At 37.5% G+C, this 144,179-nt stretch overlaps 4 protein-coding genes and 1 long non-coding RNA gene across 7 annotated transcripts; 3 read left to right on the top strand and 2 right to left on the bottom strand.

Annotated features, from left to right (window-relative positions):
• Positions 1-57,412: 57,412 nt before the first annotated feature.
• Positions 57,413-63,056, top strand: LOC125810025 (uncharacterized). Its single transcript, XM_049489541.1, has 3 exons — positions 57,413-57,662; positions 57,794-57,890; positions 62,633-63,056. The coding sequence occupies exons 1-3, from the start codon at positions 57,413-57,415 to the stop codon at positions 63,054-63,056; spliced, it is 771 nt and encodes a 256-aa protein (XP_049345498.1).
• Positions 63,057-76,992: 13,936 nt separating this feature from the next.
• LOC125810011 (ubiquitin carboxyl-terminal hydrolase 2) lies at positions 76,993-84,915 on the top strand. 3 transcript variants are annotated; one of them, XM_049489528.1, is made up of 8 exons: positions 76,993-77,078; positions 77,118-77,172; positions 78,014-78,090; positions 78,658-78,701; positions 80,837-80,883; positions 83,554-83,600; positions 83,733-83,835; positions 83,926-84,915. In XM_049489528.1, exons 4-8 carry the CDS (start codon positions 78,671-78,673, stop codon positions 84,700-84,702), a joined length of 1,005 nt encoding a protein of 334 aa, XP_049345485.1. In that variant the 5' UTR covers positions 76,993-77,078; positions 77,118-77,172; positions 78,014-78,090; positions 78,658-78,670; the 3' UTR covers positions 84,703-84,915. The 3 variants fall into 3 exon arrangements, with proteins under 3 accessions (XP_049345485.1, XP_049345486.1, XP_049345487.1); XM_049489529.1 differs by lacking the exon at positions 78,014-78,090 and having other exon boundaries at positions 77,021-77,078; XM_049489530.1 differs by lacking the exons at positions 76,993-77,078; positions 77,118-77,172; positions 78,014-78,090; positions 78,658-78,701; positions 80,837-80,883 and adding an exon at positions 83,261-83,482.
• Positions 80,121-80,573, top strand: LOC125810018 (uncharacterized). The gene is made up of 2 exons (XR_007441842.1): positions 80,121-80,323; positions 80,432-80,573. It is a non-coding gene; the product is annotated as an uncharacterized LOC125810018 (long non-coding RNA).
• A 7,133-nt stretch (positions 84,916-92,048) lies between the features above and the next one.
• On the bottom strand, positions 92,049-93,883 carry LOC125810024 (uncharacterized). The gene is made up of 3 exons (XM_049489539.1): positions 93,515-93,883; positions 92,653-93,110; positions 92,049-92,214 (listed from the first exon to the last, which is right to left on the bottom strand). The coding sequence occupies exons 1-3, from the start codon at positions 93,881-93,883 to the stop codon at positions 92,049-92,051; spliced, it is 993 nt and encodes a 330-aa protein (XP_049345496.1).
• Positions 93,884-97,459: 3,576 nt separating this feature from the next.
• On the bottom strand, positions 97,460-99,914 carry LOC125810016 (CBS domain-containing protein CBSX3, mitochondrial). Its single transcript, XM_049489534.1, has 6 exons — positions 99,855-99,914; positions 99,029-99,301; positions 98,870-98,951; positions 98,110-98,183; positions 97,896-97,956; positions 97,460-97,807 (listed from the first exon to the last, which is right to left on the bottom strand). The coding sequence occupies exons 2-6, from the start codon at positions 99,293-99,295 to the stop codon at positions 97,665-97,667; spliced, it is 627 nt and encodes a 208-aa protein (XP_049345491.1). The 5' UTR covers positions 99,296-99,301; positions 99,855-99,914; the 3' UTR covers positions 97,460-97,664.
• Between the last annotated feature and the right edge of the window lie 44,265 nt (positions 99,915-144,179).

Below are 144,179 nucleotides of genomic sequence, written 5' to 3'. Positions count from 1 at the left end.
TGGCAAATGGGTGTCAAAGAAGAACACATTTGAAACGGGGTAAGTTGCCCGAGAGGGAACTTATTTCCATTTAAAGCTTAGCCTAGTGCACTATTATCTTACCAATTTCCTTTCAAAAGCATGTATCCAACTACTTATCTCAACTTGTATTGTAGTCAAACCCCAAGAACATTTCCCCATACTTGATTTTCTTGTTATTTTTTGCTATTTTTACTACTTGTGACAAAATCTCCAATTTGATATTTGACACTTTCGTGTCACCCCCGTTAATTTACCATGTTTTTGTTCGTTAATGTCTTTAGCTACCACTAGTTAGAGCTTAGTTTTATTTTTCTATCAATTCTCAAAATCACTCCCTTGGGACACGACCCCAACCTTTAGTTGGGTTACTATACTATCGACAATTGTAGACACTCATACTGTAGGTTAGTGTCGTTGGTCACGATAAGCATCACTAATACGGCTGCAACTTTCATTAGTTTGATGAATGGGGTGTTCAAACCATTTCTAGACTCGTTTGTTATAGTCTTTATTGATGACATTTTGGTCTATTCGAAAAGTAAGGAAGAACATGCCGACCATCTTTGTATTGTTTTGGGTGTTCTTGGGAAACCAAGGTTATATGTGAAATTCTCTAAGTGTGAATTTTGGTTGACTTTGGTTGCATTTTTGGGTCATGTAGTTTCAAAATAAGGGGTAATGGTAGATCCTCAAAAGATTGAGGTGGTTAAAAATTGGGTTCGGCCTAGCTGTGTGACGGAAGTTAGGAGTTTTCTGGGGGCCTGCTAGCTACTATCATCGATTTGTGAAGAACTTTGGTTCAATTGCCACTCACTTGACTAATTCGACTAAAAAGGATATACCATTTGAATGGACTGAAAAATGTGAGGAGAGTTTTCAAAAGCTCAAAACTCTTTTAACCACCGCACCTATTCTAGCGCTACCAATTGAAGGTAAATATTTTATTGTTTATAGTGATGCTTCACATTCTGGTTTGGGTGCTGTGTTGATGCAGGATAAGAATGTTATAGCTTATACATCATGTCAATTGAAGGTGCATGAGAGGAATTATCCAACCCATGATTTAGAGTTGGTAGCGGTAGTGTTTGCTCTTAAGATCTGGAGGCATTACCTCTATGGTGTTAAGTGTGAAATGTTTACTGATCATCAGAGTTTGCAGCATGTGTTCACTCAAAATGACTTGAATTTGAGACATCGAAGGTGGATTGAATTACTCAAGGATTATGATGTAACCATTCAATACCATCCGGGTAAGGCTAATGTAGTGGCAGACTCTTTGAGTCTTTAAGCGGTGCGTATGGGTAGTTTAGCTTGCTTTAGTGTATCCAAGTGACCCTTGTCTAAGGAAATTCAGACCTTGGAATCTAAATTCATGCAAATGGGCTCAGAAAAAAATGGGGTGTTAGCTATCACTGAAGTTAGGGCCACATTCCTTGAAGAGATCAAGGCCAAGCAATTTGAGGATGAAATTTGAATGAACTAAATAAGAAGACTACGATTGGTAAAGCACAAGAGACCACTCTTCATGCAGAAGATGTGCTCAGTTTTAAAGCAAGAATTTGTGTTCCTCAAGTTGATGACTTGATTCAGAAATTATTGGTAGAATCTCATGGTTCACGATATTCCATTCATCCGGGTGTGACCAAGATGTACTGATATTTGAAGTGAATTTATTGGTGGCAGGGCATGAAGAAGGATATAACGGAGTTTGTGGCTAAGTGTAAAAATTTTCAACAAGTGAACTATGAACACCAAAGGCCTGCAGGTTTGCTTCAAAGAATGCCAATTTCGGAATAGAAGTGGGAAAGGATAGCCATGGATTTTGTGGTTGATCTTCCCATGACTTTGGGGAAGTTTGATTCTCATTGGGTAGTGGTTGATAGATTGACTAAGTCAGCCCATTTTATTCCGGTAAAGAATAGATTATAATGCTGAACAATTGGATAAAGTTTATGTGAAAGAGATAGTGAGGTTGCATGGGGTGCCCCTCTCTATCATCTCAAACTGTGGTACCCAATTAACATCCATGTTTTGGTGGAAATTACATGATGAATTGGGTACACAACTCACTTTTAGTACAACCTTCCATCCACAGACTTACGGACAGTTAGAGAGGACTATTCAAGTATTAGAAGACATGTTAAGGGTACATGTGATTGACTTAGGAGGGCATTGAGATAAGTTCTTACCTTTGTGGGAGTTCTCCTATAATAATAGTTATCACTCCAACATTGTTATGGCACCGTTTCAAGCATTATATGGGAGGGGATGTAGATTACCTATAGGATGGTTTAAGGTTGGAGATGTGAAACCTTTGGAGGTTGATTTAGTGAACGATGCTCAAGCTAAGGTGAGGAGTATTCAAGCTAAGCTTCTGGAGGGCTAGAGTAGACAGAAGAAGTATGTGGATCATAAAGTAAGAGATATGACCTTTAAGATTGGTGAGACGTTCTTGAATGTGTAGGGCCAGTGGCAGTGGCTTATAGATTGGCTTTACTTCGTAACCTATCGGGAGTTCATCCCGTATTTCATGTGTCCATGTTGAAAAGATATCATGGTGATGGGAATTATATCATTAAGTAGGACTCAATTGTGTTAGACAAGGTCCTCCAATATGAGGAGGAACCGATTGCAATTCTTGATCGTGATGTACGTAAGGTGAGGACCTAGGAGATTAAGTCCGTGAAAGTTCAATGGAAGCATTGTCCAGTGGAGGAAGTTACTTGGAAGACTGAGAGGGACATGTGAGATAAGTATCCCAAATTGTTTGTCGATTCAGGTACTACTCCTTTCTTTCATTAGCCTATTTTTCCTAAGTTTGTCACTTGGGGACGAATGATGGGTAAATTGGTATCTATTGTAATGACCGGATTCCATCGTTATAGAATATCCAATGAAGAAATTTTTTGGGCAGGAAAACTTTTTCGTAGAATCTTGAGATTTTCCAACCTAGTCAAGATTTGGACGAAATTAGAGTCATCAAAGTCTAGGGAAATTTGGAAGCAATTGGGTGATCTACTTATGAATTTGATCACATGAGTAGACAAATAAGTCATTAAGAAATCTGTATGACTTTACGGAATTGAATTCGGGTAAGTAGAACTCTCAAAATTAATCTTAGCATGAATGGGTAGTTTCTAACAGTTGTTGGTTGAAGGTGTGTTGTGAAATGGGGGTATTGGAGTTATTAAAATAGCTCACTATTTCGTACAAGCCGCTTTGGAGGTGATTTTTGTCGCTAGGGCAGGGCCGCTATAGCAGGGTGAGGACCGCTGTGGCGGGCTCGACGTGACTTAAGTCGTAAATAAACTCCAAAATGTACTTAGTCTAAACTTTTCAACTTTGAGAGTAAGTAGACGAACCTCAGACCATTCTTGACAGTTTTCCACCATTTTTATGTCTAAAGGTGAATCCATTTTTTGATCCGTAGAATGTAATCTAATGGGTAATTATTGATGGGGAAAGGGTTTTGATCTGGAATTTATGGTGGAAAAAGCCCTAATTTGAGGATCATGGGTTTGATCTAGGGTTGATAGGATTGTTAGTAATTCAGGTAATTAGTTATTGTTTATTGATTCCTGTGTTATAATGATTATTTGTAGACCAAGAACAAGCAGAACAAATTTAGAATGGGAAGGATCAAGTTTATTAGGGTTTCAAGCTTGTTTCGAGGTAGGTGATGGTTGTGATTCTATGATTGTGTGATGTATGTTTGTTCTTGCTTTATTATGATACATGTATGTATGCGAATTTTGTATTATTGATCACATTAATTGTAAATGAGGATATATAAATGATGAATGCCATGAATCATGACTTGATTGTATGATTATGAGAATGTATTTTGTGATTGTGATTGTGGCTAGTTGAATGGATCGGGTGTTGCATTCATACACACTAACTTGGATTGGTTGCCACGTTCTAGCATAATTATGAGATCGGTTGCCACGTTCCGACATAAACATTGGATCGGGTACCACATTTCGATATGCTAAATGTTTGGTTTTGGGTTCCATGAGAGGACCAATAAGGTTTCATAATAGTGTATCTTGAGAAATGTGAAATTGTACGTTGTTAGTAAATGATGATGATATTGTCTATATTCGGTGTATGTATGTTATTATTATGTTTTATTGACTTATATATGTTGCACTTAGTAGGATAACTATCTGATCCTACCAGTACACTGTGGTTGTGTACTGATATTGCACTTGCTCTTTTCTTGTTAAGTACAAGGCATCTTCAGGCGGCTATTGATAGACCTCGCTTAGAAGATTAGTGATCGCCGATCGAATTCAAGGATGAGCTAGTTCTTCCAGGCTGCCATGAGTTCTCTTTCAGTCTGTTTCCACATTTCAGACTTGGACTTTTTAGTTAGTTATTAGTTAGTTTGGGGTTGTAACCCTTCTTGTTTAGACTTTTGGTTCATTGTTAGAATTTCGGTACATTGACTTTCAGGTTATAGGCATTGTTTCCGCAATGTTAGTTTTTGTTGTTAGACTTTGATTGGAGTTTATGGGAACTCTATTTCTTTCCTTAGCATTTAACTAGCTTCTGTAACTTAAATGCTTTAGTATGTTGATTAAGTTGGTTAGCTAATTAGTATAAATGGTTCTCCCATCGGAGGGTTAGTGTGGGTGCCAATAACGATGGTCTGGGTCGTGACGGATTCTGTAAGGTAATGTGTTGATTTGAGATTCACATCAATGAGATCGAATTGAGATTTTATGATTCGGTACTATGAGATCGAAAAAGGATTAATGTCATTTAAGATGACCCAACCTATCCATGATTGTTTAGCACTATTGAGCAACACAATTACCCCTATGTGACAATTGTAACGACCGGTTCCCATCGTTATAGAAAAGCCAAAGGGGAAAAATTTTGGGCCGGATAACTTTTTCATAGTAACTTGGAATTCCCAACCTAGTCCAAATTTGGACGAAATTGGAGTCATTAAAGTCTAGGGAAATCTGGTAATAATTGGGCGATCAAATTATGAATTTGAACTCATGAGTAGATAGCTAAGATGTTAAGGAACCCGTACGATTTTACGAAATTAAATTCAGAAGAGTAGAACTCCCAAAATCGATCTTAGTGTGAATGGGTAGTTTCTGAGTGTCATTGGTTGAAAGTGTGTTGTGAAATGGGGTTTGGAATTTCGTTAATTAGCTCTCTGTTTCATGCAAGCTGCTACGCGTGGGATATTTTGCCGGTAGGGTGGGGCTGTTGTAGCGTGGTGAGTAATGCTGTGGTGGAACAGACGCGACTTAAGTCGGAAATAAACCCCAACAACATTTTATTCTGCACTTTTCGACTTTGATAGCTAGGAGACGAATCCAGGTGATTTCTTGACAGTTTTTCACTATTCTTAAGGCTAAAGGTAAGGTTTGAACTCCCCGAATCCATTTTTTGATCCGTAAAACGTAAATTAATGGGTAATTATCGATGGGGTAGGGTTTTGATCGGGAGATTATGGTGGAAGAAGCCCTAATCTGGGTTTGGGGATCATGAGTTTGACCTAGGATTGATATTATTGATGTAACCGGGTAATTAGGTGTTGTTTATTAATCCTCGCATTATTGTGATTGTTTGTAGACCAAGAACAATTGAAACGAATCCGAAAGGGCAGAATCAAGTTTCTTAGGGGATTTAAGTTATGTTCGAGGTAGGTGATGGTTGTGATTTCATGCTGTGTGATGTATGTTCATTCTTGCTTCATTATAATATGTATATGTATGTGAATGTTGCATTATTGATCACACTAGTTGTAAATGAGATAGATGAATGATGAATACCATGAATCATGACTTGATTGTATGATTTGAGAATATACTTGTGAATGTGATTGTGGCTTGTTGAATGGATCATGTGTTGCGTTCCAACACACTAACTTGGATCAGTTGCCACGTTCTGGCATAACATGGGATGGGTTGTCACGTTCTGGCATAAACATTGCATCGGGCACCACGTTCTGATGTGCTAATAGTTTGGATTTGGGTTCCATGAGAGAACCAATGACTTGACATAATTGTGTATCGTGAGAAATGTGAAATTGTACGTTGTTAGTAAATGGTGTTGATATTGTATATGTTTTGTGTATGCATATTATTATTATGTGGTATTGGCTTATGTATGTTGCACTTAGTGAGATAGCCGTGTGATCTTACCAGTACACTGTGGTTGTGTATTGATATTGCACTTTCTCTTTCTTTGTTGAGTATAGGGCATCTCCAAGCGGCTATTGATAGACCTCGCTTAGAAGATTAGTGATCGATTTGAATTCAAGGGTGAGCCAGTTCTTCCAGGCTGCCATGAGTTTTCTTTTTGCTCAGTCCATTTCAGTCAGACTTAGATTAGTTCATTAGTTATCTTATGTTTAGCTGGGTTGCACCAATTTTCCTTTAGACTTTTTGGTACATTGACTTTCAGGTTCTAGGCGTTATTTCTGCTTTATTTCATTAGACTTTTGGAGTTTATGGGAACTCTATTTCTTTTCCTTAGAATTTAAACTTGCTTTTGTAACCTTAAATGCTTTAGTATTTTGATTAAGTTGGTTATCTTATTAGTATGAATGGTTCTCCCATCGGAGGGTTAGTGTGGGTTCCAATCACGATGGTCTGGGTTGTGACAAATTTGGCATTAGAGCCTAGGTTTGTTGATCTCGATGAAGCAAAGAGAGTCTAGTAGAGTCTTGCGGAACGGTATGGAGATGTTTGTACTTTTCTTCAAGAGGCTATAGGACTTTAGGAAATCTCTCTACTTTTTTTTGTCTCTTTTCATTCTATAACTTGATTCCAATTGGTATCTGGCGATTCAAATTGGTATCTAACCTCCTTCACTCTTCCGTTCGTAGATGGTTAACACTAGGTTCAACGACATCAGGCCCGTAGCTCTCATCAATGCTCCAGCTGATGAATCTGCAGTGAGAGGTCACGATCGAGGCAGGGGTAGAGGAAGTGCTACGGATAGAGGCCGAGGAAGGGTGGCACCTACTAGGGATGGAGCACTGGTTGAAAATTCTCCCAGGAATGAGGCCCATCCTTCACATCATGAAGAGGTAGAATAGAATATTGAGGTTGAGAATGAAGAGATGTTGGACAAGAGGAAGAAGTGCAGGCTGAGACTACATGTATTCCTCTCATAGACCCAGTGTTAGCTCAAAAAATCACGTCGTTCTTGAAAGGATTGGTGGTCCTGGAGTCCTTCCCTCTATTCAAGTAACTCAAGCTCCCGCCAATCCTCTTATTGCTATCACTATCCCTAAGATGGGTGGGAATGTAAGTAATGACGCTTTCTTCCATCCTTTGTTGGGTCTTGTTATGACTGGTAATGAGCATGGAATGTTTACCAAGTTCTTGAAGTTGAAATCACCCGTGTTCCATGGTTCCGAGAGTTCGGATACATATGAGTTCATCCTACATTGTTACGAGAGGATGCATAAGTTGGGAATTTTCCATCAGCATCGGGTTAAGTTCGTGACTTTTCAGCTTCAAGGTGAGGCAAAATAGAGGTGGAGAGCTTATTGTGGAATGCAGATCTTCAATTTTACCCCCACTTACTTGGACCCAGTTTCATGCTCTGTACTTAGAGAAGTATGTGCCTCGGACTTTGAGGGATCGAAAAAAGGATGAGCTCATTGCTTTGGAACAATGTGGTATGTCTATGGCTGCTTTTAAGGCTAAGTTTCATGCCTTGTCTAGATACGCTATGCAACTGGTGACTATTGAGGAAGAGAGGATCCGTTTCTTTATTAAGGGACTAAATTCTGAGTTGCAAGTATTATCTATTCATATTGATGTTTGCGTAATCAAGACACAACTTTCAATGCAAGTGTCTACGATTGTACAATAGTAAAGTAACCCAACCAAGGGTTGGGATCGTTCCCACAGGGAGTGGTTTTGAGAACTAATAGAAAGATAAAATTTAGTTCTAATTAGTCATAGCTAAAAACATTTTTGAATATAAACATGTTAAATCTATGGGATGACACAAAAGTGTCAAATATCAATGGGGGTTTTGTCACGAAGTAAGCAAAAACAACAAGAATGCAAAAAAAGTACTAATCAAGGAGAGGAGGTTCTTGGGATGTGATAGGAATATATGAAAAACTAATCTATTGGGTACATGCCTTTGACAATAAATCTGTTGATTATTTGTGACTAGGCTAGACTATAGTGGGGTAAATTCTCTCTCGAGCAACTTACCCTGAATCAAATGGGTTCCTCTCGGACACCCACTTGCCGCATGAAGAACAACCTCCAACTTAGCCCATTAACTCTCTCAAACTGAGTGTGTGGGAGAAGACTAGGTTTCACTCTCTCGAGCTGAACCTCATGTTGACCCACTCCCACCGGCCATCAATTTAGTAGTCTTAGTTTTACGACCTCTCTCTCGAGCAAGCCGAAAACACAAAGGTGAAATCGTATTTTCAACTACATTTTCATTAAGTTCCACCACAACTACTAAACGAAATCACATCTAAACAACTAATAAATCATCAACAAGCAAGACCCAACAGATAATCTAACCCATATTCACAAATCACACCCCAAGAATTGGGGTTTTAGCTAGGCATGTAAAAGAGATAGAAATTTATACCAAAATGAGTTTGCATTCAAATGGGTATGGAGATTTAAGTCTCAAAACAAGTCAAGAATGAAGAATCCACAAGACCCAAGTCCAAAATCTTGGAGTTTAAACCCTTTGAACCTTCAAGTTATTCAAAACCCTCTCCAAACTTAGAACTAAAAATTAGAAGCCAAGTCTAAAAAATTACTGTTCAAAGCTAAAAATTTGATTCTATAATAATAATTCTCAACAAGTATTTATAGTTTACATAAATCTACGCTGCGAAGGATCACTCGACGAATTTAGTTGGAGTCACTGATCAACTCGGTGATCCGCCCTTTGGTCTAGTCACCGTCTTGTGTTAGCCTTTAGCATCGTCATGTTTGGATCATTGGGCGACATAGTACAACTTCACGGAATTGCTCGGCGATATGCCGACTGCTCTTTTTCATCACCGATTTGATCCTCTCCTTCAGGGCTCAGCACACTAGATCAAAAGGCGAGGATAAGACCTTTTGGCGACTCGCCAAATGGGTTCGGCGATTCTCAGATCTTTATTTCTTCGATCTTTGAGCTACTTTTGTTCCTTTTTCCTAAGTAGTGTCCATGCTTTCCCTCAAACTTCAAATACCTGAAACTTAAGGGTATTCATCAGATATTGAGACAACATACGCATTTGAGGACACTAATTCTATCAAAGTATAGCCCAAAATGAGTCCAATTTGTGGACTCATCAACATCCCCAACTTAAACTTTTTCTTGTCCTCAAGCAAACTCAAGTTCATCCGTTCAAAAAGGGTGTCTTGAACAGTGCTACACAAGGCTCAATCATGAATGCACACAACAAGACTCAATTCACTTATGCAAAGATCAAATGTGCACTCAAAGATTCCAGTCGTGACTCACCAATATTAAAAAACCTCATGCTCACAATACTTGCTTCAAATGCAATTTCAAGCTCAACCAAAGTGTTTAAATACCCTCACACAAGGAATGATTCCAATTTCACACACAAAGGTTTAATCATTTAAAGCTCCAGAATCAAATGCAACGCTCACTCTCACAAGGAAAAACACAATGCATACTTTCACCCATAGGTTTGCCCGTATTTTCCAATCAACATTTGTTTCAGCTAATTCAAGATCAAAAAGGTCTTTTCAAATCTTGTAATGGGGTTGAGTGCAAAGGTATGATCATTTAGGCTAAGTTACTTTCATCCTCATGAAATGTGATCCTCACAACACTTCCTTTCCTTTTCCTTCATCATTCTCTTTAGTGCTCATAAGTCATCCTATTACTCCCTTTCCATGGATTGTTTAGGAACCCCATTTCTTTTGTACTTTATTCCACAACTTTCTTTTTCATTCTTTTTCTTTTTCTTTCTCTTGTTTTTTTACTTTATTCCACAACTTTATTTTTCATTCTTTTTCTTTTTCTTTTTCTTTCTCTTTTTTTTTAATATATGGAGGGGTTCCATTTTTCTCAAAACCATGGGTAAAAGAAGACTTTCCTTGCACTTCTTGACTTGCCCCTATCTTTTCACCACACCCCAACTTAGGCTTTTGGCCTATGTTGGCTATTCAACTAACCACAAATTCATGAGGATTATGGGTGATGGAGAAAGAAACATCTAGTTTTCATCAAGTTTCTTCCAAAGAAAGTTAAAGCTCAAGGAGTGTTCAAAAGCGGTTCACACACTCCCAAGGTAGGTCACAAAAGAGGTATATGTCAAATTGGCTCACACTCTTTAAAGTTACCTAATATCATATCAAGAGATAGCCTTACTTAGTCGATTGGACCAACGGGATAAATTATAGGATCTATCATGCATGGTTCAAAGTAAGCTCATCACACTAGGCATTGACACTACAGTCAAACAAGATTCCATACTTTCACTAGTGTGCAATGATCTTCAAAAGAGACTCAATTCGATACTAGGCTAGTCATAACAAGATGCAAAGAGTTCACATATTTTCTATGTAACTTCATTTGGCCTCATCGTAGCTGCACATTTTTGTTCGTTCGATTGAGAGCACTATTCCAGTCATCGATGTTGATCTGAACCGAGACTTAAGTTTCGCAAAAGAACAACCACAATCAACACACGAGAGGTGGCAAAATTTTTTGAACGGGTCCAAATCATTTTGCAATTTAAAACAAAAGGAGCCAAAGGCTCAAACATCCACAAAAAGCAATATATCAAACACAATTTTTAAACAGAACAACCCAAATACAAATAAAACACGAACATCAATAGAACACAAATGTGGGCCTCACCCCACCACAAATAAAAATATTTGTCCTCAAATGCATATAACACAGAATCTGAAATGTAAAATAAAGAAAGACAGAGAGGGAGGTAAAGAGGTGATCCTGGATAATCAGTCTCTCCATCTGTCTGGACTTCAGTGCCCGAAGTGACTCTAGAATGACCAGTTCCACTGAATCCAGTAACAGGTGCTAGGCAGGCCTATACAACAACATCTATCATGATTGCTTCTGTCTCGGTCAGGTCTTCATCTACAGCTCTCTCAGTCTCCTCATACATCTCTTCATCTGTTTCTGCTTCTGACTCAGGATCGGTTGTCTGCTCCACTCTATCCCCATGTCTAGTGGTGGTCTGAGGAATTTCAGGCACGTTTGGATTTTCCACTGTTCCAAAGACCATGGACACAACGGTGGACTTCAGGTGGTTTACATCTTTTTGCAGCTCAACAATGGCTGCTTTTAAAGTCGTCACCTCCTCTATGGCCCCTTGGTTGTGCTCACACACCGCTATCCTGGCCGCCAGGGAATCAATGATAGTGTTTAGAGGTGTCCCAACATCAGCTAGGGCAATTTGGATCATGCTTGGAATAGAGGCCTCTACACTGGCAGCCCAACGATCAGCAAAAAGGACCAACTGTCCCATCCGAAGTAGGGAGGCCGGGAAACAACATCAACAACAGTGGGTTTGGGAGACCATGCAGCAACAGAAGAACCTGGAGTTTCAGCAAGAGTAGCAGTGGTAATGGATATACCTAAAGGCCCAGGAGCCAGAGTAGGCAGATGTGCCTCTACAGGTGATGATTATGTGTTTACTAACTCCACTGATGTTGCCTTCTTCCTTTTTGCTTGATCTTTAAGGTACTCGGATTCGATCCTCCGGATACCAATAGAAGATGTGGACATCACTTCCACATATTTCTTGGCATCCCGAGGTACTCGACCTTGTTTTCAAAATTCTGTGATCAATACTGGGAATTGAAGTGAGGTTTGGCTCTGCCTTGCACGCATGAGTATCTCTGAAGCAATGATTGTACCCAAGTTTATCCATGTTTCCTCTATGATGCAACCCAGGCAAGATGCCTTGGCAAGGTGAGGAATCGACTCATTCTGGGACGGCATGATCGTGTTGCTGATAAAATCGAACCATAACCTTCCTGTTATGTTTAGTTTTTTCTTTTCAATCGGAACTCCTTCCGCCAACCACTTCAAAGTCTCGTCTGAAATTAGTGGAGCTACCCACTTTTCCATCTCATCCAGCTTTTTTGTTCTGATCAAGTGCTGGCAGTGATCCCCAATATTCGTGGGCATGCCCAAGACTTCTTTGATCGCCTCACTATCACACTTCACCCTCCTGCCTCTAACGACCACATAGTCCACTTCTTTGAAGGCTACTGCTAGCTGCTTTTTCTTAGGTATTAGTGCACAGTATGCACTGTAGAACTCTCTTACCCAGTTTTGAATATAAGGGCCATGAGGCTTTGTGAAGATTTGAAACTTATGGTATCTCAGGCACTCCATTATCTCTGGGTGCCTGTCTATAACCCCGTCTATGGACAGACGCTTTTCTTCCAGAATTGTCCTCAGCCCCTCAGCCTTTACTCGATTCATTGACTTAGGCGGAGGACCCTGTACTGGGGGCGCAAATACTAGTGCCTGATCTGGAACTGAAGTTGTAGTAGTGGACCTAGTGGTAGGCTGGGAAGTCCTGACCCTAGATGGATCATTTAGCTTTTTAGTTCGCCGTTCATCCCTCTGTGCTATTAACAGATCATCCTCATCAGAACCTACACCTTAGCTTTCAGATTGATTGGGGTCATTTCTATAAAATCCATCACTGTTAGTGCTTGCATCTGATAATTCAAAGGTCTTGTCTTTGCCCTTTCCTTTACCATCAGTTGTGGAAAGTTTGGCAACCTTGCTTCTAGATTTAGCTGCATCCTCGTTGATTGTAATCCCTTTTGTTTTACCTTGGGGTGGCCTGCTTCTTCCTGCACCTTTAGATCTAGCCATTTCTGCAAAGAATTAGGAAGAAGTTAAAACAATTAAATCAAAGTCATAGGGACACAATTGTATAATAACTCGCTGAATAGATCGGTGAATCACCAAGTTGCTTTGGCGAGCAGGGTTTTATCCGCCGAAAGATATAGTGCAATAAGGGTTCAGGGGTGCAGGCAAAGGGCGATCAAGGAGACTTTTGGCGAGTCACTGAATGTTTTTGGCGATTAAAGACTTCTCGCCAAAAGTTACAGAATCCATATCACAAGTAGCTTGAAGTTAAAGGTGAGATGGGGTCATTAGGTGAACCGTTGAGTGGTTTGGCGAGCTTGACCCGACTCGCCAAACGGCCAAATGTGCCTATTTCCCACCTATCTTCTTGACCACATCCCCGCAACCCCCGAAAACAAAATTAAATTATGCACTAGTACAATTAAGCCCAAACCCATAACACTTAATCATGATAAACACTATGCACGTACAACCGCAAAAGATTTAACTCATTTTTACGCGTAACAAAAAGGGAGTATAAAAATCAAGATAAGATGGGCAAGATTTACAAATCGAATTCAGCATTTCAATAATCTAAATCTATCAGAGAGGCCCAACACACATCAATTCAATAATCCCAATTTCATAAGAGAACAATTTTTTTGAAGTAACCTCGAAGTTTGGGAAAACCAACCTTTTATGCTAATCGAAGTACTTTATAATGCTAGGAGGGAATGTAATCCCAAGTTCGAAGACCAATCGAAGACTAAAATACCAGGAATGCAAAGATAATGACAGTTACTTACTAGTGCATATTTGCAAAAGTTAAAATCGAGTGGAAAATGAAAATTTGTCAAACTTTGAAACCATTGACCTTTAAAACCTTCCAATTGTTGCCCATTCGACGATGTTAGTCTAGATCGCCGAACAACTATGCGACACGCTGATTGTCCACTTACCTCACCAAGTTTTATAGGGCCTTCATTATGTAGAGGTCTAAACGGCGGACAATAGCGGGATCAACAACCATTTCCGCGATTCACCAATTGGATCTTCAGCTTGCCAACCTGCACTTTTCAATAATTTCCTCATTTTAACCTTCAGAATCAACACACCATTATTCTAACATAATAATTGTAAGCGATTAAAACCTTGAGTTGCCTCCCAAGCAGTTCCTTAGTTAATGTCGTGGCATGACGCAAGTCAGTACTCAAAATCCATTTTTGGGGTTAGCCATAATATCACTAGGCTATCCTCTATTTTTTTTCCATTGGAGATCGGGCAATGCATGACCCAGAAGGTTCTCGAGCAGCTGAACGGCTATAGAATGAGACCAAATCATTCGCTTCATCCCTTCAATGTTTTCCTTTAATTCTTCCAGCTCTTTATCTTGCTCATTCACCTTGTGGAGAATGATTGAGAGTATTACCTCAAGGCATTTAAACGCATGGTTCTTGGGACTTCTTTGCTCATGGGAAGGGATATATTTATCCTTCATGTTGCACTGGACTTTGAACTTCATCGTGTTTTTGGCCAATTCATCCATCTGAGTCATTAGGGAGGCCTATATGAAGTCTTTTTATACATTTTGGTTCGTTTCAACCATTTGATTAAGCACTTGGGCTACTATCACATATGGTTGTTTCGCAATGCCTCCCGAAATGAGTTGGTCGACCAACCTTTTGTTTTTGGGACCAAGACTTCTATAGAAACAGTCAAGGAGGATTATGTCAGGAATGTCATGAGTTGGGCCTTGAGTGATTAGTTCGTTAAATCTTGCCCATGACTTGTGGATCTGTTCACTCTCCAATTGCTTGAAGGTGAGGATACGCTCCCGGAATATCATTACCTCTAATGGAGGACACTCCATTAGCTCCTGAGTGTTGCTCACCATACTCACTTTCTCTGGTTCCATACAGACAAGAAAAACAAAGCTACAAGTTATGTAAGTAAACTACAACTAAGAAGAACAAAATTTTTACTTAACTAAGAATTCTCAAATAACACTACGCCCTGGCAGCGGCACCATTTTGATGTATGCGTAATCAAGACAGAATTTCCAATGCAAGTGTTTACGATCATACCATAGTAAAGTAACCCAACCAAGGGTTGGGATCGTTCCCACAGGGAGTGGTTTTGAACATTAGTAGAAAGTTAAAATTTAGTTCTAATTAGTCATAGCTAAAAACATTTTCGAATATAAACATGCTAAATCTAAAGGGTGACACAAAAGTGTCAATTATCAATGGGGTTTTTGTCACAAGTAAGCAAAAACAACAAGAATGCAAAAAAAGTACTAATCAAGGAGATGGGGTTCTTGGGATGTGATAGGAATACGGGAAAAACTAAACTATTAGGTACATGCTTTTTACAATAAAACTGTTGATTATTTGTGACTAGGCTAGACTATAGTGGGGGTAAATTCTCTCTCGAGCAACTAACCCTGAATCAAATGGGTTCCTCTCGGACACCCACTTGCCGCATGAAGAACAACCTTCGCCTTATCCCACTCACTCTCTCAAGCTGAGTGTGTGGGAGAAGGAATAGGTTTCACTCTCTCGAGTTGAACCCCATGTCGACCCACTCCCACCGGTCATCAATTTAGTAGTCTTAGTTTTACGATCTCTCTCTCTCGCAAGCCAAAAATACAAAGGTGAAATTGTATTTGTAACTACAATGTCATTAAGTTCAACCACAACTCCTAAATGTAATCACATTAAACAACAAATAAATCATCAACAAGCAAGACCCAACAAATAATCTAACCCATATTCACAAAATCACATCCCAAGAATTGGGGTTTTAGCTAGGCATGTAAAAGGGATAGAAATTTATACTAAAAGGATTTTGCATTCAAATGGGTATGAAGATTTTTAAGTCTAAAAATACTCAAGAGTGAAGAATCCACAAGACGCAAGTCCAAAATCTTGGAGTTGAAACCCTTTGAACCTTCAAGTTCTTCAAAACCCTCTCCAAACTTAGAACTCAAAAATATAAGCTAAGTATAGAAAATTACTATTCAAATTTAAAAATTTGATTCTAGAATAATAATTCTGAATGAGTATTTATAGTTTTCAAAAATCTGTGCTGTGAAGGATCACTCGACGAAGTTAGTCAGAATCGTCGATCAACTTGGCGATTCGCCCTTTGGTTTAGTTCAGCATCGTCTTGCGTTAGCCTTTAGCATCGTCGTGTTTGGATCATTGAGCGACATAGTACAGCTTTGCGGAACTGCTCAGCAATACATAGACTCTTCCTTTTCACCACCGATTTGATCCTTTCCTTCAGGGCTCAGCACACTAGAACAAAAGACGAGGTTAAGACATTTTGGTGACTCGCCGAATGGGTTCGCCGATTCTCAGATCTTCATTTCTTCGACCTTTCAGCTACTTTTGTTCCTTTTTGCTAAGTAGTGTCCATGCTTTCCCTCAAACTTCAAATACCTGAAACTTAAGGGTTTTCATCAGATATTGTGACCAAATACGCATTTGAGGACACTAATTCTATCAAAGTATAACCCTAAATGAGTCCAATTTGTGGACTCATCACATATGACCTCTGAAGGGAAAAACTTTAATGAGGTAACAAAGTTTGTGAAGAAAGTGGAGGGAGTGAGGTGAGACGGCAAGGCCAAGGCATTAGCTAAGAAAGCTAAAAATTCAGGCAACTTTTAGGGATCTTACTTCAGAGGTTCAGGGAGGCCAGCACTTACAGCCAGGACAATTCAATCCGTTATGCTCGCCTCTATAGGTAATTACTCGAGAAATCCACCTCATAATTTGATTTAGGATAGCCAGGGAGTCACACCTTCAGCGGGCAGTATGCCATCTTTTGATCGTACTTGCTATAACTATGGTGAACCTGGGCATACAAGGAGAGATTGTCCCCACCCATTCATGATGGGTTCCACACAGTAGCAGTCTAGAGTAGTGGTACCCATGGGGCATGGTAATAATGGTCGAGGGCATCCACAAGGTGGGCAATGAGAAAATCAGCGGGGCCAAAGAGGTAGGGGAAATGGTAACTAGGCAAGGAAGTCACACATCACGATGATAGGGCTCAATTTTATGCTTTTCCAAGCAAGACTGAGGTAGAGGCGTCTGACGCAGTGATCACAGGTACTATTCTTGTCTGTGACAAGATGGCTAATGTGTTATTTGATCTGGGTTCTACTTATTTCTTTGTGTTCGTGCATTTTTCCTCAGCATTTGCTATGATTTGTGATATAGTTGATGCCCCCATCCATGTTTCTACCCCAGTTGAAAAGTCTGTCATAGTTACTCATGTCTATCGTGCTTGTCCTATTTTGCTTATGGGTTTCCATACTTGGGCTGATTTGGTGATTTTTGATATGACTGACTTTGATATAATCTTAGGCATGACTTGGTTGTCCCCTTATTATGTTGTGCTTAATTGTAATATTAATTCTATAAATCTAGAAATTCCGGGAAGGGAAAAGTTAAAGTTGGAAGGGGTGTAGAAGCTTAAGCAAGTTAAGATCATATCCTTCATTTGAGCTAGGAAGCTGGTAAGGCAGGGTTGTTTGGCATATTTGGCTCATATTCGGGATGTGAGGTTGAGTCTCCATCTATTGAGTCTATTCATGTGGTGTCATTATTTAGAGAAGTATTTCCTACTGATCTGCATGGTATGCCTCTTGATAGAGACATAGGTTTCTGCATTGATTTAGAACCTGATACTCGTCCTATTTCCATCCCTCCATATTGCATGGCTCCGGCGGAATTAAGAGAGCTCAAGGCTCAAATTCAAGAGCTTCTTGATAAAGAATTTATTCGTCCTAGTGCTTCCCCATGGGGTGCTCCAGTTTTTTTTGTTAAGAAAAAATATGGTAGTATGAGGATGTATATAGATTATCGGCAATTGAATAGGGTCACCATTCAAAACAAGTAACCACTACCTTGAATAAATCATATTTTTGACCAATTCCAAGATGCATAAGTTTTCTCCAAGATTGATCTAAGGTCTGGTTACCATAAGTTTAAAATTAGGCCTGAGGATGTGCCCAAGACAGCACTTAGAACCCATTATGGGCACTACAAGTTTCTAGTTATGTCGTTTGGGTTGACTAATGCGCCTGCATCTTTTATGAGTTTAATGAAAGGTGTGTTCAAGCTATTTCTAGATCATTCTTCATAATCTTTATTGATGATATTTTGGTCTATTCAAAAAGTGAGGAGGAGCATGCCGACCATCTTCGCATTGTTCTGGGTGTTCTTGGGAAACAAAGGTTGTATGCGAAATTTTCTAAGTGTGAACTTTGGTTGACTTATGTTGCATTTTTGGGACATGTAGTTTCAAAAGAAGGGGTAATGGTAGATCCCCAAAAGATTGAGGTAGTTAAGAATTGGGTTCAGCCTATCTCTGTGACGGAAGTTAGGTGTTTTATGGGGCTCACTAGCTACTATCGTCGATTTGTGAAGAACTTTGCTTCTATCGCCACTAACTTGACAAATTTGACCAAAAAGGAGGTACCCTTTGAATGGACTGAAAAATGTGAGGAGAGCTTCGAAAAGCTCAAGACTCTCTTGGCCAGATAGCCTATTTTAGCATTACTGGTGGAAGGTAAAGATTTTATAGTTTATTATGATGCTTCACATTCTAGTTTGGGTGTTGTTTTGATGAAGGATAAGAATGTTATAGCTTATTCATCGCGTTAATTAAAGGTGTATGAGAGGAATTACCCAGCACATAATTTGGAGTTGGCAACAGTAGTGTTTACTCTTAAGATTTGGTGGCATTACCTCTATGGTGTCAAGTGTGACGTGTTTACTGATCATCGTAGTTTGCAGCATGTGTTCACTCAAAAGGATCTGAATTTGAGACAGCGAGGGTGGATGGAGTTACTTAAAGATTATGATGTCACCATTCAATACCATCTAGTTAAGGCTAATGTAGTGGCAGACGCTTTGAGTCAAAAAGCAGTGAGTATGGGTAGTTTAGCTTGCTTGAGTGTAACTAGACGACTCTTCCCTAAGGAAATTCAGACCTTGGAGTCTAAGTTCATGCAGTTGGGCATCTCAGAAAAAAGGTGGGGTGTTAGCTAGCATTGAAGTTAGGGCCACATTTATTGAAGAGATCAAGGTCAAGCAATTTGAGGATGAAAATTTGAATGAACTTAAGAAGAAGACTGTGATTGGTAAGGAACAAGAGACCACTCTTGATGTGGAAGGCATGCTAAGTTTTAAAGGAAGGATTTGTGTTCCTCGAGTTGATGACATGATTCATTAATTGTTGACAGAATCTCGTGGTTCGCGATATTCCATTCATCCGGGTGTGACCAAGATGTATCAAGATTTGAAATAAATTTATTGGTGGCCAGACATGAAGAAGGATATAGCGGAGTTTGTGACTAAGTGCCAAAATTGCCAACAAGTAAAATATGAGTATCAAAGGCCTGCAGGTTTGCTTCAGAGAATGCCAATTCCGAAATGGAAGTGGGAAAGGAAAGCCATGAATTTTGTGGTTGGTCTTTCCAAGACCTTGAGAAGTTTGATTCTATTTGGGTAGTGGTTGATAGATTGACTAAGTCAACCCATTTTATTCCAGTAAGAATAGATTATAATGCTGAACAATTGGCTAAGGTTTATGTGAAATAGATAGTGAGGTTGCAAGGGGTTCCCCTTTCTATCATCTCAGACCGTGGTATGCAGTTTACCTCCAAGTTTTGGAGAAAATTACATGATAAATTTGGCAAAAACTCACTTTTAGTACAGATTTCCATCCGCAGACGGATGGGCAGTCGGAGAGGACTATTCAAGTGTTAGAAGACATATTGAGGGCATCTGTGATTGATTTTGGAGGGCATTGGGATAAGTTCCTTTGTATGAGTTCTCCTATAATAATAATAGACATGACCTTTCAGATGGGTGAGAATGTTCTTCTTAAGGTATCATCCATGAAAGAGGTGATGAGATTTAGCAAGAAGGGCAAGCTAGTCCGCGATACATTGGTCCATTCGAGGTTCTTAAATGTGTAGGGCTAGTGGCTTATAGATTGGCTTTACCTCCTAACATATCGGTAGTTCATCCGGTATTTCATGTGTCTATGTTGAAGAGATATCATGGTGATGAGGGTTACATCATCAAATGGGACTCAATTGTGTTAGATAAAGACCTTCAATATGAGGAGGAACCGTTTGCAATTTTTGTTCATGATGTGCGTAAGATGATGACCAAGGAGATAAAGTCCGTGAAAGCTCAATAGAAACATCATCCAGTTGAGGAAGCTACTTGGGAAACCGAGAAGGACATGCAAGATAAGTATCCCCAATTGTTTGTCGATTCAGATACTACTTCATTCTTTCTTTAGCCTATTTTTCCTAAGTTTGCCACTCGGGGACGAGTGATGTGTAAATTGGTACCTATTGTAACGACCGGTTCCCCTCGTTATAAAAAAGCCAAAGGGAAAAATTTTTGGGCCGAAAACCTTTTTTGTAGTAAATTGGAATTCCCAACCTAGTCTAGACATTAAGGAACCCGTACGACTTTACGTAAGGAAATTCAAGCTATTAGAACTCCTGAAATTGATCTTAGCGTGAACGGGTAGTTTCTGAGTGTCATTAGTTGAAAGTGTGTTATGAAATGGGAGTTTGGAAATTCATTAATTAGCTCTGTGTTTCGTGCAAAACACTATGGTGGGATTTTGTGTCGTCAGGGCGGGGCGAGTACTGTTGTAGCAGAACAAACGCGACTTGAGTGGGAAATAAACCCCAACAACGTTTTATTCTGCACTTTTTGACGTTGAGAGCTAGGAGACGACCCCAGGTGCTTTCTTGATAGTTTTTCACCATTCTTAAGGTTAAATGTAAGGTTTTAACTCCCTGAATCCATTTTTTGATCAGTAAAACGTAATCTAATGGTTAATTATCGACGATGGAGGGTTTTGATCAGGAAATTATGGTGGAAAAATTCCCAATCTGGGTATGGGGATCAAGGGTTTGACCTAGGATTGATATTATTGATATAATCTAGGTAATTAAGTGTTGTTTATTGATCCTCGCATTATTGTGATTGTTTGTAGAGAAAGAACAAGCGAAACGAATTCGGAAATGGAAGAATCAAGTTTCTTAGGGGATTCAAGCTTTGTTCGAGGTAGGTGATGGTTGTGATTTCATGTTGTGTGACGTATGTTCGTTCTTGCTTGATTGTAATACGTGTATGTATGTGAATGTTGCATTATTGATCAAACTAATTGTAAATGAGATAGATGAATAATGAATGACATGAATCATGACTTAATTGTATAATTTGAGAATATACTTGTGAATGTTATTGTGGCATGTTGAATGGATCGGGTGTTGCGTTCCGATACACTAATTTAGATCGGTTGCTATGCTCCAGCATAACATGGGATCAGTTGCCAAGTTTCGGCATAAACATTTGTCGGGTACCACCTTTCAGTATGCTAACAGTTTGGGTTCGGATTCCATTAGAGAACCAATGACTTGACATAATTGTGTATCTTGAGAAATGTGAAATTGTACATTGTTCGTAAATGGTGTTGATATTGTATATGTTCGGTGTATGCATGTTATTATTATGTTGTATTAGCTTATGTATGCTACAGTTAGTGGGATAGCCACGTGATCCTACCAGTACACTGTGGTTGTGTACTAATACTAAACTTGCTCTATCTTTGTTGAGTACAGGGCATCTTCAAGCGGCTAATGACAGACCTCGCTTAGAAGATCAGTGATCGATTCGAATTCAAGGGTGAGCTAGTTCTTCCAGGCTGTCATGAGTTCTCTTTTTACTCGGTCCATTTCATTGGGACTTAGATTGGTTCATTAGTTATCTTATGTTTAGTTGGGTTGCACCCATTTTCCTTTAGACTTTTGGTTCATTGTTAGAGTTTTGGTACATTGACTTTCAGGTTCTAGGCGTTATTTCTGCATTGTTTTGTTAGACTTTTGGAGTTTATGGAAACTCTAGTTCTTTTCCTTAGCATTTAAACTTGCTTACGTAACCTTAAATGATTTAGTATTTTGATTAAGTTGGTTAGCTATTAGTATGAATGGTTCTCCCACCGGAGGGTTAGTGTGGGTGTCAATCATGATGGTCTGGATCGTGATAGAAATGATCCCTATCCTCGCACCCGTAGATTACTTCTAATTGATTGGATTTCTGAATTTAATTTAATTGTGACACTTGATACTTCAAACTATTTTAGTTTATTTGGTGGAATCATATCTCCACTTGCTCTAAAGTACTACAAATCTACAATGAATAAGTCCGCATTCTTAATTTCCTAGTTGAATTCTTACCCCTGAACCATTCCTTGTGAGGTTCAAGCCCGAGTCTTTCTTGGATATTTTTATTGACAACTACCACTTACTCTTCTAATTGTTTTTAGGGTAGGTTGAGCGTTATCACATAACAGGGGTCTGTATACTAGTTTTATAACATTAAATTTTTTTAAATTAATTTAATAATAATAAGAATAAATACATAATTGTTTTTATATTGTAGTTAAGGTATTTTGTTTGTTGAAACTGTAGGGCTGGGGATAATATGGGTAGAATTGAAAAAACAGACCGAACTAAATTTTTTTAATTTTTGTTTCAATTTTTTTGTTATTTCAGTCAGTTTAGTTGTCACTCCCCGAGCCTACACCCTGGGCGGGACTGGCACTCCAGAACCATTGTTGGCCTTAACCGAACCCTTGGCCTGACTTACTTACTCAGCAGAAGACTTAACTCAATCATACTTGTTCTTTTCAAAGTAAACTGAAAGTCTAAAGATAACTGAGATTGTATTAAAATAACATTCACTACAACACAAGTCTCAGCATAATAGAATGAAAATGAAAAGACTAAAAAACTAACATCTGACTGTCTATGAAGCCTCTAACAACTGAGATGGACGTCGGGATAAGACCAACATCATCCTAATGAACTAAACAAACTGAAAGCAATAACAGGGATCCTCCAAAAGCAAGGAGGCTAACCAACAACTCAAGAGCTCAACTAGAATCAACGATGCGCTGGATGATGATCTTGGTTACCTTTATCTGCATCATAAAAAGAGGCAGGCCAAATGACATCAGTACATTGAATGTACGAGCATGCTAGGGGAATACTAAAACAAGACATAAGCTTGAAATGGAACTGAAGAAACAAACCTGGTTTCAACTCAACTGAACTCATTTCAATATAAAGTAGCATAAATAAGTGCAATATAAAGAAAAGCTTTTAAAACATGGATAACAACTTTGTGTATTAAGAAATACAATAGTAAATCTGTATGTATGCAAAGATACAATATAAACTCTGGATGTATATAAAAATACAATGAGCTCTGTGTATATAAGAGTACAAAAATACTGTTGTGGGAGTCTCTCTAACCGACAACAATCACTAAAGAATTATTGTGATGATACATCATTTTGCCTCACGCTGCCAAGGCCGTCGTATACCGTGCCAAGGGCATAGAAACTGACTACTAAGTGGATCCACTAGTCTATGCTAAAAAGCACTAAGGAATCATCTAAAAAGTATGACCCTTTTCTACCCATGGTGGCTACATACTTTATGAAGACTGGGAGTTGTCTGAACTCTCCCTTATATCGGTGCTCAATACTACTCCCAAAATACAATACTAGCTCTTATGTTTAATAATATACTTGTTTATGTGGTTTGACATAATTGCTCAAAACTTAGCTCAAAGGCTCTTTTTGGAAATCAAAGTTTCCTCTTTTGCTTAATTGTGAAAACATTTACTCGTTACTGAAAACTAGCTCAAAGGCTCTTTTGGAAATCAAAGTTTCCTTTCTTGTTTAAATGTGACAACATTTTACTCTTTGGAAATACATAGTCCCGATATACTCTTTTGAAGAAATGAACTTCAATTTTTACTCTTTACTCAACTCAAAACTCAAGTCTTGAAATAAAGTTAAAATATTTGTAAAAGACTTTTGGAAAATTCCATGAACTTCTCTTGACTTGACTCTTAAATTTCCTTGAAGTGAATTATGGATTCAAGGCTCATGATCTCATGTTATTGATGATTTCATATTGTTTAGAGGTACCGTAGAGTTTAGAGATCAACTAGGAAACATAGGAACATTTCAAGGGAACTAGTACGGAAAGGAGTGGGAAAAGGTAGAAGACCTGGTGCCCCTGGCGCTCTGAATGGTGCGGGGCGCCAGAGGCAAAACAACAGACCTGGGGATGGGGCGCACTCGCCGGCACGATGCCCTAGAGCCCATCCTACAAAAAGTTATATGAGGCGCTCTGAGTGGTGCGGCTCCCCACACTTGTTCCCTAGAAAATTCTGATTTTTCTTACTCGTTTTTCAACTTTAAACCCTCTAGATTCAATAGGATTTTTTCCCAAACACTTAGATTCAACTACATAATCAAAATATGTAATAATCTACTCAAGACGACATCTAATTTCATGAATCTAACTCAAGAACTTCTCAAGACTTCTACAATTAAGATTCAAACGAAACTTTTGACAATATTCATCAAGAACTCATAAACTCTTCTTTCAAGAACATAATTATGCTGAATCAAATCATGATTGGCGCGTGGGTGAACTAACCCAATACTATGTGATCTCATATACCTCGTAGGGATCAACCCTTGACGAAATCTCCAAGCAAAACCTCAAGAACGATGAACTTTGGCTCTTTCTCCTCTTGCGTTCTTTCTCTAAAAACCCTAGGGTGAAATCTTTGAGTGCGTAAACTGAAAAAATTCAGGTTAGAACCCTAAGAAATTACCAAAAACGAAATAATTTAATTGGGTAGTGAAAAGACCATAATACCCTTCTAAAATACGGTTTCGACTTTCCTTAACTAGACAACCCAACTTCAAATGGGGATATCAAACTCATACGAACTTGAAATCGCACAAACTCAGCGGCGTTGGAAATATAATTCAAAGATATTTCCTACGGTATCTTATAGCACACCTAACTCATCCTAAGCTTGGAGTTATGGTCATGAACTTGACCCAAAACTCATACTTAACATAATTTTGTCAAATTTCCAGATTTTTTCATTCTTTCAAAAAAATAACTCTTTCTAATTCTAGCTCATTCTAGTTGCGGGGTGTTACAATATCTCCCCCTTGGGAAAATGCATCCTCGAATGAAATCAATCTTAGCAGGCTAAAGGCGTAACATCTAACATTCAATTCCAACACCCAACAAGCAAAATGCAAATACAACATGCCAACTTATAAATAATTACCAAGAAAAGGATTACTACCTTAATTTGGATCTCCTCCGGATTCGAACAATATCTTAAGTTGGTATGATCAATGAAGGATCACCCATACACTTTTCCAACATGGAGATGTGGAACACCGGATGAAATGCTGCTAACTCTTGTGGTAGCTCTAACTCATAAGCTACATTGCCAATCCTCTTGGATATTCTTTAAGGACCAATATATCGGACACTTAGTTTCCCCTTCTTACCAAATCTCATAACACCCTTAATGGGTGACACTTTCAAGTAGACTCAATCATCTACTTCGAAGTCTAACTCATTTCTCCTAACATCAGTGTATGATTTCTGATGACTCTGCGCTGTTTTCAACATTTCTTGAATAACTTTCACTTTCTCCATAGCTTGATGAACTAAGTTTGGTCCTATTAGCTTCACCAACTTCAAACCATCCAATATGAGATCTGCATCTTCTTCCTTAAAGGCCTTCATAAGGAGCCATCTGGATGCTAGAGTGGTAACTATTGTTGTAATCAAACACAATGAAAGGTAGGTGATCATCTCAATTACCCCTGAAATCAATCACACAGGCCCTCAACATATCTTCTAAAGTCTGAATAGTGTGCTCTGCTTGACCATTTATCTGAGGATGAAAAGTAGTACTCAAGTTCACCTTTAAACCCAAGCCTTTCTGAAAAAATTTCCAGAACTGTGCAGTAAATTGTGCACCTCTATCTGATATAATACAAACTGGCGCCCCATGAAGTCTAACCACCTCTTAAATATACAACTTGGCATAGTCCTTTACTGAATGGGTAGTCTTTACCGGCCAAAAGTGGGCTGATTTTGTCATGCTATCAGCAATCACCCAAATAGAATCATGTTGTCTGCGAGACCGTGGCGACCCAGTAATGAAATCCATATTGATCATTTCCTACTTCCATTCCGGAAGTTCTATATTCTGAGCCATACCACCCGGCCTTTGGTGCTCTACTTTAACTTTTTGACAATTCAGACACTTAGCAACAAACTCTACAATGCCCTTCTTCATACTACTTGACCAATAAACTTCTCTCAAGTCACGATACATCTTTGTGGAACCCAGATGGATAGAATATCTAGAGCTATGAGCTTCTTCCATGATCCTCTCTTGGAGTTCATCCACCCTTGGTACACACAACCTACCTTGATACCTCAATACACCATCTCCCCCTTGTTCAAAAGCCAATACTTTTTTGCTTATGAACATTTGCCTTCAATTCAAGCAAAATAGGATCTTGGTCTTTCTTTTCTTTCACTTCTGACACTAATGATGATTCAACCCCATTCACCACCACTACTTCTCCTGTTGTGGAATCCATTAGGCAAACTCCCAATCATGAAAGCCTATGCATATCTTACACTAGTTCTTTCTTCTCTTCCTCAACATGGGCGGTACTACCCATATATAATCTACTCAAGGCATCAGCAACAACATTCGCCTTACCTCGGTGATAATGAATACTCATTTAATAATCCTTGAGCAGCTCTAACCACCTTCGCTATCTGAGATTAAGCTTTTTCTGACTAAACACATACCGAAGACTTTTGTGATTAGTGAATACATCTATATGAACACCATAAAGATAGTGACGCCATATTTTCATAGCAGATAGTATGACATCAACCTCTAGCTCATGGGTTGGGTAATTCTTCTCACGAACTTTCAACTGTCTGGAAGCATAAGCTATAACTTTGCCATTTTGCATTAACACACAACCCAAACCAACTCTGGACGCATCATAATATACAACAAAGCCTTGCATACCTTCTAGTAAGGTCAATATTGGGCAGTAATCAACATCTTTTTCAATTCCTGAAAGTTTTTCTCGTAAGCTTCAGACCATTAGAACTTCACTATTTTCTGAGTTAACTTGGTCAAGGGAGATGAGATAGATAAGAACCCCTCTACGAACCTTCTATAATAGCCAACCAACCCCAAGAAACTCCTCATATCCGTTAGAGATATGGGTCTAGGCCAATTCTGCACTACCTCTATTTTCTGTGTGTCAACATTAACTCCCTCACTGGAAACAATGTGGCCTAAGAATGCCACAGACTCAAGCCAAAACTCATATTTAAAGAACATGTCATACAACTCCCTATCCATTATAGTTTGGAGAACTATTCCGAGATGACTAGCATGATCTTCCTTGTTCCTCGAATAGATTAGTATGTCATCAATGAATACGATAACAAGCATATCTAAATAAGGCTTGAATACTCTATTCATAAGGCGCATGAATGCTGCAGGCACATAAGTTAAACCGAACCACATGACGAGAAACTCATAATGACCATAAATGATCCTGAAAGTTGTCTTTGGAATATCACATTCCCTTACTCTTAACTGATGCTAGCTAGATCTGAGGTCTATCTTAGAGAAACAAGTGGCACCCTGTAGTTGATCGAAGAGATTCTCCATTTTGGGAAGAGGATACTTATTCTTGATGGTAACCTTGTTCAACTGACGGTAATCTATACACATCCTAAGGGAACCATCCTTCTTCCTCACAAATAAGATCGGAGCGCCCCATAGTGAGAAACTTGGTCGAATAAAACCTTTCTCTAGGAATCTTTCAAGTGATCCTTCAACTTCTTTAACTCTACTGGTGCCATTCTATATGGCGGAATAGATATAGGACGATTATTGGGAAGAATATCTATACTGAAGTTTATTTCTCTTTCAGAAGGGACTCCGGGAAGATCATCTGGAAAGACTTTTGGAAACTCTTTTACTACTGAAACTGACTGAATATAAGGTATCTCAACGCTAGAGTCATTAACTATGACTAAATGATAGACATACCCCTTGGAAACTAACTTTCTTGCCTTAAGGTATGACATAAAATGACCCTTAGGCACTGTTGAACTACTTTTCCACTCTAGGACTGGCTCATTTGGAACCTGGAGCTTGACAACTGGAGTTCTACAATCAACTGAGGCATAACTGGCATGAAGCCAGTCCATACCAAGAATAACATCAAAATCTACCATGTCTATCTCAACTTAATCAACCATGGTGTTCTTGTGATTGACGGAAATGGTACATTCACGATAGACTCTCTCTGCTAGAATAGACTCACCAATAGAAACACTAAAGGGCTCACTAAGGTTTTCAAGAAGAATATTAAAATTCATCGCAGCATAAGGAGTTACAAAGGATAAACTAAATCCTGGATCTAGAAAATCATAAACATTAAAGTTAAAGACTTGGATCATACCAGTGACAACATCTGGCGAATCCTCTTACTCTTGGCGACTTGTGATAGCATAAAGACGGGTTCCTTTTCTGCCTGCCCCTAAAGTAGCTCCTCTAGATCCAGCTCTGTCTGGGGGAGCAAACGGAAGAAGACTGGGCTTTATTACCCCTATTACCATTACCCTGCTTGTTCTTTGGACACTCTCTCATAAAATGACCATTCTGGTCGCACTTGAAGCAACCAGTGGAGTCATCACGACACATCCCTGAGTGGTTCCTACACACTTAGAACATGCAGGAGGCTTACTACCCCCTTGTGCCATACTACCCTGAGATTAGGCAGGTTTAGCTCTGAAATTCTGACTATTGTACTGAATTTGTTCTTTGGTGCAGGTGCACTAGCAGATGAAGAAGCAGGTCCCTTTTGTTTCTGTTGGAAGGAAGACCAGTTCGCATTACGCTTTTGCTGCTCGGACTCAATACCTGATGTCTTAGCCCTCTTATTCTTAAACTCTTCTTCTATCCCTCAGCTTGTCCTCCTCAAGTTGTTGCACATGGATCATTAGCCTTGTTATGTCCATATCCCCTATCAGCATAGCTGCCTTTCCTTCCTTACTTGACAGGCGAGACAACCCAGCAACGAATAAACCTATTATGCTCCTCATGTCAGCCGCCATCTCCGGAGCATAGCGAGAAAAATATGTATTGTACTCATAAACTCTCAAAGAATCCTGCTTAAGAGTGAGGAACTCTCATACCTTTGCCTCTCTCAGTTTTTGGGGAAAGAAACGCCCCAAGAAGGCCTCATCAAAATAAGCCCATCTCACAGTTGGTGCTCCCTCAGCTCGGTTCTTCTTCCATTGATCAAACCATATTCTAGCGACACCCTTCATTTGGTATGCAACTAGTTCCATTATCTCAGTATCATCAACATGCATGATCTCAAAAGCCTTCTGAAGCTCTTCAACAAAACCTTTTGGATCCTCAGTAACACTTGAACTTGTGAAGCTCTGTGGATTCATCCTTAAGAACTCACGAATCCTTGAAGTGTCAGCCACTTCCTATCGATTCCCTCTCTGTTGCCCATCTTAGCGGGACACAACTTGGCTTAACTTCCGGATAGCTTCACATAATTCGTCATTGGTGACCTCTCCTTAGGTTTGCACTTCTGGTACATTAGGTACCCCTTGATCCTGTGGTTCAACATTCCTTCTAGCCGGACGACCTCAGACCACTCTTCCTGGAGGCATGATCTGAAATACACACGCAAGCACGAGTTATAAGAAACTTTATAGAGATTAAATCTATCGCACGAAATGAGTATGAAAGAAGTGTGATAGTTCCTAAGTGCCACAACCTCCTAATTATAGATGTGGCGTGCTTCATACCGATAACTAGGACTCTACACACATGGCTTCATAGACTCCCTAGGACACTTGAACTCTGTGCTCTGATACCAAGTTTGTCACGCCCCAAGCCTACACCCTGGGCGGGACTGGCACTGGAAAACAATTATTGGACCCAAGCAAACCCTTGGCCTGGCCTACCTACTCAGTGGAAGACTATACTCAATCATAACTGTTCTTTTAAAAGTAAACTGAAAGTCCAAAGATAACTGAGAATGTATTAAAATAACATTCACCGGCTAAAGTAGCAATATAATAGAATGGAAAGGAAAAGACTAAAGAACTAACATCTGACTGTCTATGAAGCCTCTAACAACTGAGATGGATATCGGGACAAGACCCACGATATCCTAATGAACTACACATACTGAAAGAAATAAAAGGGATCCTTCGGAAGAAATGAGGCTCACCAACAACTCTGAAGCTCAACTAGAATCAACGATTCACTGGATGTTAATCCTGGTTACATGTATCTACATCATAAAAAGATGCAAGCCAAATGGCATCAATACATTGAATGTACGAGCATGCGAGGGGAATACTAAAACAAGACATAAACTTGAAATGGAACTGAAGAAACAAACCTGATTTCAACTCAACTGAACTAATTTCAATATAAAGCAGTATAAATAAGTGAAATATAAAGAAAATATTTTAAAACATGGATAACAACTCTGGGTATTAAGAAATACAGTATAACTCTGTATGTATGCAAAGATACAATATAAACTCTAGATGTATATAAAAATACAATGAAGTCTATGTATATAAGAGTACAAACATTCTATTGTGGGAGCTTCCCTAACCGACAACCATCACTTAAGAGTTATTATGATGATACATCATTTTGTCTCACTCTACCAGGGCCATCCTATACCGTGCCAAGGGCATAGAACTTGACTACTAAGTGGATCCACTAGTCTATGCTAAAAAGCTCTAAGGAATCATTTAAAAAGTATGACCCTTTTCTACCCATGGTGGCTACATGGTTTATAGGGCCTGAAAGTTGTCTGAACTCTCCCCTATATAGGTGCTCAATACTACTCCCAAAATACAATACTAGCTCTTATGTTTAAAAACATACTTCTTTCTGTGGTTTGAGATAATTTCTCAAAACTTAGCTCAAAGGCTCCTCTTGGAAATTAAAGTTTCCTCTCTTGCTTAATTGTGAAAACATTTACTCTTTAACGAAAACTAGCTCAAATGCTCTTTTGGAAATCAAAGTTTCCTTTCTTGTTTAAATGTGAAAACATTTTACTCTTCGAGAATACATAGTCCCGATATACTCTTTTGAAGAAATGAACTTCAATCTTTACTCTTTACTCAACTCAAAACTCAACTCTTGAAACAAAGTTAAAACATTTGTAAAAGACTTTTGGCAAACTCTATGAACTTCTCTTGACTTGACTCTTAAATTTTCTTGAAGTGAATTATGGATTCAATGCTCATGATCTCATGTTATTGATGATTTCATGTTGTTTACAAGTACCATAGAGTGTAGAAACAAACTAGGAAACATAGGTACGTTTCAAGGGAACTAGTACGGAAAGTAGTGGGAAAATGTAGAAGACCTGGCGTCGCTGGCGCTTTGAGTGGCGCGGGGCGCCAGAGGCAAAAATGAGACCTAGGGATGGGGCGCAATGGCTGGCGCAGCGCCCCAGAGCCCATCCTATGGAAAGTTATACGGGGCGCTATGAGTGGCGCGGCGCCCCACACTTGTTCCCCAGAAAATTCCAATTTTTCTTGCTCGTTTTTCAACTCTAAACTCTCTAGATTCAATTGGGTTTTTTCCCAAACAATTAGATTCGACTACATAATAAAAATATGTAAGAATTTACTCAAGACAACATCTAATTTCATGAATCTAACTCAAGAACTTCTCAAAACTTCAACAATCAAGATTCAAACGAAATTGTCGACAATATTCATCAAGAACTCATAAACTCTTCTTTCACGAACATAATTACGCTAAATCAATTGATGATTGGCGCGTGGATGAACTAACCCAACGCTATGTGATCTCACATACCTCGTAGGGATCAACCCTTGGCGAAATCCTCAAGCAAAATCTCAAGAACGATGAACTTTGGCTCTTTCTCCTCTTTTCTCCTCTTGTTTTTCTTCTCTAAAAACCCTAGCATGAAATCTTTGAGTGCGTAAACTAACCAAATTCAGTTTAGACCCCTAAGTAATTACCAAAAATGAAATAATTTAATTGGGTAGTAAAAATACCATAATACCTTTCTAAATTCCGGTTTTGACTTTCCTTATCTAGACAGTCCAACTTCAAATGGGCATATCTCACTCATAAGAACTCGAAATCATGCAAACTCAGCGGCGTTAGAAAGATAATTAAAAGATAATTCCTACGTATCATATAGCACACCTAACTCATCCTGAGCTAAGAGTTATGGTAAATCAATATGTGTGATATATTTATAATAACAATTATACAAGGTATATTATATGTTGTATATTTATATTAGGTATATGTAATATTATATTAGGTATATATAATATTATATCAGGTATATTAAATATTATATCAGGTATATGTAGAATATTGTATCAAGTATATATAATATTATATAAGATTTATATAATATTATACCAGGTATAAATAAGATTATACATTAATACCATTAAAATATATTATGTTGAATTATACTATGAATAACATATATCAATGTATCTCTAAAACTGAATTACACCAATAAAATAATAATAATATTAATATAACAATAGTAATAATAATAATAATAATAATAATAAGAATAATAATAACATATTCACTATATTAATATAAGTGCGATCTGAAAAAAATAATATATATATATATATTGTCATGCCCCAGATTCAATGGGCGCAAAACTCAGGCTCGAGCCGACCTTGCTGAAACGTTTGCTACTAGCGAATGGCAGCCACACGCAATCAAGAAATAGCCATCTAGCACAAAAGTCATGATTGGGCCGTCGAGCCCACCATGATCTCTATACCAAAACTGAAAGCAGGTATATATCAAGATAACATATCAAACAACTAACAAGCTTCAGCAAACCAACAAACTAGGCCAACATCTCACTATAGACCCCACACACTAGTCTCCAAGCCTCTAAGAGTAGTAAAGCTTGGCGGGACAGGGCCCCAGCTTTTCCATAAAGATATATACAACAAAAGCTAACAAACCTCCCAACTCTGGCAGCTCCGGATGAAAGGGCCTAGCTAATCGGATAGAAGTCAATCCTGCTGCTGAGGAGGTCTATTGGGTCGTCGGTCGGGACCTGCAGGTATGAATGCAGTTCCCCCAGGCAATGGGGCATCAGTACGAAATAATATACCGAGTATGAAAGGCAATAGACCATGAGCAGGTATCCTAATATACTGGGAGTAATCCGATAAATAAATCAAGGATAAGATAAGTGTACTGACCTACTCCTAAATCTAAACATATCAAAAATAATAAAACAACAACCTAACCAACCCCCATAAGCTCTGCAGGTACAAACAGCACACAAGACCACCTACCCAGGCCCATATAAGCCAGAAGGTGCCAATCACTCTATATACTCCTATCGGTAGTCCTCTAGCCCCGTAGGTAGTCACATAACCCTCTTAGGCAATAATATAGCCCCATAGGAAGCACATAACTCTCTTAGGCATCAATATAACTTATAGACAACTCATATCCTTCTTAGGCAACAAAATGGCCTTGTAGGCAGCACATAGCTTTTTTAGGTGTCAATATAGCCTTATAGGCTACTCATAGCCCTTCTAGGCATCAACATTGCCCCGTAGGCAACTCATAGCCCTTCTAGGCATCGATATATCCCCATAGGCAGAACATAGCCCTTCTAAGCATAAATCACATTCCTGCAGCTAACCACAATAGCCCCAATGGCAACAATAACAATTCAATAGGCTAAAAGCAAGCAATTTAGCTATAAGCAACCTATATGAATAGCCTCTAAGTCGTGTCCAACATAGGGACGCCACTAACTGAATAAGAATCCCGACAAGGGAGGATTATATCCACTCGAGCAGCCAACAATCAACAATAATTGCTACAAGTATAATAACGATAACAACCCAATTACATTGCTCCAAAGCTTTAAGGAAACATGCCATAAAAAGGGAATAGCCTTAACATACTTTACAATGAACTCTCGAAAGACCGTAGTTGCTTCACGAAAGTTGTTCCTTATGTATTAAGATTCACAAACACTATATATACACAGCTGGTACGCACCTATAAATAGTTCATAATTAATATTAAATTGGCAGATTTTCCATATTGCTCCAACTTGTCAAAACGTCCGTAGAAATTCATAAACACAATCATAAAAGAGTCCCGAGATAATTAAATTAGCTAACCAAGTGTAAAACTTGAATAAACACCAATAACTACAAATTTATATCTTCAAAAACTAGCTCCAAACGCAGCTAATAGTAGAGAAAAATGATTGCCACGTAGAGATCACTTTTCTAGGCACAGGGGCTACCTTTAATGGTAGATATCGTCAAAAACTAACCTTCATCATGAAAGAACTCCATAGGAACCCTCTCTTAAGCTTTCTTTCTGGTTTGGAAGTGAAAAGAAATGTTTTCATGGCTTAAAATGTTGAGTAAGCCGACATACCACATTTTTAACCCGACCCGGATTCTACCCAGGCAGTCCGTAGTAAAATCCTCATAACTTGTTACTCTGATGTCAGTTGGATACAAGGTTTTGTGCGTTGAAAAGTAGACTCGTAGGCATTTGATTTAATGGGTGATAGGACGTCTAACTCTTTATAAATTGGGAGAAAACATCCAAGACATTTGACACAAATTTCAGAGAAATTTTTAAAAAGGAACTTACGATATCTTTCGCCAACTTTTATTTTTCCACTTACCTAACTTCAAAACTTGAGATACAACCCTTGAACACTTAAAATACGACATACCACATCATTCTTAATTCATTACCCACCCTCCTTGTCATCCCACAAAGATACGAGTTAATTTAGAAGTTTTGAAAAGTCAGGGTGTTACATCCTTCCCCCCTTAGAAACATTCGTCCTCGAATGAAAAAATCTGAGTCACACGGTTAAGTCCTTAGGAGTTTCCAAAATTTAGACAAAATATCCTTTGTAAATGTGACTATACAGGAACATGAAACGCAGAAATTCTAACCTGGGTGTCATACAGGATGACATAAATAACTAATCACTATAGCTCCGCATTAATAGTGCGAGCAAATATACAACGACAACAACAATAATAATAAGCAACAATATAAAAAAATCATATTGGTATCTAACCTCACTGCACTATTATAAATTGATATGACATCACCCTGGGGTATGAAACAATTGAGGATATTTGGACCTCATGCCATCCTCAGCTTCCCATGTCACCTCTTCTCTATTCTTGTTTCTCCACAATACTTTAACCGAAGCCACCTCTTTGGTCCTCAATTTACGGACCTACTAATCTAATACGACAATTGGAGTTTCCTCGTTGGAAAACTCCTTTGTAATATGAACATCCTCAACTGGGACAACCTGAGAAGGGTCTCCTACGCACTTCTGTAGCATCGATACATGGAAACTGGATGAACAAATTCTAGCCCCAAAGGAAATTCTAACTCATAAGCCACCGGTCCTACCTATCGAAGGATCCGGTATGGCCCAATGAATCTTGGACTAAGCTTTCCTTTTTTGCCAAATCTCATAACACCCTGCATAAGCGAGACTTTTAAGAATACCCAGTCATCAACACAAAACTCTAAGTCCCTACGTCGCACATCTGAGTATAACTTCTGTTGACTTTGAGCTATTAGCAACCTTTCGCGAATGAGCTTAACCTGCTCCACTGTCTGCTGTACTAAGTCAGGTCCACTCAACACTGACTAACCTACCTTGAACCATCCAATGGGGGACCTACATTTTCGCCCATACAAAGCCTCATAAGGTGCCATCCTGATGCTGGAATGATAACTATTATTGTATGCAAACTCAATAAGACGTAAGTGGTCATTCCAACTTCCCTTGAAGTCTAGTGCGCACGCCCGTAACATATCCTCGAGTGTCAAAAATGTGCGCTTAGCCTGGCCATCTGTCTGAAGGTGAAAGGTTGTACTAAGATTAACCTATGTGCCCAGTCCTTTCTGGAAGGACTTCCAGAAGTTGGCGGTAAATTGTGCTCCTCTATTAGAGATAATAAATATTAGGACACCGTGTAGCCTAACAATCTCTCTAATATAGAGCCTTGCATAGTCTTCGGCCGTAAATCTCTTTAATATCATGGTACATCATCGTCGAACCAGGGTGAATAGAATAACGGGAATGATGTGCCTCTTCCATAATTCAATGTCAAAGCCCTGCAACATTCGGAACACACAATCGACCACTATATCTAAGGACTCCATCTCCTGCTATATCAAATGCTAAAGACTGTGGATCCTGAGCATTGGTTCTAAGCTGCTTTAAGATAGGATGCTCTTGTTGTCGTGATTTTACTTACAACTATAGATTATATGGCTGTGTCCTAAATTGTTACCCCATTATCTTCTTCCTCTAACAATCTGTCTCCCCAGATAGCTAACAGATGAAGCTCTCACGCTAGCTCACACTTCTGAACACCTAAATAGGATAAACTACCCATAGATCTTCGACTGAGGGCATCGGCTACCACATTCGCCTTTCCTGGATGATATAAAATATCCACGTCGTAGTCTTTCAATAACTCAAGCCATCAACGTTGTTGCAGATTTACTTCTATCTAAAGATATATTGAAGGCTTTTATGATATATGAAGATGTCAACATGAACGCTATACAAATAGTGTCTTCGGATCTTTAACGCATGCACAACTGCAGCCAACTCTAAATCGTGGATCGAATAGTTCTTCGCATGCTTTCTCAATTTCCTTGAAGCATATGCGATAACCTTACCATGTTGCATTCAAACACATCCCAACCCAACACCAGGAGCATCACAGTACACCGCATAGCCTTCTGAACCCTCTGGCAATGCTAGAACTGGTGCTGATGTCAACCTGCCTTTCAGCTCCTGGACACTATGTTCACAATCCCCAGTCCACTGGAACTTAGTTGTTTTTGAGTCAGCTTCGTTAATGGTGTTGAAAGTGAAGAAAACCCCTCTACAAACCTTCTGTAGTACCCAACTAACCCTAAGAAACTACAAACCTCATTCGGAGTCATGGGTCTGGGCCAATTAGTCTTTATGGCCTCAATCTTTTGTGTATCAACCGCAATGCATGCATCTGATCCAATATAGCCTAAGAAACCTACAGAGTCCAACCAGAACTCACACTTAGAAAACTTTGCATAAAGTTCTTGGTCTCGAAGAACCTAAAGGAATGTTCGCAGATGATTTGTATGCTCAGCTTTTGACTGTGAATACACCAAAATATCATCAATAAATACAATCACAAACAAGTCTAGATACATACTGAATATATTGTTCATAAAGTCCATGAACACTAATGGGGCATTAGTTAATCCAAAAGACATTACCAAGAATTCAAAGTGTCCATATCTGGTTCTAAAAGCTGTCTTCGGAACGTCTTTCTCCCGAACTCGTATCTGGTGGTACCCTGATCTTAAATCAATCTTTGAGAGCACTCAGCACCTTGTAACTAATCAAACAATTCATCGATCCTCGAAAGAGGATACTTATTCTTTATAGTCGCCTTAGTCAATTATTGGTAATCGATACACATTCTTAGTGAGCCATCTTTCTTCCTTACGAATAACACTGGCGCACCCCATGGTGAAACACTAGGCCTGATAAAGCCTTTATCCAGCAAGTCTTTCAGCTGATCCTTCAAATCTTTTAGCTCAGTAGGAGTCATTCTATAAGGAGGGATATATATGGCTTGTGTACCTAGTAGCATATCGATAGCAAAATCAATTTCTCATTCTGGAGGGATACCAGAGAGCTCATCTGAAAATACATCTAGAAACTCATTAACTACCGGAATAGACTGAAGAGTCGGTGGTTTTGCACCTATATCATGAACATGAACAAGAAGATAAATACAACCCTTAGTAATCATCCTTGTATCCTCCAGATAGGAAATAAATCTGCCTTTCAGTGATGTTGTATCGCCTTTCCATTCCCAAACTACCTCTCCTGGAAAGTGGAATCTAAGAATATTTGTCAGGCACTCAACATTAGCATAATAAGACGCTAACTAGTCCATACCCATAATGACGTTGAAATCGACCATCTCTAGCTCTACGAGGTCTATAGAAGTCTAACGATCGATAATTTCTACCATGCAACTTTGATAGACTATCCGGGCAAATATAGACTCACCAACTAGTGTAGATACAATAAAGGGTCGATGTAATGACTCTGCTACTATACATAACTTCCCTGCAATAAATGGATTAACATAAGACAAAGTAGATCCAGGATCTATTAAAACATAAACACAATAGGAGCAAACAATCAATGTACCTGTCACAACATCTGGTGATGACTCTGAGTCCTATCGGCCGGCTAGTGAATATGTAAGGTTTTGTCCACTACCAGAACTAGATGCCCCCTCTCTGCCTCCGCCTCTACCTCTACCTGCTGAAATCTGGGGTCCACGCCCTGTAGACTGTGCTGATGAGGAGGAACCTACTACTGACCTAGTCGACTGACATATACCACCCTGACCTATGTTCGGGGCAGTTTCTCCATCCATACCCCTCCTGTCCACAAGAATAACAACCTGTGGAACCCTGTCTGCACCTCCCGAAATGCATCCTACCACAAGTAACGCAACGCGGTGGGGTTGTCCTAGCCTGGCCTGAACCCCTCTGTTGCTGAGAGCCTGATGCTCGTGAACCCTAACTTGGGCTTGCCTGTTCCTGACGATTAAATATACTACCCTGGAACTGTTGTGGTGGAGGTCTAGGTGGCCTAATATAAATCGGGGTCTGGGACCACCCTAAAAATCTCCATGTAAACCAACAGGCCTAGCCCTCTTTTGTCTCTCTCTCAACCTTCTCACTCATATACTATAGATGTTGGCAATCCTCTATGCCTTGTGCAAAGGCCTAAATTCGTGAGATATCCATATTATCATTTAGTGCAGCGGTAGAACAAGCATCGATATAGTCTGAGTTAAGCCTTCCCACAAATTTACGCACCCAATCATGCATCGTATCAACAAATGCTGGTGCATATCTAGCCAATGAATCAAATCTCAGCCCGTACTCTCGGACACTCATGCTGCCCTGTCAGAGGTTCAGAAACTAGTCCACCCGGCCATCCCTAATCTCTCAAGGCAAATAGTGATCTATGAAATCTTTTGTAAAGCTATCCCAAGTGGGTACAAATGCATCTTTTCCCCTAGATCTTTCCCAACTTTTGTACCACAATACTGCAACATTGCACAATAGAAATGTTGCTAACTCAACTGACTCAGTCACTGAGGCATGCAAGACTCTAAAGATCCTATGAAGCTGATCAACAAAGTACTGAGGGTCCTCTCTGCAATCTGTCCCTGTAAACTATGGAGGATTCAAGGCAAGAAATTCACGAGCTCTCAAACTTTCGGGCCCTTCAGAAGGTCCGGCAACATCTGGCGCAATAGACTAGCGATGTGCAACTACTAACTGTGCTAACATACATATTGCACTCTTGAAATCCTGATAAGATGGAATAGGAAGAACTAGAGGTGGTACTATTGGTGGAGCCTGAAGTCTTGTAGCCCTCAGAGGCTCCTGAAGTGGAGGAGAAGCTATAGGGGGATGAGAAGATGTCTCCCATTGGGTCTCACAATGGGCTACCTCCACCTGTGGTACCTTGTCGGTACCCTCGCCAGCAATTGTATCTAGACCCTGGCTAGTTATAGTCTGTCTAGTGTCAGCCATCTGTATCTGCATACAAGTATCAATTATAAGCCAGAAACCTCAACTCTTAAGACACCTCTCTATAACACGAGGTGAGCAAAAGAAGGATAGTCATTCTAACATGCCTGGTAGCTTCTTGCTTATCGAAGGTGGTACACAACACATTTATAAACAAGATTCTACTAGACACGGCTTACAAACTCCTTAGGATACGACGTTGCTCTGATACCAAGTTTGTCACGCCCCAGATTTAAGGGATACAACTAGCTCCTAATGCCAAAAATCGGGCTCGAGCTGACCCTGTTGAACCATTTGCTACTAGCACATGACAGCCACACGCAATCAAGAAAACAAACAAGTATATCTCGACTTAAAATTAAGCCCTCGGCCGGCAAGGCCTCTATAAACAGATCCATTGTAAATAGCCATAAAAGAAACAGCTACTCCCAAGAGTTCATATAAAGAAATTGCCAACTAGCACAGAAGTCCTGATTGAGCCGTCAAGGCCACCATGATCTCTATACCAAAAACTTAAAGCACGTATATATCAAGATAATACATCAAACAACTAACAAGCTTCAACAAACTAGGCCAACATGTCCATAACGTAGCTATAGACCCCACACACTAGTCTGCAAGCCTCTAAGAGTAGTAAAGATTGGCGGGACATGGACCTAGCCTACCCATAAGGATATATACAACGAAAGCTAACAAACCTCCCAACTCTGGAAGCTCAGGAGGAAAGGGGCTAGCCAATCGGATAGAAGTCAATCCTGCTGCTTAGGAGGTCTACATGGCCATCTGTCAGGACCTACAGGTATGAATGCAGTACCCCCAGACAATGAGGCATCAATACGAAATAATATACCGAGTATGAAAGGCAATAGACCATGAGCATGTATCCTACTATACTGGGAGTAATTCGATAAATAAATCAAGGATAGGATAAGTGTACTGACCTGCTCCTAAATTTAAACATATCAAAAATAATAAAACAACAACCTAACCAAGCCCCCATAAGCTCTGCAGGTACAAACAGCGAACAAGACCACCTACCCAGGCCCCCAATAGCCTAGAAGGTGCCAATCACTCTATATACTCCTATCGATAGTCCCCTAGCCCCATAGGCAGGCACATAGCCCTCTTAGGCAATAATATAGTCCTGTAGGCAGCACATAACTCTCTTAGGCATCAATTTAACATATCGACAACTCATAGCCCTCTTAGGCAACAACATGGCCCTATAGGTAGCACATAGCCTTCTTAGGCGTCAATATAGCCCCATAGGCTACTCATAGCCCTTCTAGGCATCAATATATCTCCGTAGGTAACTCATAGCCTTTCTAGGCATCGATATATCCCCATAGGAAGAAAATAGTCCTTTTAGGCATAGATCTCATTCCTGCAGCTAACCACAATAGCCCCAATGGCAATAATAACAATTCAATAGGCTAAAAGCGAGCAATTTAGCTATAAGCAACCTATACGAATAGCCTCTAAGTCGTGTCCAACATAGGGACGCTACTAACTGAATAAGAATCCCAACAAGGGGGGATTTTAACCACTCGAGCAGCCAACAATCAACAATAATGGCTACAAGTATAACAACGATAACAACCCAATTACATTGCTCCTAAGCTTTAAGGAAACCTGTCGTAAGAAGGGAATAACCTTAACATACCTTTACAATAAACGCTCGAAAGGCCGTAGTTTCTTCACAAAAGTTGTTTCTTATGTCCTATGCTTCACAAACACTATATATACATAGCTGGTACGCTTGTATAAACAATTCATAATTAATCTTAAATCGGTAGATTTGCCATATTTCCCCAACTTATCAAAACATCAGTAGAAATTCATAAAGACAATCATAAAAGATTCCTGAGATGATTACCTTAGTTAACCAAGTGTAAACCTTGAAGAAACACAAATAACTACAAATTTATATCTTCAAAAACTATCTCCAAACATAGCTAATAGAAGGGAAAAATGATTGCCAGGTGTAGAGATCATGTTTCTAGGCACGGGGGAAACCTTTAATGGTAGGAATCGTCAAAAACTAACCTTCATCATGAAAGAACTCCATAGGAACCATCTCTAAAGCTTTCTTTCTGGTTTGGAAGTGAAAAGAAATGTTTTCATGGCTTAAAACGTTGAGTAAGCCGACAAACCACATTTTCTTTATTTTGATTTATAAAATTTGAAGAAAAAATTAGATCTTAAATATTACTATTGTTATTCACAAAAATTATCCTTTTTTTCTTAAATTTTTTCTCTTGGTCTGCAATATATGTAGAAATAAAATTTCTATTTGATCAAGAGTCATAATTATCCTTTTTCTCGTTTTCTTGACTTTTAAATATTTTTAAATTTATATTTTATGTTTAAAAACTCAAAAGAAGTTAAAAAATAGTATCTAATTTTTTTTTAAAATATAGTTATTGTACTCACCTTTTATTATGATTATGATAAATAAATTTACTTTATTTATATCTCTTCTTATCATTACTACATTTTATTGCTTTTTCATCTCTCCTTATCGTTATTATAATTTAATATTTTTTCTTAAATTATCTTTTTTTACCTTCTATTTTTTTAATTTTTTTATATGAAAAATCTTATTTTTCTCTGCTTCTTCTTATCATAATTGATAATTATTATAGCCTCCTTACTCAAGGGAAGAAAAACCATGACCTACATCGTGTAGGATTTTTAGCAACTTCTCACTAACTTCAAAGAGTGGCTTCATGTTACAACTCTATAATCTAAGGGACTAACTCTAGTACCTCAACTCCAATGATTAACTATAACCGTTATATTTACTCTCCAAGAAGTCACAACTTCTTGTTACAACTCTCACAGACTCACTTTCAAACTAAGAATTATTACAACTCAATAATGATTCCAAGTTACTTTAACAATAAACTTATTTAAAATGAAAATCTTACTCTAGTTCTTCTTTCTTCTTCCATTGTACGCTCCTTCTGCCACTTCTTGCCTTTTGTTGAAAACAACGATATTCATTGTGTGCAAAATCTAAAGTTTCATTATTCAACTTTCTCCTTTTATATTCATTATGTTTTGCATGTCCTGAAAATTCTAATTGAGTCCGAAAGTGGCTCTTCAATAGGTCGACTACTCCTTTTACAGAACCTTACGTGGATTCTAATTTATTCTCGCGCGACTTTACTTTGCTAATCATTTTTAGAATCTGACCTACTTTATCAATCATCAAAAACTATTTTTGTTGAATATTGACTTGTCATCAAAAAGTATGACAGAAAAAAGTTCTCTTAGGATCGATACCACATATAAAAATTGGATTATATTTGCTACAACCTCTTATCCTTTTAGGAAGAATTTTGGGTGTGTGTGTGTGTATATATATATATTTTTTTTTTTTTTGTGCAATACTAAGAGCTAATTTCGTAGTTAGCAGTAAAAATTACTAAACGTTTGAATTTTCTTGAACAAATTAAACTAATCATGAGTATGCACTCTTTAAACTCACCGAATCGGTGTTCTAATTTGGTGATTAATTCATGTGACTAGTGAGATACTTTTTTTTAATGATTTTCTTTATCCCAATCAAATTATTTTATTACATAGGCAATGGGGAAAGAGGAAATTGAGGAGGGGATAATTACAAGGTGGAAAATAGCTAGAACCCTCACCAACAAGGTGAAAGTTCACATACCCAACTAATTGGGTATTATCAAAATTCCAAGAAATTTTATTGTTAACAAGAAGTAAATTCATACCTGGATATAGATGAAAGGACGCCAACTGCCCCGTTGATAGAAGATGATCAATACGTCACATTTTCAAAACATCATTCAGGCTTATACAAAAAAGCTAGTAAATTAGAATGTAATGTTGATATCTGAATAATATTATTTTCATCAAACAATTTGAAGTTATCAATTGATTTCAAAATGTAATATAATGCTAAATAAAAGTACTCATCTTGTTAACTTGAAAAAAAAGGACCAAGGTCAACAACAGCCTTAAGAATTTTGAAATAAGCGATAATAAAATGAGTACTTTCACTTACTATCATATCAAGATTCAAAAAAATTGATCAATAACTACTTATGAATAATACCATTTGATGAAAATAACATTATTCCAACATAAACATCAAATTCACTAGCTTTTTGTATAAGCATGAACAAGTTCTGAAATGTGACATACACCTCCATTAATATAAAGTATTGATCAATATTTTCGATGAAGCATTAACTTTCTAACCTAATATTGTAATTAAATCAAATATTTTTCTTGAAAAAAAATTATAGAAGCAAAATAAATTGGTATGATATTTGTAATGAGATATGAACTTTATATTTAAATAGGTAAAATCTTATTGATCAACTTACCTAATGCTAGGCTAGCGTTTGACCATATATTTCCAAATATTTTGGGTAAATTATTTTTTGGTAAAATTTTACCATGTGTTTGACCACAAATTTCTAAATCTTTTTGGCAAGTCATTTATGGGTGAAGTTTTGGCATGTGTTTGGCTACAAATTTCCAAATATTTTTGGCAAGTCATTATTGGGTGAAGCTTTGTGATGTGCGTGGCATAGATTTTTTTTGAGATATATTTGACTTTTTAAAAAAATATATATGATTTATACCTATAAGTTCTAAATATTTATTAAAAATACTCATAAGTTTGTATTGTCATTTTATCATGAAAATGTTTCGTGTAAAGAAATGAAAATGAACATAATTAATATGAATTCGAAAAAAAGAAAGAAAACAAAACGAAAACATAATTGATTTGAATACGAAAACTACTATTACTACTTGTAATTGGAAGTGACTTCAGAGAGTAATGTCACGACCCGATTCCTCAAGTTGTGATGGCACCTACTGTATCCCACTAGTAGGTAAGCCAACCCGAAACCCAGATAGCTAGTAGTGGGTAAAAGGGCAAAAACCAAGTGGCAGAAACAATAACAACAAAAAGGAATAAGGCAAGCCAAAGGAATTCATACATGAGAACTAAATCCCTCTCAGAACCTGGAAGTCACAAGTAAAGAGCCATACTAAGAGTACAAGTCCCAAAAGTGGACCAACATACAAACATATACACAAGTACAAAGGACCTTTCTCAAGTACAAAACACGAGCCACAAAATATATGTACAAAAGGAGACGGCAATGATCAAGACATTGCGCTCACCCTCACTTCTGGATGTTGGTTGCTACTGGCTCGAATGGCGGCGCTGATGAGTGGTGTTCGGTCCTACATCACGAAAATAGATGCAGAGTGTAGCATGAGTACCGGTAAAAAAGTACCCAGTAGGCATCATAGACCAACTGAGTAAGAAAGGTAAAAGCAACAGGAAACACACACAGTGGTCACGAACAAGAAAAGTAAAAGGTATGCACACGAGTGTAAGACAAACAAACTTAACGTGACTACTCCAACTGGGCCCCTATAAGCCCAGAAGGTACACTCATGCAAAAATTGAAGTAAAAATCCGAACGCACCCCCATAAGCCCGACAGGTACACTAAAAAGCTATACTAAGACTAGAGGAGATTTTTTAAACCCGAAGCATTACAAAAATGTCAATATTCCTGAGCTATGAATGAAAGGGAACACAGAGCATGGACCTTGAACTGCGGGTGAGTCTGCCTATATTAGATACACCAGTAGAGTCGAACTCTGCAAGGGATAGCACAGAGCCCGGACTTTGAACCCCGGATGTTGACTACTCGTAGATAAAATGATGTAACCCAAGGGGGGGGAAGGGGGGAGTCTATATGTCGACTCCATTATATGAGGGTAAATAAGTAGCAGGAAGAACAAAGCCCAGACCTCAAACCGTGAGTGAGTCTGCCTATAATAGATACGCCGATATAACTGAACTGTGCAAGGGATAACACAGAGCCCGGACCTCAAACCGCGGATGTCGACTACCCGTAGATAAAGTGATATAACCCAAGAGGGGGGATTCTATATGTCGACTCCATTATAGGATGGTAAATAAGCAGCAGTAGGAAGAACAGAGCCGGACCTCGAACCGCGGGTGAAACCTCATATTAAGTTACCACGGCAGCGTAAAGCTTCCAAATAATCCATCCAAGGATTCCCGCATCTAAAAGTCATGGGCAACTCTTCATAACCATTTTCTATATCCTCTAACCATCTCACAGTGACAAGAGAACCGAACTAATGCCATATGTATTACTGAACGGGCCTGGAGGGCAGCCGAAAATGCAGAAAGTTAAGATCATATGGGAATTATGGATGTTAAGGCCCCACAACTGAGTCACTTCCTAGCTAAGGCTCATCTCTATCAGACCCAAGTCTGCTATACCAATCTACCAGGACCTACACCGCTTAAAGTCACACCGAGGAGAAAATAATATAATCTATTGGCTCTGACAATCGTGAGTCTATGGCATCACTAGTCTAAGTCTAAGGCCAAACATGTTCCAATATAACTCATAAGTCAAAACCAGGCAAAATAAGGAAGATCAAATATAACAAGTCAAGTACCGTTGAACCATTAGACAACCTAAATATGAATTTTATCGAACATAGCACGCTAATCTAGTTCCCCGACCCAATATTCATGCAAATTCACATACTCTCACACATTCAGACTCAATCTAAAATAAAAGGGAAATCGTAGCCTATCGGTACGCAAAACACGCGCGCTCCAAACTACCCTGCCGGAGCTTTTCCCTTTTGAACGGCCTCAGATCACTGCCACGCAGTTAAAAACATAATCACAACATCGTTACGGTCGTTTAGACACTAAATTCGTAAGAAACAGAGGTGGACCAATTTCGAGGTCAAAAATAAGAAAAGTGGGACGCGCGCCAAAAATTCTGAAATTAACCCCAAAAATAGGTTCTAAACAGCTCTCCGAACTTGTGTTCCAATTTGAAACACAATTCGGGGCTTGGAACAGTCCCAACACAAATATGCAACGGAAAAACTCAAAATTACGATAAAAATGAACAACAATGGCAACTGCTATTTACAAGAAATTACCATAAATCATGGCCCAGATGCTGAAACCAACCAAACCAAGATGATCCTAACGAAAAACCCCACAATATAGGCTCTTGAATCACCAAATTTGGACCTAAAATGACCAAGAAATCATCTTCCAAAAATCAAGCTTGAAAATAAGCTATGGCAACAGCTAAAGCATAATTCTTACCTCCAACGAAACTTCAAATACGAATTCCAACCATGCCAACACGTTCGCCTCAAAAAACCACTCATGATAGCCCCAAGAATCACCGAAATTGGACCTAAAATGGCTGAGATATCAAGTCTCAACAATTCCCAAAATCAAGCTCATAAAAAGGGTTGTGGCTGCAGGTATTTCACGAAATTTACCTCAAACGGAGATCCCAAATCAGTTTCCGAGCTACCAAAGCATTCCTTGCGAAAAACCCCACAAGATGGACCTTCGAATCACTAAAATCAGACTTGAAATGGGAGAGTTATCAAGATTTGAAGTTGGGAAATGAGACTGAAATATTTTGCACCAGCTATATATATATCAGCTGAAAATCTGATTTTTTTATGCCAACTTTAAAATCTCCGACTGGGGTGCTCGGAATTCGTTCGGAACCCGATAAATATAAGATAGATATGCTACCTTACAAAATTCGACATTCCAGACTCAATGACACAGTTGAAATTTCCATCAGAGGTTATCTTGATAAAAAGTGAGTCGCACTCCCAAAGGTCATTTTAAACCAAAATCCACTAAGGGGCTCGGAATGAGTATGTAGGCCTCGGAAGTTGAACGAAAGGTTATTCTAGATAAAACTCGATATTCTGGGGTTAAACGCACTGTCATAATTTTCATTCGGACACGTTTCCAAGAATGTTGACCAAAGTCAACTACTGGCTAATTTCTAAGGCTAAAACGCTAAAATGGTTTAAGCTCACACCGAAAGCCTCAGGACTCCAGTCACCCACGCTCCTAGGCGAATTTGGCCATTCCGGAGCTGATGGAACTATCATAATTCCGTTCTGAGGTTATTTTCTTGATGAACTGACTAAAAGTCACTTTTCAAGCTTTAAGGCCTCTTAAACACAGAAAGCCGCACAAAATCTAAGCGAATGAACATGTGATCGAACTGTCAGTGCCAGCAAGTCATAAATGATTTGGGGTCGCTGTAGGAAAGCTCTAACCGATGAAAAGAAGGCAGGTACACAGAAATGACCTGGAGGGTCATTACAAGTAAGCTCGGCTAAAATTTATATAAAATATGTATATAACTGTATAAAATTTGTACAACAATCTAGGAATGAAATTTAGTCTAAAATTACAAATGTTGGGTATTTTATAAAATATAAAAGTTTAGGCTAATTTTTAATTTTTTTAAAAAAAAATTCTCGAATATTAAAACTGGCTCAAATTTTATACTTTTCTAGAACTTGGGAACTTGGGATAACCAATTCTATGACCAAACACTAGTTACCAATTTGTTTCTAAATTTTTTCCAAATATAATCTTCTTACTTTTGGATTACTAGGTTATGATTAGTAAATGAAAATGTAATTGGAAGGAACATTAATTAAGATATCAAAATGTTCAAATATTATTTATAGCAACCAAATCAAAATCTCAAGCTATCTTTAATTAAAGGTATCCCATGAGATTAAAGGTTTATTAAATTAAATATTTCTATAATATAGTCTAATTTTTGAATACATCTCTTGTATTTTAAAATATAAACAGTTATACCATTTATACTATGAAAAGATTTGATTCCTAGTACGAGCACATCACGTAGAGCTTTTTAAGTCCGAGCTTGGAGTATCTTGGAGTTGTGGTGAGCTTCTTGGTTGTTCTGTAGCCCACACCTCCCTCTATCTTTTATTTATTCTGTTATTTTAGTATTCAGACGGGATATCACTTATGTTTGGATTTGTCGTTTTACTTTCAAACTTGCACCATATTTAGAAGCTCCTGTACTTACGACACAAATTCTTGGGTGGTATTTTAGCTTTCCGCATTTCGTATTTATAAAGAACTTAGTGTTGGATATTTTTACTCGTTGTTTACCTTTTTACCTCATTAGGTAGTTAAAATTGGTAAAATATGTTGGGTTGACTTACCTATTGGTTGGGAATATAGGTGCAATCACTACTTGTGAATTTAGGTTGTGACAATTTGGTATCAGAGCCCTAGGTTCATCAGTCTCATGAGTACAAGAGCAATGTCTAGTAGAGTCTTGCGAATCGGTATGATGACGTCCATACCTATCTTCGAGAGGCTATAGGACATATAGGAAAATTCTATTCTTTCATTCATTATCGTGCACACTTGACCTTGTTGAAATTCTAATCTTGATATATCATTCTCTCTCAGATGATGAGGTCTCATACATCTGCAAGTGGTGATCAAGAGCTTATTCCTGCGCCTGATTCTGGGAGCACTATCTGTGGTAAAAGTAGGGGAATAGGTCGAGGTCGAGGTCGGGGAAGGGGTCGTATTGCAGCGCCCGTGGAAGGACAAGTACCAATAGCTACCCAGGGCCATGATAGAAAGTACCTCCTGATGCATATGTTATTCATGGGGATGTGAAGGATCGTGTCAAGGGGGATGGACCATCTCAAGCTTCACCTAGTATTACTGTCACCCCAGTGCTTCAAGATACCTTGGCTCATATGTTAGGACTTCTAGAGGGGATGGCTCAGGCAGAAACTTTGTCTGTCACCTCTAATGCCTCACAGACCCGTATTGGAGGTCAGACTAAAGATCTGATGGTTGCTTAAGATTCTCAGACTCCCAGGACTCAGAAAACTGTTGTTTTCGTAACACCTCACTATTTGAAAGAACTGGAAAGAGCTAGAATTGAAAATAGTCATTTTTGGAAAGAACGAAAAATCTGGAAAAATGGTTAAGTTAAGTTTGAGTTTTTAGTCAACTTAAAACGAACATAATTCCTAGCTCAGTATGAGTTAGGTTTTCTTCAAGATACTCTAGGAATTATCTTTCCAACGCCGCTAAGTTTGCGTGATTCTGAGTTCGTATGAATGAGATATGCCCATTTGAAGTTAGGTTGTTCAAATAAGAAAAAGTCTAATCCGGATTTAAGAAGGGCTTTATGGTCTTTTCCATACCCTATTAAATTAATTTTATTTTTTGGTAATTAGTTGGGGTATAAACTGAACTTGGTCAGTTTACTCTTTTGCAAAAGAGTTGGGGTTTTGAGAGAAAAGAAAAGAAGAGGAGAAGAAGCAAGGATTCGTCAATTTCATGGAGAATTGCATGTGGATTTCGCCAAGGGTTAATCCCTACGAGGTATGTGAAATCACATAGTGTTGGGATAGTTCACCCACACGACAAGCATGATTCAATTCAGCGAAGCTGTATTGTTTTGAAAGTAAATCTCATGAGTTCTAGATGATAATACGTTTGAAATATTGTGGGTTCTTGTTGTTGAATTTTCTTGAGTTTGATCCATGATTTTAGGTGTGTTTTTTAGTTGAATCTTACATATATTGATGGTATAGTTGACTCTAAGTGTTTGGGGAAAGAACCAAGTTGAAATGGGGGGTTTAGAGTTGCAAAAAAGAAGAAGATAAGTCGGAGTGCACCTGGGGAGGAGCCTGGGGCACCCCCCAGCCAAAGCGCCTCAAAAGGGGCTATGAAGTTTGACCTCTGGGGCACCGCGCTAGCCAGAGCGCCCCAAGTCACTCCCTGAAATTCAAGGGTTGGCGCCCCACGCCTCTCAGAGCACCAGGGACGGCAGTTCTTCCCGCGTGGGCAAGATGTTGTCTCATCACTTAGGCTCATAGTGGTGGTTGTCCGTTAGAGAAACTCCCACATTATTATATTACTTTACATGTAAACTGGGTTGTTATTGCATTTCTTTAACAAATTGAGTTGCTACCTCCCGTTTTAAATGCTTTCTATAACTACACCATTGTTGTTGTTTATTTTGCATTTGAGTTGAGTTATTCATGAGTTGAGTAAAGCCAAGGTACATGTTCTTTTTAGATTCTTTTCAAACTTATGTCTTGTTTAGTATTCCACTCGCATACTCGTACATTCAATGTATTGATGTCATTTGGCCTGCATCATTTTATGATGTAGACACAGGTAACTAGGATCAACATCCAGCGCCTCGTTGATCCAGTTGAGCACTCACAGTTAGTTGGTAAGCCTCCTTGCTTTCCATAGTACTCCTTGTCATTCGATTTAGTACTTTAGTTATTAGGATGATCAGGGGTCTTGTCTTGAAATCCCCTTTTTTTTTAGAGTCTTCATAGACGAGTAGTTATAGTTCTTTAGTCTTTCCATTTTCAGTTGTATACGTTAAGACTTGAGTTGCCATTTTGGCTAAGTTATTATATCTTAAGTTATTGCATGAGTTATATTTTGAGACTATTTCTTATGTTTAAGTGTTCTGCTGAGTAAGTAAGACATGCCAAGGGTTCGCTTGGGGCCAGCAATGGTTCTCGAGTGCCATTCCCGCCCCTGGTGTAGGCTCGGAGCGTGACAAACTTGGTATCAGCGCATATAGTTCAAGAGTCCTAAGGAGTTTATGAAGTCGTGTATGTAGAGTCCTAGTTATCGGTGTGAAGCGCACCACATCTATAATTAGGAGTTTACAACACTTAGGAAATTACCTCACTTCTTTCACACGCATTTCGTGCATTAGAGTTTGATCTCTAAAAAGCTTCTTCTAATTCGTGCTTGTGCATGTCTTTCAGTTAATCATGCCTCCACGAAGAGCTGTCTGAGGTCGTCCTTCTAAGAGGAATGTTGAGGAACAAGGGGTACCTAATGCACCTGAAGTGCAACCCTAAGGAGAAGTCACGGAAGTTGAGTTTAGGAAAGTGATTCGAATGTTAAGGCAAGGTGTGACTAACCAGGTTGGGCAAAAAAGAGGAGCTAAACAGGAAGTGGCTGATACTTCGAGGATCCGAGAGTTCTTGAGGATGAATCCTCTAAGTTTCACTGGTTCAAGCACTACTGAGGATCTAGAGAATTTTGTTGAGGAATTGCAAAAAGGTATTTGAGGTCATGCACATTGTGGATGTTGAGCGAATTGAACTTGATGCATATCAACTAAACAATGTTGCTAGGACTTGGTTTGACCACTGGAAGAAGGGTAGAGCTGAGGAAGCACCACCTGCGAGCTGGGCCTGTTTTAAGGAGGCCATCTTAGGGCATTTTGATATACCGTGAGATTACGGTATTTTTGAAACATTTCACTTAAGAGTTGTGTGTATCTAGGGCCATTTTGTAGTGGTTTTTATGTATTTTTCTCATTGTTTGCAGGAAATATGTTCAGACGTGGAAACTGAGAGACACAGCTGAAGAATGTGCAGAAAAGGGCATCTACGAAAGTGATCCACGGACCGTAGGTCCATTCACGCTCCATAGATGGGTGTCGTAGATGGGCAGGGAAGGCTTGAAGGAAAATCACGGAATTCTTGACAAAGTATGGAACCACGGTTGCAACCGACGGACCGTACTGTTGATCCGTCAAATGGTTCAGAGAGGGGTTCTAGTACCTGATTTTGAATATTCTAAGTATGGAGCTACGGAGGAGGATCCATGGACCATAGATCAATCTACGGTCCATACTGGTGCTCCGTCGTTTGGTTTAGGAGATTTGAAGATTTTGAAGTTAGAAATTTGCCAAAGTCCTAAGTCACGGAAGGGATCTACGGACCGTAGATCAAACCACAGTTCGTAGGTCAGTATAGTCGATCAAAACCGTGTACTGAAACATTATTTCCTTATTTCGTTTCCTTTTTAGTTAGGACTTATTTTTTTATATGTAGGACATGTAAACCTCATTTTTGGGGGTTAGACTTTATTTATTTGAGTTCTAGTTTTTGGCTTGGGAGATTAATATGCAAGTTTAGAAATTCTTAATTTCCTAAGCACATTTTGGTGATTTTTACTTTGAAATTCAAGTTGAAATTCTGGGATTATTCTACTGTACTACGTAAGTTCATGATTTATTCTTCAAACATTATGAATTGTGTTATTGCTAATATGGGCAACTAAATCCACAACTAGGGTTGTGGGAATCATGAGCGAATAACGAAGTATGAATAGTAACTAAGTAATTTCCAAATATTGTTTTGCATGCATTGATAATTCTTTCGTCTAGAAGTCTTTTTAACGGTGCACAACGTTAGAACTCACCTTGTTGCTACTTGCCGGACCAAGGAGGTAGTTAATAAGAAAAGAATTATCAACATAAATTTAGTGTGATACTATCTAATAGAATTAATGTTGATTGGTGCAAGGGTGAAAACTAAGCCTTACATCGATGTGACGTCTAATATGAGGTAATGGTAAGGGTTAGTAAATTATACACACGTAGCCAGACCAAGGTGCGGGATGAAATTCTCTAGATGCTGGACCAAGGATTTATAGATACATAACTTATCGTTTTGCATGTAATACACTAGGAAGGGATTGTTATTACTAGGATTACAGAGTTATGAGCTTATGGGGAACACGTATGCCCTAGTTTCTTTCTCAACTTGATAACAACAAAGTTTGAATCTTATTTACTAATCACTTTCATTATTTCCAAAATTTGTTACACAAATCCCCCCTTTTACTTAGATGTCTCAGAAATACATTGGCTAAACGAATATAATCGTTATTGAACTTAAGTCTATTTCATATTCCTCGTGGGATCGACCCCAACCTACAAATTGGGTTCTTTACGTTATAACGATCGCTTATGCTTCTGAAAAGAGGTGTAATTTGAGCGTATCAAATTTTGGCGCCGCTGCCGGGGAGTAAGGCTTTTAGATTAAGTTTAATTGCATTATCAAACTTTAGTCGAATATTTCCTAATTTTACTTTTTGTTTTGTTTTTGTCTCTCTCAGGGTCTTACTCTAGTGTATGCTAAGTACATGGAGCCAAGGCAAACCACTTACTCCCTACGATCCTGAACTGAATAGAACTTTGCGGAGAATGAATAATCAAAGAGTTCCGGTTAACCCTATTGGGGAGAGTTAGGTGAATGTGTTTGATTGCAACCTCCGAGGGTAATTGATGCGAATAATCAGGCACCAGTTGAGAATACATTGGGAGATGCACTGAGGGAACAGGAACCACAAGGACCACGTCTGCATGAAAATTTTAGGTTCAACCTTAATATTGCTGATTCTGATGGACCTCTTCTCCTACCGCCTCTACCTCAGGGGCATACATTTGTGGTGACTAGTAGCTTGATGCAGATTCTTACAGCAATGGGCTTGTTTGCGGGGTTGCCAGCGGATGACCCACATGCTCACATAGCCAAACTTAATCATGTCTGCAAAAGTTGTAGAGGTCGACCGGATTGGGATATGAACGTCATTGGATTGCGTGTGTCACACCAATCATTGACCAGAGATGTTGTTGTGTGGTTCAATGAACTCTCTTACAAATCAATCTATACATGGGAGCAGTTGACAAAGGAATTTCTAGCAAGATTATTTCCAGTGTCCAAGAAGTTGAACAAGAAGGATAAACTCAAAAACTTTGTAACATTACCTGGAGAGTCTGTGAGTAGTTCTTGGGATAGGTTCACTGCCTTCATGAGGGGTGGCCCGAATCACCGTATTGATGATGAGTCACTGAAGGAGTACTTCTACCGAGGACATGATGTTAATGGTAAGGCAGTGCTCGATACTATTGCGGGAGGTTCATATGGTGAATGCACTTTTGCACAAATTACAGAGAAAATGGAGAAGATATCTCGAAATAATAAAGCTTGGAGCACTAGAAAGTCAGACACTGGGAGGAGCACATTCATCGTTCAAGCTGCAAACAACCATCCCGCAGATGAGATTCGCGAGGAGATGGCAGAGATGAGAACTAAACTAGGGTTAGTGTTAAAGCATGTGACTGAAGGAGTGGAGAAGGTAAATATTGTGAACTATTTGACTAGAACTCCACCACCGGCAGAGGACTATTATTTTGAAGAGGATGCTTATGCGGTGAATGAGCAGACGAGGGGTTTCCGACCAAACGCCCAAGGTTCTAACACGGATAATTGGCGCCAAGGTCAAGGAAATTAAGGTCGGAACTATGGAAATTACAACCGCAAGGGTCAATATGTCTGAGATGGGAACTACATTCACGACAACAATTACAACTGGAACAACGATGGCAACAAAAACGATCGGGCTGGACCTCATGTTCCTCCTCGAAATCGGGATTCTGCTCCTAGGAAAAAGAAGGTAATATGTCACGTTTTGAGGATATGATGCAGAAAATGATGAGGAGGTTTGACGCGACTGATAAGAATGTGAAGGAGATGTGAACTGACTTGTCTGGTATTGGTTAAAAAGTTGACGCCCACGCAGTCTCGATCAAGCATCTTGAGCTACAGATGACTTAGTTGTCGACTACAATAAACCCACGTCAACCTGGCACTCTTCCTAGTAATACTATCCAAAATCCAAAAAATGATGGACATTGCATGGCAATCACGACTCGAGGAGGTAAGTAGACCATTGATCCACCTATGCCGTCTGGGGTAGAAATTGATGCTAGTCAAGATGATGATGTGGTTGAGGTGTCTGGAGAGACCGAGAATGCGACAGAGAAGGAAGATGAGGTAACTCAGAAAGTTGTCCCCATAACCAGACCTCCACCTCCTTTCCCACAAAGGTTAGTGAAAAAGACTAAAGAAAGCAAATACCGCAGGTTTATTAGCATGTTGAAGCAGCTTTCCATCAATGTTCAGTTGATAGAGGCTTTGGAGTAAATGCCTGGGTATGCAAAATTTATGAAGGATATGGTGACCAAGAAAAGGGTCGTGAGCTTCGAGGATGATGATAGATTGCAACATTGTAGCGTTATTGCTACTAGGCCCCTTGTGCAGAAGGAGGATCCTGGTGGCTTTACTATTCCATGTACCATCAGGTTGTTGCATTTTTCTAAGGCATTGTGTGATCTTGGGGCTAGCATTAATCTGATGACATTGTCGATTTACAAAAAGTTAGGTTTGGGAGATGCAAAACCGATTGCGATGCGATTTCTCATGGCCGACAGAACTATGATGAGGCCCATAGGTGTGCTCCATGATGTACTAGTGAAAGTGGAGTCGTTCATCTTTCCCGTAGATTTTGTGATTCTTGACTGCGGGTTGATTTTGAGATTCCCATCATTTTTAGGAGACCATTTTTAGCTACGGGGTACACTTTGGTTGATATGGAAAAGGGGCAGATGAAATTCAGACTGAACAATGAAGAGGCAACTTTCAATATTTGTAGGTCTATGAAGCAAAGTAGTGAGCTCCAATCGGTATCGGCGATAACCTATAGAGTTGAGAGTGTTTCTGAGGTGCAGGTGTAGGAGAGACTGAGTGTTGAGGCATTAGCAGCGGTTATGATGAACTTCGAAAGTGATGGTATTGAAGAGTATGACGAACTGGTCGCCGCACTTGATAACTGTGAATATCGGTCAAAACCAAAGAAGTTGGAGTTGGACATGAAAAATCGTGAGTCCCCACCTGCGCGACTGTCTGTTGAGGAGGCACCAAAATTAGAGCTTAAGGTTCTACCACAGCATTTGAGGTATGTGTTCTTGGGAAAAGATGATACTTTACAAGTCATTATTGCGGCTGATTTGAATAGGCAACAAATAGAGTGTTTGGTTGCAGTATTGAAGAGGTTCAAGCGAGCCATTAGGTGGACTATTGCGGATATTATTTGGATTCCTCCCGGTATTTGTTCTCATAAAATCCAACTCATGCCGAATAACAAGCCTAGTATTAAGCACCAAAGAAGATTAAATCCGCCTATGGAAGAGGTAGTTAAAAAGGAGATCATCAAGTGGTTGGATGCTGGAGTTATCTATCCCATTGCAGATAGTAGTTGGTTGTGTCCTGTTCAATATGTGCCCAAGAAAGGTGGGATTACTGTGGTTCCTAATGAGAGAAACGAGCTTGTTCTAATGCGGCCCATGACTGGATAGAGAATCTGCACGGACTACCGGAAGCTAAATACTTGGACAGAAAAAGACCATTTCCCTATGCCATCCATGGATCAGATGTTGGATAGACTTGCTGGTAAGGGTTGGTATTGCTTTCTTGATGGTTATTCGGGCTACAATCAGATTTCTATAGCTCCAGAGGACCAAGAGAAGACCACTTTCACTTTCCCTTATAGGACTTTCACCTTCAAACGGATGTCATTTGGGTTGTGCAATGCTCCAGCGACCTTCCAGCATTGTATGATGTCGATATTCTCTGATATGGTGGAGGACACTATTGAGGTATTTATGGATGATTTCTCTGTGGTAGGTGACTCTTTTGATCGATGTCTGGATCATTTGGCTGAGGTGCTTAAAAGGTGTGAAGACTTCAGCTGGTGCTAAATTGGGAGAAGTGCCACTTTATGGTGAAAAAAAAGATAGTTCTAGTTCATCGGATTTCTGAGAAGGGCATTGAGGTAGATAAAGCGAAAGTTGAGGTAATAGAAAAACTTCCTCCACCTATCTCTATAGGAGGTTCATCAAAGATTTCTCAAAAATTGCACATCCATTGTGCAAACTGCTCGAGAATGAGTGTAAGTTCTATTTTGATGATGCTTGTCTAAGAGTATTTAGAGAGTTGAAGGAGAAGTTAGTTAATGCACCTATCATTATTTCACCGGATTGGGGACAACCGTTTGAGGTAATGTGTGATGCGAGTGGAGTGGCACTTGGTGTGGTATTGGGACAGAGGCGAGAGAAAATTCTCCATCCTACTTACTATGCTAGCAAAGCTCTAAATGTGGCCCAAAAGAACTATACGGTAACTGAACAAGATCTTCTTGCGGTGATTTTCGCATTCAAAATTTTTTTATCATACTTGCTTGGTACTAAGGTCATAGTGCATACTGATCAATCTGTATTGAGGTATTTGATGGAGAAGAAGGATGCGAAACCAAGGTTTATTAGATGGGTATTGTTTCTACAAGAGTTCGACTTTGTGGTGAAGGATAGAAAGGGGACTGAACATCAAGTTGTTGATCACTTGTCCAGATTAGAGGAAGAGGTGATGCTAAAGTTTGGTGATAGGGCTGAAATCAATGATGCTTTTCCGGATGAACAAGTATTGGCTACTTCTCATGCTTTGATTCCTTGGTTCGCAGACTTTGCTAATTATTTGGCAGGTGATTTGGTGCCCCCGGATTTGTCTTTTCACCAAAGGAAAAAGTTTATGCATGATGTGAAGAAGCTCTTTTGGGATGAGCCCTCTTTGTATCGTAGTTGTGCCGATGGATTATTCATCGTTGTGTGCCAGAGGTCGAGATGATGGGTATACTAGAGGCGTATCATTCATCGCCTATTGGTGGGCATCATAGTGGTGTTCGGACTGTGCATAAAATTTTGCAGTGTGGGTACTACTGGCCCACCATCCACCAAGATGCTCATGATTTCGCCAAGTCTTGTGACCGTTAACAAAGAGAAAGAGGAATTTCAAAGCGGCAAGAGCTTCCTATGAATCCGATTTTGGTGATTGAGTTGTTTGATGTATGGGTAATTGATTTTATGGGTCCATTTGTGAGTTCACATGGGATGAAGTATATTCTTCTTGCAATTGATTATGCATCGAAGTGGGTGGAAGCAGTTGTGCTCCCCAACAATGAAGGTAAAAGTGTCACCGCATTCTTGAAAAAGAATATCTTCTCCAGATTTGGTACACCTAGGGCAGTTATCAACGATAAAGGTTCCCACTTTTGTAATAAGTTGTTCAAAGCGCTAATTGAGAAATATGGTGTCCGCCACAATGTAGTCACTCCTTACCATCCGCAGACTAGTGGGCAAGTTGAAGTGTCCAACAGAGAGATCAAACAGATTTTGGCAAAGACTGTGAATGCTAATAGAACGGATTGGTAAAGGAAGTTTGATGATGCTTTATGGGCCTATCGCACTGCATACAAGACTCCCATAGGTATGTCTCCTTACCAACTTGTATATGGGAAGTCTTGCCATTTACCGGTAGAGCTAGAGCATAAGGCTATGTGGGCGATGAAGAAGCTAAATTTGGATTGGGGCGCCGCATCTAATCAAAGAATGAATGACTTGAATATGCTTGATGAGTTTCGCCTAAAAGCTTATGAAAGTTTAGCCTTTTACAAAGAGAAGATGAAGAGGTATCATCACTACAAGAAAAAATATTATTTAAGACCAGCATTTAGGGACGAGTTAATAATCTCTTCTCAAAAAATACATGTATTGGGAAGAGATAATATTCCCGTCCCTAATCTATATGTTATTGTGAAAGTGCAAAATCTAATCCCTAAAGAAATTACAATCTGGTCCCAAATTCTAAATGTAGTGGTGAGAAGCGGGAAAAAGTGAATTTTTAATTTTAATAGAAACCCATCGGGCGCTAAAAATAAACTTCATTAACTAAAACTCTTTGAAAAAAGCCTCTATTTTTTCAAAACAGCACAATTACGACACTTTTTTTTTTTTTTCAGCACACAAAAGCCCTAAATCGATTTCATCAAAAATCTCTGTAGCAGCTGTGCAAATCGCAATTCTCTTAGAAAAATGTGCTAATACTCTTAGTTTCATCTGATCTTTCCCAAAATAGGCAAAGCACGGGTTGTAGGTCATGAAGTTCTATCTTCGTCTATGAGTTGATTTTCATCTAATCAATTCTTAGGTATGTCTCCTCTTCAGCGTTGATTTGGGTGTTTTTCTTAATTCCCTTTAGTGTTTGTTTTGTTTGAATTACTCTTTTTGTACTTCTTCACCAACTGGTGGTTTTCTATATCTGTATAACTAGAGAAAGATGATTGAGTTGGGGTTCCTAGTTAATAATCTTGTTTTTGAAGTATATGCAAGTCTGTAGCATGAAATTTGCTCATTGAATTGTAGATTCGAAAGCGCGCCTTTGACAACATAATGCCTAAGTGAAGAGAGCAATAACTAGTTATAAGAACACAGATCTTTCATATGTCATCTGCATCATTAACATTTTTTTCATTGCAATTTGAACAAACTCTTTTTATGAGCAGCAATCTAGTTCTTAATCCTCTGCTTTACTTTTTTGAGTGCTGGAAAGGTTTCTGATGCTAACAATATCTTGAGGTTCTTAGAGAAAGTGTCATAAAGCATGTTATAGTCCTCTTTGTTCTCTGTAATTTAAAGGAATAGTCCAACACAATTCTTAACAAAATTCTTGAAAATAGCCTTCAAGATCCAGGTCTGCTACAACATGTTCTGCATATGTTAAGAGGAAGTTCTTCTACAGTGTCTTTCAGAAAGCTTAGATATTCAGGCATCAACTCATAAAAGTAACATTTTAAAATAATCAGACGATTGGAATACGTAGAAATTTGTTTTTGAGACACTTGGAGTAAATAATTCATGACTATAATATGCGTTCATTTAAAGTATAATTGTGTAAGCTATATTAAGCAGCAAGAAATGGATCACATATGGGTAATTAGCGCGGTAACAATGTAGTCTTCACGCTTTGATGATTATTAACACATTAGATTGTGACGATGGAGAATTTAATTAGGTCTATGAGTACATATAGTTTGGATAATATTTCAGTTTATTGGCCCCTAATTTCTTTGAGAATTTGCATTTTAATAGTCATTTGAATCTTATTGTTTTAGAATACAGGCAAGCAGCAAAAGAAAATCAACATATCGAGCTAAGTTGACAACGCCTCATCATATTTGTAGCTAGCAAGCGTATTCAACAAATTATATTTCATCAGGTACTATAAAAAATATTTTCCTTCTCTCCATTGTAAATAGCTACATAAGCTGGCGTAATAAGTTATATAGAGTAGAAAATGCAATACACAAAATCAATGGCGATGTCTCAAATTTACTTCCTTGTCTTTCTTTTCTGGTTCCCATTACGAGCACCTTCTTTGGTAACTTTTCTTTCACTTCATGAAGTTTAGTTTTGCGCCTTTAATTTGTTTTCTTTTTCTAAAGAGAATGTTTATGAATGTTGTTTGGCATGTTTAATTGATTTGTTGATTTGTGTACATCGTCTTCTTGCTCTACTTTCAACACTTTTCTCTATATAGCTATTGGGCAAGGTGGTGTTGTTTCCTGCACATGTAATTTTAGAAGCATCAGTTGCTTAACAGAGGAACCATTAGTCAACTAAACTTCTTTACACTGCTGAGCAATTTCTTCATTCTCTATTTTCACACATTTCTCTGCATAACTGTCGGGCATATTGTTGTTGTTGTTTGTTGCACTTGCGATCCAAAAAACATCATATGCTTAATCGAAGAATCATAAGTTAACTAGACTTCTTGTCGTTGCTACACATCTTCTTATTGTTCTATTTTCACACACTTCTATGCACAACTGTGCGTAACAAGACTTCCTCTGTTTTTTATTTTATTGCATTAGAATAGCTAATAAGTAAATGAATATGAACCCCCTTGATGAGTGTTGGCTAGCATATATTGTCTTCTACTTGTAAAGTATTTCAGTTGGAATTTTTACACATCTCAACCTTGTAGGCTCTTATGATCATCAGATACCAATGTACTCATCCATCAGGTGTCCTACATATCTACTCACTACAATCATTTCTCTCGCTCAATACTCTATATATGTTGTATAAAATGATCAAGATGTTTTCTCCAATTATTTGTGATCCCAAAACTAATAAAAACTAATTATGTCGCCATACCATTTGTATAGCTCTAAACATAGAAAACATGTAACACATGAAGCTTATTTACCGAGGCTTTCGTAAGCTTGGGTACAACTTAAGTAGCAAACTATAAAAGTACCACCAGAACTGATATCAAGCTTTAGTCAACTTTTTAGAACATCTTAAGCTACTGTCTACACAACTCCAGTAGATTGTTATGTGATCACAACCCTCCATAAAGATTGCTCATTATGTTAAATCTTTATAATTTCTTAATAGTGTGTATTTGAGTATTCTCAATTCTTTCAATCCAAATCCTCTGAATATTTTTTTAGTCCCCTGCTACCTGCATTTTTCATCTAAATTCATTTTTAAGTTGAAGTGAACTTCTCCCAATTACCTCACTTTTCTCGAATATTTTTTTTGAATTACATTGTAGTCATCACCTCTTCCTTAAGATACCAGAGGACTCACAAAACCACTATTAAACTTTTGAAAATTTAGATTTTCCTTGCCCCTTTTATTTAGTTAGTTCCTGTTGATTGCATGTTCATTTTTGCCTTCCTACTGACTTAACCATCATTGCCTCATAAAAATTGGCAATGAAGAATTTTCAGCAACATCACCATCATCTGTAGAAAATAGTTTATGCTTCAATTAGCTATCAATGCACCTTTAAACACATGGAATGTACCAGCAGTTGGTTTAAACTCTACTGTGATAGCTAAATCAAATTACTTACTTGTAACACCTCTATTTTGAGATAGTCTCGATCCCATTATTGACCTCACCAAAATATGTTGAGCTTTTTTGCAAGTTAGCAATAATCGTGAAGCTTATGAAAACTCCCTGAAACATTCTAATAGAAGTTGCACATACCTCACCTTTGTAGAAGAGGAAAAAGTCATCAGTAAAACAAGTCTAAGTGACATATGTAGACATGTTTTAGGAAAGTTGGAATTTTGAATTTGTAGTTTCAAGTGCATTTTCTGTTAGTTCTTCGTATCGCGGTTCCAAACGATTGCACTCTTGGACTTCAATATGATGAATCCATCAAATGTTATGGTTGATGCATCAAAAAGCTTTTCTAATAATTTTCTTATGTTATTGTATCTTGTTGTTATTTCTGGAGAATTGATGAATAGTACACTTTTGCGATAAGCGCTTTAACAATTTCTAGTGTAGGTTTACATAAATTATTATATACTAATAGTTACTTATCATCTTTGTGAAATCTTGTTCTTACAGATTTTTGTAGATTGAAGTTACAAGTCAAGATTAAAGTTTAGAAGATGCACATGCTCATTATTATTTTGTTAAGATCGTTATGTAAAACTTAACAAACTCTAGCTTGGGATGTTAGTTGATTAAGTATTTCACTGAGCAAATATTGAAACTATATCAATCATCCTTTTGTATAGAATTTTTTGTTAGTTGAAATTATATACTCACTAATGAAATTTATTCATTTTATGATATGAAGTTGATGTACCAGGGGTCGTATTGCAGCACTCGTGGAAGGACAAGTACTAATAGCTTACCAGGGCCATGATAGGACAGTACCTCCTAATGCGAATATTATTCATGGGGATGTGCATGATCGTGTCAAGGGGGATGGACCAGCTCAGGCTCCACCTAGTATTATTTCAACCCCGGTCCTTCAAGATACCTTGGCTCGTATTTTAGGACTTTTAGAGGGGATGGCTCAGGTGGGAACATTGCTTGTCACCTCTGATGCCTCACAGACCCGTGTTGAAGGTCAGACTCCAAATCCGATGATTTCTCTAGATTCTCAGAATCAGCCAGCTGCTGCTATAGCTCCCTGTTTAGATAGTATGGAATTTCTATGTATTGCATCACATTTGGCGAACAGGCCTTCCATGACCATTGATGAACAAAAGATGTTTAAGAGGTTCTGACTAATGAATCCCCCAACTTATATTGGTGACTTAACTGAGGATGCATATGAATTTATAGTTAGTCGTCATGAGAGGTTGCATAATCTTGGATTAGTGAAGTCTCATGGAGTTGACTACACAATATTTCAGATGACTGGCTCTGCCAAGTAGTAGTGGGGGCATTATATTAGTAGTAGGCCAGCTAGATCTCCTCCACTATCATGGACTCAGTTTACTCAAGTATTTCTAGCCAAGTTTGTTCCACGCAGTGAGAGGGAGCACAAGAGGGCCGAGTTTGAGGGTTTGGAGTAACATGGTATGTCAGTCGCTAAGTTTGAGGGTAAATTTCATGCCTTGGCTAGGCATTCTTTGATGATACTTCCCACCGAGTTTGAGTGGGTGAGAAGGTTTGTTAAGGGGTTGATTATTTCGATTCGTCCGGGAGTTTCTCAAGTTTTTGCTTCTGGTGTTCCGTTCTATAAGGTTGTGGATGCAGCTAAGGAGTTAGAGATGATTCGACGTGAGAGATTTGAGCAACGTAAGGGAAAGAGGGCCCATCATTCAAGTAATTATGGTGGTGCTCCGCCAAAGAATCGAGGTTACTCAGGGAGATGTTATCACTCTCAGTCCAGTAGACCCATTCATGTTGCTATACCAATTGAGGTTGATTACGCTGGGCATAGTTCTTTGAGTTTAGTGCATACGTCACAGGGTTTATCTTCCAGACCTGTAGGTCGTGGAGGGTATTCTGGTCATTCAGATTTCTCTCATCAGCCTACGTCTCGTAGAGGTTGTTTGAGTGTGGCGATATGGGACATTTTATGAGAGATTGCCCTAGGACCAGACGTGGTGGCTCGCATCAAGGTTCTCAGGCTTCGACTTTCAGGGTTGCACAACCTCCAACTAGGGGAGGTGTACAGAGTAACAAAGGTGTTTCTCATTCAGGTAGAAGTGGTTCTCCTTCTGGTCGAGGTGGTGGTCGTGGAGGTCCACAATTTGAGGGTGGTCGTTCTCACTACTATGCTTTTTCGGGTAGGCCAGAGGCTAAGACTTCAGATGTTGTTATCACAAGTATTATTCTGGTTTGTCATCGACCAGCTACTATATTATTTGATCCAGGCTCCACTTATTCTTATATGTCAACATATTTTACTTCGAGTCTGGATATATTATGTGAGTCTCTTGATTTGCCGGTACATGTTTCTACTCCTGTTGGGGATTCTGTAGTGGTAGATCAGGTGTATCGACTATGTATAGTTACCTTGATGGGATATGACACTCACACAGATTTAAAAGTCTTAGATGTGGTAGATTTTTATGTGATTCTTGGTATGGATTGGTTATCTCCTTATCATGCAATTTTAAATTGTCATGCCAAGACAGTTACATTAGCTATGCCTGGAATTCCTATAGTAGAATGGAGAGGTTATCTTAGTCACCCTCATAAAAGGGTGATATTATTTCTTAAGGCTCGTCACTTGGTAGAGAAAGGATGTTTGGCTTAGTTAGCGCACATTCGAGATACTAGCGTTGAGACTGCTATGCTTGAGTCTATTCCGGTGGTGAGTGAATTTTCGAAGGTATTTCTGACAGATTTACCAAGTCTTTCGCCTGACCGTGATATTATTTTTGTATTGACGTAGAACCAGGCACTCAACCTATTTTCATTCCTCATTATCGTATGGCACCGGCTGAATTGAAAGAGTTAAAGGAGCAGTTGCAGGGTTTGTTGAGCAAGGGTTTTATAAGACCGAATGTATCTTCTTGGGGTGCTCTAGTGTTATTTATGAAAAAGAAAAATTGATCCATGCGTATGTGTATCGACTATCGACGGTTGAACAAAGTTACCATCAGAAATAAGTACCCAATACCTCGTATTGATGATTTATTTGATCAGATGTAGAGTGCTTCAGTTTTCTCCAAGATTGACTTGAGATCCGGTTATCATCAGCTGAAGGTTAGGGTAGAGGATATCCCGAAGACAGCTTTTCGAACACGTTATGGCCAATAAGAGTTTCTGGTAATGTCTTTTGGATTGACAATGCCCCAGCAGCTTTTATGGACATGATGAACTGAGTGTTCAGACCGTACTTGGATTCGTTTGTTATTGTCTTCATAGATGATATGCTGACATACTCTCATAGTAAAGAGGAACACGAGCATCATTTGAGTATAGTGCTTGGGATTCTGAAAGAGAAGAAACTCTATGCAAAGTTTTCAAAGTGTGAGTTTTGGCTTAGTTCGGTAGCATTCTTGGGACATGTAGTGTCCAAGGAGGGTATTTGGTGGATCCTAAGAAGATTGAGGCAGTTAGAGATTGGGTCAGACCTTTTTCAGTTACTAAGATTCAGAGTTTCTTAGGCCTTGCAAGTTATTATCAACGGTTTGTAGAGGGGTTCTCATCCATTGCATCCCCATTAACTAGATTGACCCAGAAGGTAGTGGTTTTCCAGTGGTCTGATGAATGTGAGGTGAGTATTCAAAATCTCAAGACTTTATTAACTACTACTCCAATTTTGACCCTACCTATAAAGGGTGAGGGTTTTGTTGTATATTGTGATGTTTCTCGAATTGGTCTTGGTTGCGTATTGATGCAGAAGGGAAAGGTGAGAGCTTATGCTTCGAGGCAGTTGAAGATCCACGAGAAGAACTACCCTACTCATGACTTGGAGTTGGCGGTTGTAGTGTTTGGATTGAAGATTTGGAGGCATTACCTTTATGGGGTACATTGTGATGTGTTCAGGATCATCGTAGTCTCCCGTATATATTCAATAAGAGGGATCTCAATTTGAGGCAACTAAGGTGGTTGGAGTTGCTCAAAGACTATGACATGACTATTCTTTATCATCCGGGTAAGGCAAATGTGGTAGCAGATGCCTTGAGTCGAAAGGCAGTAAGTATGGGTAGTCTAGCCTTGTTACAGGCTGGTGAGCGTCCTTTAGCTAGGGATGTCCAGTCCTTGGCCAATAGCTTTGTGAGGCTTGATATTTCAGAATCTGGTAAAGTTTTGGCTTATGTAGAGGCTAGATCATCATTGTTGGAGCAAATTCGTACTCAACAGTTTGATGATGGTGATTTATGTAAGATTCGAGACAAGGTGTCAAAGGGAGAAACCATGTAACGACCCTAAAAATGAACTAGTGAAACTAGAGCCTCACATGTGAGTTTGGAGTTGAGAACTTGATGAAATGATGAAAAATGGCTTTTGAAGTTTAGTTTAAAGAGATTTGAGGTCAAACGTCAAGGAATGACCGTGACGTCCGGAAACTATTCATTTGAGCTAGTGAGTTGTAAGGGTCAACTTTAAATAGTCATATCTTTTAGCTCAAAACGAATTAGGTGAACCATTACCTATCCAATTAAAGGTCTCCGAGTCCTCTTTCCAACGCCACTGAGTTTCCCCAATTCCGACTTTGGAGTAAAAGGTTATGGCATAAATAGTGAAGCACTGTCCAAAAGGACGAGTTTAGACGGGTTTAGTGAACACTTTTAAGTTTAACTTTGTGGGTCCTTAATTCTTTTCCTAAGTTTAGTCCCTATTATTCTTTGCCTTTCCTAGCAATTATAAAACCCTTTTTGACCAAAATTCTTCCATTTAAATTACTCCAATTAGAAAAAAAAAAAATCCTTCCTCTTTCATAAAGGTTCTCTCTAGAACCCCATGGAAACTCAAGGTGAAAGATGGAGCTAGGGTGGATGGTGGCTACTGATTTCTTCTCCAATTTCGTCTGGTTCTTGAAGATTAAGGTATGGGGACTCTTCATCTTTGATTCCTTCTTCAATCAAAGAGTCAATCCAAAAGATTTCAAAAGTTGTTCAAAAACTCAAAATCCTAATTTCGATTCTAGCATGGGTTCTTGCATTAAATGTTTTTAATGATGATTTATGTTATTATTGATGGTTTTAAGAAAGGAAATTCCATGAACCCATATCTTTGCAAATTTCCTAAAGTTGGCTTATGAAGTGGGGTTATTGTTTATGATTGAATGATAATAGAATTATGCTTGAATTGAGTTGAATAGTTGATTTCTATTATTATCTATGCTTATCTATTGTGAATTATTGGAGAGTTGAGGAATGATGATTGTGGCTTTGGAAAAGGGTAAGTTGGCCTAACTTCATTGTTAATGTAGAATTGATATAGAATTTTGATAGATTGATGTGTGATCCACTTATGGTGGAGGTGTCTACTTATGGAGTGTATTATGATTATGGCCTTGAAGGCATTATATGAGGAATTGAAGTGTTGACATGAATCATATATGTGAATGTGATGCAAAGGATTGTGATGAGGTGTTTAGGTAATATTCTAATTGGAATTACGTATAACTTTAAAATGAGATGAGGGATATATATATAGGTGTATATGTATGCATTTTGGGCAGCACACAAATTTTTGGGCAGCACCTTTGAAGGACAGCTGCCCAAGGGATAAACATCACTTGTTTGACTATATATTTTCACCCCTCCTTTAGTAATTTCGTTTTCCTTTAAGCCTTAGAACCTTAGAAACTTATCTAAATAGATTGTTCTTCAAAATCACAAGAGAAAACTTGGTTCTTTTGGCTGGAATTCGAGACACACACTTCTTTTTGGTAAATGACAAAATCTGTTTCCGAGCTGGGTAGTGTTTGGTATTTTATGCATATCTCTCGATCTAGAACTTATTTTGCAATGAACAAATATGATTTGGAAATCTAACTTGTATACCTACAACTCTTATGTTTATGTAAAATGCTAATTTAATTGTTATGGATACGAAATATGGGACGCAACACAGGGCAAGTTCTGCCCAGATTTCGGAAATTGAAATCCTGCATGTTCAGCTGTAGTGTTTTGAATATATCTTTTTGTACAAAATGTATTTTGTGGTGATTCTTGTTTTTTTGCAACCTTAAGAGATGTAGTTACATCTTTCATGAAGGTTATAAAGTCTAATTTTACCGTTTTCTTGTTCAAATCTAACTTGCGACTTGGGGTACCAGGCTGGACAGATTCACTGTTTTGGGAGCACATTTGTATTTGTACATGCTAGACTTACTTGCGATGATGATCCTATTTTACGTCGACATTACTGAGCTAATAGAAGTTAAATAAGTTATGTAATTATATTTTTAAGGTTATATATACTCGTGTACAAGCTGAGAACCTTTATACGTTGGTCGGGCTACGATTTGAATTCTTGATGTTTTGTCGGACTGTTTCTATGCTAAAGCCCGAGGTTTGTGTATAAACTTGTACTTGTACTCTTGTTATTTTCTTGTATATTTGAAGGGTTATCTTGATACCTTGGTTACTTTTGTCACTTGGCATTGTCATGTTGGTATCCCTTAAGGCATTAAAGATGCTTGTGTAACTCGCCCACTTGTACAGATTGTTTGATCACCTAGCACTCTTGTTGGGACCTTGTCCTTCTTGTGGCTGTGACTTTGTCACGCTTGGCATGCCTCTTGATTCGGATCACTTGCCGTCTTGACTCCGGATTTTTAGTTCGTCTTATGAATGGAAGTTGTCCATTTTAAGTACGAAGAAAGCCATTTTTAATATGGTTCTTGGTTCTCTTGATTATTGGGCTTTGACCCTTCTTGATACAGGGCGTCAACCCTTCTTGATACTTGATCGTGCTTGGTGTGACGACATGATGTATATATTGGGCGAGTCTTGTTATTGAATCTCTTGGAAATTGGTGCTATGAGCATTCTTGACACTTGGATCTTTAAGTGTAGAACTTGATGCCCTTAATGTGAACTCTAGTTTACTTGATAGGTTCTACACCGTGTAGGTAGTAGTATGGGATGCTATCTACACATGACACGAGTAGCCTTTGAAGGTGCTAAAGTGAGTTCTCTAAGTCTATATGACTAAAGTGTGAAGTCCCTTAAATGCATGAATATGTCCTAAATGACTTTAAAGAAGAATGTTGACTAATTGTCTAAATGATTTGTTGAATAAATAGCTTATGTTAATGAAGTGAGTTACTTGGTATGTTACCTTGAAGCATGATGGTTCTTGTCTATAGTAGCCTTGAGGAACACTTAGGTGTGTATGAAGAGGTTGTATGGGCGGTCATTTCATGTCTCACTCAAGTGTGTCTTAGGGTAACTTTAGATAAGGGTCCTTGGATGATGAAATGAGTTACGTGGTGAAAATGTTGAGTATGTCTATAATGTGGTTAATGTCTTATATGTTGGTTGTGTTCTATAATATGTCTAATATGTCAATGTTCATGAAGTTTTACTAAAATGGCATAAGGCATGACTTTCAACCAAATGTCCTTTTTAGCATGTTTTTGCATGGTTTCCATACTTAGTACTTAATTGTGCTAACCCCTTTCTTTCCCTTTTTGGAATAAAGTGTAGGGATTTGGAGATGATGACATGTCATGGCTATTTGATAAGTGTTGAAGATGAAGACTTGGTGAGTCCTCATATATTCGAGGACAATACCCAATATGTTCTTTTATGTCTTTTTAGTATTGTTTAAGTTGTGTATGGGATTAGTCCCGAATTTTGTACTCTAAAGTATTAGATGGTTTTGAGACATCATGTATAAAGTCTAGAAAGTCTTCTGCTTGCTATATTTTTTTTATGAAATGTTTTCTTGGTAAAGAAAGTTTTTAATTCCTTATGGTTTTAGTGTCTATGCGATGAATGAATGCTAAGAGGCTTGTATTAGACCTCTTCGAGGTCGAGTACGCCGGTTACGACTAGGGGGTGCTCCCGGGTCGTGACAAGCCAAGGATGCAATTCTTGATAGTGAGGGAGTTTTGAGGATAAAGGGTCGTATTTATGTTCATAAGACAAGTGACTTGACTAGATTGATCATAGAGGAGGCACATAGTTCGAGGTACTCAATTCATCCTGGGGCTACTAAGATGTATCGTGACTTGAAGCAACGTTATTGGTGGTGTCGTATGAAGAGGGACATAGTAGATTTTGTAGCTCGGTGTTTGAATTGTTAGCAAGTAAAGTATGAACACCAAAAGCCTGGAGGTGTAACTCAAAGGATGCCCATACCCCGAGTGGAAGTGGGAGCGTATTGCTATGGACTTTGTGGTAGGGTTGCCACGTACCTTGGGTAAGTTTGATGCTATATGGGTCATCGTGGATCGATTGACTAAGTCTACACACTTCGTACTAGTTGGACTACTTATAATTCAGAGAAGTTAGCCAAGATCTATATTTGAGAGATAGTTCGTTTGCATGGGGTTCCTATTTCTATTATTTCAGATCGTGGCACACAATTTACATCTCCTTTCTTGCGATCTATGCAGAAAGAGTTGGGCATTCGGGTGGATCTTAGTACAACATTTCACCCTCAAACTGACGGTCAGTATGAACAGACTATTCAGGTTCTTGAGGACATATTGCGGGCGTGTGTGATCGACTTTGGTGGTCACTGGGATTAGTTCTTGCCATTAGCAGAGTTTGCTTACAATAATAGTTACCATTCGAGTATTGAGATGCCACATTTTGAGGCTTTGTATGGTAGGAGATGTCGATCTCCAATTGGTTGGTTTAATGCATTTAGGGTTAGACCGTGGGGTACAGATCTGCTGAGGGAGTCCTTGGACAAGGTTAAGTTGATCCAAGATAGACTTCTCATGGCTCAAAGTAGGCAAAAGAGTTATGTAGATCAAAAGGTTCGTGATTTGAAGTTCATGGTGGGAGAGCGGGTTCTATTGAAGGTTTCGCCCATGAAGGGTGTGATGAGATTTGGAAAAAAGGGCAAGTTGAGCCTAAGGTATATTAGTCCTTTCGAGATTGTGGAGCGTATTGGTGAGGTGGCGTATCAGTTGGCTTAGCCACCTGGTTTGTTGGGTATTCATCCCGTATTTCATATTTCGATGTTGAAAAAGTATCATCAGGGTGGTGCTCATGTGATTCAACGGGATTCGGTGTTACTTGATCAAAATTTGACTTTTGAAGAGGAGCCGGTAACCATTTTGGATAGGCAAATTCGAAAGTTGAAGTTGAAAGAGATTTCTTCAATAAATGTATCGTCCAGTGGAAGAGGCTACATGGGAGATCGAGTCAGACATGAGGAGTAGATATCCTCGACTTTTTGAGCGTTCAGGTGCGTTCTATTCTTTTACCGTTTGAGCACGAACGTTTGTTTAAGTGGTAGATGATGTAACGACCCGCTAGATCGTTTTGAGAACTAGGACTATTTTGACTCTCCCCATAAAAAATTTAAATGAAAATTTTGAACTATTCGATAACTGTGATTATTTAATTAGCGGGTATTTATCAAATAAAGTAAAGTATCTTTTAAGTTGGTAGTTAATGGGCCAAGTCCATAATTTATTTAATGGACAAATTACTTAACTACACTCATTTACTTACCTTAATATCCATTTATCCCTTCTTATTTCAAAATTTTCAAAAATCTCTTATTTCCCCCAATTAATAAAGTCTGTAAGATACATAAAGATTTCCCACCTTTTTTACAGCCAAAACCTGTGTATCCCGTGTACAACGCTATGTATCCCGCGTGTATCTCGTGCACAACGCTATGTATCCCGCTATGTGGAATATATCGAACGATATGTATCTCGTGCACAACGCTATGTATCTCGCATGTATCTTGTGCACAACGCTATGTATCCCGCTATGTGGAACTTATCAAACCTAATGTATCATGTGCACAACGCTATGTATCCCGCAAACATCATTTTTAAGGGATTTTTGGTAAATAGAAAACTAGAAGGGATAGGATGTTATTTAGTACTTATAATATGTGGTTCCTATAATTTATACTTATTTAATATCCTTACCACTTGGCCCACGTATACAATTAAACTAAGTAAAGAGGGGTTTAATAATTTCTGAGTCATAACTAGAAACAACAAAACTCAAAATAAAATAAAATAGAAATGAGGGCACTTTACGATTTTGATATCGAAGAAGACGAAACTGCTCAGGTAAAAACTCTTGCCAAAACTCCAAAGTATATTTATATATATCTTGATTTTTGGAATGTTGGGCGTCACTTATTGCTTTATTGATTGGTGGAAAATGGTTGCAATTTAGTGGGTTAGGAATCAGTGGCATAGGGTTGAAAATTTTAGACTTTTTGGTTGGAAAGATACAGGAAAAGAATCAAATTTTTGGATTAGTTGCTGCAACACGTGATGGTTCTGTTTGGGGGTAGAAAAATTGGTTAGTAGGAAAAAAATTAATACTTGGCAAAACAAGATAGTGCAATTGAATTCTGGGTACTTTCGTTTTTGTTAAGGTTACATGGTGGGAATTATTTGGTTTTATAAATTTTGAAATTTTCTAATAACTATTACTTTATACTTGAAGTTTAATATATGGATATAGGAAATTAAGTTTGGTTATATTTTATTATACGAATATTCATAGATTTATGATATTTGGAGGGGTTGGAGCTTAACTCTAGGCTTGATATTTAACAAATATGTGTCTTGACATATCAGTTGACACCAAATTTAGGAGTTTGATTATATATTATTATGAGTTTGGATCTAGGCTAGACCTACAGTAACACGTGGCAATGAACTCACTTGTTTGAGAATATTGCATATTTGATAGATTGGGAAAATTTTGAAGCCTTACGAAAGGGAAAGGGAAAATCTTGAGGATTCGTGATATGTGTTCGGCATTCAAGGTATGTTAAGACTTGCAAACTTCATTGAAGGACGTTTTTTTCTAATTAAAGATTAAAAATGAAATAGACCATGGGTAAGGGCGAAAGACGGGGGTCTCGTATCAATGGTGTGACGGACATTGGTATGAGTACTGGTGTTATAAAGGGAAAGTTTATTACTATAGAATGGGGATTGTAATCCGAGAATGTCAAAGCATATGGGCATTAGCTGATATATTATTGACTTGATTTATTATGTGTGATTGTGTTATGTATTGAACCTGTATACTTGTGATAGCTAAGGTGATTACATGTCATATTGACATTTGATTGAGATGCATTATCATCCCTTTTCATTGATATCACATTGTGCACATGCATTGACATGAGATTGCATATAAGTTGGGCACGTGGAGATCGTCTGTGCTGGGGATGGTGAGATATTAAGATTATAATTTGGGTAGGTGGAGATCATCCGTGCGAAAATTATTTAATTTTATGATAGTGCATTGGATCGTCCGCACAGACACATGGAGATCGTCCGTGTTGGTATATGGACCTCACGAGTCTCCCATGGGTCATGAACTCTCGATGTATTTTCGAGGAGTATCGTGTATATACGGTTGAGAGAGTACTTGGCACTGAGGCATATCATTTCATGGTGTCATACTGCATTGCATCTCATGACATCCTTCATTCTTGATGATTATATGTTTTATTGGTGGTTGGAAAGTACTTGATATTTGATTTACTTCTATTTGTTGACACTTGACTGGTAAGTATAGTGTAGACTTGTATAAGTAAATAACTGATTTTCTTATATGAACTCTCGTCACTACTTTTTTGTTGTCGGTCTATGAGATATACTGGGTACACGTGGTTTCGTACTCATACTATACTTGTTGCACTCTTTTGTGGTGTAGATTCGATCCTTAATACGACCACCTCTCGTGGAGCTTTTTGAGTCCGACCTTGGAGTATCTTGAAGTTGTGGTGAGCTCCTTGGCTTTTCTGTGGCCCACATCTCCTTTATCTTTTATTTATTCTGTTGTTTTAGTATTCAGACAGGATATCCCTTATGTTTGGATTTGTCATTTAGTTTCAGACTTGCATCATATTTAGAAGCTCTTGTACTTATGACACCAATTCCTGGGTGGTATTTTAGCTTTCCGCATTTAATATTTATAAAGAACTTAGTGTTGGAGATTTTTACTCGTTGTTTACCTTTTTATCTCATTAGTTAGTTAAAATTGGTAAAATATGTTGGGTTGACTTACCTATCGGTGTGGAACATAGGTATCATCACGACTTGTGAATTTGGGTCGTGATATTTTAGTAGCTTTTATAAATAATTTATGAGTTATAAGAATGAGTGACATGATTTTCAGATTTAATAAAGGATTATTTTGTTGTTAAAGAATAGTGGAAAAAAATAGAAGGAAAGAAAAAGAAAATTTATGAGTGACATGATTTTCAGATTTAATAAAGGATTATTTTGTTGTTAAAGAATAGTGGGAAAAAATAGAAGGAAAGAAAAAGAAAATAAAATAATTAAAAAGGGGAAAAGTGCCCTACTAAATGAATAAATAAATAAAATAAAAATAAAATAAAATTAAAAAAGGGCAACTACCCAATAGAAAATAAGGAAAAGAAAAAAAAGGAGTCACAAGTCATATTTGGTTCCTGCTGTTGTGCAGTAACGCAAAGACAAAGAACGTTGACGGAAAAAGAAGAGAGGGAGAAAAAGGGAGGAGAAAAATAGAATTTTTTATGCTTTAGTGTTAAGGTAATGATTCTCGTCCTTTTCATTAAATTTTATGTGATAATGAATAGATTTTTAGGATATAAACCTGTAGAATTTGGATTGATTTAAGAAAATATAGGTCTAGGATTCTTAGATCAAAATCTTGATTTGGGGGTCGAATAACGATCCGTTTTAGTTGAAATTTTGCATGCGAGTTTGTTTTATCACGGATAAACATAATCTGAAAGAACATTTCAGATTTGAATTTGGTGGCTCGGGATAACTTTTTGATCTGATTTTCGGGCCGAAACTAAATTTAGTAATATGGGTGTCATTAGATTCATATTCTTGTGAAGATTATGTATTTGATAGATTGGAAGCAATTTAAAGCTTTATGAAAGGGGAAGACTCAAGTCCTGAAGTGATTGTTCGACTATTTGAGGCAAGTGGATTTCTAAACCCTTGTTAAGTGTATAGAATCATGTATTTCCTTGTGGTATGTGTTGAGGTAATGAGACTTGGTGATGGGTTGACTTGTCCATATTGAATAATTCTAATGATGAAAAAGGGGGAATAAAATGCAATGTGATTAATTGTTGGGGTGTGATGTGTTGAGAATGGTTTGAAAAGCTTATTGACTAATTGTTGATGTTGTATCATGATTGTGTTGTTGTGAATTGTGCATTATTATGAAAATGACCATCTCCTCATTATTTATGTGAACATGTCATTTGCATTGTTTTGAGACATGGTTGTGACAAATGTTATGTGAATTGAGAAAGAATATGAAATTAAAGAGGATGTATCATTTCGAGGGACGTGTCGCGCGCCGCGACGGATACTATATTTCAAGGGACGTGTCGCCCGCCACGACTGATACTATATATCGAGGGATGTATTGCGCGCCACGATGGATACTATTATTGAGGGACGTGTGGCGCACCGCGACGGATGCATGGACAAATATGTCCCCCATGGGTCCCGGACTAAGAGACAACGGGTGTGTATCATTAGGTCTACATTACTATACTTGACATTGCATTTCATTCCATCGCACATCTTTATCATTGGTGAACTGATCTTGTGTGTTGCTGATTTTGTGAGTGCCTTTCTGTGGAACTTGTGATTGATGAATATTGAGTTTGTTGTTGAGAATATGTAATGGTTAGAATGTTGTTGTTGAGCTGTGAGCTATGTAAATTGTGAATTGTTAGGTTTGACTGGTTTTATGCAGGTAATAGTTGTGATTGATGAATATTGAGCTGGTTGTTGAGGATATGTAATTGTTAGAGTGTTGTTGTTGAGTTGTGTGCTGTATAAATTGTGAACTGTTAGGTTGGACTGGTTTTATGCAGGTTGTAGTTATGGAGGTTCGGTTGGGGTGTAAGGAGTACCCGTATTCTATTTCCTTAGTTTGTGTTTAGAAGTTTACTTGCTGAGTACCGTGTGGTTTGGTACTCACCCCTTACTACTACATTTTTTTGTAGGTTACTAGCTCGGACCTTTGTGATATTTTCTCTTCTCCTTGTCCAAGGCTTCTTGTGGAGGTTTGTGAGGTAGTTACTTGTCATTTCAACGGACCTTCTTTCTCCTTAATTATGATCTTGTTCTATTCTAGAAACAATGTCATTTGAGACTTGTATTTTCTTTCAATTTTATTATAACACATTAGAGGCTTGTACACGTGACAACCAGGTTTTGGGGTATTTTTAAGTTGATTATAAATTTTCGCATTTTATTGTAAAGGCTGAGTTTTAGGCTGACTTGTCTTGGTGGAATAAGACGAGTGTCATCACGTCCATTTTTGGGTCGTGACAAATATTCTCTCCCTTGATTTTCTTCCTTCTGTTATTAAATAATTGTATACTTTCAAATTAAACAAATTAATAAATACATAAATCAATTAGATATATAACAAATTAAATATTAACACTTTTGATAAATATTGAAAATGTGGATAAGAAATCCTATTAAATTCTAAAATATTGACATTTTGAAAATTTTCCTTACATTTATAACTGGAAAAATTGTATGAAATAGCAAATTATTAATTCAAATTAAATGATATAGCCATAGTTTATTTTAATTGTAATTCGCAGCAAACATCCCCCTTTTTTGCCAACTGATTTGGTATACAATTAATCATTTTCGATATACAATTAACCATTTTATACATTTCAGTATAAAATGTATAAAATGCGTTTACGTTTGTATAAAGCGAGAGAAAAATGTATATACAAATACAAATACAACTACATATATTTTCGTCATATACACTTAAAATTATACAAATATAAATCTTATTATACAAATTACAATGTATAAATGAATTTGTACAAATATGAACAATTTGTATAAAATTGAATGTTTATAGCGAAATATACAAATCAAAAGTTTCATAACAAACATAAAATTTAATATAGAGCGCATTATACAAACTATAGTTATAACATATAAATACGATTTTTATGTTTGATATATGTAAAAGTTGATCATAACTATTAGATGTGTAATTTCCCCTTTAACACGGGTGCCCATGCCCCAGCCGGCCCATAGCCCACAACCCAAATTCCAATAAGAAAATCCCTAAACTGAAATCCCACTCCCATCTCTCAACTCGACTTACGTTAAGCCGCAGCTCGTCTCTCAACTCTCATCTCTCAGCTCGTCGACTCTTAAGTTCAGGCCAGCCGCTGCTCAGTCCACGCTGAGTGCTCGCAGCCTGCAAGCCGCTTCTCACTGGCCACTGCTCAGTGCTCGCTCGCGAGTCGCGCCTCGAAGGTTAGTGCTCATCGTGTCCCAACTCTCATCTGGAAATCTTTCTTTTGATGGAAGATTAATAATGGAATCTAATAAACTTGTGGAAAACAACACGATTACACGAGTAGCAGTGTAGCATTCTAGAAGTTGGTTATAGAAAGGAAAATTAAAATACACAGGGCGTTTTAGACATAGGATGTGTTGGTACATGTGTAACTTATGAATTCTATAGCTGTAATACCAAACATAGGGATACATTACTAAGAGCAACATTTGGTAAAAACCCATCACAACAAAAGAGATTCTTGAAGTGAAACAGCAAGATAAATTGTTAGATACACATTAAGAGCAAAATCTGATGAAAACCCATGGCAAGAATATGAAAAAAATGTACTGCTTCCTCTATGGTTTTTTTAATCATTGAATGCAAGTATGCAACTATGTGATTATTTGTGTGATCGTGAACTGTAATGTACTGTGTCTTTCTGTAATTAAGTTATTTTTAGGTGTCTTTCTGTAATTAAGTTATTTTTAGGCAGCTGGACTTTAGTTTGTAACTCTATTTTAGGGCTGGGCACATGTTTGTTGAATTTTCTAGTGTTGTTGTCTTGACTATTGATAGTCTTTTTATTCTTATACTCGACTAGTTTGTTAATGTTGCTTCCTGCTGGACTGCTTGACAAGAATTATCAGATTTGTTTGGATATTTTAGTCAATGATATGGTAAGTTGCAAGTTAAATGCTTGTTGAAATTTGAAAGGCAAAAACCAAACTGTATGGCACAGGTTGTTGGAGTTTGGAGAGTATTGTTGAGTGTTGATTGTTATAGAAGTTAATGTTGATCGTTGTATTATTTGAACAGCAACACAGCCACAGGCCACAGGTGATGAGGTATTGAGGTGAAAACTTACCTTTTGCACAAACTTGATATTTGAACAGGTAAAACTATGTCCTTTTGAGTTTAGTCATGGCCTAATTTTTGAATTTCTACCATTAATTTTTTAACTTCTCTTGAACTGTCAATACATTTGCAAAGCCATAGAATTGGATGTGACTTGTAAGAACATGAGAGGTTGAAGAAATTGAACAAAAGTGATTGAATTTTGAAAATGTACCATTGTTAATTAAATTTGGTTAAATCGAAAACCAAACCGAATTTATTTCAATTTGGTTTGGTTTCACATTTTTGCCAAACCGAAAACCGAAAAACCGAACTGAATCGACTGAACGTCCAGCCCTAGTTGCAAGTGTTGTATTGGTTAATACGGTGCACCTTCATCAGATCTGGTTGTCTCGTGTATGTATGTATATGTATATATCTCCTTCATTCATCTGCTTTTGGTTCTTCCTTTAAACTTGCCTGTTGGTCTTTTTTTTTTTTTGGTGGTATGTTTTTGTATTTGAGCGAACTGAATTTGGTTGTTTGAAGGCCCTTATTTTTTGGGGCTTTAGGGTTGAGCCGCCCTTGGTTTTTGTTTTTTTTTAATGGTCTCTCTACTTTCTCAGGTAATTTACAATCATGTCGTGGTGCACTATTGAGTCTGATCCTGGTAAGTGTCCCAGCCTTATTTGGTCAAGAGTTGAAAGTATAATCCCTACTACTAATGGCTTTCTGAACATGTCATTAGTCTCTAGCCAAATGGGTAAGACAACAGAATGATGTATTAGATGATCATGTTATAATCTTAAAGGAAAATAGAAAAATAGAAAGATTGTTAGGTTATTGTACTTCACTCTAATGTAAACAGGAAGACAGTCTCTAAAAGAAACTAAGGCACAATACTCAATATCAGCTCTAGCTGCTTCAGTCTCATCTCACATGACTTCACACTTTAAATTGTGAATGTTAGTCATGCTCCAATGATGTTCTCCTTGTGTTCCACTCCCTGCTTGTAATTCATCTTTTATTGGTTTAGATTTCAATATTGCTGCAATGGTCTTGCAGCGATATAACTGTAGATGCAAGAAAAGATAACTGTAGATGTCCTTCCTGGCTGCTGGAGAAGTAGCTACTATTAGTTTTAATTATGATTGTCCTTGTAAAATAAAAGCTTTTATTGGGACTGTCAATTAAACCATCAACAGTTCATGGACCTCCAAAAAGAGAAGTTCTCTTTTATGTCTATTTTGTATTAAGCTATAGGGTTAAAAATGTTTTCAAAGAATAATTTGTGGTTCTGCTAATATATGTAAAATATTTGCACTTGTATCACATTTACAGAAAGAAGCTATCCTTCCCTTTGTTGCATTGTACTAGCCAATAGGGGACATATAGTTCTTTTCCCCTCAAGCACCGCCTTTTGTGCCTTTGGACAATAAAAGTTAGTCTGAAAGGGCATATGTGCTGCATGCTATGATACACAAAATTTTCCTCATTTTACCCATCCATCAGCGGAGGCTAAGCAACCAGGCTACCTATTTCACATCATTAAGTATTAAAAAGTTTTATCATCCACATGTCATAAATTATTTTCCTAATTTTGGTAGTTTGTGCATGCAACGTATGGAGCTGTACGTTGGGATGACATCATATTGCTTCATTGATTGGATGTATCTCCTTTTGTTGAAGGATACCTACTCATTTTTGATAACTTGTGTAACGTCTGATGTTCAACTTCTCTTTCTTATAGCATGGTTTTACTGGTGGTCTTTGGGATATATGAATTTTATCACTTTCAAATGCAAAAATGGATATTGACGAATTCTTCAAACAAAATGAGCTATTGCTATATGAAAAATTAAGTTTTTTACTTATTATTTTATAATGGGTGGCAGTAAAACCCGAGCCCAAAACCTCCCCATGCAGTGATACTATGTTGAAGTGTTGACCATGTCATCTAAAGTCTTAAACTGTTGCGGAGAGTACATTAGTATAGATTTATTATGTCTTTCGACAGTTATGTTGTCTTGCTCAGGTAGTGATAAAAGTTAAAAACTCAGTTATTGCAGCCCTAGGCATGAGGGCTTGGAAAGAGACACTCAGAAGATCTCTTTCCAGTAAAACTAGGGGTGCTAAAAGTGGAGTGATATCATTCTCAATTAAAGTGGAGTGATACAGTTGTTTTGTTCTCTTGTTGATGTAAAGATAATTAATTCACTCAATCGTTGCAAACCCCTAGGCATAGGGATCTGGGCCAGAGTCTGAAATCTTTTTCCTAACCTTGTATCAAACGTACATACCATTTCTTCTCATCAAACTTAGTCAAATGAGGGCTTGAATGACTACTTGGTGATTCTTTTTTTTTTTTGGCTTTTTCAATGGACGAGTTTTTAATGGCAGGGAAGAAGGGCTGCAGAGATTCATGTGTGGCTCGAAGACCAGTTTGTTGTGCTGCTCAAGAGGAGAAGAAACAATGCAATGCAATATTCTTCTTCATCTTTATTATTGTGATGCACACAAGCTGGTCTGGACACAACTATTACCCCAAAAAAATTAAAATTCTTGAGTGTGGGTTTTGGGTGTGGGGGAGAAGGAGACTGGTTTCCTGTAGTGTTCAATACGACTGGGAACAATCTAATGTAACATCTTCTTCATCGTTGATGATAGCTACTAAATTTGGGGTTCTGAATCCACCTAACCTCTAAATTTGTAGTCGCTATGATAAGCTTTTCTGATGATCTCCCTGTTTCGTTTCACTTGGTAAAACCCTTGAATATGAAAGATACGGACATTGCTTGTGTGCAGGGGTTTTTACTGAACTTATGCAGCAGATGCAAGTAAAAGGTGTGCAGGTATTTTCAGTTTACTCTAAAATTATGATTTGTTTTCTTCAATCTTAGGTGGTTTAATTTCTTAGTTGTGTTGAACATTTCCACTAAGCAACGAGAATATGCTTTTTGGCGATTTCCTTTCTTTTTTTCCCCCTTAATTTGATGATCATATATCTCCCATGTAGTTATTGCTTTTGTACATGCAATTATGAACTTGAACTCCGTATTTACCAGTTACATGCCAGATGCATGTAATGCGACTTAATGGAGTCGTTATCTTTGCTAGCACCGTATAGAGCTTTGAGGCAAGTTGTATGTTTGCTAAGTTTAGGGATTTCGAGGAACCATTTTCTTTGGTGAGTGGCGAATACCTTCTGTTAGAACTTAGCTGAAGGGAAAAAGCTTGTCCTTTGATTTTTTCCTCCATAGTGGTTTTTTCATCTCTCTCCTCTATCCATCCTGTAGTCTTATACAATTATTGCTTTCACTAAGGAGGAAGTGAGAGATTCCATCAACTAATGTGCTCCTGACAAGAGTCCAGGTCCTGGTCCTGATTGATTCACAATGGCCTTCTACCAGAAAGCTTGGGACACCATTAAGCATGCCATATTAGCTATTCCCAATCATATTCACTATCATGGTCAAGTCCTTCAATGCATCCTTTATTCTCATTCCAAAAAGAAAAGGAGCTATTGAACTTAGAAAAGACAAACCCATAAGTTTTCAGGCCACTAGATTGCTTTCATTAAGGGAAGACAAATTATTAATCCTGCATTCATAGCAAATGAGCTTATGGATTGGAAGTTAAAGTCGGGTGGAAATAGGCTCCTACTCAAGCTTGATGTTTAAAAGCCTTTGACAAACTAAGCTGGCCCTTCTTATTACAATCATCAAGTAGTTGGGTTTCGGAGAAAAATGGATCAGGTAGTGCATCACGACAGTGAAATATTCTATCCTTATTAACAAAGGGCTTTCTCTCCTATGATAGGGGAAGCTCCCCCCCCCCCTTCCCCCCTTGTACCAGTGTTATCAAAGGCGCGCTTAAGCCCTGAAGTGAGGCTCAAAAGGTGTTGAGTGCTTCGCCTCGCTTTATGTGCGCTTCAATGTCGTCATCAAGGTTCTAAGACAAACATTTCCTTGCCAATGAGCCTTGTATGAAGAAGTGACACTAAATAATTGATATTTCACTTTATCATAATGTTTTTTCAATTTCTTTGGTCTTATATTTGTCATTCATGTTTATAATTATTAGTCTTGGACTAAACATATATATTTGTATTCTTTTCTACCTTTGCGCCTTTTTTCATTAAAGCCCACTCTTTATTTGCGCTCTGCGCTTAAAGCCCTCATGGACCTTAGAGCTTTTTTGCGCTTTTCGCTTTTGATAACAATGGCCATGGAAGGTCTTAGGCCTCATGTGTAGACTGAAGGAAAGTATTCCCAAATATGTTCCTTGTTGCAGGCAATTCAGATTCTATTATTTGTCATAATAGAGAAGTCAACACATGGGACCCATCTTAGGAGGAACCTTAGTGACTGGAAGATAGATGAGCTCATTGACATGCTGAAAACATTAGAGAAATACACAACAAACCCCCAGATAAAGGACAAACTGAAATGGGGCAACGCTAAGGAAGGTCTTTACACCGTTAGGTGTTAAGGTGTGCTGACCTGTGCTCAGACAATATTATAATTGAGTTATGGCCCAAACTAGTTTGGAAAACAAAACTTCCACCTAAAGTGCTGGTTGGCTCTACAGGGTGTTTGCCTCACCCAAGACAACCTAACTAGAAAGAACTTTTCACGAGCAAACAGATGCTTCATGTGCTAGTCAACCTCGCTCCTTCACTGCCCTGTGGCCACAGACATCTGGAATCTGTTTCTAAACATTTTTAGATTGAAATGGGCAGTACCTTTATCCGTAAGAGATGCCTATGTGAGCAGGAGCTCAACGGAAGTTGGCAAGACCATCAGAAAAATCTGAAACATGGTGCCTGCAAGCATTTTCTGGTGTATTTGGATTGAGAGGAATCACAGATGCTTTGATGGCGTATTAACTTCAACAGGATTTTGGAGGCTAGATGTCGGTTAGCCTATTTAGTTGGGCTAACCTTTCCCCTGTTAATAATTTTGATGCTTTTTGAGGATTTTGTCAGCTCATTAGTTTTGTAGTACTTCAACTGTATAAAAGCTGACAAATGTTTGTTTGTTAAACCCTTTGTATCTTCTTGGTGCTTCCAGAACAAGAGAAGATGAATTGTTTAGTGTTGTTTCATTTTTGGTGTAAACAGGAGTGTATGGAAGATCTAGAATCAGTTACTTGTTGTGGCAGGTTTTTGATTTTTTTGGAAATAGAATACAAGTTGTTTCTTTCTCCAGAGAATAAAAAACAAAAAAAAAAACTCTTTCAATATCTCTGTGGTTATCTCATTTCTATATGGAGGAGTTCTTCTGCCCTCACTGTAGAAGCTGATAAGCTATGATTGATATGCTTTTCCTATGAGACAAACCAAAGGAATAGGTGGGGGGATTGGGAAGGATGGACTGTTAAAATGGTTGGTTTACCTTCTTTTGGGTGATTTAACTTTTTATCTTCTCATACTATTCCATGTTGAAACAGGTCGAGGAGTTGTATTCTTCTTTTGGGTGATTTAACTTTTTATCTTCTCATACTATTCCATGTTGAAACAGGTCGAGGAGTTGTATTCTTTGGATCTTGATGAGCTCAACAGTCTTAGGTGAATCAATTCTGCCACTTGAGCATTAGTTGTATGGTTTTGTGCGAACAATTTATTCTCGGGGGCTTCAAGCTTGTGATTCTCCAAGTTTTTCAAAAAGGAAATAATAATTTATCTTTTGATTTTTTACAGGCCTGTGTACGGTTTGATATTCCTTTTCAAATGGCGTCCTGGTGAAAAAGATGATCGCCTTGTGATCAAGGACCCAAACCCAAACCTATTCTTTGCTAGTCAGGTCAAATACCTTTACATGATATATGTGGTTAAACTACTAGGAGTTTCTTAGCACACTATGACATGTAACTTTCTTGATGATGTGAAACAGGTGATAAACAATGCTTGTGCTACCCAAGCAATCCTTTCAATCCTCCTGAACAGTCCAGATGTTGATATTGGCCCAGAATTATCTGCACTAAAAGAATTCACAAAGAATTTCCCACCGGAGCTTAAAGGTTTAGCTATCAATAACAGTGAAGCAATTCGCACAGCTCATAATAGTTTTGCAAGACCTGAGCCATTTGTGCCCGAGGAGCAGAAAGCTGCTGGAAAAGATGATGATGTATATCATTTTATCAGCTATATACCTGTGGACGGTGTGTTGTATGAGCTTGATGGATTGAAGGAGGGACCAATCAGTCTTGGACCATGCCCTGGTGGGCAAGGTGATATTGAGTGGTTGCACATGGTGCAACCAGTTATTCAGGAACGTATTGAGAGGTATTCCCAAAGTGAAATAAGATTCAATCTGATGGCTGTAGTAAAGAACAGGAAAGAGGTGTATACTGCAGAGCTGAAGGAGCTTCAAAAGAGGAGGGAGCGTATTCTGCAGCAGGTGGCTGCATCCCAGTCGGAGAGAATGGTGGATAGCAGCCCGGTGGAATCACTAAATAAATCCTTAGCAGAGGTAAATTCTGGTATTGAAGCTGTTAGTGATAAGATATTGAGGGAGGAGGAGAAGTTCAAGAAATGGAAAACTGAAAATATCCGTCGGAAGCACAACTATATACCCTTTCTGTTCAACTTTTTGAAAATTCTAGCTGAAAAGAAGCAGCTGAGACCTCTTATAGAGAAGGCCAAACAGAAAACCACCAATCCTAGATGAAATTGTCGTATTTGATCTAGTGTTGTTATGACTGGTTTTGAGTTAACCTCAGGATTAACACCTCATACATTTCTTCTCAATTTACTGTTTCATTTGTGGTTTTTAACTGTGTTTGTTTATGTGCCTGTTTGAGAGCTGCATGCTCCCCAGGCCAAGTTTGAGCACCAATTTCAACTTTTAGTTCTTGCTGAAGGCAATACTAATTTGGTGTTAGATGCGTTCTCTTAATTGCATAAGGCGAGTTTTAGAAATCCAGTGGATTTGGCCAAAATATTGTTCATTTGTTGACTCTTGTGTGTTTTTTTTTCTCTCTCTGAAGCAAAATGAAGATAATGTATTGGCAAGAATGATAGATCATACCGAACCTATAATATCTCATTTAAGTTGGGCCAGCCTCTTTCTGGGCTATATATTATGAGATTGAGGTCCACAGCGGAAACAGATATGCAGTGAATATTCAGTAGTAGTGTAGTGCCCAAATGGCCAAACTGAGCACATATTTACGAAACTGAACAACTCATCATTCAGCTACCACTGGAAAATGACCTTGAATTCTGTAGTAGTGTAGTGCCCAAATGGCCACTAGTACTGCTTGTTACAGAATTTCTATGGTTCTTTTATAGTCTCATTTCTACTCTATGATGAGACAAGTGAAATGTCCGTCAAATTTTATTTAAAGGTTACTCTATTCTAATTCTAGCTCACACCTAAGTAAAGGAGTATATATATTTCGAAGAGGCACTTGAATATCCCATGAACTTTTGATATTCATAAAAAGATCAAGACATCAAATATTGTCTTTCTGAAAGTCTAGGTAATCAAGATGTGTTCTTCCTCAAGATATCTTAAGGAGGTTCAAATTTTGAGGAATATACTACTAATGACTATTGAATCGTGGTGAAAATTTAAGAATAATACACAAAATTGTACCCACAACCTTGATAAATAAAATCACTTTTTTTTTTTTATTGCAATTAATTTTTCAAACCAGAGAAAATTTGTTGCAAACAAATTTACATGCCTAGTGGGGTAGTTAATCTCCTCTTACAAATCATGTTTGCAAAATATAAAGCTAATTCCTATAATGCCTTCAACAATATTGACATGCAACAATATCTATGATGTTAACATCAAAGAAAAAATACCTTGAATCTCTAAAGGGCAATATCTTCTGTTCTAATAGGCCGTTATCAAAGTACGAAATCGCTCAATTTTTATGAGTAGTTAAAGACTTATCTTTGTTAAAATCATATAAATTGAATAATAAACATTATTTCTTTTATAAAGTTATAACATTATTAATATCTATTAATATTTTTGTAACACCATGGGTGTTTAAGATTATTCTCTGTACGAGCTTAAATTTGAAAGTTTTATTGTACCACCCCGATCATCCTATTTAAATTAAAATTTGATAAAAATCTCTTTTTGTTCCTTCTAAAATGCCTTAATTATTTATGAAAATTCTTTGGTTGTGATATATTTTTTATAGGAGTGTTATAACTTATTGATACTTTAATGGAATTAACAAGTTTAGTTATGTTGAAGAATTATTATTATATGACATCGACTCTATTCAAAATGATTTTTCATTAATTGTAATATACGCAAAAGTTAAATGTTTTATCCTCAACTTACGAAATACCCAAGTGCATGAGTAATGAAAAAAATTAGATAGTGCTGGCACCACCACTTCCACATGTGGTGAAATAGTTAAAAAAAACAAGAATTTAACGAGCCGGCACGATACTATTGGATCGGGTGTCACGTTCCGACACGATATTTGTCATGACCCAGGGGTACCCCCTAGATGTAACAAGGCACATAGAACCCCGAAAGGTACCATGTAAGCCACTTAGCATATCATAACATAAAACATTAGAACAATAAGAGTAAAAACGCATTTCAAGTCCAAAATTTTCATAAAGGAAAGCGGAAGTCTAGACTTGTCTCAACATAGCCATCTATTACAATACTTGAATCAAATAGGGACACAACCCATACAACATAATCCGAAAGGGAAATACAAGAATGAAACTACTAAATGAAAACATCCGTCCTCGAATCATGAGGACTCACCAACAAGCTAGGAGAAATGAGCAAATCCAAGCTTTAGCCACAATAAGGACCACCTTGAGAACCGCACCCTACACTTGGGGAAAATGTAGGAAAATATGGGTTAGTACAAAAATGCACTACGTATGATAGCCATGCATAAAAATCATGAAAACATGCTATAAAAGGGACATTTTAGTTGAATGCATGCAATTTACTAAGTTAAGCATCATTTTGAAGATTATGGAAAAGCACAAGTCATAAGAATAATCAACTCATAGATCATCATACCATAAGAGGAACACACCATAAATATCCTCAAAGCATACTTGTACAATGCATGAATAAGATCTCATAATCTCACCCATACTAAGTAAAGCTTCTTGAGTAGCTATAGTCCATAATTCATATTCTTGTTCATACTAGCATAGTGGGATAAGCCTTAACCGACATAGACCATGTGAGCTTAACATGGAATCCGGTGTCTACCCTACACCGAAAAGGGGTTATCCTACTTGCCTAAGGTTGAATCATACTCTTAGCTTAGGTGGATCCACTAGCTAAATACCTATGAGGGCACATAGTTTATGGGATAAGGGGATTGCTACTAGAAAACCCAGCCTCTACTAAATTGAGGGCTTCTATCCCAAGAGATTGCTCCTAGAAACCCGACCTCTACAATCGTGAGGGCTTCCATCTCATATCACTATCCACTCGGTGCTAAGAATTAATTCCCACGGAGTTCATATTAAGTCTCGACTTAATTTCATATTCATGGAAGAATGTCTTGACACTCAATCCAACATAACTCTTACTATAGCTCATAGATTCAATAGGTGAGAATAGCCTTTCAACCTTAGAATCATCATATTGTGAGAAAACCTTTCATATCATATCATATCATATTCATACATAGGTATGTATATGAGGATAACCTTTCAACAACACAACAACTAGATCATAATCATAATCACTTTACTCTCAAAGTGTTCTTAAATCATATACATAAATCTCAGAATCATGCATAATTCTCATACTTTACCCTTCAAGGACCATTAATCATATTCCATCAACACATCTATAATTACTACATTAGACATGGATGATAACATTATTCAAATAGCTCAATTACTATAAACATAATCTCATAATATCCTTCTTTCATCAATTCACCCACATCACAAGGTCATAATTTGGGAATAGGGGGATTTCAACATAAAAACCATAATAAATCATCAATTCAATCATAATATAAAGTAATTAAATCATTAAAATCGTTTTAAAAAGGAATCCATGACTTGGAGTCAAACCCTAGCTTTTGGGGAATTTCTATCTTTAAAATTGAGTTTTGAAGGGACTCCATGGATGAATTCTATCCATGGATGAAGAGCTACCATACCTTAGCAATGAAATTCAATGAATTTGAGGAGAAAACCTTGCTCCTTCAACCCTAGCTCCAACTTCCTTCTTCTTCTTCCTTGAAGTTCTAAAGAGAGAATTTTGGGGAAAAGTTAGTTTTGATTTGGGATTTTGGAATTATGAGGAAGATGACTTAATTTAGGGGTCTTAAATCATTATATGGTTAGTCTAAATTTAGTGTAAAACGACGTCACTTAATATTAACTAAAACCGGAAAACCCCAAAGTGCCCTTCAACTAACTCACCAAAACCGTTCACAGGTGACCACCCATGACCATGGTCTGTGGATAGACCCACGTGGTGTGCTGGTGAACCATGGGTGGAGTTACTGGAGCCTGTTTCTGAGGCCTTGGCCCACGACCCCTCACCCACGGGGCGTGGGCTGACCCACGAGGCGTGAGTCCCCTCCGTGGGTCACTGCCAGGCAGTTTCTAAGGGTTCTCCTCAAGGACCCTTGGTTGGTCCTTGGGGGTTGTACCTTAACTTTCTAACACAAAACCCTATATTTTTAGGTACGGGGAGGTACGTTCATGACTCTAACCTTCACATCAAGCTCTAGTTTAGCCTACTAGTTTTCGGAGTGTTACAATATCTCCCCCTTGGGAACATTCGTCCTCGAATGACGATCTAGACACCTTACGAAATAAAAGACTCAGAACTAGCAACCCATCATGCATGAAACATCAAAATAATGCCCAATTCAAAGGAGGAAACTTCAACTCCATCTCAAACATAATCAATGCAACACAAGGAAGTAGAAACTACATCTAACAACCTATTATGCATGAAGCTCAACATTTCTCATATTCATAGGAGAGGAACTACCTTCTCCAACTAAAAGCATGCTCAACACAATATCATGGAGTCAATATGCAATTACTCTCAAAAGCATATTAAGGCATGTTCATCAACTCATCTCATGAAGTCAAATAGGCAACTCATACTAAATGCACAACAATATGAGGATCATAAATCATGAAAACCCATTTTCTTAGTAAACATGAATTTCATCAAGAAAATGCATAACATAAGGAAATCATGGGAAAAACACATATAACACACATGACTCCTAAAATACTAAAACTCAAGAGGAACTATTTACCTAAACCTTGAATAGGAGTAGAAGGAAAGAGATGAGGATATCGGGACTTCATATCGGCCTTGGCCTCCCAAGTAGCACCCTCAACTAAATGATTTCTCCATAAAACCTTCATGGAAGCTATTTCCTTGTTTCTCAATCTCTTGACTTGCCGGTTTACCGGAACATCTTCATGTGAAAGACTTTCGTCAACTCCCAGCCCTCCTAGGAGAATAATGGATGCCGAATCTCCAATACACTTCTTAAGAATATAAACATGAAATACCGGATGAACCGGGGCCAACTCATTTGAAAAATCCAACTCATAGGCAACCTTCCCAATACGTTTCAAAATTTGATAGGGGCCTACATATCGGGGACTAAGTTTCCCTTTCTTGCCAAATCTCATCACACCCTTCATGGGTGAGATTTTTAAATAGACCCAATTATTTACTTCAAATTGTAGATCCCTTCTTCTAACATCGGCATAAGACTTTTGTCTACTTTGAGCCGTTCTCAACCTTTCTCTAATAAGCGAAACTTTCTCAATGGCTTCATAAACTAGCTCGGGACCTATCAAAGCGACTTCACCCACCTCAAACCAACCAACCGGAGACCTACATCTCCTACCATACAATGCTTCAAAGGGAGCCATACCGATACTTGAGTGATAACTATTATTGTAGGCAAATTCTATTAATGGCAAGTGGTCATCCCAATTACCCTTGAAGTCTATAACACATGCCCTCAACATGTCTTCTAATGTTTGGATGATACGCTCCGCTTGACCATCGGTTTGGGGATGAAAAGTTGTGCTAAGCTTGACCTTAGTACCAAGGCCCTTTTGGAATGAATTCCAAAAGTGAGAAGTAAATTGAGTACCCCGATCTGAAATAATAGATAGAGTAACTTCATGCAATTTCACTACTTCCCTTATATACAACTTAGCATAGTCTTTCGCCGAATAAGAAACTTTAACGGGAATAAATTGGGCTGATTTTGTCATCCGATCTATAATGACCCAAATAGAATCGAGTTGCCTTCGAGTGCGAGGCAAACCCACAATAAAGTCCATGTTTACATCTTCCCACTTCCAAGTGGGAATACTTATATCTTGGGAAAATCCTCCCGGCCTTTGATGCTAAACCTTAACTTGTTGACAATTAGGACATTTGGCTACAAATCCCGCAATATCTTTCTTCATACCATTCCACCAATAGACTTCCCGTAGATCACAATACATCTTGGTGGCTCCTGGATGAATAGAATACCGAGAACTTTGAGCTTCCTCTAAAATTTGTTCCCTCAAACCATCAACATTCGAAACACATAACCGACCTTGGTACCTAAGCACCCCATCTCCCCCTTGGGAGAAATCCTCAACGGACTTTTTAAGTACCGACTCTTTCAACTCAACTAATAAAGGATCAAGGTCTTGCTTAGATTTCACATCCATCACAAAGGACGATTCAGAATCATTATGGACCATGACACCACCCTTGGTGGAATCCACTAGTTGAACACCTAGTCGAGCCAACCTATTCACATCACGAACCAATTCTTTCTTCTCATCCTCTACATAAGCCACACTACCCATGGATAATCTACTAAGTGCATCCTCTACTACATTAGCTTTGTCGGGGTGATAAAAGACACTTATGTCATAATCCTTTAATAATTCTAACCACCTTCATTGACGAAGATTCAAGTCCTTTTGACTAAACAAATATTGAAGACTCTTGTGATCGAACATCCACATGGACCCCATACAAATAATGCCTCCATATTTTTAAGGCAAACACAACCGCCGCTAATTCAAGATCATGGGTAGGATAATGCTTCTCATGGACTTTAAGTTGCCTTAAAACATAGGTAATCACTTTACCGTTTTGCATGAGGACACATCCCAACCCCACTCTAGAGGCATCACAGTATACTACGAAACGATTTGTACCCTATGGTAAGGTCAACACCGGAGCGGAAGTAAGTCTATCTTTCAACTCTTGGAAACTTTTCTCGCAAGCTTCCGACCACACAAACTTAGCTTTCTTTTGAGTCAAAGTCGTCAACAGAGAAGCAATGGAGGAAAACCCCTTAAAAAACCTCCTATAGTAACCGACCAAACCCAAAAAGCTTCTAATGTCGGAAAGAGTTAGAGGTCTAGGCCAACTCTTGACCGCATCCGTCTTCTTAGGATCTACCTCAATACCCTTGCTTGATATAATATGACCAAAAAAAGCTACGAACCTTAACCAAAATTCACACTTGCTAAACTTTGCAAAAAGTTGTTGGTCCTTAAGAACTTGCAATACAATTCTCAAATGGTCCACATGTTCATTCTCACTCCTTGAATAGATCAAAATGTCATCGATAAACACAATCACAAACATGTCTAGGTATTGCCTAAACATTCTATTCATCAAATCCATAAATGCCGCCAGAGCATTAGTCAACCCAAACGACATTTCTAGGAATTCATAATGACCATATCGAGTTCAGAAAGCCGTCTTGGGAATATCAACCCCTCTCATCCTCAATTGGTGATAACCCGAACGAAGATCAATCTTAGATAAATAGCTAGCCCTTTGAAGTTGGTCAAACAAATAATCAATTCTCGAAAGGGGATATTTATTCTTAATGGTCACTTTATTCAATTGACGATAGTCGATGCACATTCTAAGAGACCCATATTCTTTCTAACAAACAATACGGGAGCATACTCGGTCGGATAAAACCCTTATCTAACAAATCCTTTAGTTTCTCATTCAACTCTTTTAACTCCGCTGGAGCCATTCTATAAGGAAGAATTGAGATAGGTTGCGTCCGGAAGAAGGTCAATACCAAAATCTATTTTCCGCTTGGGAGGAATACCGGGCAAATCATCAGGGAAAACATTCGGGAACTTATTTACTACCAGAACCGACTCTAGAGAAGGGGTTTCAGATTCAACATCCCTCACCCTAACAAAATGGTAAATACATTATTTGGAGATCATTTTCCTAGCTTTAAGACAAGAGACAAATTGACCTCTAGACATAGAATTTCCCCCATTCCACTCTAAGATAGACTCATTTAGGAATTGGAATTTCACCACCCGAGTCCTACAATCGATAGAGGCATAACATGCATACAACCAATCCATACCTAAAATCACATCGAAGTCTAACATATCTAACTCTACCAAATCCACCAAAGTAAATCTATGGGATAAGGAAATGGGACATCACCTATAGACTCTCTCAGCCACCACCGAGTCACCAACCAGGGTGGAGACCAAAAAAGGTTCTTATAACACTTCGGGGATCATATCAAACTTCATGGCCACATAAGGTGTCACAAAGGACAAAGTAGCACCGGGATATAACAAGGCATATACATCAATAGAAAAGACTTTTAACATTACGGTCACAACATTCGAAGAGCTCTCTTGGTCACCTCGGGATTGAAGAGCATAAAAATGGTTTTGCTTTGAGGCATTGGAGTTTGAACCGCTTGGAGGAGCTTGTTTGCCTTCTCTCCCCTTGGCCATGAGCATCGGGAAATCTCTCATCGTGTAGCCACTCTTTCCACAACCATAGCAATCGTCCGAGCCAACTAAGCACTTACCATCATGTTTTCTTCCACATTTTGCACAATTGGGCCTAGCCACATAAGAACCACCACTATTACCTCCTTGAGGTTTAGGGTTAGACACCCTATCCTTGTTGACCCTTGGGGAAGTACTAAAGGAGCCTTGGTTGGAAAACCTTTGTTTAAACCTTGGTCGACCTTGTCCACCAGACCTAGCATTGGAGAAGTTCCCATCACCGGTCCTAGCTCTTTTCACCTCCCTATTATTTTTCTTGAGTTTCTCTTCCTTTATTTGTTAAGCATACACCATAAGACGTGAGATATCCATATCATGATGGAGCATTGCCGAACTACATTCTTTTACTACTAAGCCGGACACCCCCGTCAAAAGCCTACTCATCTCATCCCTCGAATCTGCCACTATAGTTGGAGCATACTTGGACAATTGAGTGAATTTTAGACATCCCTTGAATCTGCCACTATAGTTGGAGCATACTTCGACAATTGAGTGAATTTTAGTGCATACTCTTTCATGCTCATGCTTCCTTGATGAAGATTAATGAACTTTTCCACCTTAGCTTCCCTCAACTCTCAGGGAAAGAACCTATCAAAAAATGCCGATTTAAAAACTTCCCACTCCATGGGACCTGCTCCTACCGGCCTATTGCTCTTTCATTGATTATACCATACTTGTGCAACACTTTTCAATTGGTAAGTGGCCAACTCCGCTTTCTCTACCGAAGTCACCCCCATAATAGCAAGTATTTTATAAACCTCTTCCAAAAATTCTTGAGGATTCTCTTCCAGTTTGGAGCCATGAAATTCGGGAGGGTTCATTCTAGCAAAATTCCTAACCCTTGAAGTAGCCGAATTCACATTAGGATTCACATGAGTCACAACATCTCTATTGGCATAAGCCGTCACCGCTTGAGCTTGAGTCTTCAAAGCTTGGACCAACATTTGAAAAGCCGACCTAACCTCCACATCCGATATAGCCGAAAGATTAATCAGAGCTTGATTAGCTTGAGGAGCTTCTTCTTTCACATTGTCACCCTCCATTCTTCTTGCGTTTGCCCTTCTTGTATTCATATCCTGAAGACACAAGAGAAAGATTAGGAGAGGGACTTTATAGAGTTAAACTCTGGCATGACTTAAGAGTAATGAAAGAAGTGTAGTTTCCTAAACATCTTCTAGCCTCTCATTCATAAGTGTGGCGCGCTTCACACTTATGAACAAGACTCTATTAGACATGTCTTACGAGATATCATCCTAGAATCATTCTAAACCTAGAGCTCTGATTACCAAGTTTGTCACGACCCAGGGTACCCCTAGATGTAACAAGGCACATAGAATCCCGAAAGGTATCATGTAAGCCACTAACTAAGCATATCATAACATAACGCATTAGAACAATAAGAGTAAAAACGCATTTCAAGTCCAATTTTTTTATAAAGGAAAACGGAAGTCTAGACTTGTCTCAACATAGCCATCTATTACAATAATTGAATTAAATAGAGACACAACCCATACAACATAATCCGAAAGGAAAATACAAGAATGAAACTACTACGTGAAAACATCTGTCTTCGAATCATGAGGACTCACCAACAAGCTAGGAGAAATGAGCAAATCTAAGCTTTAGCCACAATGAGGATTACCTTGAGAACATACCCTACACTTGAGGAAAATATGGGTTAGTACAAATATGCACTAAGTATGATAGTCATGCATAAAAATCATGAAATTATGCTAAAATGGACATTTAAGTTGAATGCATGCAATTTACTAAGTTAAAGCATCATTTTGAAGATAATGGAAAAGCATAATCAACTCACAAATCATCATACCATAAGAGGAACATACCATAAATACCCTCAATGCATACTTGTGCAATGCATGAATAAGATCCCTTAATCTCACCCATACTAAGTAAAGCTTCTTGAGTAGCTATAGTCCATAATTCATATTCTTGTTCATACTAGCATAGTGGGATACGCCTTAACCGACATAGACCATGTGAGCTTAACATAGAATCAAGTGTCTACCCCACACCGTAAAGAGGTTGTCCTACTTGCCTAAGGTAGAACCATACTCTTAGCTTTGGTGGATCCACTAGCTAAATACCTATGAGGGCACATAGTTTATGGATAAGGGGATTGCTACTAGAAAACCCGGCCTCCACTATCGTGAGGGCTTCTATCCCAAGAGATTGTTTCTAGAAACCCGGTCTCTACTATCGTGAGGGCTTCCATCTCATATCACTATCCACTCGGTGCTAAGACTTAATTCCCACGGAGTTCATATTAAGTCTTGACTTAATTTCATATTCATGGAAGAATGTCTTGACACTCAATCCAATATAACTCCTACTATAGGTCATAGATTAAATAGGTGAGAATAGTCTTTCAACCTTAGAATCATCATATTGTGAGAAAACCTTTCACATCATATCATATTCGTACATAGGTATGTATATGAGGATAACCTTTCAACAACACAACAACTAGATCATAATCATAATCACTTTACTCTCAAAGTGTTCTTAAAGCATATACATATATCTCATAATCGTGCATAATTCTCATACTTTACCCTTCAAGGACCATAGATCATATTCCATCAATACATCTAGAATTACTACATTAGACATGGATGATAACATTATTCAAATAGCTCAATTATTACAAGCATAATCTCATAATATCCTTCTTTTATCAATTCACCCACATCACAAGGTCATAATTTGGGAATAGGGGGATTTCATGGATTCTTAGGGATTTCAACATAAAAACCATAATAAATCATCAATACAATCATAATATAAAGTAATTAAATCATTAGAATTATTTTTGAAAGGAATCCACGACTTGGAGTCAAACTCTAGCTTTTGGGGAATTTCTATCTTTGAAATTGAGTTTTGAAGGGACTCCATGGATGAATTTTATCCATGGATGAAGAGCTACCATACCTTAGCAATGAAATCTAATGAATTTGAGGATAAAACCTTGCTCCTTCAACCCTAGCTCTAACTTCCTTTTTTTCTTCCTTGAAGTTCTAGAGAGAGAATTTTGGGGAAAATTTGGTTTTGATTTGGAATTTTGGAATTATGAGGAAGATGACTTAATTTAGGGGTCTTAAATCATGATAAAGTTAGTCTAAATTTAGTGTAAAACGACGTCACTTAATATTAACTAAAACTAGAAAACCCCAAAGTACCCTTCAACTAACTCACCAAAATTGTTCACAGGTGACCACCCACGACCACAGTTTGTGGATGGACCCACGTGGCGTGCTGGTGAACCATGGGTGGAGTTACTGGAGCCTGTTTCTGAGGCCTTGACCCATGAACCCTCACCCACAGGGCGTGGGTTGACCCACGAGGCGTGAGTCCCCTCCGTGGGTCATTGTCTCACTGTCAGACAGTTTCTAAGGGTTCTCCTAAAGCACCCTTGGTTAGTCGTTGAGGCTCGTACCTTGACGTTCTAACACAAAACCCTATATTTTAGGTACAGGGAGGTACGTTCATGACTTTAACCCTCATGTCAAGCTAGTTTAGCCTCCTAGTTTCCGGAGTGTTACAATATCATTGAATCGGGTGTCACATTCCGGCATGGTAACATTAAAGGGAAACATGTTAAAACAATTTAATGTACTCAATCTCAAGAACTCAATTCCCTAAAAAGCTTGGTGTGGAGGCACGAGTTCGCATGTGTGTTCTTGATATTGTTGACTGATTACGTCCTTACTTTAGTGTTGCTATCACTTGTTCATGTTGGTTGTTTCTTGCCGCCTGTTACGTGTCATTGTTGGTTTTATATTATTACTTATTGCATATTAGTTTCTATTTTGAGTTGACTGATGATACCTATTCAGTACATATTGTCTTGTACTGACCCTTACTTGTGTTTTCTTCATTTTCCTTTTGTGGAGTGCAGTGAGTGTAACATCGAGTTCGACTCGCCCTTAGCTCTTGTCAGTCTCCAGCACATCAGATTTCAGGGTGAGCTATTAATAACTTACAGCTTGTGTTGGATTCTCTCGGTTATGGCATGATGTCCTTAGATTTCTGACATAGACTATTCTACTTATTTATTTTGATATCTTTAATACTCTTAGACATTGTATTTTGAGAATAGATGTCCTTGATGTGATGACTTTCAGGTTTTGGGGATAATATGTAATAGACTGTAAAGGTTATTTTATTGGTTACTTTAATAAGTTTTGAGCTTCCGCATTATGGTTGTTTTCCCTAAGTTGAACAATCGACATAAGTTGGGGTTGAATTCGTTGGTTCGCTCACTTATGAGGTTAAGCGTGGGTGCTACTCATGACTCGTTTTGGATCGTGACACATAAAATGAGCTGCCTCATTCGTCATAGATATACTCACTGCACTTGTCTAAATATATTTAAAGAACATTCACAGTTACTTGGTACAATCAAAATTCAAGTAATTTTTTTCCTAGTCTACTATGGTTATTTTAATCTTTGTATGTTTAAAAGGTTAGGGAACAATTTGAAGCTAAGAGATAACAATCCCGTTATAGAATATTCATTTTTGAAAACAAAATGCGAAAAATAACCTTTTCAGTTTTGGTTAAAGAAACTCACTGGCCAATTGCAAGCAAACCTAATATTTTAAAAACAATAGTAGTGCAGACTGACGGTATCTTATTGATCCCAAAATTAAAAGGCCCATATCCATGGGCAAACATCAAGCTAGAGAAGATGTAAGGATGTCAACATTTACAAGATTAAGAGTTCCCCCAACTCAGACATCTTTAAACTGCAAAGCAGAAACCTTGCAGTCTATCTATTTATTTGTCGTCATCATCATCTATCTAGTAACCTCCTTGTATGAAGGCATTCAACCGGTTCAGCTCTTCCCTGTGCTCACTCACAACAGCACGGACAACATCTCCAATGGACACCATCCCTATCATACCTGTCTGATCGATAACTGGAATGTGCCTGATTCGATTATCTGGCAAGTGAAATATGGAAAAGCACGTGAGATGAATGACAGAAATCTACAAAGGGAGGTACGAGGTTTACTAGGAAATAGCTAGCACCTGTCATCAGTTGCATTGCTTTCAGAACTTTGGTTTCAGGTGTGACGGTGATAAGCTTGTTCTGCAAACACACGCATACAATGATTAGTCATTTTGCATTAATAATGTATACCAAATGCCACATAAACAAGGGAGCAAACTCTGCATGCTTTTGACTTTTTATTTCTTCTTTTCTTTTCTTTTCCTCATGATAAGAGGGGCATTAGAGTTTTACCTCCTCCGTCATGATGTCCCCGACCTTTGTTGATTTGGATGATCTTCCCTGTACTATGATTTTCCGAAGATAATCTGGTTGGAGAAAATTAATGAGAAGGTTGAAGAAAAACAGAATAATCAGAACTGTGTGAAATCTTATGTATTTACAACTAGTAAACTTTACTTACAAAACTCGAGAGCCGAAAATGCAACTAGAAAACATTGCCTGTAGGCTATAGCTTAATTCAGAGCATGTTTGGAACTTATGGCTTATAAACCAAAAATCATATGTTAGGATTTCTAACTTATGGTTTTGGCTTAAAAACACTTGTTTATTTTACCCAAACAATACAAAACTGCTTAAAAGTTTATTTTGGAACACTTAAAATAAGTCATTCCAAAAGAAATCTCAATTGCATTATTCACAAATACATTTCCTCAGGTGAAAACAACTATAAAATGAAAGAAACAGACAATGTCAGTGACCTTCCCCAATTCGACATTCATGTCAATGCTATCTTATGTCTTATAACTAACATTCACATCGTCACATATAGATTATTAAGTAAATATCCATTTTGCTTACAATTCATTCACATAGATATTCATGAATTAGAGCATTACTAATGAAGGTTGGTCGGTAGTAATATCCCAATAATGTTACAGACGAGGTGAATGAACATGATATAGTTCCTGCTTCCATTATTTGTTGAAACATACAGCTAGATTTGCAGAAATGACTGTTGAAAAAACAAGAAATTAAGATACTAGGTATTTACCCCTCTCTGTAATAATGCCAGCAATTGACTTATTTTCCCCAGATTTGACAACCACCAAGGCTCCTACATTGTGCTGTGTCATCTGGACATAGACACACAGAATGAGTTTCTCATAAAGGATAAAAGTAACAGCATCATAAAATGCAAATACTAACTAACCGATTTGACAGCATCATAAACACTGTCATCTGTAGTACACCAGAGCCAGGAGCCATCAGCACCTTTACCTTTGCCCTTCAAAATGTCAGATATTTTGGTGCTTTCAAAACCATGTTCTTCTATACGAGCAGTTGAAGTTGTTTCCTGGCGCACAAACATAAGGGGCCTCGACACTAGAACTGGATTCACCAATCGGACATGTCGTAAGACAGCACTTTTGAAGACACTTCCATAAGAGAACATTTGCTTGAATCCTCCTCCTTGCATTTTTGCCTATCAATTAATTCAGATTAGCAATCTATATAACAACTTTGGCAATCATAGAAGACAAAGAACATTTTTATTTCAAACAAAAAAGAAGATCCCTAGATGTTTGTTTGCTTTATTATTAATAATAAAGAAAAGAAGCTGGACATGCTCCATTTTGCTATTTCTGAAGCAAAGGAAATCTGAGCCCTGTTTGTTCAAAACATCAAAACGAGTCTACCGGTAACCAAAACAGTAGGTGTAAAAAGTAGTAATCATTTTATGTGAACAGATCAAAGATGTTTCACCGGATTTAATAAAGAAGACACACCATAAAAGCAAAATTAAAGAAAAGAAAAATGAACAGATCAGAAAAAGACAAGCTGATGTATATATCAATCCAATCGAAGGTATTTGTTTTTCATGTTTTATAATCAAAAGAATGATACTCTACATCTATAGATCTTAGTGATTTCATTGAATCAAATAGAGAAAAACAAAAGAAGAGTCATGATCTGGTGTTGTTTGCATAAACAAACAGTAAGATGGAAATTAGAGGAGAAGAAAGAAAAGAAGAGACCTTGACAGAGAAAGTCGGAAGAAAATGAAAAGAAAAAATAAGGGTTTCCAGAACAATTTCTACGAGTTTATCCTATACTTATAACAGGGTAGTAATATGTGTGTCCAAATCGGACCATACACTGTTTTTGTGAGGAAGCAGGAGATGATCGTGACCCTTCACCTTTCCACCACTCACTTAATACCACGGACACTTTACTAGGGGTACCAGACATTTCATCCCTTGTTTTATGCTATTATCATTATGTATGTACCATTATTTTACTCCTTTCTATAAAAAATGGACATTATTTTCATTTTATAATCAAAATAGAAAAAAAGATAAGGGTCTGAAAAATATTTAACTTTGGTCGGATTTGCTGTTGTAATACTAAACTTTCATGAGGACTTATTACCTCCCTAGACTATTTAATACCGTATTTTAAACATATATATTTGTCCACGTGGACAAAAAAAATAATATAAAATTATAAATAGTAATGTGTCCACGAGGGCACATATATACCTTTAAAATACACTATTAAATAGTTTAGGAGGTAAAAAATACGATATTAAATAGTCTAGGGAGGTAATAGGTCCTTATGAAAGTTTAGTATTGCAATAGCAAATCCGACCAAAGTTGGGTATTTTTCAGACTCTTATCCCTAGAAAAAAAGATGTGAGCTCATAGAATTTATTAAGTTTAACTAGTAGCTCACGTGAATATTTTAAAAAAATATCAAATCTTATATTTTATGGTGAGAAGAAATGTCAACTTTTGCTAATTGTTGGAAATTCTTATACCAATTATTATCAACCTATGTTTGACATTTGAAATCATAATTTAGCTCGCTTTGTTTTAAGAACAAAACTATATATCTATCTTCTATCTATACTACTTTAGAAATATGAATTTTTTAACTTAATATTGAATTAGAAAATTTGTCCGTGCTTTATGCGGTATAACAATAATTTAAAATAATTTTTTTATAAAGTACCTCTCCATGAAATATAATTTGCAATACTTTAAGTCCATATGATCGTTTTGTATTTGTCGAAATCCTTAAATTCATAAGTTGTAATAGTCTAGTGATAATCAAGAATAAGAACGAAATTAATACTTTTAATATATGATGTTAGATAACTAGAAAATTAGTGAATCACAAATAATTTAGTAATCTAAAATTGATTACTTTTAAATATGTAATACAATATGAATAAAGTTTGAATTTTGTAGGTCATCAACTTTCATTGAAAAATGAAAATAAAACTGAATATATAGTAATGCTATGAATGATCAAGTATCGACTAATAACGACATTGATATTAATTTGCTCAAATAAAAAAAAAGACTTACCAACATCAAATTAATTGATTTGTTGTTCCATCTATCTTTTTTCTGACAATCACTAATTGCAAGGTCACTTTTTTAATCTAATATTGTATATATGTAAATAAAGTTTTCATTTTAAAAATTTACTGTGCTATAAATTAAGAAATGATTAAAAAAAATATGTGTTGTATAAATAGAAAAAAAATTGCACAATAGTATAATATTCATAAAAAAAATGAGGACCTTCCAACAAAATAAAAAAATAAGAACTAATTAGCAAAAATAGAAAACTTAATAGTAAATAACCTAAAAGACCATACTGATCAGAGGTAGTATTCATGTATATAAGAAGTTGATAGAACTCACCATTTATATATGTGAAAGAAGTTGAAAACGAATATTATGACAAAAGTGAACGATTTTCAGGTTATGTAGAGTGCACTATAACCATCGGTATAAGAATGAAGAAGATGTGTATTTTATTCACATAAAACAATGAACAATGAAAATGTGAGAATTAAAATGAGCAACTTTAAAACACATTATTTTAGGTTGTACTCTAATGAAAATAAAAAATAATAATTAAAAACCGAAATGTTTCATGCATACTTTATTTCTCTTAAATGATTTTATTATGTTTTAATTGAGCAATGAATGCAAATAATTATCATAAAGGGGATAAGGGTACAAGTACCTCCTAGACTATGATCGAATTCTCACACACACCTAAACTTAACTAGGTCCTATTACCCCCCCCCCCCCCCCTCCCTTCCCCTGAACCCATTTTTTCGTATTTTTGTGCACCTTTTGTGTTGATGTGGCACCTTCAACCACCTAAGTGTAACAACTTGGAAAAACTAGTGAGACCAAGCTAGAGTCTAATGGAAACTAGTAGGTGAAACTAGAGTCTAATGTATGAACTTTTGAGTTTGGTGTTTGGTTTTAGGTTGTATATTGACTTCCCAAACTTAGAATGAGGGTTATAGGGGTTAAACGTCAAGGTACGAACCCCAAGGACCAACCAAGGGTCCTTGAGGGGGACCCTAAAGCCTAACCCCAAGGCTGCTCCTTAAAGCAAAAGTTGGCAAAAAACTTGTGAACCACAGATGCAATCCACGGCCAGTAGATTGATCTATGGCTTGTGGTCTTGTTCCGTAGGTCAAGGTCACCAAGAGCTAGTTGCAGACCCAAACCACGACCCCACAGGATGGGACGTGGTCCCATCCATGGTCCGTGGATGGGGGTCTCGTGAACCACACCTGTAAGCTGTCCAAACATCTCGGCCAAGGTAGGTAGTTTCCAATTAATTCCTTTTTAATTAGTTTCCATTAGGGGTAGTTTAATATGGTAATTATACATGTATATAAAGTATTTTAAGTCCATAAACACCTCTTTAAGTCATTATAACCCAAGACCCCAAATCAGAACCCAACTACTCTTCTCTCCAAGAATCTTCTCTCTAGAAACTCCATTGAAGAACCAAGAAGGAAACCAAGTTAGAGCTTGAACAAGGGAGATTTTCTACACGAAATTGGTTGGATTCTACACTAATATATGGGATTTCTTCATCCTTGGGAAGCTATCACCCAAGGAGCCCTTTCAAAAGTTTCTAACTCAATTCTAGAAAACCCAATTAGCTAGGGTTTCAACTCAACCCCATGTATTCCTTTCAAAGTTGTTCTTAAAGGTTGAATTATGTTTGTTATTGATGATACTACTGATTTTAGATGATTTTAACTTGAATTCCAAAGAATCCATGAGTTTTTCCTAACCCTAACTATGATTCTTCTTTACATTATGTGATGGTTTTGCAAATTGGTCCAATTGAGTGTATGTGAGTTAATTATGATGTAATTGCCTGATCTAAGTTTGATTTAACATATATACTTGATTAACCTAATATTTCTAAGGTGAATTGATATAGTCTAGGGTTGTGCCATGAAAGAGGCAAATTGAGATTTTGAATGTGATCCTCCAAGAATGATGAATTTCGCAATATAATGCCTTAGATTAGACCGCCTAGACTTGAATTGGTTTAGGGTAATACTTCTAAACATGAATTGACTTGATCATGATATCATGTGCATGTTTGTGAATGCTTGAAGTATAAAGTGTCAGTCATGATGTGATTAATGTATTGATGAGTTGTTGGATCATGGTATTCCCTTATCTATTGTGCTATTGCTATATGTTTGGGATGAGTTGGTCCATAGCCCTTGAAGGGCATATTGTGAAGGTTTGTGCATGTTGGCAAGACTGTGTGAACTCATGATTTACTTAGAAGTTGAAAGTCTTATGACTATTGAGTATATTATGGTATTGTTGAAAAGGCTATTCTTCCCTTATCCCTACACTTGATATTGTATGAATGGTCTAGGATGATTATAATGTTGTTGATTGTGTCATAGCAAGGACAATTACACACTCCATGCATAAACATGATCATGATGTATCAATGGTGTTAATTGAAAGTATAGTTCTCATATGCACCTTTACACATTATTGTGCATGTAATGTACATGACCATGATGATCCTATTGTGTTGATTGAAAGTCCATTCTCATGAGAGCACATGATCTTAGTGTTAAAGTCATTCTCACATACTAATTATGATTCTAAAGTTGAAAGTACATTCTCACTTTAATGAATCTATGCGCTATTTTGATGAATTGTATTGAACGAAGGGCAAAGTATTCCTTCACACATGTAAATGCAATTCAAAGACTAATAATGTATAATTTTGGGAAATAATGCTTAGCACTGAATGTATATGGACAATGAGGTAAAGGCCCTTCCACCAATGCAATAGGTTGGGTCATCTAAGTGAACTCATGAGATGCAAGCTCCTCCGCCAATGCAAGAGGTCGGGTTTCTAGAAGCAATCTCCCTATTCCATAACTATGTGCCAACATAGGACTTTAGCTAGTGGATCCACCTTATAGCTATACATTTAGTTCTACCTTAGGCAAGTAGGACACCTTCTTTTGGTGTGAGGTTACATGACACCGGATTCCATGTAGCTCACATGGTCTATGTCGGTTATGACAACTTTTCCTATATAATAAAGATAATGAATGAGATATAAATTATACTATGACTTCTTAATAAGTTTTACTTAGTAAGAGTGGGGGTATGGAACTTCATTTCCACATTGCACAAGCAGACTTAGTAGGATGTCATGGGATAGTTCCTTTGCATTTTGATGAGATTTGAATGCATGCATGTATATTGAATGGATAGTTGTTATGAATGACTTTCCTTATAATTCAAGTAATGTACATGACTATTTTCCTTATTTGTGACTATTGATTATAATGAGGTCTAAAGATGAAGTGCGTGACTAAGGTAGCTTCAAAGGAGTACTTAGTAGGGTTGGTATTATGGGATGCTAACCACACATTGCACAAGTGTTCCTTAGGTGTTACTAAGGTGATGACTTTACTATTAAATAGGTATGAATGTGATCTTGGCTTGTGTTGTACATTGTAAATGCATGTTAGTTACCATACATTGCACAAATGCTTCTTAGGGGTTGCTTAGGTTATGATTACTTAATGATAAGATGGTCTTGGTATTTGACTTGTATTACCTTATGATTGGAGGCTATGTATTGTGAAGATTGAGATTTGTATTACATTCATGTTGGAGACTATGCTTGTTATTATAATGATATCTCTCATGTTATAATGAAATGTATGTGAGTTGCCTTATTGGTTGCATTCTCCAACTATTTCAAAGATGATGTTAAAAAATGGCATATAGCTTGATTTCAAATGAAAAGTCCCTTTTCATGCATGTTTTAATGGTTTTGCGCATGGCTTCCATACTTAGTACTTTTTGTGCTAGCCCCATCTTTATACATTTTTTTTTATAAGTGTAGGCTTTGGAGATATTGTATTTCATTCTCGTGGCTAGGTTCATTGGAGATCAAGAAGAAGAAGATTGGTGAGTCCTCATTGTATTCGAGTGCTCAACCTTATGTCCTTTATTGTCTTTCTTTGATGTTTTAGACTTTTGTTGTAAGGGTCGTGTCCCTAAGATTTGTATTTCAAGAGTTTTATTCCAAGTATAATAGATGGTTGAGACATAGTGTCATAGATACTCTTTCATTTTTTATAAGAGACTTTGATTGTAAAGAAAAGTTTTAAATTCCACACTATCTTCCTATGCTTTAATGTTCATGAATGCTATGAGGTTTGTATGCGACCCCTTTGGGGTTAATTACGCCGTGTTACTTCTAGGGGGTAACCCCGGGTCGTGACAAACATTGTATCAGAGCATAAGGTGTATGGGGTGGTTTTTAGGATGTGTCAAACCACATCTAGTAGAGTCTTGTTCATAAATGTGAAGTGCGCCACATTTTATGAATAGGAGGATATCGAATGTTAGGTAAAACTTTTCTTCTTCATTCTTTGAGTCGTGCGATAGAGTTTAACCTTATAGGGTCTTTCTTCTAATCCTTATCCGGTGATCTACTAGATATGACTACTGAAGGAGCTTGCATCGGTGGGTTTGAAGAAGATTATGATGATCAATGAGATTCTCCTCAAGATCCTCGAGTTCCTATTGACTTAATGTCAAATGAGAGTATTAGGTATGGTTTTCATTGGTTGACTCAAGTCGAGATAGAGATTTCGGATTTCTATGGGTCAAAGATGGAGGAAGATCCTCTAGAGTTTATAGAGGAAATATCTAGGGTGTTGAACTTTATAGGAGTAACACCGGTAGAGAAGGCGGAATTGGCCGCTTACCAATTGAAAGACGTTGCTCTAATGTGGTTTAGTCAATGGAAATGAGCTAGGTCGGTAGAAGCGGCCCCCATGGTATGTGAAAGATTTAAGAATGAGTTCATTGATAAGTTTAACCTTTTAGAGGTGAAAGAGGCTAAGATACTTGAGTTTGTTAACCTTCGTCAAGGTAGGTTGAGTGTTGAGGAATATGCTCGGGTTTTCACTAGGTTGGCAAGATATGCTTCATCCATATTAGCCAACCCTAAGATGAAGATGAGTAAGTTTGTAACGGGTTTATCTGACTTGATAAAAAGGGAGTGTAGTATGGTTATGCTTGAGAATGATATGGATGTGGATCGTCTTGTGATTCGTGCTCAACGGTTTGAACAGGAGAAACTTGAAGAGAGGCCTAGAGGAACAAAGAGGCATAGGCTTGAAGATGATGACTCCTCCCAAGAAGGGTTTTATGGTCAAAGCTCTTCCAATATTCCCCCTAAGTTTAACCAAAAGGAGGTGTCTACCCCAAAATATCAAGGAGTGAGTGGTAGTGGATCTTATGTGATTAGGCCTACTTGTGCTAGGTGTGGAAAGAAACATAATGGGAAGTGTCTAGTCGGCACGAAGGATTGTTATGAATGTGGTAGGAGTGACCACAAAATAAGAGATTGCCCGGTACTTGCCACTAGGGGAAAGGAAAGGAAAGGAAGAAAGTTAGGTCTGATGCTCTTCAAGATAGAGGTGAACAAGAGTATCCTCCTAATGTTGCTCCCGGTAGGTGTTTCATGCTTATTTCTATTCTGGTAATACTTGTCTTTTGTGACTTGATAAATTGGATATGATGAACTTTTGTGTTGTCCTTAGTATTCATGGGTTAATTATGGCCACATGTGGTTGTTAGTATAACCCAACTTAGCCATAATGAGTTTTATGATGTGGTGGATTTGGATGAATGGTGGTGTTTAAAGTGATGCCTAGAGGGGTTGAGTGAGTAAATTCATTTAAAAGAGGATAAAAGTGTAATCCTCCATGGTTTAGAATCATATTGTGTGATGAGTGTGAAGATTTAATTATGACTTGCTCCGACCTTAGAGTTGAAGGAAGAGATGTTGTAAAGAGTTTGTATAGGCTTACCCCAAGTGAGGGATAATGTGCTTAGATGGTAAGGTCATTGAGTGTCCTTGATGTTCATGAATTAGGCTTGCTTGTTAATCTCACCTTAAGAGGTGTAGTGAGTTTGAGAAGTTTGGCCCGGTTTGGTAGGCTCATATGGGGTTTTGAGTGGAGTTGGTAAGGTTTCTTGTGAGCAAGAGTGCTTAGATGAGAACCTCTCTAATTTAGAAGTACCAATTGGAATCTTAGACCGGATGTAGAAGAGTGAGAAAGTGTTTCCATGAAAATGTTGAGGAGTGGTATTTTAGTAAGGGTGTTAGTTGAAGGTGCTTAATTGGGAGGCCAAGGGCCAATGAGATGTCCCAATATCCTTATGTCCCCTTCTATTCCTCCTCTATCCTAAGATGATGAGTTCTCCTTGACCCATTTCTTGATGATGGAGTCTTGGATGTTATGTGTGTTCTATAATTTCCTTGTCCCATAGAGTTACTTTTGTTAACCTTGGTAGGATTTGGATGCATGATTATTAGATCTCTATTAGTCTTAGAGCCCGGTAAGGTTATAATGAGTCTTGATAATGTCTTGAGTTTGTTGAAAGGAGTAGTATCTGAGGTTTTTATAAAAAAAGGATTACTCCCAAGGAGGAGATCATGTGCTTGGGTAGCAACATTGATTGAGAGTCTCGATATCCTCATCTTTTCTTCTATTCATAATCTAGCTTGAGACCAAGAGTTCCTTTTTTTGGGCTTGTTTTATATCTAGGGGTCATGAGTGTTTTACAAATTCCCATGATCTCCTTAAGTTTTGCATGTTTTTGAGGGATTCTTACTTTGTATAAAATGTATTTTTCATGATTTACATGTTCCTCATGTTGTTGTGCATCCAAGTATGGAGATGGCATATTTGACTTCATGAGATGGTGTGATGAACATGTTTTGTTGTGTCTTTGATGAAATGGCACTTGGGCTCTATGTTGATTGTGTTGAGCTTGCTTTTAATGACAAAATGTAATTCTTCCTATGACTATGTGATTAATGATGTTTAGAAGTGTTGTGTAGGCTCACTCCTAAGGGGGAGATGGTATGCCTAGCTAATATTGTTGTTATGTGCTCATATGTTGCCATGACTTCTTTATTTATTGCATATTCATGAAAACTTGTGTTTTGAAAGAAAATGAGTTTATGTGAATTGTTTTCCTCATGTTGTAGTGCTTTGAGTAAGAGTTGCCTATTGTACCTCATGAGAAGAATAAATGGACATGTTTTAGTTATGAGATGGTAGTTCCTCCTTGAACATGACAAGTTGTGAGAATATCATGCATAAATAGGTTGTGTAGCTATAGTTCATACTTCTTTGTATTGCATTGAACAAGTTGAATTGGAGTTGATGTTACCTTCTTTGGATAAGTGCCCATTGTGAATATCGTATCTTGAGTTGTGCATTATTGATGTTTCATGCTTGTTTGGGCTGCTAGTCTCGAGTCTTTAATTCCAAAAAGAGTCTCAAGTGTCATTCGATGACGAATTTTCCTAAGGGGGAGATAATGTAACAACCCGGAAAAACTAGTGAGACCAAGCTAAAGTCTAATGGAAACTAGTAGGTGAAACTATAGTCTAACGTGTGAGCTTTTGAGTTTGGTGTTTGGTTTTAGGTTGTATATTGACTTCCCGAACTAATAATGAGGGTTATAGGGGTTAAATTTCAAGGTACGACCCCCCAAGGACCAACCAAGGGTCCTTGAGGGGGACCCTACAGCCTAACCCCAAGGCTGCCCATTAAAGCAAAAGTTGGCAAAAAACTTGTGAACCACGGATGCAATCCACGGCCAGTAGATTGATCTACGGCTCGTGGTCATGCTCCATAGGACAAGGCCACCAAGGCCTAACTACAGACCCAAACCACGACCCACAGGACGGGGCGTGGTCCCATCCACGGTCCGTGGATGGGGGTCTTGTGAACCACACATGTAAGTTGTCCAAACATCTCGGCCAAGGTAGGTAGTTTCCAATTAATTCCTTTTTAATTAGTTTCCATTAGGGGCCATAAACACCTCTTTAAGTCATTATAACCCAAGACCCCAAATCAAAATCCAACTACTCTTCTCTCCAAGAATCTTCTCTCTAGAAACTCCATTGAAGAACCAAGAAGGAAACCAAGTTAGAGCTTCAAGAAGGGAGCTTTTCTACACGAAATTGGTTGGATTCTACACTAAGGTATGTGAGTTCTTCATCCTTGGGAAGCTATCACCCAAGGAGCCCTTTCAAAAGTTTTTAACTCAATTCTAGACAATCCAATTAGCTAGGGTTTCAACTCAACCCCATGTATTCCTTTCAAAGTTGTTCTTAAAGGTTGGATTATGTTTGTTATTGATGATACTATTGATTTTAGATGATTTTAACTTGAATTACAAAGAATTCATGAGTTTTCCCCAACCCTAGCTACGATTCTTCTTTACATTATGTGATGGTTTTACAAATTGGTCCAATTGAGTGAATGTGAGTTAATTATGATGTAATTGCATGATCTAAGTGTGATTTAACATATATACTTGATTAACCTAAGATTTCTAAGATGAATTGATATAGTCTAGGGTTGTGCCACGAAAGAGGCTAATTGAGGGTTTGAATGTGATCCTCCAAGAATGATAAATTTCGCAATATAATGCCTTAGATTAGACCACCTAGACTTGAATTGGTTTAGGTAATACTTCTAAACATTAATTTACTTGATCATGATATCATGTGCATGTTTATGAATACTTGAAGTATAAAGTGCCAATCATGATGTGATTAATGTATTGATGAGTTGTTGGATCATGGTATTCCCTTATCTATTGTACTATTGCTATATGTTTGGGATGAGTTGGTCCATAGCCCTTGAAGGGCACATTGTGAAGGTTTGTGCATATTGGCAAGATTGTGTGTGAACTCATGATTTACTTAGATGTTGAAAGGCCTATGACTATTGAGTATATAGTGGTATTGTTGAAAAGGCTATTCTTCCCTTATCCCTACACTTGATATTGTATGAATGGTCTAGGATGATTATAATATTGTTGATTGTGTCATTGCAAGGACAATTTCACACACACACTCCATGCATAAACATGATCATGATGTATCAATTGTGTTAATTGAAAGTATAGTTCTCATATGCACCTTTACACATTATTGTGCATGTAATGTACATGACCATGATGATCCTATTGTGTTGATTGAAAGTCCATTCTCATGAGAGCACATGATCTTAGTGTTAAAGTCATTCTCACATACTAATTATGATTCTAAAGTTGAAAGTACATTTTCACTTTAATGAATCTATGAGCTATTTTGATGAATTGTATTGAACGAAGGGCAAAATATTCCTTCACACATATAAATGCAATTCAAAGACTAATAATGTATAATTTTGGGAAATAATGCTTAGCACCGAGTGTATATGGACAATGAGGTCATCTAAGTGAACTCATGAGATGGAAGCTCCTCCACCAATGCAAGAGGTCGGGTTTCTAGAAGCAATCTCCCTATCCCATAACTATGTGCCAACATAGGACTTTAGCTAGTGGATCCACCTTATATCTATACATTTAGTTCTACCTTTGGCAAGTAGGACACCTTCTTTATGTGTGGGGTTACACGACACCGGATTCCATATAGCTCACAAGGTATATGTCGGTTATGGCAACTTTTCCCAATATAATAAAGATAATGAATGAGACATGAATTATACTGACTTCTTAATAAGTTTCACTTAGTAGGAGTTCCTTTGCATTTTGATGAGATTTGAATGCATGCATGTATATTAAATGGATAGTTGTTATGAATGACTTTCCTTATAATTCAAGTAATGTACATGACTATTTTCCTTATTTGTGACTATTGATTATAATGAGGTCTAAAGATGAAGTGCGTGACTAAGGTAGCTTCAAAAGAGTACTTAGTAGGGTTGGTATTATGGAATGCTAACCACACATTGCACAAGTGTTTCTTAGGGGTTACTAAGGTAATGTCTTTACTATAAAATGAGTATGAATGTGATCTTGGCTTGTGTTGTACATTGTAAATGCATGTTAGTTACAATACATTGCACAAGTGCTTCTTAAGGGTTGCTTAGGTGATGATTACTTAATGATGAGATGGTCTTGGTATTTGACTTGTATTACCTTATGATTGGAGGCTATGCATTGTGAAGATTGGGATTTGTATTATATTGATGTTGGAGACTATGCTTGTTATTATAATGATATCTCTCATGTTATAATGAAATGTATGTGAGTTGCCTTATTGGTTGCATTCTCCAACTATTTCAAAGATGATGGCATATAGCATGATTTCAAATGAAAAGTCCCTTTTCATGCATGTTTTAATGGTTTTGTGCATGGCTTCCATACTTAGTACTTTTTGCGCTAACCCCATCTTTCTACATTTTTATTATAAGTGTAGGCCTTGGAGATATTGGATTTCATTCTCGTGGCTAGGTTCATAGGAGATCAAGAAGAAGAAGATTGGTGAGTCCTCATTGTATTCGAGGGCTCAACCTTATGTCCTTATTGTCTTTCTTTTATGTTTTAGATTTTTTTTGTAAGGGTCGTGTCCCTAAGATTTGTATTTCAAGAGTTTTATTCCAAGTATAATAGATGGTTGAGACATAGTGTCATAGATACTCTTTCATTTTTTTATAAGAGACTTCGATTGTAAAGAAAAGTTTTAAATTCCGCACTATTTTCCTATGCTTTAATGTTCATGAATGCTATGAGGCTTGTATGCGACCCCTTCGGCGTCAATTACGCCGTGTTACTTCTAGGGGGTAACCCTGGGTCGTGACACTAAGTTGGTTGTATTTGTCCACACGCACCTGCCATGTGTGTAAATAATATTTTTTATTTTATATTTAAAAAATTAACTAAATTCTTATTTCTTTTTAAAAAATATTATTATTTTCTTTATCTTGTATTTACATTAAGTTATACACATTGTTTACCTTGTATCAGAACTTTTTTTTTTTTTACCTTGATTCATTGTTTTTTCTCTTTTATTTTTCTATTGATTTTCTTTACTCCTTTTATTGTCCTTGTCATTCATTTTGATTTGATTTCAAATTTAATTCCAAATGACTTGTATTTAAAATAAGTTAAATTCGAACGGATATCAAAATCAACGAAGAAAATAAAATAAAACATAAAAATTAAAATGTTAATACTTTTTAATTATTTTTTTTCTTTAAAATACACATAATTTTGTAGAAATAATTAAAAGTTAAAAGATAATAAATTACAATTTAAAAAAAAAAGTTAAAAGCGAAAAAGAAATAAAAATAAATATTTTACAAAGAAAGAAATAAAAAGAATTATATATATAAGTTTTAATATCAATAAATATGTGTACTACTCCCTCAATTCCATATTAATTAAATTTTTAAGGTGTTTCACACCCTTTAAGAAAAGTAGATTAAGACATAAATTGAACATAGTTTTCCATTTTTACCCTTATTAATTATTGTCAAATTTATTGAAGTCACCACATTGAAAATCCAAATGAAGGGTAAAATTGGAAGAACACTCTAAAAGTAGTCTTGAAAACTGAACAATTAAGTTAATTTGAAAAATTGAAAATGCCTCAGAAATTCAATTAATATGGAATGGAGGGAGTAACTAATTATAAAGTTACCAATTAAAAAATGTCATGTGTCCAATTTGTGTATTCATTACTTGCCTACAAGAGAGTGTGCACACTCTATGCCACGTCAGTATTTATGGTATATTTATTTCATTTTAAATTATTGTGTCTTATTCCTAAATTTTTTGATAAAGTTAAGAATGACAATGGAACGGTGCGAGGCGGTGTTGAACGGTGACAAAATGAATTTTTTCAAACCCACAAAATTCTCAACCCGCTCGGCCCCACCCCACATATCACTTTTTTCTATTCTCAACCCATTCCAACCCGCCCCACTCCAAATATAATTCTAGAAAGTAAAGTCATACATATTTTAACTTCTTGGTGGAGATATGCTTTCTCTAAGTCTTTTTGACAAAAAGGGAGAGAAACAATGTGACATAAACATTTGAAATTTGACCTTTAAAGAAAATAAAAGTAGAAGCTAATGATTATACAATGTAATTTAAATTTTAAAAATTGAATATCTTGCATTCTCCAATAATCACCTCACTATAACCAATTAGCTTTAGTAGATTTTTTATTTTTTTTTATGAAATCTGATAGTACTAATAATGCAGTATTTAGTATCTTTTCCTCTTTTTGTTCTACACAATTTAAATTAATATAAAATTTAAAACTCTTCTCTTCTTCTCCTTTTTTTTGGTTCAACACAATTGAAAACGTATTTTCTTTTAACAGAGGTTTAATAAATAATTAAAAATAAACTCAAACTAAATCCCAATCTTTAAAAAATAAAAAATAAAACTTAAAAGAAAACACACATAATTTTTTAAAATGCTGGCTTTGTTGACAAATAGCAGAGGAGACCCGCCCCGCACCTGCATAATTTTAAAAAATCAAGGCTTTGACCCCTCACGCCGAGCCTCGCACCTGCTTAGATATTGATTCGTCCCATTTCGCATAGCCTTAAACCTACACCGCCTCACACCCGCAACCCCCTCACATCCGCACCGCCCCATTATCATCCCTAGATAAACTAACTTCATTTTTAAGCAATTAGTTTAAGAAAAATATAAAAGAAAATGTCAAAAAAGAATTGGTACAAATAAATAAATAAATAAATATTTGGACAAAGAATGTCACATCACCTCTTATATTTTTAACTTTATTATTACATATAGATGTAGATCTTTAGTAGAAGAAGTGATCTAAAAATTAAAAAAAATGACAAATGAAATTCTATTATATATAAAAAAAAAATGCAATTTTTATAAAGTTATAAAAAATATTTTTTAGAATAAAAAAGAAGTAAAAAGAACAAAGAAAGGAAAATAAGTGATTTAAGGAATGATACACATAACATTAATGATGAGATTAATGAAAGAAAATTTTAAACATTAATAGCATCAATGATGAAAAGATTTAACTATGGTCATATTTGATATTCTATAAAGTTTTAAGGTAAAATTTTTTGTCTTTCAAAGATTTGGAAAAAATAGACAAATAAATAAAAAAACTTCCAGCTTAAAATAAAAAAAATATAAAAAGTAAAAAGCACAAAGAAAGGAAAATTAGTGATTTAAGGAATGATACACATAACATTAATGATGAGATTAAGGAAAGAAAATTTTAAACACTAATAGCATCAATGATGAAAGGATTTAAATATGGTCATATTTAACGTAAAATTTTTTGTCTTTATAAATTTGGAAAAATACAAACAAAAATTAGACAAATAAATTAAAAACTTTCAGACACAACTTATAACATTTATTTTAAGAAAATGTCCAAAAAAATTGATATGAATAAATGAAATATCTGAAGTAAGAAGGGTGTCATCCTTTTCTAATTTTAATTTTATTATTACATATAGATATAGATCTTTTAATAGAAGTGACCTAAATATAAAAAAAAAAAATTAATCAAATTTCGTAAAAAAATGTTTTTTTTTTTAATTCTTCAAGTTATAATAACTAATTTTCTGTAATAAATAGATTAAAAAAAGTAAAAAAAAGAAGAAGAAGAAAGAAAGTAAAGTAAAAGAAGTGTTTTAAGGAAATGATAGTAATGATCAAATTAATGTAAGGAAATTAAAAAAAAAGTATGATTGATGATGAATAGAATTAAGTAGTCACCTTTGATATTCAAAACTAAAAGGATATACATTTAAAAATAAAATAACAACTACCAAAAAATAAATAAAATTTTAGGCCTTAGAAAATGTCACATTTTATATATATAGAAAAAAAAAATAAACATACTTCAATTAAAGATATAAAAGATAGATAAGAAAAAAATGTTTTAAATAAAAAAAAACAGAATTAGAAATAAATGACAAATCAAATTCTATTTATGTATAAAAAAACTGCAATTCTTATAAAATTATAACAATTAATTTTTAAAATAAATTAAAGTACAAAGAAAGGAAAGAAGTGATTTAAGAAAATGATCTAAATAACATTAATGATGAGATTAATGATTTTTTTTTTCAAAATTAATAACATTAATGATGAAAGGATTTAATTATGGTCGTAAAATTTCCAATTTATTAAAAATTTGGAAAATACCAAAATTAAATTTAGGAAAATAAATAAATAAACTTCTAAACACAATTTTTAGCAATTATTTTAAGAACATATAAGAGAAAATGTAATTTTTTTTGATATAAATAAATAAATATCTGAAGTAAGAAGAGTGTCATCCTTCTCAAATTTTAACTTTATTATTACGTATAGATATGAATCTTTAGTAGAAGAAATGATCTAAAATCAAATGAAATAAAACAAATTTCCTAAAAAATATGTGTATGTAATTCTTACCAACTTATAATAACTAATTTCGGGCGAAGGGCAGACGAAGGATTCTCCATTTCCATGTGAATCCACGTACACATTATATGCATTTATTCTTTTGGTATTCCAAAAGTACAAAGCATGAGAGAGTGTATCTTTCTTTGATTAAATAGTCTCATAACTAAGTTCTTTCTTTTAGTTCCTCTCTCCCTGAGACTACCCAATGAACAACAACTTGAGCACAGTATCCCCACCGCCCAAGCCGCCAGATCCACCAGGGACCTCCTTCAAAGAAGTTCTCCTCAACAAGGAGAGAGACTTGAATCAATCTTACGATAAAATGGAGAAAATCCACATCACCGATGCTGAGCAACCCGGTGGACCAATAATTTTGTTAGAAGAAGACAAAAAAAGGATCTATAATGCATGGAAATTCTCTGTCATAGTGAAGTTATTCGAAAAAAAAAATCTTGCATAACTACATAAGGAGCAAACTAACAGAAATGTGGAAACCCACCGAGTCCCTCACGCTGATTGACCTTGGTTGGTATTTCTACATCGCTAAATTCAGCAAACAAGAAAATATGCATAAGGCATAACATGAAGGCCCTTGGTTTGTCATCGGGAGTTTTCTCTCAGCCCGACGTTGGGAACCAAACTCCGTACCAAATGACACAATGGAATACCACACCGCGATTTGGACAAGACTTCCACAACTACCCATAGAATTCTATGGTAGAGAAATCTTGGAAAATTTTGGGAAGAAGCTAGGGGATCTTCTGAAAATTGACTCATGTACCTCAGCTACTCTTCACGGTCGTTATGCAAGAATTTGCTTACAAGTCTCGATAGGCAAACCCCTACAAGGCGATGTCCAAATTGGAAACCACACCCAAAAAGTGATGTACGAAGGGGAGGGGATCATGTGCACAAGCTGTGGCATAATTGGGCATGTCCAAAAAAGACTGCGCTAAACACGCCACAATAACAAAAGACACCCCCCACAATGTAGATAAACCTTTGGACCTTACGATTGAGACATGAGAGATCGTATCTTTCCCAAAGAAGAAGAAAAACCCCAAACAAAATCCACCATCCACGTAGAGTGCAAAGCAAGTTCAAAATCCTAGAAACCGCTCACACCTACAGGTGGGTACCTTAGCGACAGGCCCAAGTAAGTTCCCTAATCCTAACTCTAACACTTTCAGCAATCTTGCCCTCTTCTCTTCGACATATACTGAGTCCGACAACCCCTGAACGCCGACTATAGTTAATAAAAGAGGTAAAGATAAAAGGTTATTAATTATCCCTCAAATTCCCAAAACACCCCTTTGAAGAACCTCCCCAATAACTCCCCACCTAACATTATTAATGAGCATATCCCCAAAAAATCCAAAGGATCTGCTCCCAGTCAGTTTCATCAAAATAACATTATACTGGGATCTAAATCCCAGCTTAAGCATAGTAACCTCATTAATTACAATGGCCCCACTTGGACCCAAATCAAAGAAACCTTTCTCACCCCTAGTCACTTCAAAAGCAATTACCATGGAAATCGCCACCGCCTCCACCCAACCAAAATCCTACAGCACCTACCCCTTAGAAGGACAACACCCCACCTGCGTTTGCAATAAAGGCATAGAAGGAGACGAAGGGACCTTACCAAGTGGAGAAAGGGAAGTACCCAACGCATAATCCACACAAAGAAACACCCCTAATGAACTTCATAATCTAGAATGTTAGGGGTGCTAACAACACAAACTTCAGGCGCCAGTGTGAGGCAATGGTGAAAATGCACAAGCCTATGATGCTTGTACTTTTGGAGACAAGAATGGGAGAGAATAAGCGCCCCACAGAGGTTCTCAAATTTGACTCCCGAATTCAGTTAATAGAGGTGGGACTGCCCAGTGGCATAGTCATTATGTGGAAAAAGGACACCCTAAAACTCAGTGATATCTCCATCACTCCGCAGAGCATTCACGTCATGGTCCAGGTAACAACTGATACTAACCCCTGGCTCTTTTATGCAATCTATGCTAGCAATGACTTTTCTCTTAGAAATAATCTGTGGAAAGAACTTATCGAGCTCTCTAATAACACCAATTGCGACTGGCTCATTGGAGGTGACTCCAATGAAATTCTTAGAGGTAGTGAGAAGCTGGGAGGCAGGGGTATTAATAACTTTAGGGCAAGTATGCTCCAAAAGTGTTTGGACCACTGTAACATGGTAGACTTAGGTTATAGAGGTTGTAAATACACTTGGACTAATAAAGGGTATAGAAATAGGACCAATCTTATCCTTGAAAGATTAGATAGGTGCGTGGCTAATACCTCTTGTGTTATTAGATACCCCAATACCACTGTGACCCACCTTCCTAGGGCCAAGTTTGACCACTGCCCACTTTAGGTCAGACTTGACAACACTCAGAACCCTATGCACAACAAGCCTTTCAGAATGGAGCCCATGTGGTGTAGGCATCCAACCTTGAGAAATCTTGTCAAGAATTGCTTTGACACCCCCTCTGACCTCCCCAATTCCATTAAGATGTTCCAAAGAGAGGCCATGGAATGGAACAAAAACACCTTTGGTAACATCTTCCAGAAAATCAGGAAAATTATGGGTAGACTGCAAGGAATCCAGAAGTCCACTGCTTACCCATACAACCACTTCCTTTGGAACCTTGAGGCAGAGCTCCAGAAAGAATATGAGGCCCTGCTCAAGGTGGAAGAGGATTTTTGGAGAACCAAGTCCAGAATTGATTCGCTCAGTCAATGGGATGCCAATACTAAGTTCTTCCACACAACCACTATTAATAGAAGGAGGAAAAATAAGATTAATAGCCTTATAGGGGACATTGGTAACACTATCTCTAACCCTCTTAAGATTGCCACCCATATCTAGTCCTACTTTACCAAGTTGTTCACTACTAATCATTCATACAACATTAGGTGTCAGACTAGAATCCAAGATAACCACCCCAACGCTCTTTTGGAAACCTTGGACATGCCTTTGAGAGATACTGAAATCACCCAGGCCCTTAAATCCTTCAAACCCACCAAAGCTCCTGCACCGGATGGACTCCATCCCCTCCTCTACCAAAATTACTAGAATGAGGTTGGCACAAAAACCACTACATTCTGTAATAAAGTTTTTGCCAGTAGCATCATGCCTCATCACATGAATACCACCTTGCTTTGTCTCATACCTAAGAGTCCTAATGCCACTTGCATTAAGAACTTTCGACCAATTGGACTATGCAACACTACCTATAAGTTAGTCACCAAGATCATTGCCAATAGAATCAAGCCCTTCCTCCCTTCTATCATTGGCCCCAATCAAGCCAGTTTTCTCTCCAATAGAAGAACCACTGACAATCCTATCATTGTTCAAGAATTCATCTTCCATTTCAAAAAAATGAAAGGAAAGTATTCTAAAATGATCCTTAAGATTGATCTTGAAAATGCCTTCGACAAGCTTGAATGGTCTTACATTAGAGATTCCCTCATTTTCTTTAACTTCCCCCTTAAGCTCACAAATCTCATCATGTCATGTGTTAGCAACAACTCCATCTCCATCTTTGTTAATAGAGGGAAAACTCCCACCCTTTAAACCTTCTAGAGGCATTAGGCAGGGAGACCCTATGTCTCCCTATCTCTTCACATCTGTATGGAGAGACTCTCGAGAGACATTAACAGGGAAGTTGAGGGGAAAAATTGGTACCCTATCGAAACTACCAGCTCTTGCCCCAAAGTTTCTCACCTCTTCTTTGCTGATGACCTCACCTTCTTTGCTAGAGCCAATACCCTTAATTGCAACACTATCACCCAGACCCTTGAGGACTTCTGCCTCAGGTCTGGACAAAGCATCAACCACAACAAGTCCAAGGCGGTCTTCTCCTCTAACTGTACTGCTCAAAATGCTTGCCACTGTTCTAACCTCCTCAACATCCAGGCTAGTAGTGTCTTTGGAAAATACTTGGGCTTTCCCATATTCCACAAGAAACCCAATCACAGTGATTTCCAATTCATCCTGGACTCCATGAAAAACAAGCTTGCAAGATGGAAGACCAATTTCATGAATATGGCTGGCAGAACTGTCTTAGCTAGGGCCTCTCTCGGCAGCATCTCTAGCCATATTATGCAATACATCCAGGTCCCTTCCAAAACAGAAGAATTTTGTCTAGGGGACTAATCAAGACAAGAAAAAAATGCATCTTGTCAATTGGGAGACCATCACTCTCCCTAAGGGGGAAAGGGTCTAGGCCTTCAGAAGAGTGAATTAAGGAACAGAACTCTCCATGCTAGCACGACATGGAAATTTATCAAGCACTCAAACAACTTTTGGGGTCAAATGCTAATCAGTAAATACTCCAACCATGTCACTGATTGGAGGAGAAAACTAATCTCCAGAGTTTGGAAGTTCATAATGGAAGGTTGGAAATACACAAAGGAAGGCCTTAGGTGGGTTGTCAACAATGGAAACACGACCAACTTTTTCAACCATAAATAGATTCCCCACTATGAATCCATAAGGAACATCATGTATGGACCTCTATGCCAAGGAGAAGAGGAAATGCTGGTAAAGGATATGGTCCAAAATGGCATCTAGAACCTTGATAACATATCATTTGACCTTCCTGAAGAAATCAAGGCCAGCATTAATGCCATCCATGTAAATCCCCAATGCATGATAAATGATAAACCCATCAGGAACCTTACCATGAATGGAGAGTTCACCACTGCAAATGCCTACAAGCTTATCCACTTTAGCAACACCAAAGCTAGCATAAACTCTGAGAAAAGGGACTTTGGCTGGATCTGGAAATTGAGTTGCCCTAACAAAGTAAAAACCTTTATTTGGCTCATGTTCCACAACAAGCTTCTTACCTCCTTGCACCTCAACAAGATTGGCCTTAACATTCATCCGGGATGCCATACCTGTGGCCACCTAATGGAGGATATTGACCACATATTCTCAAATGCAGAAAAGCAACCAGTTTTTGGGAAACCATCATTGAGAGGAATACTTCTAACCACAAGCTCGACAAAAACATTTTTTCCATAGAAAACTGGCACAGACTCTGGAACAATACCAAAGGAAAGGATTACAACTGTCACCTCTCCTGGCATGTTATCATCCCCCAATGCTTCTGGGCCATCTGGCTCCAAAGGAATCACAACCTCTTCAATAAAAAGAAGGACAACATTCCCATTAACAATGTCATAAACCATTTCTATGAGTTCAAGCTCCTTATCAAAGATCATCACAAAGATAACAAAGACAAACACTTCATCCTTGTAAAATGGGAACCTCCCACAACTAGCAGATTCGAACTCAACACCGATGGGGCAGTGAAAACAAACCCTGGCCTTGGGGACTGGGAGGTGTAATTCGAAACCACAGGGGGGATTAGATTATTGGATTTACCAGTAGAGAAGCTCATGTAAACCCCGTCCTTGTTGAACTCAGAGCCCTGAGACAAGGACTCTATATGGCTTTGAAGTCTAGGATTCACCCACTTGACATTGATACCGATTCCTCCGACTTGATAAACTTGTTTGAGCATGACAACTACCCCTACTCTAACTTGATTTCTGAATGCTGGTCACTCATACAGAAGATGAGAGCTACAATGCCAACACATATCTTCAGAGAACATAACAAGGTGGCGAACATGCTCAGCAAGGAAGGGCTTAAAAGCAGTAGCTATGGAATTCCAACCTTTTTGATAGTTCCTCCACTGTATGCGAAAGATGCAACTTGGGCAGACATTTTAGGAACTATGTACTCTAGAAAAATAAATTCTAACTTTTGTAATATTAATGGCCATACCACGGCCCAAACCTCGAACAACCCTGCTACAAGCAGTATGTTAACCTCTAATTAAGTTTTATATATAAATCCTTCATTATCAAAAAAAAAAACTAATTTCTTGTAATAAATAAATAAAAAAGTAAAAAAAACATAAAAATAAAAGAAGTGTTTTAAGGCAATGGTATGAATGAGAGTAATGATCAAATTAAAGTAAGGAATTAAAAAAATTAGAATGAGGGATGATAAATGAAATTAAATGTGGTGACCTATGATATTCAATAAAATTTAAATGTAAAATTTTCAGTCTTTTAAAATTAGAAAAAATATAAAATTTAAAAATAAATAAAAACTACAAAAATATCAATAAAATTTTAGGCCTTAGAAAAAGTCAAACCATATATATATATACTAGATTAGGGATGGCCTTCTTTGCGGGCCCAATGTTTCTATGTTAATTCTAATTGTTGATATGTGATTTAACTAAAAGTGATTATCTTTGAGTTGTTATAAAATTGTAGCAATATTTACATGAAGTTAAGAGCAAAACTTCTAGTTATAAATGTCGTGTGACGAAAAATTGATTGCATTCTTTACATTAATAAAATATCATTTATATATCTACACCGGATGACGTCTTTCACCATGCTAATAGTAGTCTTCATAAAAATATTGACACGTGTAGATATTACAAGAGATGGTCAAAATTTTTAAACTCATATAATGTATTAAGTTGCTTTTATATAACATGGCTATAGAATGCCACACAACGTCACATGCGTATATGTCCATCAGGAAGGTAAATATAAAGGATCAACACAAGTGTAAAAATTGCTCAAATGAATCACATTAAACATAGTTTACATAGTTTCAAGGAGATCGAGTAACTATATAGAGAGCTTCCTTTAGAGCTTAAATGTATACAAATTTCATTACTGACGGCTCACAACAATATCGTTTCATTCACACATCTCCCAAGTAAAGTTCCACCCCATCTAAAAAACAAAACTTGTATTCTAGCTAATATCACACAATTGGGTCTCTTTTAAACATTGTCACAACTCAAGATTATGAATAATAAAATATTAAAACTTCGATGACACTTTGTTTCTTTTGGTTTATGATTGGAGTTTTCCCTTCTTTTATTTTAGAATCTTCGGTGTGTCATCTACAGTAAGATAAGTTCCAATTGAAGAGTGCATCAAATCAATCATCACTTTAATAAGCGCTATACATTATCATGTCAATATCAACTAATGTTAGGCAGCAAGTCAACATGCCTGCTTGAGCACCTTTAGGGTATTTATGTAATTTTTTGATAAGTTTTTCATTTTAGTTTGTTTGTCTTATTTTTTTAATTTCTTATATATATATTTTTGGGTATTTAAGAAGAAGTTGGTTTTGATTAATATGGAGTTTATCCAAACAGGGGATAATTGTCAGCTCATACTTTGGCTGCCACAATCTATCAAAAGATCAATCACAGGACTTTTGGTTGACTCTCGAGTCCTTTAAAGCAAAGCGTGCTAGTAAGTGCAAACATAGCTAATGTATGATATGTGATATTAGATGAAGGGAAAAGTCGGTAGCTCATATTCAAGCAGGGGTTCAAAGACCCCATGCTATATTTCCTGCACACATTGACCCATTCCTATGCTTAGAGTAAGAGTATAAGGGGACTATGTATTTCTAGAGGTATCAATTTTTGCATTGATAAAAGAGAAACTGAGATTTCTAAATGAGTTATGAGTTTAAAAGATATTTCAAGAGCAATTACCTCTTTTAAGAGGGTAGTTTGAGCAATTATCTCAAACAAGAGAAGAGTTATGTTTTTAAACATGTGAGCATGAGTATATATTATTGGGAGTAGTATTGAGCACCGATATGGGGGAGAGTTCAGAAAACTCACAGCCCCATAAAACATGTATGCCAACATGGGTAAATGATCATACTTTTTAGATGATTCCTTATTGCTTTTTAAGCATAGCTTAGTGGATCTACTTGAGGAGTCCTATATCCCGGCAAGGTATAGAACATTTTTGGCAGCATGGGCGAGACGATGTATCATCACGTAGCTCATAGTGATGGTTGTCGGTTAGAGAATCTCCTAATAGAGTTAAAGTGTATTTTATATATCACTTATTATGTTGAGTTCAGAGATGAGAAAGTATTTTGTAAAGATTTAAATGATTTAACTCCTTTAATTCTTTACATTCAGCTTGAGTACATTATTATCTATTGCAGTCTTTTCTTTCAACTATTTGTTATTCAACTATATTACATACTCACACATTAAATGTTATGGCATTCGACCTGCATCTTTTAATGATGTAGATATAGGTTATTATGATCCTTAACAAGAGACTGCTGAGATCACTCCATCCGCTCGTCTGCTTATGAGTGAGACCTCCTAGCTTTCGGAGTACTCCCGTTTTATGAGTTGTTAGTAGTAGTTCTTTTGGGGAGTTGTGGGTCTTGTACGACATTCATCTTTGTATAGTAGAGGCTTCATAGATAGATAATTTTGGATAGTATTTCAGTTTCAAAGGTTTTCTTTAAAACTTATGTTTAATACTTAGTATAATCAGCATAGTTTTGAGATTCAGTAAACCAGTTTTAAACATTTACTTCAATTTTATGCTTGAGTTAGTCTTTCACTTGTAGTCAGCCAAGATGAGGGTTCGCTTGGGGACCAACAATAGTTCTCGAGTGTCGGCCACGTCCAGAGTGTAGTGTCGGGTCGTGACAAACTTGATATCAGCGCAAAAAGTTCAAGTGTCCTAGGATGTCTATGAAGTTGTGTCAAGTAGAATTCTATTTATGGTTGTGAGGGCCCCACTTCTATAAATGAGGGACTACAGACATTTAAGAAAAGTTTCCCTTCTTTCATTCTCTAAATAGTGCAGTAGAGCTGTGTCATAAGGAACTTATTCAAAACTCGTGCGTTTCTCAGATTCATTCGACTACCCCTCATACTCAAGGTTGTAAAAAAGCAAAGCTAGTTTTAAATCGATAAATTACTCTCAACAAAAGTCTTGAGGAAGTCATGAGAATGTAAAGGGGCTTAAGAGAATCCCATGAGTGATATTAAGTGTTGAGATTCAAAAGAATGCACTCTTATTCATATGAATCGTGCGTTCGAGCTAAAAGCGAGATGTATTCCCATACTCTTTTCTCTAAACCTTATTTCAGTTGAGACCCTTATGCAAAAGTGTGTTTTGGAGCTTGTGTAGTATTTTTCATCTGAAAAGATAGTATGAATTATGAGATTATAAACAGTAGTAGTAAGAGTGCCCAAATTTAGAAAAATGCATGCAGAGGTTTAGTAATATAAGAAAGGGAGATAATGATGAGGCATACTATGTTATTATAGTCATGCACCCAGTAGGTTATTAATGAGGAGTTTTCCCTTATGGGTAGAACTAAGAAGTAATAATTTTGTATAGAGTTCATGATAGAAGGTAGAGGAATAGTTACTAGTTAGGATGAGTTAGAGTAGTCTTAGTAACGACCAAGTGTAGGTGTTGAATAAAAGAGCAGAGTAGTCATAAGGTGATAGATTTAAGTTAGGCCTATGATTTTTAAAAGGAGAACCCCATAATATTCAAAGAGGTCATAGAACTAATTAGGCAATGATGTATAGTGAATGAGTAAATAGTACTAAAGTCGTGAAATTGAATGTGACGATAATTCATAGTATGTATACGGAGAGATAAAGATTGACTATTTGTTTGAGGTCTTAGTGAGCGAATGTTTCTTAATTTTATCTAGTAGTTGTAAGTTAGTATAGTAAGAGAGCAACCATATTGATATCCGGGTTTAGTAATAAACATTAGGCTTGAAGTTGAGATGAGCGGTGGTAAAAAAGAATGGAAACATGAGAGTGATTATGTTAGTTCGAGATCTAATCTGGTAGAATTGACATAGAGTAGGTAAGAAATTAAGGTGTTACCTTTTACAAGTGTGAGTGGTACAAGTATGAGATTCTAACTTTTAGATAAGGGTACTGAAGTGTGGTTAAGTCATAAGAGTAAGAAGAGAATTAAGAGGTGAACCCAAGATTGTATGTAATTAGACGAGGTTCCAATTAAATTTCTTGTTTTCCTGTATGCCTAAAGAGTATAATTGAGTTGTCAATGCGTAATTGGCTGAAGTAAGCATTATTTTTCCCTTAAAGAGTTAGATGAAGCGGTGTTATAAGCCAATGAGAAGAGGTTGATAGAAGTATATTAGAAAAAGGTCTTAGAAGGAGTCTTAGTACCTGCTTATGGAGAGTTCAATAGCCATGAGATAAGCTTTTCCTGAGTATTAGAGTAAAGTGAATGTAGACCAATTTAGAGATGATGGAATAGATCCATAGCATTAAAGTGTCAATATCAAACCTAAGGGGGAGATGAAAATATGAGAACCAAGTCAAGTGTTGAGGATGAGAAAGTGATGTCTTCATACAGAGTCTTAGAGATAAATCATTCCATTCATACTCTAGCGTATTCCTCAAAGTTCAGTTATTACAACATCTTGTTGACGTTTCGAATATCAGAATTGTGTCTATGACCTATGCTCATACATTTTAGAGAGATTCACATCTATTCTCAGTTTCTAGAATGAGGGGTAAAGCCTTTAGCCCATTGATCTAAATCTTACTCCACAAAGTTATAGATAGCAGCCCCATGATATGAACCTATTCATATAAGCACTCATGTCTCATGATATGCTCAGTCTCGTAAATTCATGATTTACTCTTGAAGGCTAGAAACATAATGTTACTTCATTCATATTCTTACTTTGTGCCCAGATATCCGAGCTTTATGTCAAATAATTTCATATAGAGTGTGACTATGTTCAAACTCACATCGTTTGTGACTTAGGTGCTCTAGTCCAGTTTCAAAACTATTAGTATCAATCAGTTCAACCTGTGTTAGTAGGCAAACTCAGAAGTCAAGAGAGGTAGTGATAATAACTATATTTCCCTCCATTCTCAGTTTAACTATCATTTGAGGACGAATGATCCCAAGAGGGAGATATTGTAACACCCCAAAATTTCTAAGTTAAGACCCGAACTATTTCATTTACTTGTAGGGTCATACAGGTGATTATTAAATTGTCCATATGTGTAAAGGTAAATTCTTTAGTTTAGGAATGATTTTGGATATTAATTAAGGTAACTAGAATCTCCTAGTACAAAGTTGAGTTGAAAGTTTCCTTACTGATTAAGTTTTAATGTAAGATTCTACTTAGGTCAACTTCAAACGACCATATCTCTTAGAATATAAAGAGTTACGTTACCCATAACCTATCAAATTAAAGGTATTTCAATCCTCTTTCCAACGCCACAAATTTCGCAACAATCCAAGGTTTGAGTATATGACCATTTTAGTAGCCTAATACAGTAGTGTTATGAATTAGCCGATGGAAAAACATTTAAAAGGTCGTTTTTGTCGTTTTACCTCTAAGTAAACCCTAAACGAATTTCTTTACTAATTAAAGACCCAAAAAAATCAGATTTTCATCTCTTAATCCATCATTCTCTTCTCCTCAAACCCTAAGACAAAACCCTAAGGAAAAAACAAAGTAGAAGACTCCATACAAGATTCTTTCAATCTTTTTCAAGATTCTTCTTCAAGGTAAGTCCTTCTCCAAGAATTTCATTCTTTCCAACTCACATTCTTCCATACAATTATGAATCACTAATGAAAAGCATAATTCTTGGCCATAGAGATTTCAAGAAACTAATTCAAGAATCTCAAGAAAGGTTTTCTTGATTGTTTACCTTCAAGCAAGGGTTTTAAGACTTCTAATGAAGTTATTCTTCAAGACTCTTCAAGATACTTCAAGATTCTTCAAGAACCTTATTTTTCCAGGTATGTAAGGCTATCATAGTGTTGGTCTAGTTCGTCCTCACACCCTACATCTACTTTCAGATTAGTAAAAGAGTAATCTAGGATTCTTTCTCTAGATTTGAGTATTCTTGAGATAAGTTGATTTTGAGTTCTTGAGTTCATGTTTCTTTTAAAAATTCTATTTCTAATTATTGAGTTTCTATATTGTTATTAAGATCCTTAAATTGATTTGTTCATGTCTATATTACAACATGAATCCTATTTTGAGTTATAAATTTCGAAAAGCTTTTTTTTAAAAGCCAACACTTGAGTTCTTAAACTAAGTTTTGAGAAAGTAAAGATGATATTTGAGAAAAGAGTTTCTAAAACATGATTAGTATGACAATCGAGTATGCCATCAGTGCATGAGCATTATCGTATCTAGATATACCATCAATGTTTATGCAATATGACTTTACGAGTCATCAATGATCATATTAAAATATGATTTTGAAATGTTTTTGAGAAAGAATTTTCAAGTATGAATTGAGTAAGAGTATACGGGGCTACATATTCTCAGAGGTATCAATTTTTGCATTGATAAAAGAAAAACTGAGATTTCTACATTAGTAATGAGTTCAAAAGATATTTCAAGAGTAGTTACCTCTTCTAAGAGGGTAGTTTGAGCAATTATCTCAAACGAGAGGAAGAGTTATGTTTTTAAACATATGAGCATGAGTATATATTATTGGGAGTAGTATTGAGCACCGATATGAGAGAGAGTTCAAAAAACTCACAGACTCCATAAATCATGTATGCCAACATGGGTAATGGATCATAATTTTTAGATGATTCCTTATTGCTTTTTAAGCATAGCTTAGTGGATCTACTTAGTTGAGGAGTCCTATATCACGGCAAGGTATAAGACAGTTCTGGCAGCGTAGGCGAGACGTTGTATCATCACGTAGCTCATAGTAATGGTTGTCAGTTAGAGAATCTCCCAATAGAGTTAAAATGTATTTTTATATATCACTTATTATGTTGAGTTCAGAGATGAGAATTTTGTTTGTAAAGCTTTAAATGATTTAACTCATTTATTTCTTTACATTCAACTTGAGTAAATTGTTATCTATTGCAGCCTTTACTTTCAGTTATATGTTATTAAACTATATCACATACTCGTACATTCAATGTACTGATGTCATTCGACCGACATCTTTTAATGATGTAGATACAAGTTATTAGGATCCTCAACAAGAGTCTGGTGAGATCACTCCATCTTCTCGTCTGCTTATGAGTGAGAACTCATTGCTTTCGGAATACTTAAGTTTTATGAGTTGTTAGTAGTAGTTCTTTTGAGGAGTCGTGGGTCTTGTCCGACACTCATCTTTGTATAGTAGAGGCTTCATAGATAGATAGTTTTGGAGAGTCTTTCAGTTTGAGAGGTTTTCTTTAAAACTTATGTTTAATAATCAGTATATTCACCATAATTTTGAGATTCAGTAAACCATTTTTAAACATTTACTTCAATTATTTTTATATATGTTTGAGTTAGTCTTGCGCTTGTAGTAAGCCAGGATGAGGGTTCGCTTGGAGACCAACAATGATTCTCGAGTGTCGTCCACGTCCAGGGTGTAGGCTCGGGTCGTGACACATGTTTCAAACCATATAGGGATTTAGTAAGTTTACACACTTTGCTTTCTTGTCCTGCTTCAACAAAATATTCGGGTTGATCCATATAAATTTCCTCATTTAAGTCTCCATTTAAAAAAGTTATTTTTACATCCATTTGATGAATTTGCAAATCAAAAATTGAAGCCATAACAATTAAAAGTTTTATGGATGTAATTCTTGTTACCGGAGTAAAAGTATCAAAAAATTCTAGGCCTTCTAGTTGTTTAAAACCTTTTGCAACTAGTCTAGCCTTGTATTTATCAATAGATCCACCCGGTTTCAACCTTTTTTTGTAAGACCCATTTGCAATCAATTGTTTTACAACCCGGTGGTAAATCAACTACCTTCCAAGTTTTATTAGAAATTAGTGATTCCATTTCATCATTTACAGCCTCGTTCCAAAAAATAGAATAATGAGAAGATAAAGCTTCTTTCAAAGTGAGAGGGTCATTTCCAACATTAAACCCATAAAAATCAGGATCAAAATCTTTCTACTTTAGCACTTTTACTTCTTCTTAACTCAAAATCATCAATTTTTTTATTTTTAAAAGTAAAAGTAGAAGAACTAGGAAGTGACAAAATATTTTGTTCAATCCTTTGACCCCCACTATGTTTAGAATCAAAAGGGAATTTATTCTCATGAAAAATAGCATCATCCGGTTCTACCACAATATTATCTTCAATATTAAAAAATCTATAGGCTATACAATTTGAAGCATAACCAAGAAAAGCACAAGTAGTAACTTTCTTACACAACTTTGTAATCTTAGAATCCATTAGCGTCACAAAGGCTAGACAACCCTAAACTCTTAGATATCCCAAACTTAGCTTGTGACCTTTCCACAATTCAAAAGGTGTTAATTTAGACTTTTTATGAGGCACACGATTCAACACATAACAAGCAGTGAAAATAGCTTCACCCCATAAATTTAAAAGTACATGTGACTCAATAAGCATGACATTACTCAACTCAACCAAAGTTCTATTTATCCTTTCCACTACATGATTTCACATATCAGGACACTTCATCCAATACTAAGTGCCAACGATCATTAGTCAGTAATATAACCCAACTAAGTGAGTTGGGGTCGAATCCCACAAGGAGTGGTACATATTTGAGAATCAATAGAAAAGCATAAATAAGCCTTTCTTAAAAATAAAAAGCTCTATGATGAGCTAACTTGGCTTGGTGCAGGAAATGGAATCACAGAAAGAAAGAAGGCTAGGATGTTCAAGTCAATCATAGGTAAAAACATTTACGAATAAAAGCATGGTTCAAGTTTGGGGTGACTCAAGTGTCAAATAACAGGGGTTTTTGATTGTAATTATCAACTACAACAACAAATAACACGAAAATAACAAGTATAGAGACGAGTTCTTGGGATGTGATTGGATTATGGGCTAAGGTAGACAAATGGGTGGGTGATTGCAACTGATAGTAAATAAATGTAAATCAGTAAATAATCTAGACTTTAGTGGAGATAAACTTTCTCTCAAACAATTTACCCCGAATCAAATTAGTTTCTCTCGAACACTAATAAGCAGCAATTAAGAACAACATATGCTTTAGTCCATTCACTCTCTTGAGCTGAATGTGTGGAAAAAGGTTTAGGATTAGCTCTCTCGAGCTGAACCCATGACAACCCAATACCCACAGACCATCAAATCAATAATCTTGGTTTTAAGACCTCTCTTTCGAGCAAGCCAAAAACACGAAGGTAGAGTTGCATTTGCAACTACAACCCTTTAGATTAGCCACAATTACTGAATGAAATCACTTTTAAACAACATTTAAACTATCAATTAACAATACCCAACAGCTAAATCAACCCATAATAACATAATCACACCCGAAGAATTGGAGTTTTAGCTAGACATCATAAAAAGATAGAAATCGTTACCAAATTGTGTTTCCATCAACTTGGTAAGATTAATTTCCTCTTTACAAAGGTCAAGGTTGAAGAATCTCAAAGACCCACTTCCAGTTTCTCAAAAATGGAAATTTTCAAATCATCAAAGCTAAGGAAAATATTGTCCCAATACTCTCAGTTCTAAGCTCAAAACTTCAAAACTGATAATTATGATTATATATTGAAAACTAGATACTAAACTATGAATTTAAAAATGTATTTATACTCGCCAAAAATGTGCTGCGAAAGACCATTTGGTGCAATAAGTCTGGATCGCCAATCCACTCAATGATCCGCCCTTTGGTCAATTCCATCGCCTTTTTGCTTTGGCCTTCAACATCTTCAAGTTCTGTAACTTTGGGCAATCTAGCACTGCATCGCGGAACCATTCGGTGACTCTTTGACTGCTCCTTTCTATCACCGACTTGATTTTCCCCTTCATGGCTTGGCACACTGGAACTTTAGGCGAGATCATGGCCATTCAGCGACTCGCCCAATGGGTTAGGCGATCATCATGCCTTTTTTCCTTCGTTCTTTCAGCTGCCTTGTTCCTTTTTGCTCATTAGTATCCATGCTTTGTTCCTCAATCCAAATACCTGAGAATCAAGAATTTACATCAGTTATTGGCACAAAATATGCATTTGAGGACACTAAATCTATTAAAATTAAGCCCTAAATGAGTCCAAATCGTGGACTCATCACTACACCATTAGATGAAGGAGAATAAAGAGGAGGAGTTTCATGAATTATTCTCAATGATATAACAAAAATAAATAAACTCATTTGACTCATATTCACGGCCTTTATCACTTCTAATCCTTTTTATTTTTCTACCAAACTAATTTTCAACTTCATGGAGATAAGTTTTAAAATTTTCAAAAGTATCACTTTTATTTTCCATCAAGTAAACCTACGTAAACTTAAAAAAATCATCAATAAAAGTGATAAAATATCTATTACCTCCGCGAGTTAAAATTCCACCAAGTTCACAAATATCAGTATGAACTACTTCTAACAAATTCATGTTTTTTCAACTTGAAAATGAGGCCTTTTAGTGATTTTGACTTTACTACAAGCCTCACACCTTTCAAAATTCTTTTTAACCATTGGGATTAATCCTAAACTACTTACTCATGATTCCAGCATGACGATCATTAATATGACACAAACGAGCATGCCAAAAATTGGTAGAAGAAAGCATATAAACATAAGTAGAAACTTTATTCATTTCAACATTCAGTTTAAACATTCCATCACTAGCAACTGCTTTCCCACAAAAATGCCCTTCTTCACAATACATATTGATCAGATTCAATAATCTTTATAAAGCCTGCTTCATTAAGTAGAAAACTAGACATCAAATTTTTCCTCATAAAAGGAGTACAAAGTACATCTTTCAAAGTTAACACCCTTCCAGAGTGAAAAACACAATTCGACATCTCCCGTTCCAAGCACTTGAGTAGTGTGAGAATCACCAACCATGATGGTTTTGGGCTCCTCAAAATGAGTATATATTTTAAACCAGTCTTTGTCATAACAGACATGACGGTTTGCACCAATATCAGCCCACCATCCACAACACTCTCAACCATGTTTATGTCGATAATTGATGATAATTGATGAGTTTGAGATTTTGACTCAATTAGGGCTTTGTTTTCATAATTTAAGTATCCTCAAATGCCCAATCTATGCTCTAAACTGATGTTAAAGTGTTAATTTGCAGCAATGAAGACTAATGAGCAAGGCAAAGACATTATCAGGCAAAAAGGAGCGAACAAGCTAAAGAATTTGAAGGAAGGCAATCCTGGTGATCTCCAAGATCACTTGGAGAATCGCTGAGTGACTCTTTAGCTCGCCCAAAGTTCCAGCGTGCCACCTATAGGGAAGAACCTACTTGGTGATAGAAATGGGCAGTTGGCGAATCACCTAATGACTTGGTGAAATCAACCTTGATCATCTAAAGTCACAAAACCCCTAAGGATTGAGAGCCAATGCAAACCAGCGATGGACTCGAGCAAAGGGAGGATTGCCGACCTGGTTGGTGAGCCTGACTTACTTCGCCTCATGACCCTGAAGGCCGAAAATTGGAAAACAAAAATTGAAATTTCAAAAGAAGAGTGAGGAGTTCTAATTCTGAATGTTTTGAGAGTTTTAGTTTTCTCTGAGTTTTTGAGTTTCCATTGTTAACTTTGAAGCTTGTGAGACTTGGTTGAGGAATTACAATTGAATATTTTATTTAATTGGATTCGAAGCATAGTAGAGACTCGGAAATGATTATCCAGCACATGGCTAATATAGTTGGTAATTGTTTCTCTATATTTATGATGTGTAGCTAAAACCCTAATTCTTGGGGTATGATCATGTGATTATTGACTTAATTAGCTTATGAGTATTGTTGTTTGCTATTTTAAATGCTTAATAAAAGTGGGTTTAATAATTCGATATGTATGGATCTATGAATTGTAGTTGTCAATGCAATTCTAACTTACAGTTCTGGCTTGCTTGAGAAAGATGTTTTAGAACCAAGGTTTTCGATTAATGATTGTAATTATTGGGTTGATGTGGGTTCAGCTCGAGAGAGTGAATCCTAAATTTGATTCGACCTATCTAGCTCAAAAGAGTAGATAAATTAATGTTTTGGATTGTTTATATTGTTAAGCTTATTGAGGTTTGAGAGAACTCGCTTGAATTGTAATAGTTGTTCGAGAGAAAGCTATTGCATCTATAGTCTAGCCTACCTACTGATATTTAGCAATCGTTAGTATATTGCAATTACCCATATAGCGAAACTAGTCTTTAATCGATCACATCACGAGAATTCCTCTTTCCATTGTTGATTTCCCTGTTTTCGCAGTTGTTTTAGTTGATAATTGACAAACCAATCCCCCCATATGACATTTGTTGTCACCTCTTTCATTTATCTAATTTAATTCGAGAATTTCTATTCTTATAACCGACTAGATCATATTTGTAACTTCATAACTGAATTCAAACTCGTACCGCTCATTGCAGGTTCAACCCCAACTCTTCGTTGGGTTTTATACTATATAATGATCGTTTACACCTAGAATTGGATGAGGTATAATTGAGCATTTATCAAAAATGGCGATGTGATGAGTCCACAAATTGGACTAATTTAGGGCTATATTTTAATGGATAATATGTCCTCAAATGCTTATTTTATATCAATATCTGATGAAAACACTTAAGTTTCAGTTATTTGAAGTGTGAAGGAAAGCATGGACACTACGTCGCAAAAAGGAACGAAAAGGCTGAAAAGAACAAAGAAATGAAGGCCTGAGGATCGCCGAGTTCACTTGGCGAGTCGCCGAAGGGTCTTACTTCACCTTTTGTTCCAGTGTGTTGCGCCCTGAAGGAAATGATCAAGTCGGCGGAAAAAGAGAGCAGTCAGCGCATCGCCGAGAAGTTCCACGAAGTAGTACCATGTCGCCCAATGACCCAGAGCACGACGATGCTGAAGGTCGGTGCAAGATGGCGATGAACTGCACCAAAAGGTGAATCGCTGAGTTGATTGGTGATTCCGATTAACGACGCCAAATGATCCGTTGCATCACAAATCAGTGAAATCTATAAATACTAGTTAGAGTTGTAGTTTTAAGAGTCGAACAATTGTTATATTTTTCATATAGAATAGAACTTTTTGATATTTTTGGTTTGAGTTTGAGAGGGTTTTGAAAACTTGAAAAAGAAGAGGGTTTCATCTACAAAGATTTGGACTTGGGTCTGTTGGATTCTTCATTCTTGGCCTGTAAAAAGACTTAAATCTTCATACCCATTTGAATGCAAGCTCATTTAGGTATAAATTTATATCTCTTGATGTGTGGCTAAAAACCCCATTTCTTGGGATGTGATTTAGCGAATATGGGTTAAGATAATTGTTGGGTCTTGCTTGCTTATAGTCTATTCATAGTTTAAATGTGATTTCGTTTAGTGATTGTGGATGAATTTAATTAATTTGTAGTTGTAAATACAAGTTTATTTATGTGTTTTCGGCTTGCTCGAGAGAGAGGTCATAAAACTAAGACCATTAGATTGATGGCCAGTGTGAGTGGGTTGACATGAGGTTCAGCTCGAGAGAGTGAACCCTAGTCCCATGTCCACACACTCAGCTTGAGAGAGTGAGTGGGTTAAGTCGTAGGCTGGTCTTCATGCGGCAAATGAGTGTCCGAGAGGAACGCATTTGAAACGGGGTAGTTGCTCGAGAAAAAGCTTATCCCCCTTAAAGTCTAGCCTAGTCACAATTATTCTATGAATCTTCTATTGAAAGCATGTACCCAATAATCTAGCTTTACTCGTATTCCCGTCACATCCCAAGGATCACCTCTTATTACTTAGAAAACCTTGTTTATTTTATTGTTTTCACTTACTTGTGACAAAACCCCATTGTTAATTGACACTCTTGTGTCCCCCTTTAATTTATAATATTTTTAATCGTTAATATCTTTAACTACGATTAGTTAGAAATTAATTTTATTATTTCTATTAATTCTCAAAACCACTCCCTTGGGAACGATCCCAACCCTTGGTTGGGTTATTATACTATTGCACAATCGTAGACACTTACATCGAAAGTTGTGTCCTTGATTACGCAAACATCAAAATGGCACCGCTGCTGGAGAGTGGTGTTATTTGAGAATTCTTAGATTAGTAGAATTTTTGTTCTTATTAGTTGTAGTCTACTAACTTAATTTTTAGTTTTGTATTTTTCTTGTTTGAGCTTTGAAACAGAGAAGGTGAGTATGTCAAGCCAAACTCTTGAGCAAATAGAGTTTCCTCCATTAGAAGTAATGATGTTCAAGGATCGCATTCTAACCTTCAAACAATTAGAAGGTGAACGGATTCATGAAGCATGGTGAAAGTTTAAATCGTTTCTGATTCGATGCCCCACTCATGAAATTCCCGATATAGTCTTCCTGGACTGCTTCTGTAAAGCTCGATGAGGTAAATGACCATTCGGCGTGTCATCGACTGGATCCACGAGTGCGACTAATGGCGTCGAATGGGTGCGAACTGGATGGTTTATAATGGCCAAAGGTCCTAGAATTTGAAATCCTTCACTTTCCCTCACTTTAAATCTTCACAAACTCACACCCAGGTAGTATTTCCAATATTCTTATATTCCACTAGTATTTTGATTGGTTTATTTGTGCTCGGAGTTGGATTTCTTTGCTGCCTAGCTTTTCAATCACATTTTAATCGACACAGAAGGTTAGTTATCCAAACCCCGAGTTTACTTTCAAATAGTTTGTACTCTTTTGCAATGGTCGTATCTTATTGATGTGTGTTGTACCTCTCTGATAGGATTAGAATGCTTAAATGCCTATTTTAATTTGAAAATTTTGCTCGTATTATTTGATTGTCGAATGCCCAAAAATTTTGTGTTTTTTAATGAATTGGGTTGTGATTGCATGTTGTTAGATTGATTGGGCGAAGTCTGATTAGCCCACATTTGTGCTAAATGTTGAAAAATTGCTCAATGATAGAGCGAGTGACGCAACTCTTAAGAGCAAATATCGTCAAATGGGCAAATTCGGTAGACCTGGGAGAAATCTGTGTATCTCAAGGTGATGGGTAGTACAAGTCTTGTTTGAATTTTTTTAGTGCATGCTTTGATTTTGCTTTTGGGGTTTGCGGGATTGAATTCAAGAAGATGGATTGAAAATGGGCATGTTGGGCCATTTGGCGAGCTGGGTCGAGCTCGCCGAATCGTTCGTGGGTTCGCCCATTGTCTATATCTCGCCCTTATTATCGTGTTAAATTGGATGTTTGAGTCTGTAACTTTCGGCAAGAAACCATGGGTCATCGAATGCACTCGGCGACCCACCGAAAGTACTGTTCATCCCTCTTTATTTGCATTCCTGACCCCTAATGCGTTGTAACTTTCAGCGGACAAACTCATGCTTGCCGAAAGTAGTCGGTGATTCACTGAAAGGACCTTCCCATTGCTGACTTGCTATAATTTGAAGCCAACCCTTTTGGCGATCCCGAGTTAGCTCGCCAAAGAGGTTCGATGACTCACCGATCCACTTGGCAAGTCTTCCTGCAGTGGATTGCATGTGCTTCTATTTGATTTTTTCCCTAACTCTTCCCAATCGTTTGCATGTATGACTAAACCTAACAAAGTAGGTAGCAACACACCACCCCGAGGCAAAGAAAAAAGGGGTCACAATTAATGAGGATGCAATTGCATCCAGGACCAAGGCCATTAAACTTTCCACAACTGGTGGGAAAGGCAAGGGCAAGGACAAAACCGTTGAGCTATCAGATGAAAGTTCCAACAGTAGTGGTTTTTACACCATTGACCCAACAACATATGACAGTAAGGGTATGGGTTCTGATGAAGATGAACTGGTGGAGGCACAGATGAATGAAGTATGATCTAAACAGCTGAACAACCCATCTCGGGTCAAAAATCCTCGATCCACCACTCCGACTCCTCCAGTTCCAGAGCAGGCAATAGTACTGGCACCTCCAGTACAAGGCCCCCCACTTAAATCAACGAACAGATTAGAGTCTGAGGGGCTGAGAACAATTATTACGGAAAAATTATTGTCCATAGATGGGGTGATCGATAGGTATCCCGAGATAATGGAGTGCCTGAAATATGACAAATTTCAAATCTTCACAAAACCCCGTGGCTCTTACATACCAAGCTGGTTCAGAGAATTTTACAATGCATACAGTGCATTGGTAACTCAACGGAAGAGGCTAGTGTCGTCTTTCAAACCAGTTGACTACGTGGTTGTCAGAGGGAGGAAGGTAGCTTGTGACAGTGAAGCTATCAACACAGCCTTGGGTATGTCCAATACGATTAATGATCACTACCAACTCTTGATCAGAACATAGAAGCTGGATGAGATGAAAAAGTGGTTAGCCCTACTAATCTCAGATGACAATGCTCCGAAATGGTTAGCAGAAGGAGTTTCGATTGGAAAGAAAGATCTGAATGTAGCTGCAAGATACTAGTTTGGGTTCATCAGCAGCACAATTATGCCATCACAAAATGAATCAATCCTTCGCCTTGCTAAGGCATCTTGTCTTGGATGCATCATAGAGAAAACCAGGATAAATCTAGGGATGATCATTGCTTCTGAGATCCATATGCATGCAAAGCAGAGCCAAACATCTCTCCCTTTCCCGATATTAATCACTGCATTGTGTAAAAGAGCTCGGGTGCTTAGAGATGCAAAAAAGGATGTAGAATTGGTTGCCACCGCCTCCACCGACATCCGAAAGATCGAAGCCGAATATCTTAAGGACCAAGTGGAAAAGAAGCAGAAGGAAGTTGTGGCCACTGGATCTATACTTGCAGAGACATCTTTGCCTACTCCGGCCCCTGGGTTTTCAGGTTTATCTAACGCCATTACCACTTCTGCTGACCCTCCAGGTCCTTCTGCTGCTGCATCACCACCCAGACCTACTGCTGTTGTTGCCTCATGTGAGCCGATCACTCAGGCATCCTTGATCCAGATTGGACAACCTTCTCAATCTGCTGATTTTTGGGTTACCAACATAGAAAGCTCCATTCGAGGTATGATTCAGGCTGCCTTCGATGATGCAGTGAAACCATTGAGCACTACTATTGATGCTCTAGTGGCCAGGATAGTAGTGTGTGAGCACGACCAATGAGCCACATAGGAGGTGATAGCCTTAAAGGTCACCATTGCAGAGCTGAGAAAAGATGTGGACTACCTAAAGTCCACAAATATGTCCATGATCTTTGGAACAGTGGAAATTCTAGACATGCCTGAGATGCCTCAGACCACCACTGGAAATGGGGATAAGATGGAGCAGACAGTTGATCCCGAATTAGAGGCAGAGACTGACGAAGAGATGTTTGAGGGAGCTACAGCGGACGACATAGCCGAGACTGAAGAAATCATGATAGATGTTGATGTGCAGGCTTTCTTGGCAAAGGCTCCTGCAGCTAGATCTAGTGAAGCTGGTCCTTCTGGGGGTAACTCTGAGAACTGAAGCCCAGACAAATGGAGCGACCAATTAGCCAGGATCCCCTCTTTACCTCCCTCCATGTCTTTCTTTATTTTACCTTTCAGATTTTGTGTTAATTGCATTTGAGGACAAATAGCTTTTATTTGTGGTGGAGTGATACCCACCTTTGTGAGCTACTTTTGTCCGTGATTTGTGTATATATTTGGGTTGTTCTGCTTAAAATTTTGCTAATACTGCTTTTCTGTGGATGATTGAGCTTATGGCTCATTTTATTTGAAATTACAAAAATGTTTTTGACCCGTCCGAAAAAATTTTCCACCTCTCGTGTGGTGAATGTGGTTGTTCTTTTGCGAAATCTAAGTCTCAGTTCCGATCAATACTGATGACTTGAATAGTGCTCTTAATCGAACGGACATGAATGCACGGCTATGACAAGACCAAATGAAGTTGCATAGACAATATGTGAACTCTTTGCATCTCGTTGTGATTAGCCATTTATCAAATCGAGTCTCTTGTAATGATCATTGCACACTAGCGAAAGTACGGAGTCTTGCTTGACTGTAGTGTCAATGCCTAGTGTGATGAGCTTACTTTGAACCATGCATGATAGATCCTAGAATTTTCCCCGGTTGTTCGGTCAACTAAGTGATGATATCTCTTAATATAATCTTAGGCAACTTCTAAGAGTGTGAGCCAATTTGACATATACCTCATTTGTGACCTACCTTGTGAGCGTGTGATTCTCTCTTGAACACCCCTTGAACCTTAACCTTCTTTGGAAGAAACTTGATAAAAATTAGACATTTCTTAATCCATAACCATTAATCCTCTTGATTTGTGGTTAGTTGAATAGCCAACTTAGGCCAAAAGCCTAAGTTGGAGGTGTGGTGAAAAGAAAAGGGCAAGTCAAGAAGTGCAAGGAAAGTCTCCTCTTACCCATGGTTTTAAGAAAAATGGAACCCCTCCATATAAAAAAAAGAAAAAAGAAAGAAAGTTGTGGAATAAAGTACAAAAGAAATGGAGTTCCCAAACAATCCAGGGAAAGTGAATAATAGGATGACTTATGAGCACTAAAGAAAATGATGAAGGAAAGGAGATGAAGTGTTGTGAGCAACACATTTCATGAGGATGAAAGTCACTGAGCCTAAATGACCATACATTTGCACTCAGCCCCATTAAAAGCCTTGAAAAGACCTTTTTGATCTTAAGTAAGCTGAAACAAATGTTGATTGGAAAATACCGGCAAACTTATGGGTGAAAGCATGCATTGTGTTCATCTTTGTGAGTGTGAGCATTGCATATGATTTCAAAGCTTTAAACTGTGAACCATTGTGTGAATAAAGAATCATTCTTTCTGTGAGGGCATTTGAACACTCTAGTTGAGCTTGAACTTGCATTTGAAGCAAGTATTATGAGCATGAGATTCCTTGATATTTGTGAGTCACAACTTGAATCTTTGAGTGCACATTTGATCTTTACATAAGTAAATTGAGTCTTGTTGTGTGCATTCATGATTGAGTCTTGTGTAGCACTGTTCGAGACACCCTTTTTGAACTGCTGAACTTGAGTTTGCTTGAGGACAAGCAAAAGTTTAAGTTGGGGGTGTTGATGAGTCCACAAATTGGACACATTTAGGGCTATATTTTAATGGATAATGTGTCCTCAAATGCTTATTTTATCTCAATATCTGATGAAAGCACTTAAGTTTCAGGTATTTGAAGTGTGAAGGAAAACATGTACACTACGTCACAAAAAAGAACGAAAAGGCTGAAAAAAACAAAGAAATGAAGGCCTGAGGATCGCCAAGTTCACTTGGCGAGTCGCCGAAGGTTCTTACTTTGCCTTTTGTTCTAGTGTGCTGAGCCCTGAAGGAAATGATCAAGTCGGCGAAAAAAAGGAGCAGTCGGCGCATCGCCGAGAAGTTCCGCGAAGCAGTAACATGTCTCCCAATGACCCAGAGCACGACGATGCTGATGGTTGGTGCAAGACGGCGATGAACAATACCAAAAGGCGAATCGCCGAGTTGATCGGCAATTCCGATTAACGACGCCGAATGATCCGCTGCAGCACAAATCAGTGAAATCTGTAAATACTAGTTAGAGTTGTGGTTTTAAGAGTCAAACAATTATTATATTTTTCATATAGAATAGTACTTTGTGATAATTTTTCTTTGAGTTTGAGAGGGTTTTGAAAACTTGAAGAAGAAGAGGGTTTAATCTCCAAGGATTTGGACTTGGGTCTCTTGGATTCATCATTCTTGGCATGTAACAAGACTTAAATCTTCATACTCATTTGAATGCAAGCTCATTTAGGTATAAACTTCTATATCTTGATGTGTGGCTATAAACCCCAATTCTTTGGATGTGATTTAGCGGATATGGGTTAAGATAATTGTTGGGTCTTGCTTGATGATAGTCTATTCGTAGTTTAAATGTGATTTTGTTTAGTGGTTGTGGATGAATTCTATGAATTTGTAGTTGCAAATACAAGTTTATTTATGTGTTTTCGGCTTGCGAGAGAGAGAGAGGTCGTAAAACTAAGACCACTAGATTGATGGTCAGTGTGAGTGGATCGACATGAGGTTCAACTCAAGAGAGTGAACCCCAGTCCCATGTCGACACACTCAGCTCGAGAAAGTGAGTGGGTTAAGGCGTAGGCTGGTCTTCATGCGGCAAGTGGGTGTCCGAGAGGAACGCATTTGAAATAGGGTAAGTTGCTCGAGAGAGAGAGCGTATCCCCTTAAAGTCTAGCCTAGTCACAATTATTCTATGAATCTTCTATCGAAAGCATGTACCCAATAATCTAGCTTAACCCGTATTCCCATCACATCCCAAGGATCCCCTCTAATTACTTAGAAAACCTTGTTTATTTTGTTGTTTTTACTTACTTGTGACAAAGCCCTATTGTTAATTGACACTCTTGTGTCCCCCTTTAATTTACAATGTTTTTAATCGTTAATATCTTTAGCTACGACTAGTTAGAACTTAATTTTATTTTTCTATTAATTCTCAAAACCACTCCTTTGGGAACGATCTCAACCCTTGGTTGGGTTATTATACCATTGCACGATCGTAGACACTTGCATCGGAAGTTGTGTCCTTGATTACACAAATATCACGCTGTCGGGGAGTGGTGTTGTTTAGAATTTTCTTATTGAAGTTTGAATTGTGATCTTTTTCTGTTGTAGTTGAATTGACTTACTTTGTTGGTTGTGTTTGAAAAGAAGAAGAAATGAGCGTGAATGGGAGTAATGGTAGCAATATTGGCCACCTAGATGATATCGAAAATCTGATTGATGTTAATGACCCGATCCAATTGGGTGGTATTTGTGCTATACGTCTACCTCCTGTTGAGGGGAATGATGTCTTCCATGTCACTAGCACAATGCTACAGCTCTTGAAAATCAAAAGGATTGTATGGAGGGCTGGCCCATGAGGATCCCCATGAGCATATTCAGAATTTTGTGGACGTATGTTGTAACACCTCGGAAACTAGCAAGTTGAATTAGTTAGTTCTAGGGCCTTTTGTAAGAGGTTGGAGTGTTGTATGAGGATTAAAGGTTGTAAAAAAATTTCTCGTACTTAGAATGGAGGTTTAAGGGTTAGGGCGTCAAAGTACGACCACCCAAGGGGTCCTTGAGGAGGACCTCAAGACAGCCCAAAAAGTTGTTTTTTGGCAGCAACCTACGCTTGGCCACCTACTGGCCGTAGGTGGACCCACGCCCCATAGGTTGGGGTCATAGGTCAAGGCTTGAGTTGGCCTGCAAATCCTTAGCTCCAGTACTCACCTACGAGTTGCCAGCACGCTCTGTGACCCACCCATGGTCCGTGGGTGGTGGTTTCGTGAGTCAAGACAATTTTTAGGTTTTAAGTGTTTAGGGATTAAGTTAGTAATTAGTCAGGGGTTAAGGTAGGCCAGTTAGTTAGTATTAAACCACATATAAATACCTAATAGACCCCTAAACTAAATCATTTTAACTCATTCATCTAAGACCCCAAAATTCTCTCAAGAAATTCTCTCTCTAGAAGAAGAAGAAGAAGAAGAAGAAGAAGAAGAGGAAGAGGGGGAGGAGGAGGAGGTGGAGGAGGAGTATGAGGAGGAAGAGGAGGAAGAAGGGAAGAAGAAAGGAAGAAGAAGGAAGAAGAAGGGAAGAGGGCAGCATCTTAGGTAGAATTTCTCCATTGAAGCAAGATTTCTTTAGGGCTTTGAATCAAGGTATGTTTAGTTTATTCATCTATGGGTTCTTTCCCCATAGATCCCCCAATAGTTTTCCCCAATTGTGAAGTCAAAAACCTAATTCTAGCTAGGGTTGTGCTTACATTGTGGGTAGAGTTTAGGTATGATTCCATTCTAGTGGATAATACCCAATTATGATTTATTTTGCTTTGTTTAGTGATATTATGATGATTTCATGTGATTTCTATGGTAAACCCTAATCTAAGTGATACATTGTGGGTTTATGCCATTAGAGGCAAAGTTGAAGGTTCAAAGGTGATCTTCCTAAATCAATGTTATGTATAGTAATTGATCAAAGTTAGGATCATATAACCATGAATTGAACTAGACATTATTGAATATGAAGGATCTTGACTTGTAAAGATGAAATTGAACCTCTATGATGAATTATGACTAGAATCACTTGATAGTAAAGAATGTGATTGAATAGCTTGTAACTTTGACATGAATGAAGTTAAGCTTCAAAGTAGGGGTTGTATCTATCAATTTTTGGGCTTTGGGGGTAAAGCTAATATGATGTGATTGTGTCGTGTATTGCTTCTCTCTTACACACTTAGGCATAAAGATGCTAGGAGATCCAATGTTCTCTCACATACAATGATTCTAGGTTGGCTTAATAACCTAAAATGAATCAAAGCTTGTTAGTAAAGAATAACTTATAGTTGTGGCATATCTCTTAAGGATAGGTTGCATTTGTATCCTAGTATACTTGTAAGGGTAGCATGACTTAGTTGGGCTAGGACTATTTCATGGTAGCTAGGATAGGACACTTATACCTTTCCTAGAGTAGCTTGGACTTGCATGTTAGTGTGTCTTCCAAGGTAGTTAGCTTAGCTTAACCTAGTTATGTTAGTAAGTGATATCATAGTCTAGCATATTAGGGGGTTATTCCTTGGTAGCCTTGAATTGAGAAATAGAGTTCATTCATGTGTTATGACTTGCCTAGTACTAAATAGAGAAGTACCTTATATGAGTATAGGCAAATAGTCAAGAGGGACTAGTCCCCAACTAGTGAACATTCATGATAGTCTAAAGGAGTACTTAGTGTGGGTAGTAGTATGGGATGTTATCCATACATTGCACAAGTATTACTTAAGGCTAGGTATGAAGGGTTCCTACACATAGTATAGACTTAGCTTGGTTTGTTTCTATAGTTGCCTTCCAATATATGATTGACTAAAGGTGATAGTTCCATTATCTATATGTAGTAAGCCAATAGTAAGACCAAAGGAGGGTGAATATGTAAGATGACTTCAAGGCTATGCTTAGTGTGAAGGGTAGTATGGGATGACTTGCATGCATTGCACAAGTGTGTTTTGAGGTTGCTTATGAGTATGGTACC

This window comes from Solanum verrucosum, unplaced genomic scaffold (assembly GCF_900185275.1).
Source record: "Solanum verrucosum unplaced genomic scaffold, falcon-dt-bn FXZP01000241.1, whole genome shotgun sequence".
Taxonomy (NCBI): domain Eukaryota; kingdom Viridiplantae; phylum Streptophyta; class Magnoliopsida; order Solanales; family Solanaceae; genus Solanum; species Solanum verrucosum.
This window is presented reverse-complemented; position numbering and strand designations above follow the sequence as displayed.

Excerpts from the sequence above, each read along its gene's own strand:
- LOC125810025 (XM_049489541.1), top strand. The coding sequence starts at position 57,413 with ATGGAGAAGAAGGATGCGAAACCAAGGTTTATTAGATGGGTATTGTTT. Across the intron at positions 57,663-57,793 it reads CTTTGCTAATTATTTGGCAG|AGGTCGAGATGATGGGTATA; the intron begins GTGATTTGGTGC and ends GTTGTGTGCCAG. Across the intron at positions 57,891-62,632 it reads CATAAAATTTTGCAGTGTGG|GGGTCGTATTGCAGCACTCG; the intron begins GTACTACTGGCC and ends TTGATGTACCAG.
- LOC125810011 (XM_049489528.1), top strand. The coding sequence starts at position 78,671 with ATGTCGTGGTGCACTATTGAGTCTGATCCTG. Across the intron at positions 80,884-83,553 it reads TGCAAGTAAAAGGTGTGCAG|GTCGAGGAGTTGTATTCTTT; the intron begins GTATTTTCAGTT and ends ATGTTGAAACAG. Across the intron at positions 83,601-83,732 it reads GATGAGCTCAACAGTCTTAG|GCCTGTGTACGGTTTGATAT; the intron begins GTGAATCAATTC and ends GATTTTTTACAG.
- LOC125810024 (XM_049489539.1), bottom strand. The coding sequence starts at position 93,883 with ATGGAGGGTGACAATGTGAAAGAAGAAGCTCCTCAAGCTAATCAAGCT. Across the intron at positions 93,111-93,514 it reads AATTGAAAAGTGTTGCACAA|GAAGAGAAACTCAAGAAAAA; the intron begins GTATGGTATAAT and ends TAACAAATAAAG. Across the intron at positions 92,215-92,652 it reads TCGAATGTTGTGACCGTAAT|GGTGAGGGATGTTGAATCTG; the intron begins GTTAAAAGTCTT and ends CCATTTTGTTAG.
- LOC125810016 (XM_049489534.1), bottom strand. The coding sequence starts at position 99,295 with ATGCAAGGAGGAGGATTCAAGCAAATGTTCTCTTATGGAAGTGTCTTC. Across the intron at positions 98,952-99,028 it reads TTTATGATGCTGTCAAATCG|ATGACACAGCACAATGTAGG; the intron begins GTTAGTTAGTAT and ends GTCTATGTCCAG. Across the intron at positions 98,184-98,869 it reads TGGCATTATTACAGAGAGGG|ATTATCTTCGGAAAATCATA; the intron begins GTAAATACCTAG and ends TTCTCCAACCAG.